At 42.3% G+C, this 101,853-nt stretch overlaps 1 protein-coding gene across 1 annotated transcript; it reads left to right on the top strand.

Annotated features, from left to right (window-relative positions):
- The first annotated feature begins 6,459 nt into the window (after positions 1-6,459).
- LOC135513044 (BMP/retinoic acid-inducible neural-specific protein 3-like) lies at positions 6,460-77,749 on the top strand. The gene is made up of 8 exons (XM_064935696.1): positions 6,460-7,061; positions 7,484-7,806; positions 45,281-45,471; positions 45,655-45,839; positions 50,648-50,753; positions 51,123-51,359; positions 54,872-55,094; positions 75,878-77,749. Exons 2-8 carry the CDS (start codon positions 7,538-7,540, stop codon positions 76,992-76,994), a joined length of 2,328 nt encoding a protein of 775 aa, XP_064791768.1. The 5' UTR covers positions 6,460-7,061; positions 7,484-7,537; the 3' UTR covers positions 76,995-77,749.
- Positions 77,750-101,853: the final 24,104 nt, after the last annotated feature.

The raw sequence follows: 101,853 nt of genomic DNA, 5'->3' as shown, positions 1-101,853 counted from the left end.
AACAAAAAAAAAACAATCGGTTGTGGGAACGTAAAACGTCTCACTTCTGCTCCGGTGCCATTTTAGGAAGATGACTCCCTATGATCGTTTAAGATGATCGTTTCAGGTCTATCTGAAGTCTTTACTCTCATTACAGAGGATTGGATAGAAGGCACAGCTTTAAGAGTTAGAATTATGTTTCCTTGAGCTCAACCTCCTGAGAGCTGATGACATGGTGAGGAATCGACTCAGTCTTTCGATTTCAACTCTTCTATGAACAGCCCAGCAAACATATCTCATCATGACTCAATAGTGTTGGTTTTCTAATGCAATCTTCTTTTGATCGTCTGCAGGAATGCATTATATACCTTTCCCTTCTGCTCTACCTCCGTGTGACATGCTCAGTTTCAAACGCATCAATTCAAAGGAATAGCAGAGGTAGATTACTGTCTGAGACCTGGATTATCTTTCAAATTAGGTGTGAATAGGCCTGTAGATATACCAAAGTGGTGTGATGATGTTATCAACCATGAAGAACTATCATCATCAATCTTCCTCTTCCTCTGCTCACCGTCCTCATCATCATAGGGCTAAGGGAGAGGCCAGACGAATCCATGGAGAACGGTCACAAAAATGAGAATGGATTGATTTTGGTCAATGGTCCGTGCACGTGTGGAGTTTGTAACGTATAAAATGCACTATTTTCAAATTGGTTAAACAGAGGGTAAAACAAATGTTTTGCCCATGCTACAGGTGGCTATATCAGTCCGCTAATACAGGACTAGTTCATTACTTTTGTAAAGAAAAAAATTATATGTATTTTGTTTTAATTCAGATTTTTCAGGATTAGCACCCCTACTTCCCACTGCTATGGCCAGGACAACAACCTCTCCCTCAATGTCAGCAAGACAAAGGAGCTGATCGTGGACTACAGGAAACTGAGTGCTGTAGTGGAGCGGGTCGAGAGCTTCAATTTCCTCGGTGTCCACATCACTAAGGATCTATCATGGTACAAACACACCAACACAGTTGTGAAGAGTGCACAACAATGTCTCTTTCCCCTCAGGAGGCTGAAAAGATTTGGCATGGGTCCTCAGATCCTGAAACAGTTCCACAGCTACACCATTGAGAGCATCTTGACTGGCTGCATCACCGCTTGGAATGGCAACTGCTTGGCATCTGACAGCAAGGCGCTACAGCGGGTAGTGCGTACGATCCAGAACATCACTGGGCCAAGCTCCCTGCCATCCAGGACCTCTATACCAGGCGGTGTCAAAGAAAGGCCCTAGAAATTGTCAAAGACTCCTCTCTCTGCTACTGCACGGTAAGCGGTAGCTATGTGTCTGACCATGTTTCAGGTACACTCCGATAGGTGTCTGCGTCACATTCAGTATCTTCTATTGTTTGTCTTCTTGTCTGGTTTTCAGCATAAAGTACTCTGTAGCCACTTAGTGTGGACACCGGGTAAGACCACACACACACAATAACAGTCTCTCTTCTTCACTTCATCCCTCTCCCCCTTCTGCCTAAATCCTCTAGGTTATACCAGCTGTTTTGGTGAACACCTCCTGCATCTGAACTGGCCGACACAGGGGACACAGCATGATCATAGGTGAGATGTCACTTGGTCGGGTCAACAGGAAGTATTATTAAAGAGATGCTTTATATTGAAATACAGACAGAGATGTAGTAGTCCCAGAGTGACTGACACATAACACGGCATGCTCTCTCTCTATCCATCTGTCACTCGTCTGCAGTTATGTTTTGATGTGAGAGAGGAAGCCAGTCCTGTCATCACCACCTCACCCACTCTTAATATACCCACTCTATACGAGAAAGCACTGCCTTCAGCTGTTTGCTTAGAAATTCTAGGGACAGTAAGGAGGCCTGCGTCTTGTGACCATAGCGTACGTGTAGGTATGTACGGCAGGACCACATCGGAAAGATAGGTAGCAGCAAGCCCATTTAATACTTTATTAGGTTAGCAGTAAAACCTTGAAATCAGCCCTTGACGTAACAGGAAGCCAGTGTTGAGAGGCTAGCACTGGAGTAATATGATCACATTTTTTGGGTTCTAGTCAAAATTCTAGCAACCGTGTTTAGCACTAACTGAAGTGTATTTAGTGCTTTATCCGGGCAGCCGGAAAGTAGAGCATTGCAGTAGTCTAACCTAGAAGTGGCAATAGCATGGATTCATTTTTCTGCATCATTTTTGGACAGAAAGTTTCTGATATTTGCAATGTTACGCAGATGGAAAAAAGCAGTCCTTGAGACAGTCTTGATATGTTCGTCAAAAGAGAGATAAGGATCCAGAGTAATGCTGAGGTCCTTCACAGTTTTATTTGAGACGACTGTACAACCATCAAGATTACTTGTCAGATTCAACAGAAGATCTCTGTTTTGTCCGAGTTTAAAAGTCGAACATTTGCCTCCATCCACTTTCTTATGTCTGAAACACAAGCTTCCAGGGAGGGCAATTTTGGGGTATCACCATGTTTCATCGAAAGGTACAGCTGTGTGTCATCCGCATAGCAGTAAAAGTTGACATTATTTTTCTGAATGACATCACCAAGAGGTAAAATATATAGTGAAAACAATATTGGTCCTAAAACGGAGCCTTGAGGAACACCGAAATGTACAGTTGATTTGTCAGAGGACAAACCATCTACAGAGACAAACTGATATCTTTCCGACAGATAAGATCTGAAACAGGCCAGAACTTGTTCATGTAGACTTGGATTTGGGCTTCCAATCTCTCCAAAAGAATGTGGTGATCGATGGTCTCAAAAGCAGCACTAAGGTCTAGAGCATGAGGACAGATGCAGATCCTCGGTCTGACGCCATTTAACAGGTAATTTACCACATTCACAAGTGCAGTCTCAGTGCTATGATGGGGTCTAAAACCAGACTGAAGCGTTTCGTATACATTGTTTGACTTCAGGAAGGCAGTGAGTTGCTGAGCAACAGCTTTTTCAAACATTTTTGAGAGGAATGGGAGATTCGATATAGGCTGATAGTTTTTTATATTTTCTGGGTCAAGGTTTTGGAGATTCTTTATTACTGCCACTTTTAGTAAGTTTGGTACACATCCGGTGGATAGAGAACCATTTATTATGTTCAAAATAGGAGGGCAGGAAGCAGCTCTTTCAGTAGTTTAGTTGGAATAGGGTCCAGTATGCAGCTTGAATGTTTGGAGGCTATGATTATTTTCATCAATATGTCAAGAGATACAGTATTAAAAAAACTTGAGTGTCTCCCTTGATCCTAGGTCCTGGCAGAGTTGTGCAGACTCAGGACAACTAAGTTTTGGAGGAATACGCAGATTTAAAGAGTCGTCCGTAATTTGCTTTCTAATGATCATGATCTTTTCGTCAAAGACATTCATGAATTTATCACTGCTGAAGTGAAAGCCATCCTCTCTAAGAATGATGCTTTTTTAGTTAGCTTTGCGACAGTATCAAAAATACATTTTGGATTGTTCTTATTTTCCTCAATTAAGTTGGAAAAATAGGATGATCAAGCAGCAGTGAAGGCTCTTCGATACTGCACGGTACTGTCGTTCCAAGCTCGTCGGAAGACCTCCAGTTTGGTGTAGCGCCGATCCAATTTTCTGGAAGCTTGCTTCAGAGCTCGGGTAGTTTCTGTATACCAGGGAGCTAGTTTCTTATGACAAATGTTGTTTGTTTTTAGGGGTGTGGCTGCATCTAGGGTATTACTCAAGGTTAAATGGAGTTCCTCAGTTAGGTGGCGAACTGACATCCTTGGGTAGGTGGAAGGAGTCTGGAAGGGCATCTGGGAATCTTTGGGTTGTCCGGGAATTTATAGCAGAGCTTTTGATGATCCTTAGTTGGGGTCTGAGCAGGTTATTTGTTGCGATTGCAAGCGTAATAAAATGGTGGTCCAGGATTATGAGGAAAAACATTAAGATCCACAACATTTATTCCACGGGCCAAAACTAGCTCCAGACTATGACTGTGGTAGTGAGTAGGTCCCAAGACATGTTGGACAAAGCCCACTGAGTCGATGATGGCTCTGAAAGCCTTTTAGAGTGGGTCTGTGGACTTTCCCATGTGAAAATTAAAGTCACCTAAAATTAGAATATTATCTGCCATGACTACAAGGTATGACAGGAATTCAGGGTACTCATTGAGGAACGCTGTATATGGCCCAGGAGGCCCGTAAACAGCAGCTATAAAAAGTGATTGAGTAGGCTGCATAGATTTCATGACTAGAAGCTCAAAAGACAAAAACGCAGTTTACAAACTGAAATTTGTTATCTTAAATGTTTGCAACACCTCCGCATTTGCGGGATGTGCATGGGATATGGTCACTAGTGTAACCAGGAGGTGAGGCCTCATTTAACATAGTAAAATCATCAGGCTTAAGCCACATTTCAGTCAGGCCAATCACATCAAGATTATGATCAGTGATTAGTTCATTGACTATACCTGCCTTGTAAGTGAGGGATCTAACATTAAGTAGCCCTATTTTGAGATGTGAGATATCTCTTTCAATAATGACAGGAATGGAAGAGGTCTTTGTTCCAGTGAGATTGCGAACACCGCCATGTTCATTTTTGCCTAACCTAGATCGAGGCACAGATACGGTCTCAATGGGATAGCTGGGCTGACTACACTGACTGTGCTAGTGGCAGACTCCACTAAGCTGGCAGGCTGGCTAACAGCCTGCTGCCTGGCCTGCACCCTATCTCATTGTGGAGCTAGGGGAGCTAGAGTCCTGTCTATGTTCGTAGATAAGATGAGAGCACCCCTCCAGCTAGGATGGAGTCCGTCACTCCTCAACATGCCAGGCTTGGTCCTGTTTGTGGATGAGTCCAAGAAAGAGGACCAATTATCTACAAATTCTATCTCTTGGGAGGGGCATAAAACAGTTTTCAACCAGTGATTGACTTATGAGACTCTGCTGTAGAGCTCATCACTCCTCCTAACTGGGAGGGGGCCAGAGACAATTACTCGATGCCGACACATCTTTCTAGCTGATTTACACGCTGAAGCTATGTTGCGCTTGTTGACCTCTGACTGTTTCATCCTAACATCGTTGGTGCTGACGTGGATAACAATATCCTTATACTCTCTACACTCGACAGTTTTAGCTTCAGCCAGCACCATCTTCAGATTAGCCTTAACGTCGGGCAGCCTTGCCCCCTGGTAAACAGTGTATGTTCGCTGGATGATTTGTTTTAAGTGTAATACTGCGGGTAATGGAGTCGCCAATGACCAGGGTTTTCAATTTGTCAGAGCTAATGTTGGGAGGCTTCGGTGTCTCAGGCCCCGTAATGGGAGGAGGAGAGACCAGAGAAGGCTCAGCCTCTGACTCCGACCCGTTGCTTAATGGGGAGAACCGGTTGAAAGTTTCTGTCGGCTGAATGAGCGACACTGGTTGAGCATTCCTACAGCATTTCTTTCCAGAAGCCATAATAAAATTGTCCTGCTGTGGTGACTGTGCGAGGCGATTTATACTACTATCTGTACTTATTTGTGGCACAGAGGCTGTTTCATCCTTTCCTACACTTAAATTACCCTTGCCTAACGATTGCGACTGAAACTGGGCTTGCAGCACAGCTATCCTCGCCATAAAGTGATCGTTCTCCTTTATATTATGAGTACAACGACTGCAATTAGAAGGCATCATGTTAATGTTACTACTTTGCATCGGCTGGTGGAGGTCCTGACGAACCACGTCCAGATAAAGTGTCTGGGGTGAAGAAGTGGAATGAAAAAAGTTGAGCGAGGGAAAAATATATATATAAAAAACGGTAATTAAAAAGTAAAACAATTGTAAAGTTGGCAGGTAGCAAAGTAAGGTTAGCAACAAACTTCACAGCAGCACATAAACAAGTCTACAAGTTGTGACCGGAAATGACGCCTGTCTCACAAGTCACCACAGATCACAAGACCATCTTGGAAGCCCTCACTACTGAATGCACTCACTACTGTAAACCGCTCTGTATAAGAACGTCTGTTAAATGAATACATTAAAAATATATATTTGTCAATTTTTGTCATGTAACTTTAATGGCCCGAGCCAAATTGGTGTTTTGTTATGTCATATTTTTGTCCTGCAAGGTATTTTCCTCCCTTCAACTTGGATCTGAAACTCCACATATTTTGTACAATTAACAAATGGTGTCTTTCAAGCTTTCAAGTGCTGAGACAACATTACAATCAGCACAGCCCAATAACCTACGAAAAACATTTAACCGATATAAGATGTGTAGTCTATAGTCAGATGTTGTGCCTCTCAAATATTTGTATTCGACAAATGGCCCCTGATTTATTCTGACAGAAGTGAAGAGCCTCAACTCTAGGTAATCTCTTGACCATCCGTTTCATTATACAGCCAGACCTAAACCCTGCCTCTCTTATCTCCATTCAGCCAATGGGGAGTGGGGTGGGCTCGGTTTGGGAATACATTTGGCATTTTAACCGTGCTCGAGAGCAAACCAGCGAATATCAGTTTGATACATGCCACCACACTGACTGGAGTACAAGAGAGCATCGCACTCGAGTGCGTAGTGCTCCAAGTGCGTCTCAGTTAGAAAAGAGGATAATTTGGCGTTTTTGGCGTTGAGGGGAAAGCAACCACCTATTTATGCATTGTGTTTTTTCTTCTGAGGAACATCATAAACAACTTATTTTCCCTCGGGAAAAAAACAACAGAAAATTCACCTGGAAGGTGGCAATTGATTTTCCTCCAGCTGAATGAGCAGCGCGCCCTTGTTCGTCTCTGTCCGGTGCGCTGTTGCCTTCTCCTTCCTTTGGATTTTACATAATCGAGTGTAGCCGACCCAATGGAGGTATGATGCGGTAAAAGGAAGCTCCAGCTATTCAGGTGGATGTCGCTCAGTTACTATTTTTTTTACTTCCCGTGGCCGTGTTTCATAGCGTATGATCGTCTGACCCGGTAAACTGAGGTTTATCCAGTTGGGTCTCGATCCCATGCGAGTTTTCTCATGCATTGGGCTGATCGCAACTTTGCGGTCCACTCAGAAGATTCGCTGGGGCGAAATTGTAACAATAACTTCACCGATAAGCTTTGTACCACACCGTTCGCAGAATCAGGTAAAATGATTTTCTACTATGTTCTACCACGAATGTGTAAAATAGCCTATTAATTGTAGACAATTTGACCCCTGTGTTTTAAAATACTATTAACATTATCATATTAATTTGGTTGTTTATTGATTGGAAAACGTATACATTATGTACAATCCACACTACATTATAGTATTTAAATCGCATAGTGTTAATTCAGGAGAATCTTTTTTTGAAAAAGATTTATTGAAAAATAGTCAGGTTGCCTAGCTAATGGAAGGTCAAGAAATGACAAGTATTTTACTGGGATGACACAAGCACAGTATCTCACACGCACACCCACTGTGGTGACATGTTAGCCTCTGGTTATTACTCTCATTACAAAACTCACACACTCATCCCCTTCTCTAACATATAACCATCCTGTCTTTCTCCCTCCTATCGTTCAGGACAAGGGGAGAGAAGTTTGGGGAGAATGAGGAGTCGTCGGGTGCGGGGGAAGCATGAGCGGCCGGTGTATCACTGTTAGACGGGTGGCTCTGATGGTTCTATGGGAGTGTACAGTTCTAAGCCTCCTACAGTGCTGGGTGGTAGGGGTGGCAGCCAGCAGGGCAGGTGCTGGGGCGTCTGCAAGGGCAGGGGGCTCCAGCGACGCCACGGGGCCCTTCGCCTGGCTCCTGTCTGACAAAGGGCCATTTCATCACTCCCAGGAGTTTTCTGACTTTACGGAGCGCTACCAGCAAGGATTCACCACCAAGTACAAGATATACAGGTGAGTCTGTCTGCATGACTTAAGTAAAGATGGCTGCAGGGTTTAGCGAGACTGTTGAGATCATCGAAGGTTTGTTGAGTAGCAAGGTTCAGAGTAAGATCAACTTTATGGTTTAGAGATACCTGTACAGGTGACATTGATACAGGTGAGATTGCCAGTGAGTGTGTGTTGCGAAGCAGAGTGGTATACCCTTACAGCTGGCATTTCTAGTTTCAAAAGGACAGGAAGGACGAGGCAGTTTACAAAGTCTGGCAGAGCGGCCGCATATATCGCAGCTCACAACCAGTTTTCTTCATCAATAGCATATACTGCACTGACTGCTGGCAAGGTCAGGTGGATGAATACTGGGGGTTGTTTGTTGTAGTGAGTGCTGTCTTTGTCACCTGTCCATACCTATTGTGTTTATTGTGATTTATTTTTTTTCTCCATTTTTGTGCACGGCGTGTGTGATTTTGCATGTGTGTCCCTGGTGTGTGTGTGTGTGATGTCGGCATGGGATTGCTGGAACAACATAGTGGATGATACCAGCTAAAGGCTCCTGACTGACACACAGTGGCGTTTGGCTGCCGGCTGAGGTGACACGGCCAGGCACAGATGGGGAATGTAACGCTGCTCTCGCTCGCTCTCTCAGTGCTCCAGTGACCTGTTCAGTCAGGATCAGGGAAAGGGAGTCGAGAGGACTGTGAAAGTGTTAGCTCTCTCTCTGTGCCTTACTCCCCCCTGCTGGTGACTCTCAGCACAGAGCTACACCTGCTGACTCTGGAAGAGAAAGGGCAATAGTATCTTAGAATTTCAACACCTCAGTCAATGTGATCCCTTATTAAGGACTGTGATATGTAAGATAAGCTCTCCCTTCTCCTGTGCAAGCGATAGTTATTTTGAGCTGTTATGTTGTGCCATAAAAATAAATGTTCGAATTTTCAAACTCGTTTTCATTGGCAACGCATGTAAAGCATTTTTATCAAAAGCATTCACTTTTCATGTGAAAACATAGAATCCTACTCATCATACATGCTTAATTACGTCACATTTGTTTTGAGCGGACTTTGCTGTCTGCCAGAGCAAGGCACCTGGCTCACACCCTGGAGGCAGCCCGGATCCAAAACGAGTGCAATCACTTTTCATCCGGTTTAAACTCCTCCCACCAGGGTAACGCTTGCCAGATAAACAAATCCCTCAATACCCTTGCCATTCAACTGCATTAGAGCAGAATTCTGGATTGACAGTGGAATCAACCAATCAAATTTTGGCTACCATAAATTGGGTGCGCAGTGTGGCTGTTGCATTATTCTGTGCTGGTACTGTTATGTCTCTGTGCAAATTGCAGCCCTGTTTGATTAATTCATGATGTCATCAAAAGCATTGCTTCATCTGCATTAGAGCTATATATAATGTTGGGTGCATATAGTGACGTTATGACTCTTTAATTTGTCTCGATTTTTGAGTTTGATACGATGTTTTGGAATAGGCCTAGGTCTAGGTCCAATAGGCCTAGGTTCAATAGCCACAGTTCGCCACCGACAAAAACATGTTTGTTCTGGAGAGGCATCTTGATCAACGCCTACAAGATTGAATCATACAATAGTGTCGTTCAATGGCTGGTAACTGTAACTCTGCATGCCGCTGGTTTATTTTCAGAGCCATCGTAAGGCAACAGACAGTTCTCATTGCCTATAGGGTAGTCCTCCAAAAGGGAAATCATTTCCCGTAGCCTCACAAATCCATTTTCCAGTTACATAGAACATAAACTGCTTCAAATGGTTAAGATATAGACTCAGCATAACCTCTTTTCTCCCCCAACCAAAGGTTGAGTGATGCCTCAGGACAGTTACAGTAGCGTGTCCCTGTAGCTCGGGGAGTCGTGACGAGGAGCTCGTAGAGCACAGGGCTTATGGTTCCTGACAAGTGTGTGTGATGGGGGAGTTGTATGGGGCAGAGGTCCGTGGTGTCACCTCTGCCATAGCGACTGTGTGTGTGTAGCAGAGGTCCATGGTAACGTCTGTTCCAGAGCCTATGCTGTGTGTCGGTGGTGACAGAACTCTCAGGGGCAGCCGAGTGAAGAGGTGAGGAGTGTTGATGGCTGTGTGCTTATGTGCACAGTCTTGCGTGTGTGTGAGTAAGCTATACAGATGTAGGATCTTCATTTGATCACTCTTTTGTTGCTGAGAAATGCAAACTTGGAGTGTATTCAAGGTTTAAAAAGGCTTCTAAAGTTTTTAATTTCCACTTTAAAATGTCAGACTTGATTTGCACTAACAAAACATTTATCAACCCTACAAAAAAAATCTATTAATTCGAATCCACATAATTTACGTTTCATGTTGCTTCTGGATTATTTTCCACCTGTAGCAAACTGGCTCATATTAAGTATTCAGACCCTTTGACTTTTTCCACTTTGTATTGCGTTACAGCCTTATTCTCAAATGGATGGAATCGTTTTTTGTTCCTCATCAATCTACACACAATAACCCACAATGACAAAGCAAAAACAGATTTTTCAAAATGTTTACACATTTAGAAAAAAAAGTAACATTTGTATTCAGACCCTTTTGAGCTCAGGTGACTCATTTTTCCATTGATCATCCTTGAGATATTTATACAGCTTGATTGGAGTCCACCTATGGTAAATTCAATTGATTGGACATGATTTGGAAAGGCACACTCCTGTCTATATAAGGTCCCAGAGTTGACAGTGCATGTCAGAGCAAAAACCAAGCCGAGGTCGAAATAATTGTCTGTAGCTCTCCAAGACAGGGATATGTCGAGGCACAGATCTGGGAAGGGTACCAAAACATTTCTGCAGCATTGAATATCCCCAAGGACACAGTGGTGTCCATTCTTCTTAAATGGAAGTTGAGCCACCAAGACTCTTCCTAGAGCTGGCCACCTGGCCAAAATGAGTAATCAGGGGAGAAGGGCCTTGGTCAGGGAGATGACTGAATGCCAGAGTTCCTCTGTGGAGATGGGAGAACCTTCTAGAAGGACAACCATCTCTGCAGCACTCCACCAAACAGCACTTTAAGGTAAAGTGGCCATACGGAAGCCAGTCCTCTGCAAAAGGCACATGACAGCCCACCTGGAGTTTGCCAAAAGGCACCTAAAGGACTCTCAGACCTGATGAAACCAATATTGAACTATTTGGCCTGAATGCCACGTCTGGAGGAAACCTGGCACCATCCCTACAGTGAAGCATGGTGTTGGCGGTATCATGCTGCGGGATGTTTTTCAGTGGCAGGAGACTAGTCAGGATAGGGAAAGATGAAGAGGTTCTTGATTAAAAACCTGCTCTAGAGTGCTCAGGACCTCAGACTGGGGTGAAGGTTCACCTTCCAATAGAATGATGCCTCTAAGCACACAGCCAAAACAACGCAGGAGTGGCTTGAACCTGATCAAACATCTCTGGAGATACGTGACAATAGCTGTGCAGCTCCGCTCCCCTCCCCATCCAACCTAACAGAGCTTGAGAGGTTCTGCAGAGAAAAATGGGAGAAACTCCCCAAATACAGGTGTGCCAATCTTGTAGCATCATACTCTTGGCCGAATCACTGCCTACGGTATTTCAACAATGTACTGAGTAAAGGGTATTTATACTTATGTAAATGTAATATTTCATGTAAATGTTGTAAAATTTCATTATGGTGTATTATGTAGCTTGAGGGATTTTCTTTTTTCAAATAAGGCTGTAACGTACCAAAATGTGAAAAAAGTCAAGGGGTCCGAATACTTTCCGAATGCACTATGTGAGATATTCCAGGCACTGCTACAGTAATGTGTCCTTGCGCAGCGTGTGAGATCCTGGCTCGTCTGTTTTGTTGTGACAATAGACACAATGAGTATTGACAGTGAACATGGTGTGTAGCTCCACCCCGCTCTGCCAAACACCATAGATTATAAACCAGGCCATATGATGGCTGTTTACAGTGAAGGTGATTACATTCACACCTGCCTCTGGTAAGGAGAGAGGCCAGGTACTAAATCCACATATGTTAGGCTCCCTCCATTATGTGACAGTAGCCTCATTTTGTGGCCCAGGCTAAAGACCTATAGCTGGGATCGGGACTAGGGTGAGGGTAATACCTTAATGAGCCTGTTGTGTGATGAAAATTTGCTCCTCATCCTGGAGATATAGCGATACGCTACAGTGACTATTACATGCAATTCTATCCTAAATCCATGATGCTGAATCCATATCACATTGTTTACGTGAACCATACCAAGTAAATCATTCTCTGGTGAGTTTGATCCTTTTTGGTGGTGTTGGTGGCATGTTCACTATTGGGATCATTATTCAGAGAGGATCATAGCTGTTCTCCATCTCACTTTTGTCTTTTCTCTTGCTTGCCGTCTCTTGCTCTCTGTCACACAAATTAAGCAGCTCAATTAGGAAAGTTGATCTGTGCTCCTTTGAATGTGAAGCTGGCTATTGACTTGAAGCTGGCATAAGGGCTGTTTACTTCAATGGCATGTATGGTGACTTTAAGGTCGTTGCAATCAAAATGATATTTCTTCCTGGTTCTAAAAATTCAAAACTATTCCTCTGTTGCTGATGGGGCGTGCACATTGAACATTCAGAGGGATCAATGTCACATTAGATTAATCCCTGAGAGAGAGAAACGCACAATGTAAGACTTCAACTTGTAAAAGAGCACCGCATGTACAGTAGAAGCTGTGCACTGTTATAAAAAAAAGTTAAGTCAACAGGGGTGCCAAACATTGTACAGCTAATGACAGAACATGTTTGTAGATTCAAATGACATTTGAAGATCTTAAAATTAGACATTTACATTTAAGTGACACTGATAATTAACATTCTCTGCTTTAGCAGGCAAAAATTACAGTAAAACATTTCATTTAAAGTGTGTTAAGATGACTGAAACCTATTGTAGAAATGTTCCAAATAAACAATTTTAGGGGTACATTAAATGTATGTTTACAGTAATTCCATAAAAACACTGTCATTACTTTTTTAGTTTTATAGATTTACTGTCAAACTGTAAATATACAGTAATGTACCCTTAATTGGCTATTTGGAACATTTCTAAAATATGTTTCAGTTAAGTCTTAAGCTGTAAATCAACTTGACAATTTTGTAAAAATAGTCACATTGAGGTAAATCTAAATATTTACAGTAGTCATTTCATAAGATTGAAATGTATATTTTGATAAAGCAATCAAATTAGGGGTTTCAGAAGTAAATTAAGTACATTTTATATACAGTGTCTAATCTTAAGATTTTCACATGGCTTTTCAATCACACTTTTCTGTAATTTTACGGTAAATGTTTGTTTAATGTATATTTACAATATTGCCCTGTAAATTTATGGGCCATATCTCTAAAATTACAGGACAATATTTTAACTGTCAAAAGCATGGCACCACAGCGTGCCAAACATTAACAGTAAAATTACAGAAAAATGTCATTCAATTGACGTGAGAATCTTAAAATTAGACATTTACATGAAGAGTAAGAATGACAGAAATGGTTAATTAAAAAGTCCTGCTTTGGCAGGCTAAAATTAGTTAAACAAGTAATTGTATTAAATTACCATATTTAAAATGTATTTTTATAATATTGGCTAGTTAATTTACATCTGAAACCCCCTACTTTAATTGAAAATATATGTACGTGTTAGGATTGAAGGTAATGTACGGTATCAGATCGTTCAAACATTTCCAGTTAGATTATGGGCCTCAAAAAGCAGATTATGTAAATATCTAGTTGAAATTGATTTAAAATATGAATTTAAAACACATTTCATAAACAAGTGCGTCTTTGTCAGATATAAAACGCATCATTAACAGTAGGCCAAGGGCATCTGATATTGGGAAAGCAACTTGCTGTGCATGATTCTTCAAATGTGTGTTAGTGATGGGCTGGAGAGGACCTGCACAGAAGCTCTCTAGGAATAGAATTGGCGAACCCTGTGGTAGGCTGTAACTTACAATAGTTTAATGCAGTGTACAAGTGGATAGGGAATAAAATGTATTGGAAGCAAATCCATAGACTCCTTTTATAGGAGCATAACATGTGGAGCATCAACTCATGCATGCTCCTTCCCTCCACTTCAAAGCCAGCAAAAGGATATCCCCTCATGATGAACATCTCTGGAGCACCTGATGAAAGCATATTTATAACACCATTAGAAATGTATGTAAAACAGATTATTTTTTTATTTTTTTTTTTGGGGGGGGGGCTTGAAAAAATACACATTACAAGTACATTTCAAAACTTACCCAACCACTGTTTTATTTGAAGATATTATCAGTTGTATAGCTTATCGATGTTAACCCCCCTAACATAATTGTTTAAGATGGCTTGATGGTTCATGTTTTTACTATTTGATTCTCCATTTAGAACATCTGGGGGTATCGGAAACAAATATGGATTTTTGTTGTTTATGAAACTTGAATTTGACCTTACTGCTATAATCTCAATAAACTTCCGCTTCACACAAAGTAGTCACGTTAGCAAGCTAGTTTAGATAACTACCAGGGATGAATAAACTGTTATTATTGAGTTCTGTGACATTCAGAACGCAAACGGCACTGCTCTATAAACAGAACCAAAACTTCCAGGGTAATTTTCTCTAAACAGCTGCTCAGGGATATCTCCGGTGTAATTAGATCAGCTCTGAAAAATATCTGTTGTGAATGAAGGTTGAAATAATAACGTTGTGTTGTAGTGTATTGTTATATACCTCACATCTTCAAGAAATGGATAGGGTCCTCTCTCATGAAGCAAGGCAGGCCTCGCAGCACAGCCTCCCTCTGAATGGAACTGACAAAAAGCACAATTTACACCATTGTTATTAAAGTGGTTGTAAATAACACAATGTTAAGGCGTCATCACCCATATTAAGACGTATTGAAAAAAAAGTTTCCATATTATCAATGTACACAAACGTACATACCGGACTGTACAGAATACTTTTGTTTCCATAAATATAATACAACTTCTTTGTCAAGACCGCCCATCAAGTGTTTTAGCAGTACCTCCACATTTCTTGGTCCTGTAGAATTTAAGGAGCTTGGGCAGATGACTGTCCAGGCCTTCATAGAACGACTTCTTGAGGTCCACAGACAGTGTTGAACTACGGAGCAACCTGTTAGAGCGAGCATAAAAACAGACAACTAACTTAATGAGTCCTTACACAATTCCGTGTCCTGTCTCCTCACATTCACAAAATGCAGTTAAGGTCTGAAGGAAGGCCTATTGAGGTATTCAAGAGTTATTTAATGGCAGAAAATATCAGGGTAGCCTAGTGGTTAGAGCATTGGACTAGAAACCGGAAGGTTGTGAGTTCAAACCCCCGAGCTGACAAGGTACAAATCTGTCGAATAAGGGGGATGACCGCAGCTGCTTTCCTATCTTTGGGAATCTCAGACGACACGAAAGACGTTGAACAGGCTAGTAATTGGGGTGGCAACAATTTCGGCAGATAATTTTAGAAAGAAAGGGTCCAGGTTGTCTAGCCCGGCTGATTTGTAGGGGTCCAGATTTTGCAGCTCTTTCAGAACGTCAGCTGACTGGAGTTGAGAGGAGAAATGGAAGGCTTGGGCGAGTTGCTGTGGGGGGTGCTGTGCTGTTGACCGGGGTAAGGGTATCCAGGTGAAAAGTAATGGCCAGCCGTAGAAAAATGCTTATTGAAAATCTCAATAATAGTGGATTTATCGGTGGTGACAGTGTTTCCTATCTTCAGTGCAGTTGGGCAGCAGGGAGGAGGGGTTCTTATTCTCCATGAACTTTAGTGTCACAGAATATTTGAGTTTGTTGCAGGAAGCAAGTTTCTGCTTGACAAAGCTAGCCTTGGCTTTTCTAACTGCCTGTGTATATTGGTTTCTAGCTTCCCTGAAAAGTTGCATATCACGGGGGCTGTTCGATGCTAATGCAGAACGCCATAGAACGTTTTTGCGTTGGTTAAGGGCAGTCAGGTCTGGAGAGAACCAAGGGCTATATCTGTTCCTGGTTCTAATTTTTTTTGAATGGGGCATGCTTATTTAAGATGGTGAGTAAGGCATTTAAAAGAAATAACCAGGCATCCACTACTGATGGAATGAGATCAATATCCTTCCAGGATACCCAGGCCAGGTCGATTAGAAAGACCTGCTCGCTGAAGTGTTTCAGGGAGTGTTTGACAGTGATGAGTGGAGGTCGTTTGACTGCTGACCCACTACGGATGCAGGCAATGAGGCAGTGATCGCTGAGATCTTGGTTAAAAACAGCAGAGGTGTATTTAGAGGGCAAGTTGGTTAGGATGATATCTATGAGGGTGCCCGTGTTTACGGCTTTGGGGTATTACCTGGTAGGTTCATTGATAATTTGTGTAAGATTGAGGGCATCAAGCTTAGATTGTAGGATGGCTGGGGTGTTAAGCATCTTCCAGTTTAGGTCGCCTAGCAGCACGAGCTCTGAAGATAGATGGGGGGGCAATCAGTTCACATATGGTGTCCAGAGCCCAGCTGGGGAAGAGGGTGGTCTATAGCAGGCGGCAATGGAGAGACTTGTTTTTAGAGGTGGATTTTTAAAAGTATAAGTTCAAATTGTTTGGGTACAGACCTGGATAGTAAGCCTGCAGAATTCTGTCCATCTTTGCAGTAGATTGCAACACTGCCCCCTTTGGCAGTTCTATCTTGTCTGAAAATGTTGTAGTTAGGGATGACGATTTTAGAGTGTTTTTTTAGAGTTTTCTTCCTAAGCCAGGATTCAGACACTGCTAGAACATCCGGGTTGGCATTCTTAATGAGACTGTACTCCCAAAGCTGCATTGACAGTTCCACAGCCTTGCAGTTGCATAGGTGTAATGTGTGTGTGATTACAAATGAGACACATAGCAAAGATCTACGTGCTGATTTTCAAATTTGACACGTGCTATAAAACCTAGCCTAACGGGCATGCTAACCCTAACTAGAAAGACACTGCATGGCCAAAAGTATATGTGGATACCTCTTCAAATGAGTGGTTCAGCTATTTCAGCCACACCTGTTGCAGACAGGTGTATAACATTGAGCACGAAACCATGCAATCTCCATAGACAAACATTTGCAGTAGAATGGCCCATACTGAAGAGTTCAGTGACTTTCAACGTGGCACCGTCATAGGATGCCACCATTCCAACAAGTCAGGTTGTCAAATTTCTGCTCTGCTAGAGCTGTCCCGGACAACAAAAGTTATATTATTGAAGTGGAAATGTCTAGGCGCAGCAACTGCTTAGCCGTGAAGTGGTAAGCCACACAACCTCACAGAATGAGATGCCTGAGTTCTGGAGTGTGTAGCGCATACAAGTTGTCTGTCCTCGATAACACTCGCTACTGAGTTCCAAACTGCCTCTGGAACCAACGTCAGCACAAGAACTGTTCGTGAGAAGCTTCATGAAATGGGTTTCCATGGCCGAGCAGCCACACACAAGCCTAAGATCACCATGCGCAATGCCAAACATCGGCTGGAATTGCTTAAAGTTTGCAGCCATTGGACTCTGGAGCAGTGGAAACGCAGTCTATGGAGTGATTAATCATGCTTCACTATATGGCAGTCCAATGGATGAATCTGGGTTTGGCGGATGACAGGAAAAGCTACCTGCCCAATGCATAGTGCCAACTGTAAAGTTTGGTGGAGGAGGAATAATGGTCTGGGGCTGTTTTTCATGGTCCGTTCCAGGCCCTTTCCTGTTTCATGAAAATGTTCTCTTGCACAAAGCGAGGTCCATACAGAAATGGTTTGTCAATCGGTGTGGAAGAACTTGACTGGCCTGCACAGAGCCCTAACCTCAACCCCATCGAACACCTTAATTGGAACGCAGACTGTGAGCCAGGCATAATTGCCCAACACCAGTGCCCGACCTCCCTACTAGTCATGTGCTTGTGGCTGAATGGAATCACGTCCCCGCAGCAATTTTCCAACATCTAGTGGAAAGACTTCCCAGAAGAGTGGAGGCTGTTATAGTAGCAAAGGGGAACCAACTCCATATTAATTGGCCATGATTTTGGAATGAGATATTTTACATTCATACTTTGATGTCAAATGTTGGCCATGTAATGTACATGGTAGCCTCAACATTTTTCTGACTTATTCTTTTTAACCTCTTTGGGATAGGCGGGATGCTTGCGTCCCACTTGGCCAATAGCCAGGGAAAATGCAGAGCCCCAAAATAAATTAAAATACTATAAATCAAACATGTAAGATACCAAATTAAAGCGACACCAGCCAACATGTCAGATTTCAAAAAGGCTTTTCGGCTAAAGCATAAGGTGCTATCAGATAATAGCATAACAGTAAACAAAGAGTAGCATATTTCAACCCTGCAGGCGCAACACAAAACGCAGAAATAAAATATAAGTCATGCTTCTTTTGTTGGCACTCATATGTCCCATAAACATCACAAGTGGTCCTTTTTGTTTGATTAATTCCGTCATATCTATATATCTCCAAAATATCCATTTAATTGGCGCGTTTGATCCAGAAAAACACAGCATCCAATTTGTGCAACGTCACTACAAAATATCTCAAGTTACATGTAAACATTTGAAACTACTTTTGTATTTTTAAACGTTAATAATCAATCAAATTGAAGAAGGAACTATCTGTGTTCCATACAGGAAGACAACAAACTGACGCTACTTTGAGTCATGCGCCTCTCTCAAAGTACACTTCAACTGACACTCATTCAAGATGGCCGTTCTTCTTCATTACACAAAGGAATTACCTCAATCAATTTCTAAAGACTGGTGACATCCAGTGGAAGCGGTAGGAACTGAAAACAAGTCCCTTAAATCTGGTTTCCCAATGAAATCATTGAATGGATGGTGACCTAAAAAAATAAAAATAAAAAAAATAAAAAATCTGAATGATTTGTCCTCTGGGTTTTGCCTGCTACATAAATTCTGTTTATACTCAGACGTAATTCAAACAGTTTTAGAAACTTCAGTGTTTTCTATCCAAATCTACTAATAATATGCATATCTTATTCTGGGGATGAGTAGCAGAAAGTTGAATTTGGGCACGCTATTTATCCAAAAGTGAAAATGCTGCTCCCTATCTCAACGACTTTTTAAACGATGAGAAAAATAATCCCATTTATATAAACCAATTTTTAGCTTACTTTCTTAACCCAATGTAAAACTAGCCAAAGTTAGTTCAATCTAACTAACTAGCTAGTTATCAGACGTAGGTAGCTAGCCATGGAGGTACATATTAGATATAATCTATTACATATTAGATTAGTAGAACACCAACTTGCTTCCCAACCCCCCCCCCCCCCCACATATAGCAAGATGGCGCTGACAGATGTTCGCTTCAGGTCCTCAGAAAGCTATGCAGTTATGTTTATTTTTTTTTATCATTTCTTACACTGTTACCCCAAAATCCCAAGTGTTACTGCATACAGCCGTGAAGAACTATTGAATATACAGTGGGAAAAAAAGTACGATACACTAACGATTTTGCAGGTTTTCCTACTTACAAAGCATGTAGAGGTCTAATTTTTATCATAGTAACACTTCAACTGTTAGACGGTGTAACGGTTTTCTTGGTGTGAAGGAGAGTCGGACCAAAATGCAGCGTGTAGATTGCGATCCATGTTTAATGAAAAAACGTAACGCGAATTAATACAAATACTACAAAACAAAAAGAACGTAACGAAAACCGAAACAGCCTATACTAGTGTAAACTAACAGAGACAGGAACAAGGACACTAAGGACAATCACCCACGAAACACACAAAGAATATGGCTGCCTAAATATGGTTCCCAATCAGAGACAACGATAATCACCTGACTCTGAGAACCGCCTCAGGCAGCCATAGACTAACGCTAGACATCCCACAAAACCCCAAGACAAAACACACCACAATAACCCGTGTCACACCCTGGCCTGACAAAATAAACATAATATATTTCGACCAGGGCGTGACAGAACCCCTCCCCCTAAGGTGCGGACTCCCGGACGCACATCAAAACAATAGGGAGGGTCCGGGTGGGCGTCTGTCCATGGTGGCGGCTCCGGCGCGGGACGTGGAACCCACTCTATAAATGTCTTAGTCCCCCCTCCTCGCGTCCTAGGATAGTCCACCGTCACCGCCGACCATGGCCTAGTAGTCCTCACCCAGAACCTCACTGGACTGAGGGTCAGCTCGGGACTGAGGGTCAGCTCGGGACTGAGGGTCAGCTCGGGACTGAGGGTCAGCTCGGGACTGAGGGTCAGCTCGGGCAGAGTCTGGCTGGCTGGTGGGTCTGGAAGAGTCTGGCTGGCTGGTGGGTCTGGAAGAGTCTGGCTGGCTGGCGGGTCTGGAAGAGTCTGGCTGGCTGGCGGGTCTGGAAGAGTCTGGCGGGTCTGGAAGAGTCTGGCGGGTCTGGAAGAGTCTGGCGGGTCTGGAAGAGTCTGGCTGGCTGGCGGATCTGGAAGAGTCTGGCGGATCTGGAAGAGTCTGGAAGAGTCTGGCTGACTGACACTTCCGGCTGCTCCATGCAGACTGACAGCTCGGGCTGCGCTAAACAGGCGGGAGACTCCAGCAGCGCAGGAGAGGAGAAACACACAAAGAATATGGCTGCCTAAATATGGTTCCCAATCAGAGACAACGATAATCACCTGACTCTGATTGAGAACCGCCTGAGGCAGCCATAGACTAACGCTAGACACCCCACAAAACCCCAAGATAAAAACACACCACAATAACCCATGTCACACCCTGGCCTGACCGAATAAATGAAGAATAAACATAATATATTTCGACCAGGGCGTGACAGACGGAATCTAAAACAAAAATCCAGTAGAAAGTTGACTTGTCATCTAAAACACTCACAACCTTTTAGAGATGCGCAATCGAGAGCACCCTGTCAGGCTGTATCACCGCCTGGTACGGCAATTGCACCGCCCTCAACCGTAAGGCTCTCCAGAGGGTAGTGTGGTCTGCAGAACGCATCACCGGGGGGCAAACTACCTGCTCTACAGGTAACCTACAGAACCCAATGTCACAGGAAGGCCAGAAAGATCATCAAGGACAACAACCAACCGAGCCACTGCCTTTTCACACTGCTATTATCCAGAAGGTGAGGTCAGTACAGGTGCATCAAAGCTGGGACTGAGACAAACTATTTTTCAATCAAGTCCATCAGACTGTTAAACAGCCATCACTAACATAGAGAGGCTGCTGCCAACATACAGACTCAAATCTCTGACCACTTAAATAAATGAACTTAATAAAGGTATCACTAGTCACTTTAAATATCATCCCTTTAATAATGTTTACATATCCTACATTACTCATCTCACTCTACCACCAAAGCATTCTCCTGGGCTACAATATCGGCCTGCTAGCTACCTAGAGCTACTTGGAACCCAACTAATTTCATGACTGGTCTATCAACGTCACCGCACGAAGAGGCAAAAACAGACTTACACCAGGTCATGCAGTGCCTAGCTCCACTCCCACCCCCCAGGTGCTCTCATTTGACTTCTGTAAGCGTAAAAGCCTTGGTTTCATGCATGTTAACATTAGAAGCCTACTCCCTAAGTTTGTTTTACTAACTGCTTTAGCACACTCTGCCAACCCAGATGTCTTAGCCGTGTCTGAATCCTGGTTTAGGAAGACCACCAAAAACCCTGAAATCTCCATTGCTAACTATAACGTTTTCCACCAAGATAGAACTGCCAAAGGGGGCGGTGTTGCAATCTAACCTGCAGAGTTCTGTATTACTTTCTAAGTCTGTACCCAAACAATTTGAGCTTCTACTTCAAAAAAATTCACCTTTCCAGAAACGAGTCTCTCACTGTTGCCGCTTGCTATAGACCTCCCTCTGCCCCCAGCTGTGCCCTCGATACTATATGTGAACTGATTGCCCCCCATCTATCTTCTGAGCTCGTGCTATTAGGTGACCTGAACTGGGACATGCTTTACACCCCAGCCATCCTACAATCTAAGCTTGATGCCCTCAATCTTACAAATTATCAATGAACCTACCAGGTACAACCCCAAATCAGTAAACACGGGCTCCCTCATAGATGTCATCCTAACTAATTCACCCTCCAAATACACCTCTGCTGTTTTCAATCAAGATCTCAGCAATCCCTGCCTCATTGCCTGCATCCGTAATGGGTCTGCGACCAAACGACCACCCCTCATCACTGTCAAACGCTCCCTGAAACACTTCTGCGAGCAGGCCTTTCTAATCGACCTGGCCAGGGTACTATATTCAATCAATCCCTATACCAGTCTGCTGTTCCCACATGCTTCAAGAGGGCCACCATTGTTCCTGTTCCCAAGAAAGCTAAGGTAACTGAGCTAAATGACTACCGCCCCGTAGCACTCACTTCCGTCATCATGAAGTGCTTTGAGAGACTAGTCAAGGACCATATCACCTCCACCCTACCTGACACCCTAGACCCACTCCAATTTGCTTACCGCCCAAATAGGTCCACAGACAACGCAATCTCAACCACACTGCACACTGCCCTAACCCATCTGGACAAGAGGAATACCTATGTGAGAATGCTGTTCATCGACTACAGCTCGGCATTCAACACCATAGTACCCTCCAAGCTCGTCATCAAGCTCGAGACCCTGGGTCTCGACCCCGCCTTGTGCAACTGGGTACTGGACTTCCTGACGGGCCGCCCCCAGGTGGTGAGGGTAGGCAACATCTCCACCCCGCTGATCCTCAACACTGGGGCCCCACAAGGGTGCGTTCTGAGCCCTCTCCTGTACTCCCTGTTCACCCACGACTGCGCGGCAACGCACGCCTCCAACTCAATCCTCAAGTCATCCTTTTTGGGAAAGGATGTAAAATATCACTAGCCACTTTAAACAATGCTACCTAATATAATGTTTACATACCCTACATTATTCATCTCATATGTATACGTATATACTGTACTCTATCATCTAATGCATCCTTATGTAATACATGTACCACTAGCCACTAACTATGCCACTTTGTTTACATACTCATCTCATATGTATATACTGTACTCGATACCATCTACTGTATCTTGCCTATGCTGCTCTGCACCATCACTCATTCATATCTTTATGTACATATTATTTATCCCCTTACACTGTGTATGAGAAATTAGTTTTGGAATTGTTAGTTAGATTACTTGTTGGTTATTACTGCATTGTCGGAATTGGAAGCACAAGCATTTCGCTACACTCGCATTAACATCTGCTAACCATGTGTATGTGACAAATAAAATTTGATTTGATTTATAATTGAGAAGTTCAGTAAGCATCTCTCTACGGCTGGCCATGCTTTCCACATGGCTACCCCTACCCCGGTCAACTGCCCGGCACCCTCCACAGCAACCCGCCAAAGCCCCCACCATTTCTCCTTTACCCAAATCCAGATTGCCAATGTTCTGAAAGAAATCTGGACCCCTACAAATCAGCCGGGCTAGACAATCTGGACCCTTGGGTGCACCTCAGCCACGCTCAAGGTTCTAAACGACATCATAACCGCCATCAACAAGAAACAATACTGTGCAGCCGTATTCATCGATCTGGCCAAGGCTTTCGACTCTGTCAATCACAACATTCTTATTGGCAGACTCGACAGCCTTGGTTTCTCAAATGATTGCCTCGCCTGGTTTACCAACTACTTCTCTGATAGAGTTCAGTGTGTCAAATCGGAGGGCCTGTTGTCTGGACCTCTGACAGTCTATGGGTGTGCCACAGGGTTCAATTCTCGGGCCGACTCTCTTTTCTGTATACATCAAGGATGTTGCTCTTGCTGCTGGTGATTCTCTGATCCACCTCTATGCAGACGACACCATTCTGTATACTTCTGGCCCCTCCTTGGACACTGTGTTAATTAACCTCCAGACGAGCTTCAATGCAATACTCTCCTTCTATGGCCTCCAACTGCTCTTAAACGCAAATAAAACTAAATGCATGCTTTTCAATCGATCGCTGCCCGCACCTGCTCGCCTGTCCAGCATCACTACTCTGGACGGCTCTGACTTAGAATATGTGGACAACTACAAATACCTGGGTGTCTGGTTAGACTGTAAACTCTCCTTCCAGACTCACATTAAGCATCTCCAATCCAAAATTAAATCTAGAATCAGCTTCCTATATCGCAACAAAGCATCCTTCACTCATGCTGCCAAACATACCCTCGTAAAACTGACCACCCTACTGATCCTCGACTTCGGTGATGTCATCTCTAAAATAGCCTCCAACACTTTACTTAACAAACTGGATGCAGTCTATCACAGTGCCATTGCAGTGCCATTTTGTCACCAAAGCCCCATACACTACCCACCATTGCGACCTGTACGCTCTCGTTGGTTGGCACTCGCTTCATACTTGTCGCCAATTCCACTGGCTACAGGTTATCTACAAGTCTCTGCTAGGTACATCCCCGCCTTATCTCAGCTCACTGGTCACCATAGCAGCACCCACTTGTAGCACGCGCTCCAGCAGGTATATCTCTCTGGTCACCCCCAAAGCCAATTCCTCCTTTGGTCGTCTTTCCTTCCAGTTCTCTGCTGCCCATGACTGGAAAGAATTGCAAAAATCTCTGAAGCTGGAGACTCACATCTCTCACTAGCTTTAAGCACCAGCTGTCAGGCTAAGTACAGGTGCAATGATCTGTAAACTGCTCTCTGTAAACAGCCCATCTATCCATCTACCTCATCCCCATACTGGTATTTATTTATTTTTGCTCCTTTGCACCCCAATATCTCTACCTGTACATTCATCTTCTGCCAATCTACCATTCCAGTGTTTTAATTGCTATATTGTAATTACTTCGCCACCATGGCCTATTTATATCCTTAACTTACCTCATTTGCACTCACTCTATATAGACTTTTTGTCTTTTGTTCTGCTGTTTTGACTGTATGTTTTGTTTATTCCATGTGTAACTCTGTATGTGTCGAATTTCTACATTCTCTTGGCCAGGTCGCAGCTGCAAATGAGAACTTGTTCTCGACTAGCCTACCTGGTTAAATAAAGGTGAAATAACAAAAAAATGCATACACTGTATTCTACTGCATCTTGCCTATGCCGCATGCCATCGCTCATCCATATATTTATATGTACATATTCATCCCTTTACATTTGTGTGTATAAGGTAGTTGTTGTGAACTTGTTAGCTTTTACTGCATAGTCGGAACTAGAAGCACAAGCATTTCGCTACACTCACATTACCAAGTCATTACCAAGTCTGTGACCAAATAAATTTGATTTGAAATTAAAACTAGTCAACATCAAGTCAGCTAGCTAAGTAGCATTAATGTTGTTTAAGAATAAGATGCTCACTTTTTGCCAAGTTGATTCACTCCGGTTTCAAAATTCTCTTGTGAAGTGCAGGTGCAGCCAAAGCGCGCTGTGGATCCATCTTCTTCCTGTTAGAGAAATACACAAATCAGAGATTTTAGTGTGTTAAGGTGGTACCATGCGAAGAACATCAATAGGAGTGATTGCTAACAGTTGTTCTGTTTCTCTGATAGAGTTCAAAGGCAAACTCCTGTGCTCTCTTAAGTGTACACACACTTATCACAGAAGGGAATGAATGGTCAAAAACGTACATCTGACTACACACACCCAGTGCTCCAGGCAAATTATATATCTTTTACCCACTTTGATCATATCATTTTTTGTTGTAGGCCCTGCCCCACCCTACAAAGGTAAAAGGTGGGATCTACGTAATTTTCTTTACTACAAAACCGGACATCAAGTATTTATTTTTTGTAAGACAGACAGCAATTTCTGATACTCCATTATATATTCTGAACAACTTGCTTGTTCTAGTGTCAGGAACTGATTACAAATTTATCAAAGCTGTTTGATCAAATTCGTAGTTAATGCGTTTTGCCTGTAGGGATACTTTCACATATTATTCTCTGATCAATAGGCTGTAGATTTAACACCACCAAAGAGGAAGGTGTGCTTTTATTACTAACACCTGCTCCTTCCATGACAGACTGACCCAGGTGAAAGCTATGATCCCTTATTGATGTCACCTGTTAGATCCACTTCAATCAGTGTAGATGAAGTGGGGGAGACGGTTAAACAAGGATTTAAGCCTTGAGACAATTGAGACATGGATTGTGTATGTGTGCCAGTCAGAGGGTGAATGGTGTGGGTATGGTAGTAGGTACCAGACGCAGCTGTTTGCGTGTGTCAAGAACTTCAACGCTGCTGGGTTTTTCACACTCAACAGTTTCCTGTGTGCAACAAGGTCTACTATCCAAAGGACATCCAGCCGACACCAGGCCAGTGGTCAAAAACGGGTCATTGATGAGAGGAGAGGCTGACAAGAATTATTCAGAGAAACTGACTGGCTACAGTTAGTCAACTGACAGTCCAGTACAACATTGGTGCCCAAAGACCCGTAAATAATGCACAACTCGCTGTACCTTGACACATGGGGTATGGCAGCCGACGACCTTAGAGTTACACTCCTTTCAGCAAGAAAGTGTGGTTGCAGTGGGCTAAGGAATGAAAACAGTGGAGAATTGGAAAAACGTTCCCTGGTCTGATGAATCCTGGTTTGTGCTTATTTTAGGCTGGTGGTGGTTTGGGGTGTTTTTTCATGGCACACATTGGTCCCCTTTATAAAAGTGGACCAACATTTTAATGACACATAATATCTGAACATCAGTTGCATCCCTTCATGGAAGCAGTGTATACATCTGCAAATCGATAATAGGATAATGCCCTATGCCACAAGGTTAGAATTGTCCAGGAATGGTTCCACAAACATGACAGTGAATTCAGCTTACTGCAGTGGCCTGCCCAGTCACCAGATATCAATCCAATTGAGCAGCTGTGGGATGAGATGGGACGAGCTACTACCAGCCAACTTTACACAACTGTGAAGTATTGGAGTCAACATGGGCCAGCATCCCTGTGGACCACTTTTGACACCTTGTAGAGTCCATGCACCAACAAATTGACGCTGTTCTGAGGGCAAAAGGGGGTGCCAATCAATTTTAGGAAGGCGTTCCTAATGTTTTGTACACTGTGAATAGTAATTCAGTTTATGCAGACCATGATGCATGCATGCCCAGAGTATAAAAAAATATATATTTATTTTACCCCCTTGTTCATTGGTTAACTGTGTAAAATGGCTGGAAATATGTTCTTTGTTCTATCACCTTGCTTTATCTAATGTTGAAAATCACAATTGAGTATTTTATCTGAAATCCACAACACCCTACACATGGTGCAAATAGGGTAACCCCACTTGGGAATGGCAACGTGGCTTTCACTGCATCAGCCTCCTCAAACATCCAGCCGTGCTTTCCAATTGCCTCACTGCTGCCCTCCCAATTCTGACACCAATGTAGCAAACTGCAATGCAGAGAAGGGAACCTGGGTCACTGCCATGAAAAGCATACACCATACGCAATGCGCCAATAGGGTAAACCCACTTGAGAATGGTAACGAGGCTCATATTATCGAGGACCACTATATTGCTCCCTCGAAATGGGAAGGCCTGATTCTGTGCTTCAACCACATCGGCCTCTTTTTATTTTATTTTTTATTTTTTTATTTAACTAGGCATATAATTCTTATTTTCAATGACGGCCTAGGAACAGTGGGTTAACTGCCTGTTAAATGTCTGGCAGTGCATTCCAATGGCCTCACGGCCACCATCCCAATTCTGGCACCAGAGTAGCAAACTGCTGGGCAGGGAAGAGAACCTGGGTCACTGGCATGAAAGAAAAACTTCCTATTAACAGGGTTAACCCACTTGGTGGGAATTGTACCGTCACTATAATACACTTGCAAATAGCCTACTTAAAGGGATAGTTCACTCAAATTACAAAATTACATTTAGGCTTTAATTACCCTGTAAAGTATGACCTCAATCCATGCTTTGGTTTAGCTTCCCTGGCACTGTTTCCAAATGCTAATATTTTTTGCATTTGTATCACAAATCTCATTCATGTTTCGGACCGAAATGAGTATTTCATATATCATGTCCAAATCCTCTGAAAGTATCTACAATTGAGTGTAAAGGTCAACAAAGTAACTTAGATGATTTGAACAAAATGCACAGAAATGCTATTATCGGTGCCATAACTTGAATGGGATTTGTGCCACCAATGCTAAAACGTTAACATTTTGGAAACCGTTCTAGGGAAACTCAACCAAAGAATGGATTGCTGTCACCCCTTTTCCATGTACTGCTAACAGGGCAAGAAAACCAATATGCAATTTTGGAATTTGGGTGAACAAGAAATGCTTACCTTATATTAGAATGTGTGGCACAAATCCAATGCAAGTCAATGGTACATACAGTACCAGCCAAAAGTTTGGACACCTGCTCATTCCAGGGTTTTTATTTTATACTATTATCTACATTGTAGAATAATAGTGAAAACATCACAACTTTGATATAACACACATGGAATCATGTAGTAACCAAAAAGTGTTAAACAAGTCAAAACATATTTGAGATTGTTCAATGTAGCCACCCTTTGCCTTGATAGCTTCATGTGGTAGTCACCTGGAATGCATTTCAATTAACAGGTGTGCCTTCTTATAAGTTAATTAATGGAATAGCTTTCCTTCTTCTTAACTTCTTAATTAAGGTAGAGGGGGCAGCATTTTCACTTTTGGATAAATAGCGTGCCCAATTTCAACTTCCTGCTACTCATGCCAAGAATATAAGATATGCATATTATTAGTAGATTTGGATAGAAAACACTGAAGTTTCTAAAACTGTGTGAGTCATGTCTGTGAGTATAACAAAACTTATGTAGCAGGCAAAACACCGAGGACTAACCATTCAGAATTATTTTTTTAGGTCTCTGTCTGTTCAGTAGTTCTCATTGGGAAACGATATTTCTTAGGCTCTTGTTTTCAGTTCCTACCGCTTCCACTGGATGTCACCAGTCCTTGGAATTTGGTTGAGGTTATTCCTTTGTGCAATGAAGAAGTACGGCCATCTAGGAAATGGGTAACACTATTGAGTTGCGCAAGACTTGAAAAGTAGCGTTGGTTTGTTGTCTTCCTGTATTGAACACAGATAGACCCGTCTTCAAATCGATCAATTTATTAACGTTTAAAAATACGTAAAGTTGTATTACAAAAGTAGTTTGAAATGTTTTGGCAAAGTTTACAGGCAACTTTTGAGATATTTTGTAGTGACGTTGCATATTTGGAAGATGTTTTTTTTCTGGATCAAACACGCCAAATAAATTAACATTTTGTATATATATGAACGGAATTAATCGAACAAAATGACCAATTGTGATGTTTATGGGACATATTGGAGTGCCAACAAAAGAAGCTCGTCAAAGATAAGGCATATTTTATATTTTATTTCTGCGTTTTGTGTAACGCCTGCAGGGTTGGAATATGCTCCTCTCTTTTGTTTACTGTTGTGCTATCATCAGATAATAGCTTCTCATGCTTCTCATGCTTTCGCCGAAAAGCCTTTTTTAAAATCTGACATGTTGGCTGGATTCATAACGAGTGTAGCTTTAATTAGTATCTTACAAGTGTGATTTAATGAAAGTTAGATTTTTATATTTTATTTGAATTTGCCCCGCTGCATTTTCCCTGGCCTTTGGCCAAGTGGGACGCAAGCGTCCCCTATACCATAAGAAGTTAATGCATTTGAGCCAATCAGTTGTGTTGTGACAAGGTAGAGGTGGTATACAGAAGATAGCCCTATTTGGTAAAAGACCAAGTCCCTATTATGGCAAGAACAGCTCAAATAAGCAAAGAGAAACGACAGTCCATTACTTTAAGACATGAAGGTCCGTCAATACGGACATTTTCAAGAACTTTGAATATTTTTCTTTTCATGTGCAGTCACAAAAACCCATCAAGAGCTATGAGGAAACTGGCTCTCATGAGGACCACCACAGGAATGGAAGACACAGTTACCTCTGCTGCAGAGGATAAGTTCATTAGTTAACTGCACCTCAGATTGTAGCACAAATAAATGCTTCACAGAGTTCAAGTAATAGACACATCTCAACATCAACTATTCAGAGGAGACTGCGTGAATCAGGCCTTCATGGTCGAATTGCTGCAAAGAAACCACTACTAAAAGACACCAATAAGAAGGACAGACTTGCTTGTGCCAAGAAACACAAGCTATGGATATTAGACCGGTGGAAATGTGTCCTTTGGTCTGAGGAGTCCAAATTTGAGATTTTTGGTTCCAACCTCCGTGTCTTTGTGAGATGCAGAGTAGGTGAATGGATGGTATTCACATGTGTGGTTCCCACCATGAAGTATGGAGGAGGAGGTGTGGGGGTGCTTTGCTGGTGACACTGTCAGTGATTGATTTAGAATTCAAGGCACACTTAACCAGCATGGCTCCCACATCATTCTGCATCGATATGCCACCCCATCTGGTTATCGCTTAGTCCCACTATCATTTGATTTTCAGCAGGACAATGACCCACATCACACTTGCAGGCTATGTAAGAAGAAAAGTGATGGAGTGCTGCATCCGACGACCTGGCCTCCACAACTAACTCTAACTTTCCAATTAACTTTAATTCGCTGGTCGGACTGTTTGTCAACATGTTACAGAAATATTGCCCATGTTCCTTTAGTTAAGACTTCTTGGTTCTGATTTGATATTTTCAAAAACAACTAGATTTCATTTTTTGCCATTTCATTTAACTTGACTAGATAAAATGACAGAGAAATTCTATCTATTTTTACAGTGTTGGTAGGCCAATCCTTTTCAAATTCAGAGCTCTAGTTGCAAGGTCAACCATCTGTGTCGCGAAGAGAAATATTTGGCCAAACAGATTAATATCTTGACTTGGAGTTAATATTGGGATGAGACCCCCTTCAGCCCCCATCTGTGCCCTGGACACCATATGTGAATTGATCACCCCTCATCTAATCTTCAGAGTTCGTACTGTTGGGTGACCTAAACTGGGACATGCTTAACACCCCGGCCGTCCTACAATCTAAACTAGATTCCCTCAATTTCACACAAATTACGAAGGAACCTACCAGGTACAACGCTAATTTCGTAACTATGGGCACCCTCTTAGATATCACCCTGACCAACTTGCCCTCTAAATACACCTCTGCTGTCTACAACCAGGATCTCAGCAATCACTGCCTGAGGATAGGAAACTCTGTCACCAACGATAAATCTACAATAACTTAAATAAGGGTTTTTCCACGGCTAGCTATGCTTTCCACCTGGCTACTCCTACACCGGCCAATATCTCAGCACCCCCTGCAGCAACTTGCCCAAACCCCCACCACTTCCTTCCCTACAAATCAGCTGGGCTAAACAATTGGGACCCTCACTTTCTAAAATGATCTGCCGAAATTGTTGCAACCCTATTACTAGCCTATTCAACCTTTCTTTCGTATCGTCTAAGATCCCCAGAGATTGGAAAGCTGCCGCAGTCATCCACCTCTTCAAAAGGGGAGACACTATAGACCCAAACTGTTATAGATCTATATATATCCATCCTGCCCTTGGTCTTGTCTTTCGGTATGCCGGATTAAGTGATATGACATGCAATTCTATAAAATAACTTCTCTGTAATTAATATCACCTGATTAAGCTAATCAGGTAAATGTAATTAACTAGAAAGTCGGGGCACCACGAAATAATGTTTATAGAGCTGTTATCTTCCGAATACTCTTAAAGACCTAGTAATCTTTTACATCAGTAGCAGTCAATTATTAATCCTCACCTTATTCAGTCTCCAAGAATTGACAACTTTCAGATATCTTCACGAACCCTGGCTAAAAAGTTGAATCAGCAATACAACATGTGGTTTAATTATTTATTTACTAAATACCTAAATAATCTGTCACTATCGTCATAATGATTGGACCAAGGTGCAGCGTACTTCAGGTTCCAAATTCAGGTTCTATTTATTAGTGGCATGTGTGTTAACCATTGGAAGAGTGCAATGGAGATTCCCTTTCCCTTGTTCCACTCTGACTCCTATGTTGCTATTATCAATTGCAATTTAACTTGTGAGGTTACTAATCCTCTTACTGAGTGTTGCTGGATTGTCTGTGGTACTGGTACTGGTACTCAAGGGGACCAGTTGTCCTCACTGCTCTCATAGGGGAGTTTACAACTAGATTTGATTTATGCTCTGGCAGTCTCGTACGGTATTGTCTGTAGTCTCGACCCACCCAACGTCTCAATGAGGCTCATGGGTCTGGGCTACTATTCTCCCCCTTTGAGTCTCTGGTCGATCACCGATCACCGACCATTTCGAATCCCACAGTACCTTCTCCACTATGCAATCTCGTTTCTGAGATGGTCATGGGTGCTACGCTCAAGGTCATTCTTCATCGACCTGGCCAAGGCTTTCGACTCTGTCAATCAATGCATTCTTATCGGCAGAATCAATAGCCTTGGCTTCTCAAATGACTGCATCGCCTGTTTCACCAACTACTTCTCAGATAGAGTTCAGTGTGCCAAACCGGAGGGCTTGTTGTCCGGGGACAGTATTGAGTAGCTTGGATGATAAAGGTGCCCAGAGTAAGCTTCTGGGACCGAGTAGCAGGCAGTTAAGATATGCATAGTATTAGTATATTGGGATAGAAAACACTCTGACGTTTCTAAAACTGTTTGAATGATATCTGTGAGTATAACAGAACTCATATGGCAGGCATAAACCTGAGAAAACATCCAACCAGGAAGTGGGAAATCTGAGGCTTGTAGGTTTTCAACTCATTGCCTATCGACGATACAGTGCACTTCATAAGGCTTCCATGAGATGTCAACAGTCTTTAGAGCCTTGTTTAAGGCTTCTACTGTGAATTGGGAGTGAATGTTCAATGTTGGGAGTGAATGATCAATGTTCCGGCGCCGACAGAGATGGCCGCCTCGCTTCGCGTTCCTAGGAAACTATGCAGTTTTTTGTTTTTTTACGTGTTATTTCTTACATTAGTACCCCAGGTCATCTTAGGTTTCATTACATACAGTCGAGAAGAACTACTGTATATAAGATCAGCGTCAACTCACCATCAGTACGACCAAGAATATGTTTTTCGCGACGCGGATCCTGTGTTCTGCCTTACAAACAGGACAACGGAATGGATCGCATGCAGCGACCCAAAAAACAACTCCGAAAAAAGAGGGAAACGAGGCGGTCTTCTGGTCAGACTACGGAGACGGGCACATCGTGCCCCACTTCCTAGCATTCTACTTGCCAATGTCCAGTCTCTTGACAACAAGGTTGATGAAATCCGAGCAAGGGTAGCACTCTGTGCTTCACAGAAACATGGCTCACTGGAGAGACGCTATCCGAAGCGGTGCAGCCAACGGGTTTCTCCACGCATCGCGCCGACAGAAACGAAACACCTTTCTGGTAAAAAGAGGGGTGGGGGTGGGGGTGTATGCCTTATGGCTAACGAGGCATGGTGCGATGAAAGAAACATACAGGAACTCAAATCCTTCTGTTCACCTGATTTAGAATTCCTCACAATCAAATGTAGACCGCATTATCTACCAAGACAATTCTCTTCGATTATAATCACAGCCGTATATATCCCCCCCCAAGCAGACACATCGATGGCCCTGAACGAACTTTATTTAACTCTTTGCAAACTGGAAACCATTTATCCGGAGGCTGCATTCATTGTTGCTGGGGATTTTAACAAGGCTAATCTGAAAACAAGACTCCCTAAATTTTATCAGCATATCGATTGCGCAACCAGGGGTGGAAAAACCCTGGATCACTGTTACTCTAACTTCCGCGACGCATATAAGGCCCTGCCCCGCCCCCCTTTCGGAAAAGCTGACCACGACTCCATTTTGCTGATACCTGCCTACAGACAAAAACTAAAAAAAGAAGCTCCCACGCTGAGGTCTGTCCAACGCTGGTCCGACCAAGCTGACTCCACACTCCAAGACTGCTTCCATCACGTGGACTGGGACATGTTTCGTATTGCGTCAGATAACAACATTGACGAATACGCTGATTCGGTGTGCGAGTTCATTAGAACGTGCGTTGAAGATGTCGTTCCATAGCAACGATTAAAACATTCCCTAACCAGAAACCGTGGATTGATGGCAGCATTCGCGTGAAACTGAAAGCGCGAACCACTGCTTTCAATCAGGGCAAGGTGTCTGGTAACATGACTGAATACAAACAGTGCAGCTATTCCCTGCGTAAGGCTATCAAACAAGCTAAGCGTCAGTACAGAGACAAAGTAGAATCTCAATTCAACGGCTCAGACACAAGAGGCATGTGGCAGGGTCTACAGTCAATCACGGACTACAGGAAGAAATCCAGCCCAGTCACGGACCAGGATGTCTTGCTCCCAGGCAGACTAAATAACTTTTTTGCCCTCTTTGAGGACAATACAGTGCCACTGACACGGCCTGCAACGGAAACATGCGGTCTCTCCTTCACTGCAGCCGAGGTGAGTAAAACATTTAAACGTGTTAACCCTCGCAAGGCTGCAGGCCCAGACGGCATCCCCAGCCGCGCCCTCAGAGCATGCGCAGACCAGCTGGCTGGTGTGTTTATGGACATATTCAATCAATCCCTATACCAGTCTGCTGTTCCCACATGCTTCAAGAGGGCCACCATTGTTCCTGTTCCCAAGAAAGCTAAGGTAACTGAGCTAAACGACTTCCGTCATCATGAAGTGCTTTGAGAGACTAGTCAAGGACCATATCACCTCCACCCTACCTGACACCCTAGACCCACTCCAATTGGCTAACCGCCCAAATAGGTCCATAGACGATGCAATCTCAACCACACTGCACACTGCCCTAACCCATCTGGACAAGAGGAATACCTATGTGAGAATGCTGTTCATCGACTACAGCTCGGCATTCAACACCATAGTACCCTCCAAGCTCGTCATCAAGCTCGAGACCCTGGGTCTCGACCCCGCCCTGTGCAACTGGGTACTGGACTTCCTGACGGGACGCCCCCAGGTGGTGAGGGTAGGTAACAACATCTCCTCCCCGCTGATCCTCAACACTGGGGCCCCACAAGGGTGCGTTCTGAGCCCTCTCCTGTACTCCCTGTTCACCCACAACTGCGTGGCCACGCACGCCTCCAACTCAATCATCAAGTTTGCGGACGACACAACAGTGGTAGGCTTGATTACCAACAACGACGAGACGGCCTACAGGGAGGAGGTGAGGGCCCTCGGAGTGTGGTGTCAGGAAAATAACCTCACACTCAACGTCAACAAAACTAATGAGATGATTGTGGACTTCAGGAAACAGCAGAGGGAACACCCCCCCTATCCACATCGATGGAACAGTAGTGGAGAGAGTAGCAAGTTTTAAGTTCCTCGGCATACACATCAAAGACAAACTGAATTGGTCCACTCACACAGACAGCATCGTGAAGAAGGCGAAGCAGCGCCTCTTCAACCTCAGGAGGCTGAAGAAATTCGGCTTGTCACCAAAAGCACTCACAAACTTCTACAGATGCACAATCGAGAGCATCCTGGCGGGCTGTATCACCGCCTCGTACGGCAACTGCTCCGCCCTCAACCGTAAGGCTCTCCAGAGTGTAGTGAGGTCTGCACAACGCATCACCGGGGGCAAACTACCTGCCCTCCAGGACACCTACACCACCCGATGTTACAGGAAGGCCATAAAGATCATCAAGGACATCAACCACCCGAGCCACTGCCTGTTCACCCCGCTATCATCCAGAAGGCGTGGTCAGTACAGGTGCATCAAAGCTGGGACCGAGAGACTGAAAAACAGCTTCTATCTCAAGGCCATCAGACTGTTAAACAGCCACCACTAACATTGAGTGGCTGCTGCCAACACACTGACACTGACTCAACTCCAGCCACTTTAATAATGGGAATTGATGGGAAATGATGTAAATATATCACTAGCCACTTTAAACAATGCTACCTTATATAATGTTACTTACCCTACATTATTCATCTCATATGCATACGTATATACTGTACTCTATATCATCGACTGCATCCTTATGTAATACATGTATCACTAGCCACTTTAACGATGCCACTTTGTTTACTTTGTGTACTCGATACCATCTACTGTATCTTGCCTATGCTGCTCTGTACCATCACTCATTCATATATCCTTATGTACATATTCTTTATCCCCTTACACTGTGTATAAGACAGTAGTTTAGGAATTGTTAGAATTGTTAGATTACTTGTTGGTTATTACTGCATTGTCGGAACTAGAAGCACAAGCATTTCGCTACACTTGCATTAACATCTGCTAACCATGTGTATGTGACAAATAAAATTTGATTTGATTTGAATGAGAGGGGAATGAGTCAGAGGTTTGCCAGAGAGCCACGAGCTGGCCACGCTCATTCACGTGAGAGTTAGCTTGAGTTCCATTGCAATTCTAGAGACAATTCCGGAATTCTCTGTTTGGAACATTATTGAAGATTTATGTTAAAAACATCCTAAAGATTGATTCTATACATCGTTTGACATGTTTCTACGAACTGTAACATAACTTTTTTACTTTTCGTCTGCTCCTAGTGATCGTGCATCATGAATTTGGAATACTGGACTGAACGCGCTAACAAAAAGAAGGTATTTGGAAATAAATGATGGTAATTATCAAACAAAACAAACATTTATTGTGGAACTGGGATCCCTGGGAATGCATTCGGATGAAGATCATCAAAGGTAAGTTAATATTTATAATGCTATTTCTGACTTCTGTTGACTCCACAACATGGCAGATATCTGTTTGGGTTGTTTTGGTCTCTGAGCGCCGTACTCAGATTATAGAACGGTGTGCTCTTTCCGTTAAGTTTTTTTGAAAACTGACACAGCGGTTGCATAAAGGAGAAGTGTTGCATAAAGGAGAAGTGTATCTATAATTCCGTGCATAATCATTGTATCTTTTATCAATGCTTATTATGAGTATTTCTGTAAATTGATGTGGCTCTGCAAAATCACCGGATGTTTTGGAACTTCTGAACGTAACGTGCAAATGTAAACTGAGAACTTTATCGAAATAATCATACATGTATTGTGTAACATGAAGTCCTATGAGTGTCATCTGATGATCATCAAAGGTTAGTGATACTTTTATCTCGATTTCTGCTTTTTGTGACTCCTTTCTTTGGCTGGAAACAGCTGTTTTTCTGTGACTTGGCTCTGACCTAACATAATGGTTTGGTTTGTTTTCGCTGTAAAGCCTTTTTGAAATCGGACACCGTGGTGGGATTAACATGAAGTGTGTCTTTTAAAATAGTGTCAAATACTTGTATGTTTGAGGAATTTTAATTATGGGATTTCTGTTTTGAATTTGGAGCCTTGCACTGGCTGTTGTCTTATCTCAACATTCTGTTAAAAATTGCGCAACATTTCAACATCCTGCTACTCATGCCAGGAATAAAGTATATGCATATGATTAGTATGTGTGCATAGAAAACACTCTGAAGTTTCTAGAACTGGTTCAATGGTGTCTGTGACTATAACAGAACGGGTTCCGTGGTCAAAATCGCCAGAAAACCTGGTCACTAAATCGACGGAGAAAAAATCAATCCGCCAGTCTATGTATTGTCTATTGGAAGGAAAAATACTTAAGGCTGAGAATACAATTCCTATAGCTTCCACACGATATCGCCAGTGTTGTGATTTCGATTCAACTAAATCCTTGATCATCTGAGTAATAGCCACATCCGGTTGTCAGGTCCACAGCTGTGAACAATGGAACCGGAAAAGTTGGCTACGTTTCCCAAACTTGTACCTATTGAATACAGATCGCTCCGTGATCAATTTGATCGTTTATTAACGTTTACTAATACCTAAAGTTGGATTACAGAAGTAGTTTTGTCAAAGTTTATAGGCAACTTTTTTAATTTAAAAAAATAACGTTGCGTTTAAAAACTGTGTTTTTCCTGGATCTGACAGTCTTCATAAATGGACATTTTGGGTATACAAGGACCAATTTAATCGAAAAAAAAGACCCAATTGTGATGTTTATGGGATATATAGGAGTGCCAAGAAAGAATCTCGTCAAAGGTAATGAATGTTTTATATTTTATTTCTGCGTTTTGTGTAGCGCCGGCTATGCTAATTCCTTTGTTTACATCCCCTTCTGGTATTTCGGGGTGTTGCCTGCTATCAGTTAATAGCTTCTCATGCTTTCGCCGAAAAGCATTTTACAAATCTGACTCGTTGGCTAGATTCACAATGAGTGTAGCTTGAATTGAGTACCCTGCATGTGAGTTTTAATGAACGTTTGAGTTTTAACGAGTGCTATTAGCATTTGGCGTAGCGCATATTCATTTATTGTTGGCAGGGGTGCGGTTGCGTCCCGGGTGGGCCAGAGAGGTTAAGCATCTCTCATCCAAAATTAAATCTGGAATCATCTTACTTTTTTGCAACAAAGCCTACTTCACTCATGCCGCCAAACATACCCTTCTAAAACGGACTATCCTACCGATCCTTGACATCGGTGATGTCATTTACAAAATAGCCTCCAACACTCTACTCAGAAAATTGGATGCAGTCTATCACAGTGCCATCTGTTTTGTCACCAAAGCCCCATATACTACCCACCACTGTGACCTGTATGCTGTCGTTGGCTGGCCCTCACTACATATCCATCGCCAAACCCATTGGCTTCAGGTAATCTATAAGTCTTTGCTATGTAAAGCCCTGCCTTATCTCAGCTCAATGGTCACCATAACAACACCCACCTGTAGCACGTGCTCCAGCAGGTATATTGCACTGGTCATCCCCAAAGCCAACACTTCCTTTGGCTGCCTTTCCTTCCAGTTCTCTGCTGCCAATGACTGGAACGAATTGCAAAAAGCTCTGAAGCTGGAGTCTTAGATCTCCCTCTCTAACTTTAAGTATCAGCTGTCAGAGCAGCTTACCCCCACTGTACCTGTACACAGCCAATCTGTAAATGGCACACGCAACTACATCATCCCCATATTATTTACACACACTGTACATGCATAGAAAAATCTTTATTTTATTTTGTGTTATTGACTGTATGTTTGCTTATGTTTAATTGTTTTTGGCGCACTGCTTTGCTTTATCTTGGCCAGGTTGCAGTTGTAAATGAGAACTTGTTCTCAACTGGCCTACCTGGTTAAAATAAAAATGTTTTAAAAATGAGCATGCACACAAGGTAGACATATAAGAATTGTGGCTTTGCAAGAGAAAATAAAAATGTTGAAGAGAAACTTCCAGTGAGCAGTCAACATGACACGAATATTTCATTTCTAAATTGTTAAATAGATTTTTATTTACACCAATGTCAAAGAAAAAAGTGGATCTTTCTAATGTATTTTTAAGCTTGCATGCATTATTTCAAATATGTTACTTATCTTCGCTGCTGTCAGATGCCACTCCAAATTTGGAGGGTGAGGGAGAGCTTTGTACGCATCTCTGTGTGGAGTAAATGTGGTCTAGAATTGTTTTCTTCTGGTGGCACATTTAACATGCTGTTAGAAATTAGGTGAAACAGATTTCCTGCATGAAGGCCACTAGGAGCACCGCCTATGGATGAGCGTTTTCCGCTTTACTCATGACTGTATACAGCCACTACTGTTGATTGTTTTTTATACTATTTACTCCTTGAAAGTGGCAGCTTTTAGCCTTTAGCTCGATGTGTATGTTGCCTGTAATCCATGGATTCTGGTTGGGATATGTGTGTATAGTCACTGTGGCGACAATGTTGTCGATGCACTTATTGATGACGTTGGTAAACTCCTCAATGCCATTGGATGAAAACCCAGAACATATTCCAGTCTGTGCTAGCAAAAGTCCTGTTGCTTAGCATCCGCGTCATCTGACCCTTCCATATTGAGCGAGTCACTGGTACTACCTGCTTTAGTTTTTGCTTGTAAGCAGGATTTCGGAGGATAGAATTATTGTAAGATTTGCCAAATGGAGGGTGAGGGAGAGCTTTGCATGTGTATCTGTGTGTGGAGTAAAGGTGGTCTAGAGATTTTTTTAAATGTATTTTTTATTTTAAAAAATTATTCTGGTTGCATGTGACATGCTGGTAGAATTTAGGTAAAACAGATTTAAGTTTGCCTGCATGAATGTCCCCGGCCACTAGGCATGCCGCTTCTTGATGAGCATTTTCTTGTTAGCTTGGGGCCTTATATTGCTCGTTGAGTGCGGTCTTAGTGCCCGTATCGGTTTTTGGTGGTAAATAGATGGCTATGAATAATATAGATGAGAACTATCTTGGTAGATGGTGTGCTCTACAGCTTATCATAAGGTACTACCTCAGGCGAGCAATACCTTGAGACTTATTTAATATTAGACATTGCGCACCAGCTGTTATTGACAAACCGATACACACGCACACAATGTATGTCTACAATATGTTTGAGTTAATTTAGGTCTTAAAACCGCTACTTTAATCAGAAGTTACTGTATTTTAGTTGTGTATTTCCCTAACTGTTAAATTGTTATTTTATTCACAGTGAACTAAATGTCTTGACTTTGATTTCCACGTAAAAGTACATTTACATACAGTATGTTAAAATAGAATGATTTCCCCCCCCCAAAAAAACATTTGTTATAATTGACATAAACAATTATTTTACAGGAAACATTTTAAAATAGAGCTGATTACTGTAATTTTAAAAAAAGTGTTCATTATCCAGAAAAAAAGGAAATTGTCAATTTCTAGGCAGCGCAACTGAAATATTCAATGGCTAGGACAAACATCCATGCTTCCCACAGTTGTGCCAAGTTGGTGTCCTGTCTTGACACTTAAACTGGTGTGCATGTCACCTACTACCATATCCTGCTCAGAGGCACTTAAATATTTTTTCTTTCTTCATTTTCTCTCTGAATTGCACAGATACACAATCCATGTCTCAAGGCTTAAAAGTCCTTCTTTAACCTTTTTTAATCTTTTTATTGATTACACATTTAATCCCTTATTGTCAAAACTACCTCCGTACTTCCATTCATTTGTATGGGTTACCTTTAGATAGTCGTAGAGCGGAGAGGCCTATTCAAACGGAGAATACCATTGTATTTGTGAGAGTCAACCCCTTTCTACTGTGGGGTCATATTAGTTTGTAGGCCAAACCGTTCAGATGGTTTAGTGAGAAGACTCTGCCACTTTCTACCACAGATGTGGAAGGGCGACATACTTTAGGAGGATACAGTGAATTGAGACGCAGCCCATGCAAAGAACCTATATTTTTAGGTTAAACTAACAGATTTTGATGGGGATATTTTTATTATGTTACTTATATTGATGCACTGGTCATCAACAGACTCTGGGGTTGTATTGAATCTATGTCCAGCTCCTGTGAAAAGTTTGGATGTTTGTAAAACCCTCCAGACTAAGTTGCCTTGATTAATATTACAGTATATGCCCACGTGGAGCAATTACAGTATGGTGCCTGTAACTGTATTCGGACATGGCCTATTTAAAACAAGTTGTTGTAATTAAATTCCATAAAAAAATTCAATCAATTATTCACTTTTTTGTTGGTCTTATCAATAGTGAATTTCTTGCTTATTGAACATGTTTGGCATGTCCATGGCTGAGACATAATGTAATTTACAGTAGGCCTAGCCCCTATATTAGCGGAATGCTATGTTAAACAATATATTTTCATAGGCCTATTGAAGCCATGCAATTACTTAGAACAATATAGACTTCAAACATGTTCAACATAGTATGGCATCCCAGGAGGTCTACCCAGGGGGATGGTAATAGAGGGGAGGTACGTGAGGCGATGTTGGCTCCCTCTGCTGGGAATACAGGAGCTGGGCACCCCGATATGGACAGCTAAGTGGAGGTAATTAGAGGAAAGTGCCAACCAGCTGTGGAGGCTAAATAAAAAGAGCACGATGGCACACCGCGGGAGAGAAGGGAGAGAGACTGACACCGGTTTAGAGAGAGAAGGAAGACCGAGCAAAACCGTAGTCATTTCTTTGATATATTTATTTTCTATCCTCTTAATATACTCCGCAATTAAGCATAATTTATTGTATCAGGTAGTAAAGGTATCCAAAGGTATCACACGGGAGCTCTTCCATTTATTCAGCCAGGTGGGGATTCTGCAGGAAATCCTGACAGATAGGGCACCGTGTTCATGTCTTGTGTGATGAAGGATGTCTGCAATCTGTTACAAATCAAACAAGTGAGGACCAGTGTGTACCATCCACAAACCGATGGGCTGGTGGAACGCTTCAATAAGACCCTGAAACATGCTGAAGAAGGTAATCGAGAGACTGGAGGAACTGGGACCAGCTGCTGCCCCACCTGATGTTTTTAGTGCGTGAGGTACCCAAAGCATCCACGGGGTTCTCCCCCTTTGAGCTCCTGTATGGCCGTCGGCCCCGCGGGCTGCTGGACCTAGCCAAGGAGGTCTGGGAAGAGCAGCCGACCCCCACGGACCTCGTGGAACATCAGATCCACGCTGTTCCGGGAGAAAAAGTGCGTAAACGGCCATACCAAATACCAGAAGCCCGGAGGGTGGTGGTCCAGCAGGAAGTGACAACAATGTTAGAAATGGGGGTACTGGAGGAGTCTCAGTGAGTGGTCTAGTCCCATAGTGCTGGTTCCAAAACTGGACGGAAGCATCCGCTTCTGTAATGACTTCCGGGGCCTGAACGAAATCAGTAAGTTTGATGCCTACCACATGCCCTGGGTGGACGAACTGATCGACCACTTGGGGACAGCGAGATACGTCAGCACCTTGGTCCTAACAAAGGGGTACTGGCAGGTGCCACTGGTAGCGGCCTTCCGGGAGAAGACTGCCTTCTCCAACCCGGGGGGGCTATACCACAACCGGGTTCTGCCTTTCGGGCTCCACGGGGCACCAGCAACATTTCAGCGGCTCATGGACCGAGTTTGTGGCCGAACAGTGAGTACGCAGCGGCTTATCTAGATTACATAATTGTGACTCCCAATTGTCACTGCACATCTGCAAGTTACAGGCTGTGGTTGATGCGCTAAGGGATGCAGGTCTGATCGCGAACCCCCACAAGTGCAAGCTGGGCTACACCGAAGTGGAGTCCCTGGGATATCAGATCGGGAGGGGAAATGTGAAACCCCAATATTTTTTTTGTTGCTGCCATTAAGGATGGCCGGTCCCCTGAACGAAGAGGCAGGTAAAGTAATTCAGGCAGGCTACTACAGTAGATTTGTACCTAACTTTGACGCAATAGCTTCTCCCCTGACAGATTTAACAAACGCACGACTACTCCAGACGGTGCGATGGATGGAGGACACAGAGGCGGCTTTCTAAGCCCTGAAGTATGCGCTATGTTCGCACCTGGTACTCGTCACCCCGGACTTCTCAAACTCTCCTGATCCAGACAGACGCGTCTGACACCGGGGTAGGGGCCGTTTTGTCCCAAGAGCAGGAAGGCGAGAAGCACCCCATCATGTATGTCAGCAGGAAGCTCCTCCCGATGGAGAAGAAGTACTCAATTGTCAAGGAGTGCCTCGCCGTGAAGTGGGCCCTCGACACCCTCAAGTATTACCTTCTCGGGAGGAAGTTCACCTTGATTACTGACCATGCCCCGCTCGTGTGGATAGCACAAGGTAAGGACACGAATGACCGTGTCACCCGCTGGTTCCTCTCCTTACAGCGATTCTCTCTGTCATGCACAGGTTGGGGGCCCAGCACGGCAATGCGGACGCCCTATCCAGGAGGGATGCAAACCTAGCCCTGAGCATGCCTCCCTCCCAGTCAGGGCTAAGGGGGGAGGTGTGTGGTTTCCAGGGTGTCTACCCCGGGGGATGGTCATAGAGGTGACGTACGTGAGGCGATGTTGGCTCCCTCTGCTGGGATTCCGGGAGCTGGGCACCCCGACATGGACAGCTAAGTGGAGTTAATTAGAGGAAAGTGCCAACCAGCTGTGGAGGCTAAATAAAAGGAGCACGATGGCACACCGCGGGAGAGAAGGGAGAGAGACGGATACCGGTATAAAGAGAGATGGAAGACCGAGCAAAACCGAAGTTATTTCTTTGATATATTTATTTTCTGTCTTAAGTAAAGTTGTTTTTCTGATTAACGCCTCCCTGTCTGTGTCAATTTCTGAACATTCAACCCAACACCCCACGGTTTACCACAATAGGCTATTTAGCAAATATGGGATTGGCTTACATTTTTGTTATTTTGTTTCTGTAGGGTATTTTATAAACTAGACTACAGAATACTAATGTTTGAATTGGAGTTGAAAACAATGGAATACATAAGACTGTTAATACACAACTTAAAGCAACCACATACTGTATTTAGACATGGAGCACGTTCTGATTGGGCAGTGAGGGGTCAAGCCCTTATGTGCCACCGCCAGCTACTGCACCCATAATTTCCACTGTGAAAATATTTCTGACACACCGCCTGACCTATGGCACTACTGCCAGTGCTAAGATTTACCATTGCATTCTTTAAAATTGTATTTTTTTAAATAAATAAAACTGTGAGTGTCCTAGCATCCCTACAGGGGGCCAGTGGTGGAATTGCCCAGTGCTAATGCTAGCTAACTCGCTAGGGTGTTTGTGTGTGCCCTTGCTAACCAGCATCCTTAACTGTACATCAACAAGCCTGGCGAGGCTTTGTGTCGATCACGGTTAAGCTCTGCTCTACTCGCTCCCTCCTTCTCTCCCCCACGGCTCAGTGGCAGGAATACCAGTAATTGACCCCCGTTATGGAAAAACGGCATCGTGAAACAGGCCCTAATTAGCTGATTCCTGTTGGCTACTTTTTTATGTGTTTTTTCTTCTCTGGGGGGACTTTTTCCCCAGAAAAGTGAGTTATTGACAGCTACTGTGGACTCTCGAGCGTGTGTGCGGGTGCGTGCCCGTGTGTTTTCCCTGATTGTTCCACGACAGACCTGATAAACTATTCCGACCCACAGTAGATCACCTCCATTGTTATTCCATTAAAATCCGTAGCACTAATTTCTGACAGTTTTACATTGATCCTTTCTCTCCATAATAGGCTTGACCACTGAAGCCTGCTTATTATGGGCTGTTTGAGCTGCATGGTAATCTGTAAGGACCGACGCTGGAGTAGAGAAGCAGGTACGGGGAGTCAAACATTTAATCGGAACAGACATCGAACAAGACAGGAACAGCGTCAGGACAAGGACATATGACAATCAATGCTGAAGCATGAAACAGTGCGGGGGAGCAGACAGACATGGGTAATGACAGAGGTGATTGAGTCCAATAATCGCTGATTTGTGTAATGGGAGGGGGGGGGGGGGCAGGTGTGCGTAATGATGGGGAGCCTTGTGCCCTCGGAGAGAAAGAGAGCGAGAGAGACCTTCTCAGAACAGTGTAAACAGCATGGCACCGTTCATATTTTAAGAAATGGCACCGGAGCTGCCATGGCGTGCAGACACATTTCCCACCCAGCATTGCCTAAAAATTAGTCTCCTCACACAGGGCAAGGCTGTTGGCTGGCTGTAACATCCTCTTGAGACCTTTTTCCTCTGTCTTCACTATGCCTATGAAAGAGGGTGTTTGCAAATGAAGCCTGCCGTGTGTGGGTGGGGGGCGCATGTGCATCGCTGCCTGTGTTTGTGTGTGTGTGTGTGTGTGTGTGTGTGTGCGCTAATGTGTGTCTGTGACATTGCAGGGAGTTTGGCCGCTGGAAAGTGAACAGCCTGGCTCTAGAGAGACAGGACAACAATGGTCTGGCCCTGCCCCTGGACCCAGAGTTCCTCCAGACCATCAGGCACCTGGGCAGACGGCCCAGCCTCAGCTCCATTACAGACAGCATCATCAGGAAGTACGGAACACACTTCCTGCTCTCAGCCACCCTGGGGGGTAAGAATAATATGTATTTATTGATGTTCTTTTAACCCAATCCTCTGTATGCTGCTGATGCTCAGCTTCAGAAACACAAACAGTAAATTCTCTCTTTGCTGTAAAGGTGTCATATTGAATGTGTTGTTCTATTCCCCAGCCCAGTTCTCAGTACATATTCTGCTCCACTCTGTGTTTGTTTAGGGGAGGAGTCATTAATGATCTTTGTGGACAAACGGAGATTGAGTAGAACGGTGGAGACGAGAGAGGCCAACGGTACAGCCGTGACTCTAGAGGCCCTGCACCAACTGGCTGCCTCTTACTTCATCGATAGAGAGAGCACCCTGCGCAAACTGCACCACATCCAGATAGCATCCACAGCCATTAAGGTAAACCTACAAGCTGCACCACATCCAGATTGCATCCACCCCCCCCCCCCCCCCCCACACACACACACACATTCATTCCCAGAGCCCTCTAGCTGGGTCCATTAATCACTGTGTCAGTCATTATTACTGAGTAATGAGTGTGATCGGCTGAGTTTGCCCTTTGCACAGCAGGACATGTTTGTCAGACTCCGTATTCGGGGTGATTCGTTTCCATGTGAGCCTGTGATTCGTTTCCATGTGAGCCTGTGATTTGTTTACATGTACCTGTGGCAATGAGAGGATTATCATTGAGGAATTTCCCATGTATAGACACCTTGTATGAGAGCAATGTTTCACCAGCAGGTGAGCCACTGGTGTCGAATTTACATTTATTTAGAAGTGATTGTTTAAAACTGGACTGCTAGACTGTTTTATACATCTTGAGGTTTGGGGACCAACTTCTAAAGAATGTGGGGGAGGGGAATAGGTGTGTGCTAAAATACATGTGACAGTCATACCTGACACAATTGTACAGTTCAACATTGATTTTGAACATTATCTAAGATGATGTAGAGTTATAAACTCACTTGTAGTTTGAAACCATCCATCTGTTTATCGTTGACCTTTCCCAGTGCTGTCCCATCTTTGGCCACCACAGACAGATAAGGCCATATATTCCTTAAAGTGAATTGGCAACGGGACACATCATGGCTTTGTTGGCAGCATTCTCGTGGACAAAGTGCTGCTAAAATCGTCTGATTGAGATGAATGGAGCAGAAGTCCTCTGAGGTGCATTTGTTTAGGAGGCAGTTTCAGGTGACTGATGTGAAATATTCACAGCATCAGCTGCCTTTAATTCAGGCCATGGATTTTTACCTCGTCAAGATGAAGACGGATGACAAAACAAAAGCCTCTCTTAGAAAGAGGGCACCGGACAACGGTTTAAGAGAACAGATTTCTCGAGGAGAAAAGCCTGTTGTCCTGGTATAATGTAGGAGCTATAGCTATAACACTTCCGGTGAAAAATAAAGGGAAAGGAAAAATTAAATAGATAAAGAGGGGAGGCGAAGGGAAGTGGTGCCTCTACAATTACGCATCAGAGTGATGAATTCTCGGTTCTATTTCAACAATTTCTTAGAGATCTTGCCCCATTTGTCAGCCATTTTGGGTATGAGTTAAGGTGTCACGCTAATGAATAGAAGACGTATGAAGAATACTGGGGTTCCGGAATCTGTAATAATCGGTGCTTTAACCTACTAGCGAGCAAGAAACACTGGCAGGAGATACTAACAGTGCTGGGTGGACATAAATCAAGTGGTTAAAGTTTGATTTACAACCCAGGTCCATTTCTACTAAGGTTTATTACAATTCGCCTGAAAAACAACAAGCCATCGATGGGGAGAGGACAGTGTTTTTGACCCAATTTGCTGCCTTGCTACTGCGGTGTTTAGTGATTCATGTCCTCTTATGGTTCATTTGTAGGGGAATAAAGATAATTTGTGAGGCTGAGCTTTGAAAGTCTAGTGAGAAAATATGGTTGCAGTTGTTCACGATGTAGAACAGATTTGATGTGGATAAATAAAATTAACTGTCTTGTTTTATCCCTTGTGTATCAATTAATTATTCATTTCATACAGATGTTGTCATCTTCGTTATTATATTGTTGTGTCCTCTTTAACATTTTGCCATGTCCTCCCCCTCAAGAAAAAGACACCCTCAGATGTAAAAACAAGAGGAAGTTTGTTATTTTCTATCAAGGTCTTATATACTCTGGGAGAACTTTACAAATTAGATAAAGGTATGAGCTGCAGTTGGCTTCACTTACCCTTTAACCTTTGTCTGGGTCATCGTCAGTCAAGCTACTAATATGCAAGTTGTGAGTAATCTTAACCTTTAGCCAGCTCCGTTTCCTTTCTATGCAACATTGTCTGCCAAGAGCACCAGAATTATTAAGCTCTGAGAGAAGGGAAAAGGGAGGATAATTTGTTCCAAATCAAAAGGAGTCTCTCTCTCAGCCCCATCCAAGTTGGGAAACAGACTCCCATCTAACAAAAAACAGCATATCATAGTTTGCCTTGCCACAGTATTAACTCCTAATTTCTTCTCTTAAAGGTCCTCTGCTGCTCCCCTGCGGATTTCAATGAGCCTCCATTTATTTAGGGGGCACAAATATAATCTCATGCTAGTTTTATTTTTTCTCTCTTCAAGTCGATAAGCTGATCCCCAGCTCTGGTTGACATCGTAGTGTAAGCCAGTGCAACAAAGTGGTTTTAAAACATCTTGCCGGAATCCTCAAAGAATGTCTAAACACGCGTAAACACATCTAGGATGCAAATGGGGATATGCTGCATCTACTAAGGCTATGCCTTGTGATTAAAAACAGGACGATTCTCTGTGGCCGTGAAAAAAGCAATTTCCGAAGAAGCGCCGGTCCCAAACATTAATGCCATTCCATACTTTTTTAACAGGTTGGTGTATAGGCCTCTTAATACCCATTATTATTTAAATATCTGACATCTGGGGCTCACTTACTGGCATTTTATGTATTATATTCTGCTTTTGTGGAATTACTCATAGGTGGAATTAACAGAAGGCATGATCTTCATCAGTTTCCATGCCTCTGCCTTAGTGGTATAATAATAATATTAATAATGCTCGCATTTAGAAAATAATTGAGCTTCCTTGTCATTTGAGGCATTGCACCATGCATATAAAAGTATACAAGGGTTGTTACTGCATTGCGTTGGAGCACTTGGGATATGCTTATATTTTCATTCTCGCTTTAAATCATTAGCTATTCCCAAACACTAAACACTCGCAAGACCTTTAAACAATTCCCCAGGGGCAGATTCTTTGGCTGAGGCAGGACAGGGGACTCTGGTCTCTGCCTTAATCAGAAGAAGCATCCATACTGTGAGTGAGTGCTGTTCCCGTATATCAAGTCTCATGTGGCTCAGTTTGGTAGATCATTGCGCTCGCAACGCCAGGGTTGTGGGTTTGAGTCCCACTAGGGACCAGTATGAAGTAAAGAAAATTATGCATTCACTACTGTTACTCGGTTTGGATAGGAGTGTCTGCTGAATTACTTAAATGTAGAATATGATGATGCATACCAGACATGTCTCCATCACATAACCAAACAGCACATTCCTATCCCAGGAAAGCCTTTAAGAGCAATCGCCAGTCCCATTAAATGCAGCTGTTAGAATTTCTGATAGTCAGCACTCGATTATGGCATATTAATACAACCCCCGCTCGCTCTCTCTCCATCTCCTCATTTACATTTTTTATATCCACCAAAGTCCCAATAAGTTACTGAACATACTTTTATACAAACAACTTAAGACTTTTTTTTTGTCCTTTCTATAAGAAATGGATTTAAGTGTGCGTATGCTCGGCTTCACTTGGTCCTTGTTGCAGATGGTCTCATTGCTATGCATAGAAAATCCAGATTTAAATTAAAACATTTCCCTTTAAGTTGGACATCTGTCTGTGTTAGAAATTTATCTGCCCATCCCTCTAGACATTTCACGGATTTTAATTATTTTCGTCGAAGCATCAATAAAAAAAATAATGGAAATGCCGTCGATAGGCCTGCTGAAGTTGAGGTTTTTATTCTCTCTTTCTCAACCCTCTTCCCCCTCTCCATTTCAAAGTAACTCAAACCTCAATGTTGAATGAAAAATAATATTTTGTGATTATCATATAATGAATCACTGCTGCTTATGTATGAAGGTTGGTCATGGTTCTGGCGTATTAATGTTTTGAATGCATACCTTTTTGATACAGTTAAGTTTATGTTCTTCATTTTCTTTCCTGTGTCTCATCCTTCCCTCTGTTTTCACATAGACCTTAAAGTCGGTGTCAAAGAAAGACAACTTTTCTGCCCACAGAGGGAAAGGAAAGTGTCCCCTTTCTTCTGAATGTAGAACCATAGTTCCTCATTGATCTACACTGGTGATGTGGTTACTTTTATTGGCCCTTTGGGAAAATATTAAAAGAAGGAGCCACTGTGGCATTAGGGGAGAATAAGTTGCAAGTGACGAGGAGGGAGATGGATAGGCCCACAGGCTGCCAGACTTGGCATGGTGGCAGAGAAACATTGATATATGGGAGCTTTAAATCATCCTTTTGTCAAGGAGGATTGAGCTGTGATTGTGAACGATCTAACCGCTCACCCAGAGGAGACGAGATCCAGTGTCTTTCTCATTTGTCAGCGTGAATCTAGAGATATGTCTGCCAGGCTTGCATGTAACTGCATCTTTCAAGACTTAAAGCATAATTGGAAGCTGCCACTGAAAATAATTCTTCATACGTAGTTCTTTCTTTTACTTTTTTGCAGACTCTACATTCTTCTCTCCCTTGTGTCAGATGACAGTGTTTTTTGGTTGCATTGCTACTGTATGTCATCATCGCTTTCTCTGAGTAGACAAGAAACCACCTCTCAACCTTACGCTTATTCATGTACTATACTTTTTGGATATAACATAATGTGGCCTCTGAACAGAGAATTATCATCTAACAGACTATACTGAATAGTGGATATGTCTAAATGCACAACCTTGGTGTTGCATCATATACCAAACAACTGAACTACTGTACTACTACTTGTAATGTTTGTTGATGTGAACATTTAAACGTGTCTCAATAAGGTATAAAATATTTAGTCCTGTGGAAGTACAGATGGTAGGATCTGAGTGAGCATACTCTTGTTGTTGATCTCATTCCACATGACACTCAGCTCTGCATCCCTACATTTTTTATGACTTTAGTGGCTCTCTTTTACAGTGTAGTGGAGTATTGCCATGTGCCTCTGTCTTTCCCGTTAGGTGACCGAAACCAGGACGGGCCCTCTTGGATGCAGTAACTATGACAACCTGGACTCAGTCAGCTCTGTTCTGGTTCAGAGCCCTGAAAACAAGATTAATCTGCAAGGTCGGCCATCCATAATTGAACCCACCCAGACATTCTGATGGAATTGTCACAGTTTATATTCTCTGACAAACGTTAGACAAGAGGCACCAGAGTGTCAGAAGGATTTTAGCTTCAATTCGTCTTTGTCTGGCATTGGAAACCGAACCTCTGCATTCCTAAGTGGATCACAGGGATTTGTAGACATGTATGAACAAGCCAGTGGAAATGTATCTATAAAGTGACCAGAAAATACCTCTTCTGTCCTATAGTAACTTACAGTAGAAAGTCTATAGTTAACAGTATTTGAGTCTCGTTTACATTATTACACTAATTTGTCTTGAAGTTTAGCCAGTGTTGTCATATATAAACTGTACCATGTCCTCTCCTCAGGTCTCCAGGCCATCCTACCAGAGTACCTGAGGGTCAGGTTCGTCCAGGCTGCTCTGAGCTACATCGGCTGTAACGTGGAGGGTCAGTTTGTGTGCCGAGACAATGACTGTTGGTGCCGCTGCAGCCCAGGCTTCCCCCAGTGTAATTGCCCCGACGTGGACCTGAGGGCCATGGAGGCCAGCCTACTGCACATCAGAGACACCTGGAACATGGCCAACCAGGACTTTGAAGAGTCGGGTATGGGAGTATGACATTGATGATACACTCACAGAGGCGTATATAGAGCATTTGTAACATTCAATATACTTGCCCAAATGTACTGCAACTGTATGTCAAATCAAATGAAATTGTATTTATCATGCGCCGAATAAAAACGTACCGTAAAATGCTTATTACAAGCCCTTAACCAACAATGCAGGTCAAGAAAAAGAGTTCATTTTCTTTTTTCACTTAATATTATTTATTTTTAATATTTTCCTAAGTAAAAAAATAAAAAGTTACAAAATTACAATAACAAGGACATATAGAGGGAGTTCCGATACTGAGTCAATGTGCGGGGTACAGGTTAGTTGATGTAATTTTTACATATAAAGTGACTATGCCTAGATAATGAACAATGAGTAGCAGCAGTGTAAAAAGGGGGGGGTGGATTGGGGGTTAGAAGCTGTTAAGTCTTATGGATTTGGGGTAGAAGCTGTTAGGGAACCTTTTAGAATTGGCGCTATGGTACTGCTAGTCATGCAGTAGCAGAGAACAGTCTATGACTTGGGTGACTGGAGTCTTTGATCATTTTTTGGGACTTCATCTGACTCCGCCTAGTGTATATATAGGTCCTGGATGGCAAGAAGCTTGGCCCCAATGACGTACACGGCAGGAGGCACTAGCCTCTGTAGCACCTTACGGTCAGATACAGAGCAGTTTCCATACCAGGTGGTGATGCAACCGTTCAGGATGCTCTTGATGGTGCAGCTGTAGAATGTTTTGAGGATCTGGGGACCAATGCCAAATCTTTTCAGTCTCCTGATATATGCCACAGAACCTTACACAACACGGAAATCAGTGTGACGTCTGCTGTCTATGGGTTCACATGTATATTTAAAGGCTGAATTATTCATATTAAATGTCCGGGTCACACTTGAGAAGTCTGTAAACGCATACAGCAACTCCAGAAAGTATTTACGCCCCTTGACTTTTTCCACATGTTGTTGTGTTACAGCCTGAATCTAAAATTGATTAAATAGAAATTTGCTGACACTGGCCTAAACACAATCCCTCATAATGTCAAAGTACAAATTAATAAAAACGAGTGAATAAGTATTCAACCAATTTGTTATGGCAAGCCTAAATATGTTCAGGAGTAAACATTTGTTTAACAAGTCAAAAATAAGTTCAATGAACTCTGTGTGGAGTAGTGTTTAACATGATTTTTGAAAACCTCAACTCTGTACCACACACATACATGTAAGGTCCCTCAGTTGAGCAGTGAATTTCAAACACAGATTTAACCACAAAAACTAGGGAGGTTTTTCAAAGCCTCGCCAAGAAGGGCAGACATTGAATATGCCTTTGAGCATGGTGAAGTTGCTTTTCTACACCCAATCACTACAAAGATACAGGCGTCTTTCCTAACTCAGTAGCCAGAGAGGAAGGAAACTGCTCTTGGATTTCACCGTGAGGCCAATGGTGACTTTAAAACAGTTAGAGGGTGTTTATTGGCTGTGATAGGTGAAAACTGAGGATGGATCAACAACATTGTCGTTACTACACAATACTAACCTAATTGACAGAGTGAAAAGGAAGCCTCTACAGAATAAAAATATTCCAAAACATGCATCCTGTTTGCAATAAGGCAGTAAAGTAAAACGGCCAAAAATATATATATATATATATATATATATATTAACTTTATGTCCTGAATGCCAAGTGTTTTGTTTGGGGCAAATCCAACACATCACCGAGTACCACTCTTCATATTTTAAAACGTGGTGGCGGCATCATGTTATGGATATGATTGTCATCGGCAAGGACTAGGGAGTTTATTTAGGATAAAAATAAACAGAATAGCTAAGCACAATCCTAGAGGAAATCCTGGTTGTCTATTTTCTAACAAACACTTGGAGACAAATTCACCTTTCAGCATGACATTATCCTTAACACAAGGCCAAATATACACTGGAGTTGCTTCCCAAGACAACATTGAATGTTCCTGAGTGGCCTGGTTACATGTTTTACTTTAATTTGCTTGAAAATATATGGCAAGACTTAAATGGATGTCTAGCAATGACAAACAACCAACTTGACAGAGCTTGAAGAATTATATTAAAGAATAATGTGCAAATATTGTACAATCCAGGTGTGAGTCTTTACCCAGAAAGAATCATAGCCGTAACCGCTGGCGATTTTAACATGTACTGTATTGACTCAGGGTTGTGAATACTTATGTACATGAAATATTTGTGTATTTCATTAAAAAAACATGTTTTCACTTTGTCATTATAGGGTATTGTGTGTCGATGGGTGAGGAAAAAGTTATATTTAATCCATTTTGAATTTAGGCTGTAATAAAACAATGTGGATTAAGTCAAGGGGTATGAATACTTTCTGAAGGCACTGTATGTTTAATTCACATGGCCCATGCGAGGGACTAAACCCACAACCTTGATGTTGGCAGCATTATAGTGTAACTGTCTGAGCCAGTTGGACCAATTATACCCTCCACACCATCTGTCCTACTGCATTGTTGATGTGAGCTGTTTAATTTGCCCAGGTTCAGTACCTGTAGTTCTGCAGTGGTTTGCCTCAGAGCAGAGCTGTGGGAAGGCATTAAGAGAGAAGCATTGTTACCTAGCTGTTTTCATCGTCTGACAAGATAATAATGGTGGGAAGAGGCCTGGGCTTTCAGGGATGAGGTGTCATTGTCGTGGCAGTGAAACGGCGCTCTAGTCTTGGCATGAACAGACTTTTTTTTTTGTGTCCCGGGAATGGTGCCAGCCTAAGCAGGTTTACTCAGGGTGCAATGGAGCACACTAATTCATTTGAATGCAGCAGCTGGAGGCTGATTTAAAACATGTAAACATCCTTTACCGAGCACATCATGGAATCTAATGGCCGTAAAGTCACTACTACGTTTACTTCTAATTGCAGTCTGAGATCTCTTTCCTAATATAGCGATGGGTTATCAAAAATTCACAGCAGTACATATTACACCATGGCTAATCACTTTGAGAGCGAATGACGATTGTAATCAGAGATAATCAACATCACTGTTAATTGTAAATATCACTGTCACTTTCTCATTACAGATGAATTAGAATTGAATTCTGAAAAATCTATTCAATCATGAAAGCATATATCGATTGCTCTGAAAATCGGTTTTTGCCCCCTTTGACTCGTTAAACCTAACACTTACCATAAAGCAAAGTAATATTTTTGCTGCTTTTCAATCTGTTTGGCTGTTGTGCCTCTGCACACAGAGCCATGAGCTTGCTTTGCCAGGAGCTGGCTGGGTTCTTGGTGTTTCAAACAGAGACACAGACCTACATTTATTTCTGCCTCTTTCTATTAGCATATGCATCACTTCCATTTTCCCTCACCGCGGCCCGGCAAATCAAGTCCCATGTGCTCTCTCTAAAGTGATCCCTTAATGCCGTCTGACTTTATCAGACAAAATGAACAGAATCATATAAATAAATAAGCGGACCAGAACGACAAGGGGGCATTAAACCTCTCCACACCTGTCTGCCTTTCAGAGGAGTTCCAGAACTTTTTGCGGAGACTCCCGATGTTCTACGCCCTCAACACATCTGCCATCCAGTACTTCTGGAAGATGGAGCCGGCAATCCACCAACGCTACAGACAGCTGGAGCTCAGCAGCAGACAGCTCATTGCCAAATCCCGACGAATCGTCAACAAACTCTTCACCCTCAGCAAGCGGTGTCGGACACAGCCGAAAGTCATTGTGCTGAGAGAGAGGTGAGACTGTATTATGATAAACGTTGCCTGTGAAGTTTAGCTGGCAAGTAAAATACCAGTCAAAAGTTTGGACACCTACAGTACTTGTTCCAGGGTTTTTCTTTATTTTTACTATTTTCTACATTGTAGAATAATATTGAATCAAATCAACTTTATTTGTCACATGCGCAGAATACAACAAGTGCAGACCTTACCGTCAAATGCTTTCTTTTAAGCCCTTAACCAACAGTGCAGTTCAAAAAGAGTTAAGACAATATTTACCAAATAAATTTAACTTAAAAATATAATAGTCTGGTGGTCATTTGATTAATTGTTCAGCAGTCTTATGGCTTGGGGGTAGAAGCAGTCGAGGAGCCTTTTTGTCATAGACTTGGCAGTCCGGTACCACTTGCCGTGCGGTAGCAGAGAAAACAGTTTATGATTTGGGTGACTGGAATCTGACAATTTTATGGGCTTTCCTCTGACACGGCCTATTATATAGGTCCTGGATTGCAGGAAGCTTGGCCCAAGTGATGTACTGGGCCGTACGCACTACCCTCTGTAGCGCTTTAGTCAGATGCCGAGCAGTTGCCATACCAGGCGGTGATGCAACCGATGGTGTAGCTTTGGAGGATTCTGGGGACCCATGCCAAGTCTTTTCAGTCTCCTGAGGGGGAAAAGGTTTTGTCGTGCCCTCTTCATGAGTGTTTTGGTGTGTTTGGACCATGATAGTTCGTTGGTGTTGTGGTCATCAAGGAACTTGAAGCTCTCGACCTTCTCCACTACAGCCCCATTGATGTTAATGGGGGCTGGTCCGGCCCGCCTTTTCCTGTAGTCCACGACCAGCTCCTTAGTCTTGCTCACATTGAGGGAGAGGTTGTTGTCCTGCACCACACTGCCAGTTCTCTGACCTCCTCCCTATAGGCTGTCTCATCATTGTCGGTGTCAGCAAACTTCATAACGGTGTTGGAGTCGTGTTTGTTTGGTCGTGGGTGAACAGGGAGTACAGGAGGGGACTGAGTACACACCCATGAGGGGCTCCAGTGTTGATGATCAGCATGGCAGACGTGTTGATGATCAGCATGGCAGACGTGTTGTTGCCTCCCCTTACCACCTGGGGGAAGCTCATCGGGAAGTCCAGGATCCAGTGACTGCACTTGAATACATCTGGTATCATATAAAACATATTTTATATTTTCTTCAAAATAGCCACCCTTTGCCTTGATTATAGCTTTGCACACTCACTTGACATTCTCTCAACCAGCTTCATGAGGTAGTCACCTGGAATGCATTTAAATTAACAGATGTGCCTTGTTAAAAGTTACTTTGTGGAATTTCTTTCCTTCTTAATGCATTTAAGCCAATCAGTTGTGTTGTGACAAGGTAGAGGTGGTATACAGAAGATAGCCCTAGTTGGTAAAAGACCAAGTCCCTATTATGGCAAGAACAGCTCAAATAAGCAAAGAGAAACGACAGTCCATTACTTGAAGTTCTTATGGTATAGGGGACGCTTGCGTCCCACTTGGCCAAAAGCCAGGGAAAATGCAGCGCGACAAATTCAAATAAAATGTGTGAATCCAGCCAACATGTCAGATTTTAAAAAGGCTTTTCGGCGAAAGCATAAGAAGCTATTATCTGATGATAGCACAACAGTAAACAAAGAGTAACATATTTCAACCCTGCAGGCGCTACACGGAAATAAAATATAAAACATGCCTTACCTTTGACGAGCTTCTTTTGTTGGCACTCCAATATGTCCCATAAACATGACAATTGGTTATTTTGTTTGATTAATTCCATCCATAGATATCCAAAGTGTTAATTTATTTGGTGCGTTTGATCCAGAAAAAAAACAGCTTCCAAATTGCGCAACGTCACTACAACATATCTCAAAAGTTGCCTGTAAACTTTGCCAAAACATTTCAAACTACTTTTGTAATACAACTTTAATTATTTTTAAACGTTAACAATCGATCAAATCAAATTGATCTTCATCAGATGACACTCATAGGACTTTATGTTACACAATACATGTATGTCTTGTTCGATAAAGTGCATATTTATATCCAAAAATCTCAGTTTACATTGGCGCGTTACGTTCAGTAATGTTTTGCTTCCAAAACATCCGGTGATTTTTGCGGAAAGCCACATCAATTTACAGAAATAGTCATCATAAACTTTAGATACAAGTGTTATGCACAGAATTAGAGATGTACTTCTCCTTAATGCAACCGCTGTGTCAGATTTCATAACTTTATGGAAAAAGCAAACCATGCAATAATCTGAGTACGGCGCTCAGACAACAAATCAAGCCATACAGATATCTGCCATGTTGGAGTCAACAGAAGTCAGAAATAGCGTTATAAATATTCCCTTTGATCATCTTCATCAGAATGCACTCCCAGGAATACCAGTTACACAATAAATGTTTGATTTGTTCGATAAAGTCCATAATTTATGTCCAAATACCTCCTTTTGTTTGTGCGTTCAGTTCACAAATCCAAACTCGCGACGCGATGGCAGGTCCAGGCGAAAGTTCAGAAGAAAAGTCATATTACAGTTCGTAGAAACATGTCAAACGATGTATAGAATCAATCTTTATGATGTTTTTATCATAAATCTTCAATAATGTTCCAATCGGAGAATTCCTTTGTCTTCAAAAATGCAATGGAACGCAAGCATGAGTGCGTGACCAGCTTATGCCACTCTGGCAGACCTCTGACTCATTCAACTCCCATTCCCCCCTCCTTCACAGTGGAAGCATCAAACAAGGTTCTAAAGACTGTTGACATCTAGTGGAAGTCTTAGGAAGCGCAATATGACCCCATAGACACTGTATATTCGATAGGCAATGAGTTGAAAAACTACAAACCTCAGATTTCCCACTTCCTGGTTGGATTGTTCTCAGGTTTTCGACTGCCATATGAGTTCTGTTATACACAGACATAATTCAAACAGTTTTTTAGAAACTTCAGTGTTTTCTATCCAAATTTACTAATAATATGCATATATTAGCAACTGGGCCTGAGTAGCAGGCAGTTTACTCTGGGAACGCTTTTCATCCAAACGTGAAAATGCTGCCCCCTATCCCAAACAGGATTTATCTTTATTTAACAAGGCAAGTCAGTTAATAACAAATTCTTATTTTCAATGATGACCTAGGAACAGTGGGTTAACTGCCTTGTTCAGGGGCAGAACGACAGATTTTTACCTTGTCAGCTTGGGGATTCGATCTTGCAACCTTTCCATTACTAGTCTAACGCTCTGACCACTAGGCTGCCTGCCGCCCCAAAGTGTTGTGTTTATAACATGGTAATGTTATAACATGGTAATAAACACAACACTTTGTTTTCAGCAGAGACCTGAGAAGGGTTTTTGTAGAAAGAATTGTTTCGATGCTGATGACTTGGTCCCGGTCTAGTCTCCCTGCAAAATTTCCAGGCCATGTAAGAAATCTGCCTGAGAATTCCTTTTGTGCCTGAATAGACTCGGGGATGTTGTGAATGTCCCAGTCAAAAATGGCTGCTGTTCAGACATACACATTGTTGATAGGCGAAGGGAGATGAATTCTGTACTCTGCATATTGCTTTGACATTTCTGCACTGATTTATTTTGTTTCTTATGTTCAAAAGAGTTCACAGGCAATCAATCAGAACATGTGATAGCATCTCCAATTTCACCAACCCTCTTGTCGGGTGAAACTCTGCTGTGCTTGTGTTTTTTTTTCATTTTCTTCTAAATGTGTTTTAGAAAAGATTTCACTTGGCAAAACTAGCCCATATTTCTTCGTCAGGGCAAAATTGACTTTAACAAGCATAGAGGACTGATTAATAAAACTGAAACTCTATTTCATACATTAGATATACTGAGAGCTTTGATTTTAATAGACTACATACAGAGAATACAGTAGTTACCTAGATCTGACTAATACCGTCAGCCATAATTTATTTAATTCATTCATGTTTATTATTTAGATAGAAAATCCCATTGAGAGAACATCCATTTCATTATTCTTTCCTTTTACTGTTATTTTTCACCGTCAAGGTCTATATTTTGCTCAGTGAATGACTGTATTCTGTGGTGTTGAGTGTCTTTTTGTATGACTTTCCCTCTTTTTTTGACAACTACCAGTAATGGATACAAATAAAAGGTCTGTGGCCATGAGATTCTCATAAACTGTTAATTTTTACTAGTCTCCTAGTACTACTGCTATTGTGGCTCTAACACAGAAGTGATCGTGTACATGAAGAGTCTGACTGACATATTTCTCTTAATGGGTTTTAGTAAAGCAATACAAACTACTCTCTGCCCCTCCAATGTCCATTATAGGTTTCTTTGCCCCTTCCGTTTCTCAACCTTATGGTGTTTCGACAAATTGTTTCATGGATGCAATTCAAAAAGTAAATCCAGTTATCCACAGAGAATTGGGTGCCAGCACAGAGATGCAGATACACAGGGCTGTATTTTCGGCTGGTGCTAAGGAGGTGCACATTAGTTTGCAATTTCGTCATGTAAAAACTGGTGCACTGGCATATTCCAAACCTAACGCCAGGTTCGGCTATTTACCTCTCTAACATTAGCTTGCTCTTGCGCTGAGGTTGAAGGGGTGGCAATATTTGAGGTGTGTTCTTAACAAGTGCAAAAGTCACAATTTCATGCAGTGCTAATGGGAAGTTTTAAGACTCACAAAAAGCAGGTCTTAACTGTAATGCAGTAGATAATGGCATGGATTTTGAGAGCGAAAGCACACCCTATCCAGCCATGATGCACAGTGCCCATAGAAGGAGAGATGTGCCTTTTGTGCAGGTGAATCTCATATTTAGAAACAAATGATTTTTTTCCACCTCCATTTTAATTTGATTTAAAAAATAACAAGCATAGCCTGCCCTCCCCTTAACCTCTAGTGACTACGCTCCCTCACGCGGGATGGGGAATCATCGACTGACAATAATTAGCATAACGCAACGGACATAAATATTCCTATAAAATATTCCTATTCATGAAAATCACAAGTGAAATATATTGAGACAGAGTTTAGCCTTTTGTTAATCACCCTGTTGTCTCAGATTTTCAAAATATGCTTTACAGCCAAAGCTAGACAAGCATTTGTGTAAATTTATCGATAGCCTAGCATAACATTTTGTCCAGCTAGCAGCAGGTAACTTGGTCACGGAAATCAGAAAAGCAATCAAATTAAATCGTTTACCTTTGAGCTTCGGATGTTTTCACCCACGAGACTCCCAGTTAGATAGCCAATGTTCCTTTTTCCAAAAATATTATTTTTGTAGGCGAAATAGCTCTGTTTGTTCTTCACGTTTGGCTGAGAAATCGCCCGGAAATTGCAGTCTCGAAACGGCGAAAAATATTCAAAATTAGCTCCATAATATCGAGAGAAACATGGCAAATGTTGATTATAATCAATCCTCAAGGTGTTTTTCAAATATCTATTCGATAATATGTCCACTGGGACAATTGGTTTTTCAGTAGGATTTGGAATAATGGCTACCTCTGTATTTTACGCTAGAATCACTCTGGGAGCCATCAGGTGACCAGTTGCGCAATGTAGCCGCTTATGGGTATTCTTCAATATAAATGCGTGAAACAACGTCACAATGCTGTAGACACCTTGGTGAATACGGAGAAAAAGTAATCTGGTTGATAGCCCATTCACTGCTCAATAGGGACGCATTGGAACGCAGAGCTTTCAAAAGATGAGTCACTTCTGGATTGGATTTTTCTCAGGCTTTCGCCTGCAATATCAGTTCTGTTATACTCACAGACAATATTTTTACAGTTTTCTATCCTAAGCTGTCAATTATATACATATTCCAGCATCTTGCCCTGACAAAATATTTATTTTCCAAAAATGAAAATACTGCTCCCTAGTCATATATTAATTTAGGCTGGTTTAGCAGCAACACATAGTGCATCTTTTTATCGTGGCGTTTAGCCAAGTAGACTATGAATAAGGAGGTTTAAATTGTCTACTGAGAGTGATTGAAAATGTTTTTGATGCAACTGGTCAGGATGTTCTCGATGGTGCATGCCAAAGTTCTTCAGCCGCCTTAGGAAATAGAGACGCTGTTGTGCACTCTTGACATGAGTGGTGGTTTTATTGGTCCATGACAAGTCCTCGGTGATGTGGACTCCAAGGAACTTCAAACTCGTGACTCTCTCTACTACTGCAGTCCCATTGATGTGGATCAATGGTAGAGTATTCATCCCCTCGTCCAATTACCAGACACACTCCTCCAAACTATTCAGTCTTCCTATAATGCCATATCAATCAGGTAAAAAAATATATATTTGCCTTGCACATACTGTAGGTAACAATAGAATTGAGAGGAGCCTAGTATTTTGTATAGAAGTATGAATATTATGCGTAAAGACATTTAGGCCTACATGTGCACACAGTTCCATGAAATGAGAGAAGTGATTTATGGTATATTTCTGACTCAATCCTATTTAGACATATTGTTGTTGGTTTAAAAAACTGTTTTTTTGTTTAATTTGATTTAAAAACCAAACTTATTAGAAATATTTATCGTTAATTGGTTTATGGTGAGAACATGCATGGCTCGAAAGCAATGTAATTTCAGCTGCTAATTCTGGATAAGCGCTAATATGATCTGTAAAATGGTTCCATGATGTTTATAAAACATTACATTTGCGAGCAGTATCATAGTGAGTGGACATTTCCTCATTCTCTTTATTTTGGATCTTTATCCAGCTCCTGTGAAAAGTTTGGATGTGCATAAAACCCTCCATAGTTTAAGTTGTCTGTATTATATGCCCACAAGGAGCAATTATGGTGCCTGTAACTGTATTTAGACATATCAAATTTTACAACTTGTTTTAAATAGGCTAACAATTATACCGTTTTTTTAGGCATTATCAATAGCCTAGGGAATTTAATATTGCTTATTGACTACATTTGGCATGTCCAGACTGCAATTTTAGCCAGCATCATACCACCCTGCGTTCCACTGCTAGCTTGCCACTGAAGCTAAGCAGGGTTGGTCCTGGTCGGTCCCTGGATGGGAGACTCTTTCATATTGTCAAAAAAATATCATAATCCCCCAGGGCAGTGATTGGGGACATTTGCCCTGTGTAGTGTACCATCTTTCTGATGGGACGTTAAATGGGTCCCCTGACTCTCTGTGGCCATTAAAGAGCACACGGCACGTATCATTTTAACCCTGGTGTCCTGGCTAAATTCCCAATCTGGCCACCTTCCAATTGACTCATTCCTCTCCCCTGTAACTGTTCCCCAGGTTTTTGCTGTAAATGAGAATTTGCTCTCTGTCAACTTACCTGGTAAAAAAAGGGTTAAATTCAAATTAAATTAATTAAAATGTACAGTAGGCCTAGCCCCTATCATTGTGAATGCTATAGCCTATGTTTAACAATGTATTTCCATATTGATGCAATTACAACACTGTGGACTGCAGATATGTTAACATATTTTGCAAATATGGGGCAGGTTATTTAACAAACTAGGCTATAACGAACTAATATTCAAATTGCGGTTGAGGACAATTCAATAGATAACACCATAAATACACAACTTGAAGCAACCACAAATTTAGCCATTGAGCACGTTCTGTTTCCCCAGTGAGGGGCCAAACCTCGACAATCCCACAACTTTATTCATCAAAACCCAGCTTTTTCACACTACCGCCAGCTACTGCGGCCATCATTCTGGTTGTAAAAATATAAAAAATATTTCTGACACATCCCCGAATCTATAACGCTACCGCCAGCGCTAAGATTAACCATTGCATTAGGTTTGTTAAAATAGAGCACACAGAGGTATCCACTGTCTCTGGTGTTGGGTGTCTGTGAAAAGCTCTGACAAATTACAAATTAGATCTCATCCCGTGAGGTCAAAATGGTCACAAGAACGGTGAGCAAAAATCCTAGAACCATACGGGGGGACCTAGTCAATGACCTGCAGAGAGCTGGGACAAAGGTAACAAAGCCTACCATCAGTAACACACTACGCCGCCAGGGACTCAAATCCTGCAGTGCCAGACGTGTCCCCCTGCTTAAGCCAGTACATGTTCAGGCCCGTCTGAAGTTTGCTAGAGAGCATTTGGATGATCCAGAAGAAGATTGGGAGAATGTCATATGGTCAGATGAAACAAAAATATAACTTTTTGGTAAAAACTCAACTCGTCGTGTTTGGAGGACAAAGAATGCTGAGTTGCATCCAAAGAACAGCATACCTACTGTGAAGCATGGGGGTGGAAACGTCATGCTTTGGGGCTGTTTTTCTGCAAAGGGACCAGGACAACTGATCCGTGTAAAGGAAAGAATGAATGGGGCTTCCTTCCATCAGCAAGGGCATTGAAGATGAAAAGTGGCTAGGTCTTTCAGCATGACAATGATCCCAAACACACCGCCCGGGCAACGGAGTGGCTTCATAAGTAGCATTTCAAGGTCTTGGAGTGGCCTAGCCAGTCTCCAGATCTCAACCCCATAGAAAATCTTTGGAGGGAGTTGAAAGTCCGTGTTGCCCAGCAACAGCCCCAAAACATCACTGCTCTAGAGGAGATCTGCATGGAGGAATGGGCCAAAATACCAGCAACAGTGTGTGACAACTTTGAAGACTTACAGAAAACGTTTGACCTCTGTCATTGCCAACAAAGGGTATATAACAAAGTATTGAGAAACTTTTGTTATTGACCAAATGCTTACTTTCCACCATAATTTGCAAATAAATTCATAAAAAATCCTGCAATGTGATTTTCTGGAAAAAAATTATAATTCTGTCCGTCATAGTTGAAGTGTACCTATGATGAAAATTACAGGCCTCTCATCTTTTTAAGTGGGAGAACTTGCACAATTGGTGGCTGACTAAATACTTTTTTGCCCCACTGTAGTTCCTTCAGAAAGTATTCACACCCCTTGGATTTTTCCCCAAAACATTATTTTTTTGGTAGATAATGGCGCCGGAGGAGATGTCTTCCGTTTTACAGTCTCCTAACCAATTGTGTTATTGTGGGTTTTTTTCCGTTATTTGTAAATTATTTTGTACATCATGTTTCTACCACTGTCTCTTATGACCAATTTTTATTTATTTATTAACGAGTCAGATGCAAAGGATTTACTAAAGACACCTGACAATGCCCAAATCCCCGTGATTTGCATGAGACAGAGACTGAGATATCGGGGAGGTAGGGGGCGCCTTGTACGGATCTGACGGCAAGTGGGTCATCTGCCTCTGCCATCAGTACTATTAGCCAACATACTATCATTGGATAACAAAATAGATTAACTATGATCACAACTATCCTTCCAACTGGACATTAAAACTGTACTATCTTATATTTCACCGAGCCGTGGCTGAACGAGGACATGAATAACATTCAGCTGGCCGGTTTTATGCTGCATCGGCAAGCTAGAACAGCCGTCTCCAGTAAGACAAGGCGTGGCGGTCTGTGTATATTTTTAACAGCAGCTGATGTACAGAATCTAATGGTAAGGAATTCTCTAGGTTTTGCTTGCCTGAGGTAGAATATATGTAGACCACACTATTTACTAAGAGTTTTTTTATCTATATTCTTTGTAGCTGTCTATTTACCACCACAAACCGATGCTGGGACTGACTTCACTCAATGAGCTGAATACAGCCATAGGAAAACGCTCATCCTCTGGCTAAGCTCATAGTGGCCGGTTGATTTTAATGCAGGGAAACTTAAATCTGTTCTACCTAATTTCTACTGGCACGTTAAATGTGCAACCAGAGGGGGAAAAAAACTCTGGACCACCTTTACTCCACACACAGAGACACGTGTACAAAGCTCAGAGACATTGGCCATGTGGTGCCAGGATAACAACCTCTCCCTCAATGTGATCAAGACAAAGGAGATGATTGTGGAATACAGGAGGAGGACCGAGCACACCCCCATTCTCATCGACGGGGCTGTAGTGGAGCAGGTTGAGAGCTTCAAGTTCCTTGGTGTCCACATCACCAACAGACTTTCATGGCCCAAAAACACCAAGACAGTTGAGAAGAGGGCAAGACAAAACCATTTTCCCCTCAGGAGACTGAAAAGATTTGCCAAGGGTCCTCAGATTCTCAAAAGGTTCTACAGCTGCACCATCGAGAGCATCCTGACTGGTTGCATCACTGTCTGGTATAGCAACTGCTCAGGATCCGACCACAAGGCACTACAGAGGGTAATGCGTACGGCCCAGTACATCACTGTGGCCAACTTCCTGCCATCCAGGTCTTCTATGCCAGGCGGTGTCGGAGGAAGGCCCTAAAAATTGTCAGACTCAGGCCACCCTAGTCATAGACTGTTTTCTCTGGTACCGCATGGCAAGTGGTACCATAGCCCCAAGTCTTGGTCCAACAGGCTTAACAGCTTCTACCCCCAAGCCATAAGACTCCTGAACATCTAATCAAAGGGCTACCCAGACCCCTCTTTTATGCTGCTGCTACTCTCTGTTTTAAATCTATGCATAGTCACTAACTCTACACACATGTACATTTTACCTCAATGACCTCGACTAACCTGTGACCCCGCACATTGACTCTGTACCGGTACCCCCTGTATATAGCTTTGCTACTGTTATTTTACTGCTGCTCTTTAATGATTTTTTTTTCCCATATCTATTTTTTACTAAACACATGTTCTTACAAGCCCTTAACCAACAATGCAGTTAAGTAAGCATTTCACTGTAAGGTCTACACCTGTTGTATTCGGTGCATGTGACGAATAAAATGTGATTTGAACATTTTGTATTTACTTTTATCTACACAAAATACTCTGCCAGTGGAAGAACACTTCCAACATTTGAAAAATAAAACACTAATAAATGTATATCTTCATTAGTTAAGTCAATACATGTTAGAATCACCTTTGGCAGCGATTACAGTTGCTATTATCTCTGGGTAAATCTCGAAGTGATTTCTAAACCTGGATTGTGCAAAATTCTTCAAGCCTTATAAAATTGGTTGTTAATTGCTAAACAACCATTTGCTGGTCTTGCCATATATTTTCAAGCAGATTTAAGTTGAAATTGTAACTCGGCCACTCAGGAACATTCACTGTCTTCATGTTAAGCAACTCCAGTGTAGTTTTGGCCTTGTGTTTTAGGTTACTGACCTGCTGGAATGTGAATTAATCTCCCAGTGTCTGGTGGAAAGCAGACTGCACCAGGTTTTCCTCTAGGATATTGCCTGTGCTTGGCTCCGTTTCATTTTATCATGAAAAACTCCCCAGTCATTAACGATTACAAGCATACCCATAACATGATTCAGCTACCACTATTCTTGAAAATATGGAGAGTGGTACTCACTAATGTGTTATGGATTTGCCCCAAACACAACATTTTGTATTTAGGACAAAAAGTGAATTGCTTTGCCACATTTCTTTTCAGTATTACATTTGTTCCTTGTTGCAAACAGGATGCATGTTTATGAATATTTGAATTCTGTACAGGCATCCTTTTCACTCTGTCAATTAGGTTAATATTGTAGAGTAACTACAATGTTGTTGATCCATCCTATCAGTCATTAAACTCTGTAACTGATTTAATGTCACCATTTGGCCTCATGGTGAAATCCCTGAGTGGTTTCCTTCCTCTACGGCAACAGATTTAGGATAGACGCCTATATCTTTGTAGTGACTGGGAGTATTGATACAAGATCCCAAGTGTAATTACTAACTAATAAATATCATGCTTAAATGGGTTTTTAATGTCTTTTTTTACCATCCTACCAATAGGTGCCTTTCTTAGCGAGGCATTGGAAAACCTTCCTGGACTTTGTGGTTGAATCTGTGTTTGAAATTCACTGCTCGACTAAAGGATACAGAGAGGAGGTAGTCATTCAAAAATCATGTTCAAATCAAATCACATTTTATTTGTCACATACACATGGTTAGCAGATGTTAATGTGAGTGTAGCGAAATGCTTGTGCTTCCAGTTCCGACAATGCAGTAATAACCAACAAGTAATCTAACTAACAATTCCAAAACTAATTTCTTATACACAGTGTAAGGGGATAAAGAATATGTACATCAGATATGAATGAGTGATGGTGCAGAGCAGCATAGGCAAGATACAGTAGATGGTATCGAGTACAGTATATACATATGAGATGAGTATGTAAACAAAGTGGCATAGTTAAAGTGGCTAGTGATACATGTATTACATAAGGATGCAGTAGATGATAGAGTACAGTATATACATATACATATGAGATGAATAATGTAGGGTTTAAAGTGGCTAATGATACATGTATTACATAAAGATGGCAAGATGCAGTGGATGGTATAGAGTACAGTATATACATATGAGATGAGTAATGTAGGGTATGTAAACATTATATTAAGTGGCATTGTTTAAAGTGGCTAGTGATACATTTTTTACGTCCATTTTTCCATCATTAAAGTGGCTGGAGTTGAGTCAGTATGTTGGCAGCAGCAACTCAATGTTAGTGGTGGCTGTTTAACAGTGATGGCCTTGAGATAGAAGCTGTTTTTCAGTCTCTCGGTCCCTGTTTCGATGCACCTGTACTGACCTTGCCTTCTGGATGATAGCGGGGTGAACAGGCAGTGGCTCGGGTGGGTGTTGTCCTTGATGATCTTTGTGGCCTTCCTGTAACATCGGGTGGTGTAGGTGTCCTGGAGGGCAGGTAGTTTGCCCCCGGTGATACGTTGTGCAGACCTCACTACCCTCTGGAGAGCCTTACGGTTGTGGGAGGAGCAGTTGCCGTACCAGGCGGTGCTACAGCCCGCCAGGATGCTCTCGATTGTGCATCTGTAGAAGTTTGTGAGTGCTTTTGGTGACAAGCCGAATTTCTTCAGCCTCCTGAGGTTGAAGAGGCGCTGCTGCGCCTTCTTCACGATGCTGTCTGTGTGAGTGGACCAATTCAGTTTGTCTGTGATGTGTATGCCGAGGAACTTAAAACTTACTACCCTCTCCACTACTGTTCCATCGATGTGGATAGGGGTGTGTTCCCTCTGCTGTTTCCTGAAGTCCACAATCATCTCCTTAGTTTTGTTGACGTTGTGTGTGAGGCTATTATCCTGACACCACACTCCGAGGGCCCTCACCTCCTCCCTGTAGGCCGTCTCGTCGTTGTTGGTAATCAAGCCTACCACTGTTGTGTCGTCCGCAAACTTGATGATTGAGTTGGAGGCGTGCGTTGCCGTGCAGTCGTTGGTGAACAGGGAGTACAGGAGAGGGCTCAGAACGCACCCTTGTGGGGCCCCAGTGTTGAGGATCAGCGGGGTGGAGATGTTGTTGCCTCCCCTCACCACCTGGGGGCGGCCCGTCAGGAAGTCCAGTACCCAGTTGCACAGGGCGGGGTCAAGACCCAGGGTCTCGAGCTTGATGACGAGCTTGGAGGGTACTATGGTGTTAAATGCCGAGCTGTAGTCGATGAACAGCATTCTCACATAGGTATTCCTCTTGTCCAGATGGGTTAGGGCAGTGTGCAGTGTGGTTGAGATTGCGTCGTCTGTGGACCTATTTGGGCGGTAAGCAAATTGGAGTGGGTTTAGGGTGTCAGTTAGGGTGGAGGTGATATGGTCCTTGACTAGTGTCTCAAAGCACTTCATGATGACGGAAGTGAGTGCTACGGGGCGGTAGTCGTTTAGCTCAGTTACCTTAGCTTTCTTGGGAACAGGAACAATGGTGGCCCTCTTGAAGCATGTGGGAACAGCAGACTGGTATAGGGATTGATTGAATATGTCCTTAAACACACCGGCCAGCTGGTCAGCGCATGCTCTGAGGGCGTGGCTGGGGATGCCGTCTGGGCCTGTAGCCTTGCAAGGGTTAACACGTTTAAATGTTTTTCTCACCTCGGCTGCAGTGAAGGAGAGACCGCATGTTTCCATTGCAGGCCGTGTCAGTGGCACTGTATTGTCCTCAAAGCGGGCAAAAAAGTTATTGAGTCTGCCTGGGAGCAAGACATCCTGGTCCGTGACTGAGCTGGATTTATTCTTATAGTCCGTGATTGACTGTAGACCCTGCCACATACCTCTTGTGTCTGAGCCGTTGAATTGAGATTCCACTTTGTCTCTATACTGACGCTTAGCTTTTTTGATTGCCTTGCGGAGGGAATAGCTGCACTGTTTGTATTCAGTCATATTACCAGACACCTTGCCCTGATTAAAAGCAGTGGTTCGCGCTTTCAGTTTCACGCGAATGCTGCCATCAATCCACGGTTTCTGGTTAGGGAATGTTTTAATCGTTGCTATGGGAACGACATCTTCAACGCACATTCTAATGAACTCGCACGCACGTTCTAATGAACTCCCGAGTGGTGCAGCGGCCTAAGGCACTGCATCGCAGTGCTTGAGGCGTCACTACATTCCCGGGTTCGATCCCAGGCTTTGTCACAGCTGGCTGTGATTGGGAGACCCAGTGCGGCTTGGCAGGGTTGTTTCGTAGAACGCATGCCTCTCAACCTCCGCCTCTCCCGAGTCCGTAGTGGAGTTACAGCGATGGGACAAGACTGTAACTACCTCTTAGATATCATGAAAAAGGGGTAAAAAGCACCCAAAATATTAACTATTATTGGACAAGCAACTTATTATGTGACTTGTTAAGTACATTTTTACTCCTGAATTTATTTAAGGTTTGCCATAACAAAGGAGTTGAATACTTATTGATCCAAGATATTTCAGCTTTTGATTTCTTATTAATTTGTAAACATTTAGAAAAAAATAATTCCATTTCGACATTGTGGGCTATTGTGTGTAGGTCAGTAACAAAACATTCTCAGTTGAATCCATTTTATATTCCGGCTGTAACACAAAATGTGCAAAGGGTCAAGGGGTGTGAATACTTTCTGGTGTATTATAAGCAATTATTTGTACTATTATATTTTTTATGTATTTTCCATTCACTATAATGGGGTCCTGTTTTCTGCTAACAATGCCTGCAGTACTATAGTCGGCCTTCAACTTCCGTGGCTTCAATGAGAGGGAGCATTGCTACATGTAACACCTCTTAAGTTACCACCCACCTTCTCGCTCACCTCACCCCGTCTCTCATGGCAACACGACTCCAGTAGTATTTACATATCCCCCGCCATGAAGTATTCTGGGTCAGCGTGGTGGGAGAAAAACATTCCTGGCTGAGCAGAAGTTCCAGTGAGAAGGAGAGATATTCACAATACCCATGTGGGCGACAAAACCAGGCCCAGTAGATATAAATGTTTCTGCAGCTACAAAGAGATTTGATTAACAAACATGGATAAAATGTTTTATAGATAAATAACCCATTATAGATACCTTGAGGCTGGCTTTTAAGGGAGAGCATTTTATTTTCAGTTTTTCCACTTTCATATATTTTCATAAACTGTTGCTGTGTGCACATATACCCACAAATTCAGTATCTATCATTGTTTACAGTATGTTTCTGGGGTGCTGAAAATACCATGACACTCTGCCTGCATATATTTATGAATTAAACACTGCGACAACCTACTGATATGACCAGACATAAAATACTACAGGGTAATACCTAATATATTGTTATTTTGTTAGGAAAAACAGCTGTATCATGACATGAACCCAAGGAAGATGGAATTTTGTATTGGGGAATGTGAATATCTAGTTATTCTAGTGAACTTGAGATCCCCAAAGTGACTATGTACACTACCGTTTAAAGGTTTGGGGTCACTTAGAAATGTCCTTGATTTTGAAAGAAAAGCTCATTTTTTTGTCAATTTAAAATGAGATCAAATTGATCAGAAATACAGTGTAGACTTTGTTAATGTTGTAAATGACTATTGTATCTGGAAACAGCTGATTTGTAATGGAATATCTACGTAGGCGTATAGAGGCCCATTATCAGCAACCATCACTCCTGTGTTCCAATGGCATGTTGTGTTAGCTAATCCAAGTTTATCATTTTAAAAGGCTAATTGAGCATTAGAAAACCCTTTTGCAGTTCTTAGCACGGCTGAAACCTGTTGTTCTGATTAAAGAAGCAATAAAACTGGCCTTCTTTAGACTACTTGAGTATTTGGAGCATCAGCATTTGCGGGTTCGATTACAGGCTCAAATGGCCAGAAACAAAGGACTTTCTTCTGAAACTCATCAGTCTATTATTGTTCTGAGAAATGACTATTCCATGTGAGAAATTGCCAATAAACTGAGGATCTCGTGCAACGCTGTGTACTACTCCCTTCACAGAACTAAGCAAAATTGCTCTAACCAGAATAGAACGAGGAGTGGGAGGCCCTGGTGCACAACTGAGCAAGAGGACAAGTATATTAGAGTGTCTAGTTTGAGAAACCAATGCCTCACAAGTCTTCAACTGGCAGCTTCATTAAATAGTACCCACAAAACACCAGTCTCAACATCAACAGTGAAGAGGCTAGGCAGAGTTGCAAAGAAAAGGCCATATCTCACTGGCAATAACAAAATAATTAAGATGGGCAAAAGAACACAGACACTGGACAGAGGAACTCTGAAGAAGGCCAGCATCCGGGAGTCGCCTCTTCTCTGTTGACGTTGAAACTGGTGTTTTGCGGTTACAATTTAATGAAGCTACAGTAGTCATTTCCAACACTTAACAATGTCTGCACTGTATTTGTGATCAATTTGATGTTATTTTAATGGACAAAAAAGTAGTTTTTCTTTCAAAAACAAGGACATTTCTAAGTGACCCTAAATTTTTGAACGGTAGTGTACGTACAGCCATGGATGCTTATAAGAAATCCCGCTTCGACCTCCAACAAGTCATCAAACAGGCAAAGTGTCAATACAGGACTAAGATCAAATCCTACTACGTCGGCTCTGATCAACGGATATGGCAGGGCTTGAAAACTTTTATGGATTGCAAAGGGAAACCCAGCCACGAGCTGGCCAGTGTCGTGAGCATACCAGATGAGCTAAATACCTTCTATGCTCGTTTTTGAGGTAAGCAACACTGAACCATGCATGAAAGCACCAGCTGTTCCAGACAACTGTGTGATCTCTCTCTCTCCATAGTCGATGTCAGTAAGACCTTAAACAGGTTAACATTCACAAGGCCGCAGGGCCAGACGGAATATCAGGATGTGTACTAAGAGCATGCACTGACCAGCTGACAAGTGTATTCACTGACATTTTCAACCTATCTCTGACCTGGTCTTTAACTTCTTGCGTCGAGCAATCCCAGATCCGGGATCCTATTTATAGCCTCAAGCTCATGAGCATAACGCAACGTTAACTATTCATGAAAATCGCAAATGAAATGAAATAAATATATTTGCTCTCAAGCTTAGACTTTTGTTAACAACACTGTCATCTCAGATTTTCAAAATATGCTTTTCAACCATAGCTAAACAAGCATTTGTGTAAGAGTATTGATAGCTAGCATAGCTATAAGCCTAGAATTCAGCCAGCAACATTTTCACAAAAACAAGAAAATCTTTCAAATAAAATAATTTACCTTTGAAGAACTTCAGATGTTTTCAATGAGGAGACTCTCAGTTAGATAGCAAATGTTCAGTTTTTCCTGAAAGATTCTTTGTGTAGGACAAATCGCTCTGTTTTGTTCACGTTTGGCTATGAAAAAAACCTGTATCCAGTTATAGCCTCAAGCTCATTAGCATAACGTACCGTTAACTATTTATGAAAATCGCAAATGAAATGAAATGAATGTGCTAGCTCTCAAGCTTAGCCTTTTCTTAACAACACTGTCATCTCAGATTTTCAAAATATGCTTTTGAACCATAGCAAAACAAGCATTTGTGTAAGAGTATTGATAGCTAGCGTAGCATTTAGCGTAGCATTTAGCGGGCAACATTTGCACAAAACCCAGAAAAAGGATTCAAATAAAATCATTTACCTTTGAAGAACTTCGGATGTTTTCAATGAGGAGACTCTCAGTTACATAGCAAATGTTCAGTTTTTCCTGAAAGATTCTTTGTGTAGGAGAAATCGCTCCGTTTTGTACATCACGTTTGGGTACCAAAAAAAAAACAAATTAAGTCATCAAAACGGCAAACTGTTTTCCAAATTAACTCCATAATATCGACTGAAACACGGCAAACGCTGTTTAGAATCAATCCTCAAGGTGTTCTTCACATATCTCTTCATTGATATATCGTTCGTGGATGTCTACTTTCTCCTCTGAATCTATTGGAAAAAGTAGTGCAGCTGAAGATGACGCACCAATTTCGACGGAGGACACCGGGCGGACACCTGGCAAATGTAGTCTCTTATGGTCAATTTTCCAATGATATGCCTACAAATACGTCACAATGCTGCAGACACCTTGGGGAAACGATAGATCGGGCAGGCTCATTCCTTGTGCATTCACAGCCATATAAGGAGACAATGAAAAACAGAGCCTCAAAAATCCTGCTCATTTCCTGTTTGAAGTTTCATCTTGGTTTCGCCTGTAGCTGTCAATTATATGCATAGTCGAGCATCTTATTGTGACAAAATATTGCGCTTAAAACGGGCACGTTATTTTATCCAATAATGAAATAGCGCCCCCATAGATGTAAGAGGTTAATATCAACTTGTTTCAAGCAGGCCACCACAGTCCCCATGCTCAAGAATGCCAAGGTAACCTGTCTAAATTACTGTCGCACCGTAGCACTCGCATCTATAACCATGAAATTCTCAAAGGCCTGGAACCTACAGGACCCTGAACAGCTTCTACTCCCAAGCCATGAAACTGCTTATTAAGACTGCTAAATAGCCAATCAAATGGCTACCAGGACTACCTGCATTGACCCTTTTTTGCACTAACTCTCTTGCGCTAACTCTGCATACACACTGGACTCTACCCACACACTGACACATACAATTGAAGTCGTAATTTTACATACACTTAGGTTGGAGTCATTAAAACTCATTTTTCAACCACTGCACTAATTCCTTTTTAACAAACTATAGTTTTGGCAAGTCGGTTAGGACACCTGCTTTGTGCATGACACAAGTCATTTTTCCAACAATTGTTTACATACAGATTATTTTACTTATAATACGCTGTATCACAATTCCAGTGGGTCAGATGTTTACATACACTAAGTTGACTGTGCCTTATAACAGCTTGGAAAATTCCAGAAAATTATGTCATGGCTTTAGAAGCTTCTGATAGGATAATTGACATCATTTGAGTAAATTGGAGTTGTACCTGTGGATATATTTCAAGGCCTACCTTCAAACTCAGTGCCTCTTTGCTTGACATCATGGGAAAATCAAAAGAAATCAGCCAAGACCTCAGAAAAAAATTGTAGACCTTCATCCTTGGGAGCAATTTCCAAACGCCTGAAGGTACCACGTTAATCTGTATAAACAATAAGGAAGGAGACGCGTTCTGTCTCCTAGAGATGAACATACTTTTTCTCCCCTTTCCTCCCCAATCTTCGTGGTATCTAATTGTTAGTAGTTACTATCTTGTCTCATCGCTACAATTCCCGAACGGGCTCAGGAGAGACGAAGGTCGAAAGCCACGTGTCCTCTGAAACACAACCCAACCAAGCTGCGCTGCTTCTTAACACAGCGAGCATCCAACCCGGAAGCCAGCCGCACCAATGTGTTGGAGGAAACACCGTGCACCTGGCGACCTGGTTAGCGTGCACTGCTTCCACAGGAGTCGCTAGTGCGCGATGAGACAAGGATATCGCTACCGGCCTAACCTGGATGAAGCTAGGCCAATTGTGCATCGCCCCATGGACCTCCCGGTCGCGGCCGGCTGCAACAAAGCCTGGGTTCGAACCCAGAGTCTCTGGTGCCCTAGACCACTGCGCAACCCAGGAGGCCGTGATGAACGTACATTGGTGCGAAAAGTGCAAATCAATCCCAGAACAGCAGCAAAGGACCATGTGAAGATACTGGACGAAACAGGTACAAAAGTATCTATATCCACAGTAAAACGAGTCCTATATCAACATAACTTGAAAGGCTGCTCAGCAAGGAAGAAGCCACTGCTCCAAAACTGGCATAAAAAAGCCAGACTGTGGTTTGCAATTTCACATGGGGACAGAGATCGTATTTCTTGGAGATATTTCCTGTGGACTGATGAAACAAAAATATAACTGTTTGGAAGAACAGCATCCCAACCGTGAAGAACGGGGGTGGCAGCGTCCTGTTGTGAGGGTGCTTTGCTGCAGGAGGGACTGGTGCACTTCACAAAATAGATGGCATCATGAGTATAGAAAAGTATGTGGATATGTTACCCGAAACGTTTGACCCAATTCAAACAGTTTAAAGGCAATGCTACCAAATACTAATTGAGTGGATGTAAACTTCTGACCCACAGGGAATGTGATGAAACAAATAAAAGCTGAATTAAATCATTCTCTCTCCTATTATTCTGACATTTCACATTCTTAAAATAAAGTGGAGATCCTAACTGACCCAAGACAGGGAATTTTACTAGGATTAAATGTCAGGAATTGTGAAAAACTGAGTTTAAATGTGTTTGGCTAAGGTGTATGTAGATTTCCGACTTCAACAGTACTTACACTCACACACCAAACACAGATATACTACATAAGACCACACATCGCATGAGCACACATGCATATTGACGCCACACTCACACACACATTTAAAAAGGACAAAGCAAGCATTTCACTGTTAGTCTACACCTGTTATTTACGAAGCATGTAATAAATTGAATTTGATTTGATCCTTGTGCAGATAGTGTTCAAAAGGGGTTGTGTTAAATGCGGAAGACACATTTCAGTTGAATGCATTCAGTTGTACAACTGACTAGGTATCCCTCTTTCCCTTTTCCCAGAACTGCAAAGTGTTTGGCCACACAAAGTGCATTTCCTGTAGAAAACAGTCTGGAAGTTTATCTTCATTGTGTTTATCTGTGTTCTGCAGGTCCTTCACCTACTGGCTGAACTTTATCTTGTCCATCATGTACTGCAGTGAGAACAACCACATAGGTTCATACCTGGAGGAGACAAGGAGCTGCTCTTGCCCCTATGAACACCCGTCCTGCCAGGGTGTCATACCCTGCACCATGGGCGAGGGCTCCTTCTGCGCCTCCTGCTCCTACGACAACCGCTCCCGCTGTGCCACATGCAATCCTGGGTACATGCTTAGCCAGGGGGTCTGCCGCAATGAGGTGCCGGACTCCACAGACCACTACATCGGCTTTGAGATGGACCTGCAGGACCTGGAGCTGAGATACCTGCTACAGAAGAAAGACAGCCGTATTGGCATCCATGGGCTCTTCGTCAGCAACGATGTCCGGCTCAACAACTGGTTTGACCCATCGTGGAGAAAGAGGATGCTGCTGACACTGAAGAGCAACAAGTACAAGTCCAACCACGTCCACATGCTCCTCGGGATGACCCTGCAGATCTGCCTTACTAAGAACAGCACCCTGGAGCCAGTGCTGTCTGTCTATATCAACCCCTTCGGGGGCAGTCACTCTGAGAGCTGGATCATGCCTATACACCAGAACAGCTACCCCGACTGGGAAAGGACTAAACTAGACATTCCCCTGGACTGTTACAACTGGACGTTGACTTTGGGCAACAAGTGGAAAACATTTTTTGAGACTGTCCACTTCTACTTGCGGAGCCGGATCAGTGCTCCGTTGCCCCAAGGGAACGGCTCAGTCTACTACGAACCTTTAGAGTTCCTGGAGCCTGGTAAGAACCTAGGCTACATGAAAATAAACAGCATCCAGGTGTTTGGCTACAGTATGCACTTTGACCCGGAAGCGATCCAGGACCTGATTCTGCAGCTGGACTACCCGTACACTCAGGGATCGCAGGACTCAGCCCTGCTGCAGTTGCTAGAGATCAGGGACCGGGTCAACAGACTGTCCCCTCCTGGACCTCAGCTCCTGGACCTCTTTTCCTGCCTGCTGCGCCACCGCCTGAAATTATCCACCACAGATGTTGTCCGAATACAGGCAGCGTTGCAGATTTTTTCTGCCAAACAGCCAAACTCAATGGAATACGAAACAACCAAATTATGTAGCTAATAAGGGGCCGGAGTCCAACTACACAGATGCTTGTGCTGCTATTACACTGACTTGATTACAGTTAAGAGCAATTTTGTAAGGCACTGAGGGACATTTTCTTTGTTTTTATGATGTTGAGCGCTGTTTATTGGGATTCGTGTAAAATTCTATATTTCTGGAAAGTGTGTGTCATACAAACACAAGGGGGCTTCACCATGCCCACTTTGCCTTTTTAAATGATAAGAATAAGAAACAGAGTTGATTTCTGACCGTGATGGATATAAAAGATGTATCATCACTGATATGTTTCCCATAATTTGCACAGATCTCACTAATCCGTTAAAATGTGAAGCTTTTGCTGATAATTAAGTGTTATCTCAACAGTGTGTTTGGTTTGACACCAGCATGGCTTTACTTAGGTCTTTCACTTTGTTATTGAACACACCATTTTTTATTATCATACTCTTCTGTTTAATCCCACTACACCCCATGTGTCCAGAGCTAAATGAGATGCTAAGGAAATCAAATGTTCCTTGTTTTTCATAGGTTTAAATTCCCACACAGGCTTTTCTATTTCACATATTTGTAAAATTAGAATTATACAATACTTCAGACATGCAGAAATAAAACACCATACACACTATGGCTAGTATGTTTATGTTACCTTTATTTTTTATAATGCAGTCGTTTGTGAACAGTTATGAAACAATGTCTATATCATATATGAAAACATTCTGAATTTGCTAATTCACTAAATAAAAGTCATTTTTATGTGCCATCTGTAAATAGTTTAGATGTTTTATCTAGTGGATATTTTTATCAGAGATAATCTATGTATGATGTATCAATTTCATATTTGATCTTGGGTTAATTAATCTAGATTATATCATATCTGATGCATATCTTTGTCAATTAAGATTATATTTCAAAATCAATCTCTTCTCTGAAAAGGAAATGCTTCATGCAAACCACAGAATATAAAATGTTCCATTCAGTCCTTCGGTGTTTTGAGAGGATTTCTGATCCTGTAATTTGAGAGAAATGTTGCCTTGAATGAACCTTTGCAATTTATCTGTGTAAAGGACTTTGACAAGGCAACATTGCCCGACAACAAAATAATATATTGAAGTCACAACAAACCCTAGAGCACAACTCGCTCCAGTGTTTGGCATAAAACGCCAGGTGACTTATTCTTCGACTAATGACTTTTCCCCTTGGATATCCTTGAAAGCAATCCAGCCAAATCACTGCAGGAAAAAAGTGTAAAATACTAAAATAGTGGTACCCTGGAAAGTTTCCCTATAACTTCAGATGACCCTCAATCAAAGTGGAGGCATTCCTTATTTATTGATTCACTCTCTCTTCGTTCTGTCTGTCATTATTTAGTACTTTTTCAGAATTTCTGAAAATATGAGGTATGAATCTTTTTCATGTGCCAATATGAAATCTGGCTTTAAGAAAAGTAAAAAAAGAATGCTCAGGTTAATTGGACGTCTGATGACATAACAGTGAAACAAAAGTGTCCATCGATACACTTGAAATGTGAGTTTCAAGGACTTTCAATTGTCTTTGTTTTAATTACATCCCACTGGGCACTAACTGGTTGAATTAACATTGTTTCAACGCAATTTGTCAACCTATTGTGATGTGGAATCTACGTGGAAAATACATTGGATTCGAAAAAGTCATCAATGTAAACTTGTTTTTGACGGTGAAATTTCAACCACAGGTTTATGTCATCATGCTAACTACATTTAAACATAGAAAGGTAGTCTATAAATTATTTTGAATTTGTTTATTTAAAACATCAGATCTTCAAAGTAAAATCCACTATCATAAAAAACAATATGCTGGGCAGAACCTCCTACTGGAGAATGAATCTATCTACAGCAACCTTTTGGTCTCCCATTCAGGATTTTAACCAAGCCTTGCTTAGCTATGATATGTCACTGACTATTACCAATATGTTATCAAGAGAATGATGTTGAGTGATTTCCACTTAAAATCTAAATAGATTCACTGCTGCTATCGAAGTCATTCCAAAGGGTAGATTTAACAGAGCAAATTAATGTGACTCATATAACATCAATGATGCTATTTAGGCCTATATTTTTTTTTAGTTAACCGTTATTTTAAGTTGAAATGACAGCATTTAAAAAATATATATTTTTAAAATCTGTTCAAATACACCCCTAGGAAGAATGTAATTTTTTTGGTACATTTTCTGACAAGCGAGCACTTTTTTTCACGTTTCCAGAAATTCTTAGAATGTTTGGGAATTACGTATGTTAAGGCATTTGAGAAAATGTCATAGTAATATAGAGTGGGAAAGCGGCCGTGTGTTTGGACAATTAATAGACACTACAGTAAATTAAACCTAATTTAAAAAAAGTATCATCCAGGACTGGAGTCTACACAGGCCGTTGCACCATAGCCAATCAGAGCTACAGTAGGCCTTTACGCAAACATCCATTTGCCACAAGGACCTGCCATCATTCACTTTTAACTGACCTGTGTGTTTTTAGAAAATTAGAACGCATTTGGTGCAAGCCACAAATTACACCTGAATGGATTTCTGCAAATATATAAATAACACGGGAGTCCTCTTACATTTTGGAACTTTACAGTCCTATTGATCAAACCACAAAAAGGTAGGCTATCTTTCCTCATATGCCAATCATCAACAACAAGATCAACAACTAATGCTAGCCAGAGCAAGAGGAGGTAAAGTCGAACGAAGGAACATTAGATAAACCCTCTCAAACCTTTTGAGCTAGTTGGCCGTCAAAATTGCACCAATAAATGATGGGGAATAGTAAGCTGCCTACTCTTCTTTCTGCAGCATGTCTGCCATATGCATGCTTCTCACAACCAAGCATCCAACCTAAATGGCTAAAGTTGGCTAGCTTACTAGCTAGCTACTTCCAGACACAAAATGAGAGAACACCTCACTTTGACTATTTTACTTGCCGTAACTTAACTGGTTAGGGTGTTTACATGTTATCTAGAGCATTCGTGACTAACAATTACTTTTTTGCCTATGTTTACTGACACGGGTCGTATTCAGCATGTTGCACATTCTTATTCATCACTTATGTACTTTGGCACACTCAGACGAGAGTGCTTTGAAATCGGAGTAGATAGTCAGAGTAAATTTGCAAACACGAGATATGCTAACTGGGTAACAGTCGTTCAAGTTCAGCATAGCTAGCTAGCTAGCTGGCAAAACAATTCACATTTCTTGCTAGTTAAGCAAAAGACACCTGACTCTTTACCTATGTAGCCACCGAAAAACAACTTGAGGGAAGAAGTCAGTCATTCACCCACTCCTGCAATGACATAACATTCTACTAGCAGCTAGCTAGCTAACGTTAGGTTCTGTGTTTTTAGATTTCTATATAAATAGATACGCTAGCCTATTAGCCATTAGACTTGTGATCATTGCCATTGCTAGTTTGATTGTATTGACATTCCCAGCCTTAGTTACATTCGCCCGTTTTTGTCCAAAATATTGAGTCATTGAAACTAAAACAGTGCATCCCGAATGGAGGCAGCAAACAATATTCCATGCCAGCTGTGATTTACAACATGATAGCAATATTTTTGGGACTGCCAAGAAAAGTATTGGTGAATTATATTAATCATGCATTGATCTGCATCCACCTATTCTGCCAACAATGCTTTACTTGTCAGGCATAGGTGTATAGGTGGCAGGGAAGTCAGGCGCAGGAGAGTCAAACGGAGTGTAAAATGGAGTCTTTTAATAAAGTCCACGTAACATGCTCCATAACACTAAAAGGTGCATACATAAACAAACATGGGTACGAGGACCCGACGTGCACCTATACAACATAAAACTACACTGACAATAAAACAATCTCTGACAAAGACATGAGGGGGAACAGAGGGTTACAAACACAACAGGTAATGAATGGGATTGAAAACAGGTGTGTGGGAAGACAAGACAAAATCAATGGAAAATGAAAAATGGATCAATGATGGCTAGAAGACCGGTGATGTCGAACGCTGAGCACCGCCCAAACAAGGAGAGGCAACGACTTCGGCAGAAGTTGTGACATTACTGTACGTCATGGAATGTTGATAAAAATATAACCTATTTTTAAAACCTCATAAAAAGTTGGTTTTGTAGCACAAACTTGGAATCTGATATTTTTGACTGATATTATGATTTTCTGTTTGTTTCATATCTCCAAAGTAGTTCAAATGCTGTCAGTTACACTTTAACCAGGCAAGTCAATTAAGAATAAATTATTATTTACATTAACAGCAGGTAAAAGGCAGGAGATATGCTTATTCAAAGTTTTGAATTTCAGTTATTATAGCGCCCCCCTTGAGCCTATCGGTGTAATTTTGAAAATGCCGGATCTCTATGGCAAGATGCATAATTGACTCAATTTTTGTCAAAATTGGGCCACTGGTGTCTGAGACATTGCATGTGACTAACATACCAACGGATGAAGACAGATCAATTGGGGGGGAATATAACAGTGTTTTAGCCCAATATCTTGAAAATAGAAATAAGAAAGAAATAAGCTAAATAAAATGGATAGAGCCCTCTACACAACCTCTCCAATGAGTCTTGCGAGAGAACTTGGTGACAGCTTGGTAAGTGAGTTTTGTCTCGTATGACTACTGGGTGTATCACTGATCATGATCAAAAAAGGCAACAGTAAACCTGTAGTCCCTCACGAATGATGCAGCTGCCCCTTGAGCCAATAAGTGGAATTTTGTAAAATATGGATCGCTACGACAAGACACATTTTACCCAAAAAATACATCTAATTGGGCCAGTGGTGTCTGAGATATTGTGTGGGTTAGCTAGACACCTGTCCCTGACCATGTGCCAAATGTCAGCACTCTGAGTCAAACAGATAAAGAGATATAAACATGTTCCCGTTATAGCGCCACAATGAGGTTGATATGTAAACATATTATTTGGAGCCTAGCATTGGGCCAGTTATCCGAAAGGTTGCTGGATTGAATCCCCAAGCTGACAAGGTAAAAATCTGTCGTTCTGCCACCATTGTAAATAAGAATTTCTTCTTAAATGACATGCCATTTTAAATAAAGGTTAAATAAAATTTAAAAAAATATGAATGTTCTTGCATGTTTTGAGTGTTTGCAACATATGTACCAAATTGTGTTACAATGCTAATAACCTTGACGTTTTTATAGGCATTTATGTACCAGGCCACGTCCACGAAAATGTTTTTTGGCAGTGTTGTTTTGGGTAATAACTGGAAAAAATTGTCCATAGATGCCACATATCAAGTTCCATGCATAACAGTAATTCGGTGCCAGAAGTGTTTTCACAAAATTAAAAATGGCGGAAATTCCGTCATGGGACCCATCACCTTATGGGTCCCTGAAGCAAATGTGTTCCTTGTGAGGAGAGGGACCTTTGTACCTAATTTTATGACTTCAGATCAAACGAGGTGAGGCTCGTGACCTTTCAAAGTTTGCATTTTCAATCTCTTATTATAGTACCACCATCTGGCCAATCAGTGTAATTTTGTATATGCTGGATCTTTATGGCAAGACACATCATACACCAAAGTTTAGTTAAAACTGGGCCAGTGCTGTTTGCGATTTTGTGTGTGCCTAATGTATGAACAAACAAATCTACGAATGAATAAACGAATGAAAGTACAGACGGACGGAGAAAGATCCACATTCCCCTCCGGATTTCATCATTGGGGATAACAATGTGAGGCAAAATGGAAAACACAGACAGAAGACACTGGCTACAGCACAAATACAACATTGACAAACAGTGGATGTGTGTGACATCGAGTGAGAACTAGAAACAACTACATGTCTCAAAACCTTGTTTATCTATTTGTCTTTTGAACTCCTTCAGGGACACCAGGTCCTGGAGATTTAGGTTGGCTTGGAGGGAATTCCAAGACCAGGGGGCTGAGTAATGAAAGGAACTTTTTCCATGCTTGGTTCTAATTTGCTGTACGATTAGCACAAGACAAGATTGATATCTGAGCTTGTTTGTGTTTCCATTTCAAGCTAGAAGAGCGGATAGATAAACTTTACCTAAAATGACCTCAAGAATGTACCAGTGTTTGAGCCTGCGTGTTGCTAGTACACTGTAAAGACCACCATGATGAGTTAGATGTCTCTGATTGGTAACAAAATGAAGGCTTCATGATACAGATTCAAGAGCCTTCCGTGTAGAGTTTTAGGCTTACACATAATAGTATCACCATAGACCAACACAGAGAGAAAGGTACAACAAATCAGCCATTTTCTGGCGGCAAAGGAAAAACAAGATTTGTGCAGGTAATAAAACCCAATTCCCAGCATGTGTTTATGGACAAGGTTCTCAACATGGGTGTTGAAACTCAACTTCTCATCCTCCCTGTTGTAACAAGAGCCCACGAGTGAGGGTTACACACCCTCCAGGCAAAGATTTTAAGTTTTGTTGTAGTGACCCTCAGTTATGAATGGTGGAGAACATATATTCCCTATGTACTACATTCCAGGCCAGAGTGTTCTGTTATTGACAGCACCTTCCTCAAGCTATCAATGATGGAGCAAATTTCCCCTCTGCACACATCAATGTGCAAAGGGGGGTCAGACCTTCCAGTCACTGAGTACCTTACAAGACGCCCCTATCACAAGAACAATAAACTCCTCTCCGTTTCCCCTTTTTATGACTCTGTCTCCTGAAGGAGGTCTAAGAGACAAAGAACAGGTGATTTCTGCAGATCAGCAGAACATCTTTACAATGTACATGTGTTACTGGGGATTACCAAATAGACTTTTGGGTATCCTATATGTGGATTCCAAGGAGGGGCAGGCTATGATATTCCTTGTAACAAGAAGGAAAAGTAGCAGCAATTGTGGAAGTGACATTTAAACTAATTTCTGAACAATGTACCAAACAGAAGGACTCATGACATTGGTTGGCATAACTTGATATTTTTCTGCTGATTTTTCTGTCTCTAAAAGGGTTATAATGTGTATTTGCTGAGACATGGAATGAATGCATTTTACTTAAGACATGTTTAGAATCTATAGGATATGTATTTCATCCTAGGGACTGTTGACCTGTTTTCTCTACAGTAGGAACATACTGTCGATACTTATGAGGAAATCTTAGATTTATCTCACTTGTCAAAAATTGGATTCTTGGGATCAACTGGGTGGTCCCGTGGTACCTTGTCTGGCCTATCAGCCCGCCCTCTGTGAGTATCCCTATAATTACAGGACTTGCTAACAGACTGGTATATCAAGTTTCTTCGCGGTGCAGCCACACCAGTTGAACAAATTATCCACATTACCTTGGAACCAAACACCTATTGACGAGACCTATCCCACTCAGACAGAAGCAATCATCCTAGAGGTGATCCTGCGGAATGCACTGTTTGCTCATTCAAGACTAACTGACTGAGTTCACAATCCACCCCGGCTGGGATCAGAGGAAGAATTCACTGCACAGGAAAAAGCTGTAATCAACTTTACTCTCCTTGACTGAGGACTGATAGAGAGAGAAGTGGGTATAGCTCTTTCTGCTATGAGATACTTCGGCCTGCTGACCTCAGCACTACTGTCGAAAGAGAATTGGACAACAAACTCTTTACCCCAGCTCCATCTCATCAACGGAATCCAACTGGGCAGGCAACACCGACATGCAAGTCGGTGTTGCATTCTTACTTTCCTCTGAAAGTGGCGCTGTTTGTTTTAAGTGGTGGAAGTCATTGAGCATTGTAAGAGGGTAGATATAATTTACAAACCAATGATCAATACTGTCCTGGCACTGTCAACATCGGATGTTAACTGGTAGCCTAGTCCATGTATATTCCTGGAAGGTGAGCTCTATAGTTTCACGGTTGTGAAACCCTATGTTTATGTAGCCCTCTCACATATTCTCTTTCAATGAATAAGATCATATCATCCTCAAAAGTCCTGTGAATGTGTTGTTGAGTACATACGCCTATTCTGATCTGTGGAGCTTCTCTCCTCAATAACTGTGTTGTATCCCATTGTACCCTGTCTTAATTTTTGAAGCTAGGTGGTACTGTTTTTATGTTTGTAAAAATAACGTTCCCAAAGTAAACGGCCTATTTCTCAGGACCAGATGCTAGAATATGCGTATAATTGACAGATTAGGATGGAAAACACTCTAAAGTTTCCAAAACTGACAGAATTTTGTCTGTGAGTTAAACAGAACTGATATTGCAGGCTAAAACCTGAGGAAAATCCAATCAGGAAGTGCCCCTGTTTTTTAAATCTCTCTGTTCTTATGCATCCCTATTGCCCATTTAAAGGGATATCAACCAGATTCCCTTTTCTGTGGCTTCCCTAAGGTGTCAACAGTCTTTAGACATAGTTTCAGGCTTGTATTTTGAAAAATGAGCGTGAAGGATCACATTGCGTAAGTGGATAGGTGGGGGCTCTCAGAGTGAGTTGGTGCGCAATTGAGTAAAATGGCCATTGTTCCTCCCGCTGTTATGGAAAAAGCTACACACTCGGTTGATATATTATCGAATATATATTTTAAAAACTACCTGAGGAATGATTATAAAAAACATTTGACATGTTTCTGTGAACATTATGAAGACTATTTTGAATTTCCGTCTGTGTTATCGTGACTGCTCTTTCCTGTGGATTTCTGAACATAACGCGACAAACAAACGTCGGTATTTTGGCTATAAAATAATCTTTATGGATCAAAAGGAAAATTTGCTGTGTAACTGGGAGTCTCGTGAGTGAAAACATTCGAAGATCATCAAAGGTAAACGGTTAATTTGATTGCTTTTCTGATTTTCGTGACCAAGCTTCCTGATGCTAAGTGTACATGATGCTATGCTAGGCTATTGATAAACTTACACAAATGCTTGGATTGCTTTCGCTGTAAAGCATAATTTCAAAATCTGAGATGACAGGGTGATTAACAAAAGGCTAAGCTGTGTTTTCCTATATTGCACTTGTGATTCCATGAATATGGTTCAAAGAGGTTAACTACCTAATGATATAGCTATTTAGTCTAGTAAGTAAAACCGTGAATGTGATTATTTGTGGCATTGAAGTCATTTGCCAGTGACTGGGTTTTTGCAGTTCCAGAACTAACGACTATTAAAACTTCTTCGGGATCAGTGTCCTTTCCACGGGACGGTTTTGCTAACGTAGGCTAATGCAATTAGCACGAGGTTGTAAGTAATAAAAAATAAATCCCAGGACATAGACATATCGGATATTGGCAGAAAGCTGACATTCTTGTTAATCTAAATGCACTGTCCAATTTACAGTAGCAATTACAGTGAAATAATATCATGCTATTGTTTGAGGAGTGTGTACAATTTTGAACATGAAAAGTTATTAATAAACAAATTAGGCACATTTGGGCTGTCTTGATACAACATTTTAAACAGAAATGCAATGGTTAATTGGATCAGTCTAAAACTTTGCACATACACTGATGCCATCTAGTGGCCAAAATTGCACCTGGGCTGGAATAATATATCTTGGCCTTTCACTTGCATTTCAAAGATGATGGTACAAAAAATACAAAAGAACAGTTGTTTTTTTCTTTGTATTATATTTAACCAGATCTATTGTGTTATATTCCTTTTGCATTTCCATGAACTTCAAAGTGTTTCCTTTCAAATGTTACTAAGAATATGCATATCCTTGCTTCAGGACCTGAGCTACAGGCAGTTAGATTTGGGTATGTTATTTTAGGTGAAAATTGGGAAATAAAGGGGCTAATCCTTAATTAAGAATGATAATTTTATTAGACAGAGTATTCCTTGAGGTACCAGCCTGCCACCAGGACCACTATATCAGCTGGTGTGAAAGGAAGGCTGGAAAATCGTCAAAGACCCCAACCACCCAAGTCATAGACTATTTTCTCTGCTGCTGCATGGCAAGAGGTACCGGTGCATCAAGTCTGCCACCAATAGGCTCATGGATAGCTTCTATCCCCCAAGCAATATGACTGATAAATAGCCACATGGACCGAATTTACCTTGTATCTTTATTGACCTTTTATTTCAGTATTTGCCCTGCACACTCACACACTGTCACTCCAACACACACAAACACTTACTCCATCATTTGCTCACTCACACATAATATGCACATACATTTATACTGACTCTACACACCCGCACACCCACTCACATGCAAGCTGCTGCTACTCTGTTTATATTATATCCTGTTGCCTAGTCACCTTAGCGCTATACATATCTGCATCCATCACTCCAGTATCCCTGCACATGTGAATATTGTATTGGAACTGACTTTTAAAATATTTACTCTATATAGTATACTTACTTTATTGTGTATTTCATATTTCTTATTCTTATTTCTTGTTTTTTTTTTGGTTTTTGATACATTGTTATTGATTATTGCGTTGTTGGGTTTTGAGTTTGCAGGAAAGTAATTTCACTGCATGTGCCATTAAAACTTTAAACTTTAAATTATTGACGTGTTGATATAGTCATTAATGGTATAACGGTTAATGATAACTACTGGGAGCATTAAGTCAAGGGTTTTTCTGTATCCAAACCTTAATGGTGTCCTCATAGATTATTTTGAATAGGATAACCAAATCAATCAAACAAATCAGATAATTTAATTATTCCAGTAATTAATCAGTAAATTATCTTAAATATGAATTAGCCAAAGTCACAACTACCCAAACTCCCAGATATTTGTATGTTTTGATTTGCTCTGTAGAATATCCTTCCAAGGTAGTACTTACATGGTTTTCAGAATGTTTAGTATTGAAAAATACCATGCATATTGTTTTAGAGAAATTCAGAACAAGCTTCAAATTGTACAGATTTTGTTGAATGACATTAAAAGCTGTTTGAGCATTTTTCAAAAGCCAAAGTAACACTGTGGCCACTTGAATGGAGAACAGTGTCATCTGCATGAAAAATATACATCAGCGTCTCAATATGTCTCCCAAGTTTGTTGATATAGATAATAAACCACAGGGAACCTAAAATGGATCCTTGAGGCACACCCGAGCACAACTCTATGGTGTCCGATTTACAACCAGCTACCTTAACACACTGGTGTCGCGTCTTTGGCTATGCCGGATTAAGTGATATGACATGCTATTCTATAATATAATTTCTCCGTAATTAACATCACCTGATTGAGCTAATCATGTAAATGTAATAAACTAGAGAGTCAGGCACCACAAAATAATATTTATAGAGCTGTTATCTTCCGAATAAACTCTTAAAGACCTAGTAATATTTTACATCAATAGCAGTCAACATTAATCTTCATCGTACTTCAGTCTCATAATCTGAAAGTTGTAAATTCTTGGTTATCTGCAAGAACCCTGGCTAACAATTTGAATCAGCAATACAACATTGGGTTAAATTATTTATTTACTAAATACCTAACTAATCACACATAATTCACATACACATAATTAAATCATAACTTGATTACAAATTACGTCATAGGAAAACATCCCTAGCGGGCGGAACAGATATGACGGCTTGTTACACAAAGGAAAAGGGGCTGGGTTGAGAGAAAGAGCGGGAAGACAGGAACAAAGGCGAAACTGTCCTATCGTAAATACAGTATCTTATGCATTCTAAATTACCGCCCTTTGGAAAAGGAAAATGCAATAAATATTTACTCTGTGCGCCGCTTCATTAGGTTGGTGGTAGATGGAAGGCCGTATTGCGACACCGAGTCCTCTGTCCTTTGAAGAATGTCTCTGGTTGTCAATTGGATACATTGTAGTAACGTCATTGTGTGATAGACGGGATACTCTGTCTGTTCCTTCCTAACCTGCGTTTGCAGCTGCGGTCGCTAACTCAACAGCTAGGAGGTATCACTTTTGTAGTGAATAAGAGTTCAAAGTTCATACCATTCACAGCCAAAGCTCCTGCTGATGTTCGCCCCGTCCTGTAGTTATTTTCTGAACCATTCTGACATAGGATTGTGATCCTACCTCATCGGAACAGTTATTTTCTGAACCATTCTGACATAGGATCGTCATCCCACCTCATCTGAACAGGAAGTTATGTTGTCGTCAAGTGCTTATGTAGGAAGGGAGAGGAGGGTGTGTTAGAAAAGTTTTATAGCCCATGTCCCTCCACAGAGGCGGGCCACTGAGTGAGCAGCCATAATTTATGAAAACTCACATCTCACATTTTAGAAGCTAAAATCACATTTCATCCCATCACAAATAATTTCATATTCAAACATTTAAATTGAAAAACAATTCCATGTGAATCCGATAACTCTGATGTGTAGATTCTCACTGTAGAGTTTATGTCATCTTATCATTGATGAGAATTTCTCAGATGACAACCGAACTGACATCATATTCATTAAGTACCACTGCATATGCTCAATTGTTTGGATTACCAGAATATAGTTCATTTCCCAAAAGAAAAGAGGTATTTATGACTGTCATAAACCAACCCCCCAGGCCAAGGTCATGAAAACAGGTAGTTCACAAACCACTCCATAGTATGACCAGTAATCCCAATACACTTTAATCTCTGCACCAAGAGAATGGTCTACAATGTTAAAAACCTTTGACAAGTCTATGATAACAGATACAGATGCAGCTTCTTATCCAGGGCACAGTGAATATCACACCCTCAAACTTGCTGTGGCAGTACTATGGCTTGACCTGAAACCTGATTGCATACCATTCAAAATGTTTTTGTTTTTTTCCTGGAGGTTAACCTTAAGCTGCCTATTAACTAGGGACTCAAATACCTTTGCCAGAACAGATGATTTAGAAATTGGCCGATAATTATTAAGTAGAGTGGGATCACCTCCTTTCAAAAGAGGAAGGACAAATGCTGATTTCCACAACCTGGGGATTTCATTACATTCTAGGGTGAGGTTAAAGATGTATGTTAAAGGGGGAGCAATGATGCAGTTAATTGTAGTCTGTGGGGTTTTCAGATCATCAGGGGCAGGGGATTTTTTTAACATAAATTTAACTCATCAAATAATGTGTCTGCATCGTGAAAATGTTCATTGAAATCGTTCAGAATAGAGGTTCTCAGTTACCACCTGTGAGTCAGATTTATATTCAAAGACAGATATTGAAATTGCTTGGGTTTGGTAACATAAGACAGAATGGTTTCCAAAAATGTGTATTTTATGTATATAGCAACACCACCACCCTTAGATCTGCAATCGGAACAAAAAAACATTGTATCCATCAATATCAATGTTATTATATATTAAAAACCTCAGACACAGATGTATTTATGCTTTCTTATATATTTATGCTTTTATTTATTTATATATAAATATATACATACAGTGGGGCAAAAAATATTTAGTCAGTCACCAATTGTGCAAGTTCTCCCACTTAAAAAGATGAGAGAGGCCTGTAATTTTCATCATAGGTACACTTCAACTATGACAGACAAAATGAAAAAAAAATCCAGAAAATCACATTGTAGGATTTTTAATTAATTAATTTGCAAATGATGGTGGAAAATAAGTATTTGTTCAATAACAAAAGTTTATCTCAATACTTTTTTATATACCCTTTGTTGGCAATGACAGAGGTCAAACGTTTTCTGTAAGTCTTCACCAGGTTTTCACACACTGTTGCTGGTATTTTGAATGGTACCATGTAAAGTTTATCTCAATACTTTGTTATATACCCTTTGTTGGCAATGACAGAGGTCAAACGTTTTCTGTAAGTCTTCACCAGGTTTTCACACACTGTTGCTGGTATTTTGGCCCATTCCTCCATGCAGATCTTCTCTAGAGCAATGATTTTTTGGGGTTGTTGCTGGGCAACACGGTATTTCAACTCCCTCCAATTCGGGAAAGAGCTATTTGCAAGTTTAAAGCTTTAAACCAGCAAATCCAATTGTTTGGGGACAGACTTGATGGAGATAACCAAGCACTGAAGGTGATCCTTGGTAAAGATTGCCACTCCCCCACCTTTGAAGGATCTGTCACCAGAAGGGTTAACATCAGTATTCAAAAATCTCATCCTTAATCCGGGCAGCAGGGTAGCCTAGTGGTTAGAGCGTTGGACTAGTAACCGGAAGGTTGTGAGTTCAAACCCCCGAGCTGACAAGGTACAAATCTGTCGTTCTGCCTGAACAGGCAGTTAACCCACTGTTCCCAGGCCATCATTGAAAATAAGAATTTGTTCTTAACTGACTTGCCTGGTTAAATAAAGGTAAAAACAAAAAAAAGAAATCACGTCTCAGTAATGACCAACACATCTGAATTGGAGCTGTGAACCCACACTTTCAAATGATACAATTTAGGTAATAAGCTTCTAGTGTTAACGTGCAGAAGACCCAGGATTTTAGGAGAGCAGAAATCAGTGAAGCAGATATCAGAGCACAAAGAGAATTGGGGCTAACAACAGTAGGTAGGTAGGCAGGCAAGGATGTTCATGCACATTTCCAGACATGATCAACAGTAATACAATCAAGGCACGGCATACTACAGGGAGAGATCTGCAGTGCTGATTTATGACATCTGAATGTGCATCAGACAGCAATTTCATCAGGTAACATGAATACAAAGCCGGCAACAGGTGGTTGGAATAGGATGGGAGGCCAAAAGTCTGTGTAACCAATAGAGTGCCAAAGACCCAAGTGTGGGATCAAACATAGTCTGTCCAACGGTTGGGTAAAGAAACTTTGCAGTCAACAAAGTATGCAGTAGTCATGAGGCAAATAGCAAAATTACCAAGAAAAAAAATAATATATATAACGACTTGGGGCTAGCCATTGTTCAGAGTCACTCGCCCCATCAGTGTCTGAGTGCTGGAGGCGAGCAAAAGCTCGGGAGAGAGGGGTGAGTGTGGTGGAGGTACCTCTACCAGACATTGGGAGACAGGCCAGGGCGGACGGTGAACAGATTGCCAGGTGGAATCCAAGCAGCAGTGCAGCAGGCAATGGGACTATGTGTCACACCCACTTGGGAGAAGCTTTTTTTGTTTGAATATAGGTTGGAATCTCATTGTACAATATCGCAACTAAATATTACCTAATTACCCATGTTGAAATGACATGGTGTTCCCAGTGGGATGTAGGTGGGTGCAGGTATAAGTTATGTTTGGTCAGTAACAAGACGTTGCCATCCCTAATAAAATCCCATCGCTCATCCCAGCAGCTGGCGTAGTCGGCAGGACACCAGCAGTAGGCTATACTACATGGGCAGAAAATTGCTTCACCAAAGGTCAGGCAGGTGTGTGGAATCTAGTTTCCAGTGACAGGAGGAGAATAACCCAGCTTTGGCCCTCTCTGTCTCTAACATTTCCATTGATGGATGGCTGCTGGAGGAAGAGAGACAGGCAGCGTATCAAAGCTCATTATCTCAGGTGTTTCTCTCACTAGCTGCCAGTCTCTTGTAATCTATAGAGTTTTATGTCTTACTCTGGGTCCTGGAATAAAGGAATTTCACCTGAGAGGCCTCGGAGTGAAAAAGCTTAGGGTTGTCTCGACAGCAGGCCTGATGGGAGACAAATGTTTACATTCTGGTTTAAATCTCCCAACCCTAGCTCAGCTTTAGCTTCATCACCCAGAATGACAACTGGAGGCAATGAGACTCAAACATTCCACAGCATCCTCTGAACAGCTCAGACACAAGGAGTGAAACAGGAGGAAAATAGTAAATAGAAAACAACAGGGGTGGTCAACCCTCCTGCCGGAGAGCTACTGTGCTCTCCTGCTTTAACAAATCTGCCTTACAAATCAGCTGCTCATCAGGACCTTGATTAGCCAAATAAGGTGTGTTAGATCAGGGCTGGAGTAAAAGCCTTAATACCCAGTATCCACCAAAACATCTTAGGTTCTTTAGTGCATCCTTGTGTAGAACTATCTCATGCTGATATTACTTTATTTGCTGTAATATCTCTCCCTCTGAAGCAGTACAAAAAAAATCTATTGAGTGTAGTCCACATATTTATATTTATGGTCCAACTAATGTCATTCAGTCGACAAGGCAAGACTCAACCTTGAGTCTTTAGAAACATAGATTTTCATAAAGACCTCATTATTCCTGAAATGTTTCATAATTGTTGTTTTATTGTTTAGTGGATGTTTATTCCTCAGCTAGGTACTGTAGAGCTCCCCATGGTGTAATCTCTGCATCCTTCTCCAAATGATCTTCATAGTTCACCACACAACTGCAATCAAGTGCAATTCCCAATGTGACACCTAGTTTCCCCCGCCCACCGCTAAAACAGTAATATCTGAACTCATATAGCCTTAATAGTAGCACTAAAACATAATGTTCATGCATGAAAGTGAAATAGCACAGACTTCCGAATTTGGTGGGCTGAAGGTGACATTATTACAACGAGGCACAATTCTCTGAGAAAATGTTCCCTTAGAAACTTTATCTATGAGGTGAGAGACAAGGTATTCCTGTGGTGAATGACTTTACCAGAATAACTCCATAAGTCTATTCATTTCCTACACAGTCAGAACAGAGTGGAAGTCAAAGAGTTGGGAAGGGAATTGACATTCCCACGGCCTACCTACAGTGTACTTGAGCTGAATATTTTGAGTACAAATGTTTAGGTGCATAAATTATATTTATGCGCATTAGGTTTCTCTGCCAGAGGGGCTGAGTGAAACTAATTTAGTGGCAATAAAACAAAATTAATGGAGTACAAGCATCAGAGCACATAAAGAGGTAATTCTGTCTGAAAGTAACATTAACATCCTGAGAGTGTAATTGTGAAAAGGGGGCCTATAAAAATAGTGATTTGGTCGGCCAAATGCAAATGAATGCGCCTCTCACTTGACTCGACTCTGCAACTCCTCCAAGTTTCAATCAAGCATGACATTTCTGCTGGATTAGAAAAGGCAAGGCTTTTCTCTAAATCATCAGATTTTTGCATAGCTCTGAAATAGGCTGCATGAGATGCATTTGATAAGGAAGTAGAGATGAGGGGGATTCTGAATATATGTCCCTTACCTCATTTGACACGGGACCATTTAGGAGTGGCATTTCAAAGGAATGTCCTTTCCATTCGCTCTCCAATTACTAACAATGATTGGTGCCTTTTATTGAAAGAGAACAGGATGGAAAAATCATATCCACAATAAGGGTGTTAAGTTGTAAGAACTTCCAGGTCCAGGCACGACTTATTTTGGTGCCATTTGGATTTACTGTTATAATTCATATTTATTTCTATATTTCAATATTCATATATAATTCAGATTTATATTTTCAAATGGGGTAACTGCTTTTGTGTTATTTCCTTGTGGAAATCTCTACAGTGTTTGTCTGTTACAGTAAGGACCCCATACAATCTCTTAAAAGCACCATGCTGTTGTAAATACTGTGTTGTTGCATTGCCATCTTCTATACCACATTCAAAGTGGTGTCAGAGCATATGGAGAGTAATTGCATGGCGGTTGCAGTATTGAATGGGTCAGTAAGCCCATTCCTCTCAGATCTCTCCTCATTCTTCTATCAGTGAAAACAGGAAGGAGAAATACAGTGCTCCAGGAAAAACATCACAGTGAGCCCTCTTTCTCAACCTACTGAAGAAGTATATTAGTGCCTGTATCTATTCCAATTGCTTATGATAGGGGAAAACCACTTCTTCCTTCTGGGACAAGAAATGCACATTTGAAAAATGGCCCAGACGTGCTCCTAGGTTCCCAACCTCAATCTATGATGCAGTGGCACATTCTGAGCGTCTTCTTCAGAGTCGCAGCACACAACCACCAGGGCTTGGCCATGTTGCCCAGGCAATTATTAAAGCACTCTCGCCCAACCGTACCTGCCCACTCTGCACTGCCCCACACCATGCCGCTCCATGCCCCTCCATACCACGTGTCTCCAATGTCACTCCAGGGCAAGATGCAGTTAAGGTGGACACCCCCCGTTGAATTTAACATTTAAACTAATGCAGGGCAACATGTAGAGAATGAGGTACCATAGCGTGTTATGGCTTGTATGTGCATCTATTCGTGAAAGCATTTCCGCAAATCGGGCTCTCAGGCATCCCTTGCTATGAAGTGTACCAAGTGCTCAGATCCATGAGGAGCTAGGATGAGATTGTCTTAATTGTGACAAAGTCAGGAAGGCAAGGCGTTCTGTTACAGTGCTGTAATATTAACCAAGGACATACTCTAATCCAAGACATTGAACATCAGTGGAAAAAAATAGTTTGACAGTAGAGCCTCACTTTCCCCCACTGAGGGACTGGCAAGGAAGTTCAACGTGCAGGATACATAATTATTTGTTTTTTATAACAATGCTTCTCTGTGAGGTAAACATTGGATAGGGGGGTATAGGCGACTCACAGAGACTCTGAGGGTTATTGGAATCCACAAACACCTTGTTTGTCCCCCCCCTCCACATTTTCATATATATTTTTAGGGACTTTTTATTGGCACAGTGCGCTGAAAGGGGTTGACACGGTTTGACAAACAGAATGACAGCTTGATGTTTGCCTCTTGCACCCCTGTAGTAATCTGAGCCCTAGTCATCTTTCTCCAGGGTGTTTCGTCATTTCCTCATGGCTCTCTCTCCCTCTTTCTTTCTCCTTCTCTAGTAAATACAACTGCCTGACATGGGGCACCTCCCAATTATGTGCATCCTGATACCTGCCAAGGCTAATGAGGAGAGGTACTGGAGCAGCAAAGTCAGAGCATTTGGATTAATGGGAGTTGTTCAGCAGGGAAGTTTGGGAATAGCATGTACTCTACTCTATTCTCTCTAGCAGTTCATTACTGTGGATATATGACATTTGGAGCGGAGAGCTGAGTGGCTGGCTAATGATACAGTGGGACAAACACTGGGGACAGGTTGGCTCAGTCAGGACTAGAGACACCTGGGGAGGTTTCTGCCAGAGGGAACGTCAAACAGAAACAGCTCTATTCTTCCTGTCTGTAGCAATATGTAGCATGGACCCTGTCCATGGACCCTGTGATACGTCTGTATGCAGGTATGCAGCACCTTAAATGAAGAGTTACTGAAGAACAAAAGATTAAAGATTTGGTACCACAAACCACGTTTCCATCCATAGTTTTTATGCAAGTAATGTCCTACTGTATTAAAATGAAATCACGACAGCTGTGATGGAAACAGGAAGTTTCGGTACAGTTTCATAAATGGCGATAGATAATTTGTTCGTTCGACATGGTGGGATGTTTTTGTGTCTGTAAAATTAATTATGCAAAAAATGGTGGCAGAAACGCAATGATATGGTGTGTGGTCTTCCCACTATAACTCTGGAAACCATGCCGTATATAAGGCTACAGATTAAATCAATTACAGGGTGGTGAAAGCAGTGGCGTCAGTGCCGTTTAAGATGAGGGAGGACAACATTTTTTCCCATGAGAATGGCCTTATTTCTATTACAGCATATTGGATGAATCTCATTCATATTCCATTCACCCAGTTCAATATAACAGCGATAGGTTTAGGCTACTTGATACTCAAACTTTCCCTATTCCCATCATGAGGTTGCTCCAACCTAGCCTATGAATGAAAGTTTACAATGTAGGTGAACACAGGTCGAGAGAAAACATTTGAGGTGACAGACAGTGACAAATGGACAGACAATGACATTCATTACAGACTTGCACACTCTTGCCTGCATCGAGCTGATATAGGGTGTAATCATTAGTCCAACAGTTGCAAACGAGAGTTTCTATTGGACAAATTCAGATATGTTCATCCCTGTTTTGTTACGTTTGCTTCTGTTTAAGAAACGTTTTTCAACAGAATTGTCTGGAATGAATACACCCCTGTTCACACTTAAACGCAATTCATTTTCATAGCAGCCACATTGTATTCCTTCTCGCATATATGCACTCTTCTCCTCTCACCTCTTCCCTTTGCTTGTGGACTTCAATGCACAACACATCAGCTGTATGTGACCAGGCAAAAAAAACTTTCCAAACCAAACTGCTGCACCTAGCCTACATCATTCTCACAATATTAGCTAAAGTAACGCCATAGTCAGTGTCACGTAGAGTAGGCCAGAAGGCTAAACTGGATAACCTAACCTCTATCAAAATAAAAAGATGGCGGAACCGCAAAAGTTCTTCTGTGCAAAGGTGTTTATTTACAAGTGAATTCCGGAACAAAAAAAACAACAGTACTGCCATCAACGTCTACCTTATGGGACAGCTTAAAAACAATGCTGCCCCATCCACAGCTCAATCCAAACTGCCTCTTTAGAGACTGGAGGAGAGGCTCCTTTTGTAGGGCTAGCCCCTCCCCTCAGAACAATTAACCCTAATTAATTAATCAATTAACAATAGAAACCTACATTTTCCATGAACTAAACATACTAAAGGATATACATTGCAAAACGGTTTTAAACAATATCACAACATAACATTTACAACATTACATCACTACTGACAATATCTTTCAATATGCCCATATGCATTAATGAGCCATTTGGGTCAGGCACTATAAAGCCAACCCAATTCCCTTAGCTCGGGTCCTTTTCCAACATACCCGGAAGCTACAGAGATGGAGAGAGAGGAACAGAACAAACAAACAATGCGCTCATCCACAACATTGATAAGTATAATAATTATTGTATCTCTCAAATATGAACTTTGACAAGTGTGAAATGCATGCACCAAGACAGAAGTTAATTTGTGTGTCGACCCACATTGTTAACTTATCTTATAATGGCGCAGGGAGGAGTGATGAATATGTGTGTGCGTTAAAGAACCAAATGCTGCCCGCGGCCAGTGACGGACTTCTACGTCACATTACCTTCCTCCTCTCCTGAAGCGACCATGTTCGGGAGCCTTGATAGGTAGTCCGCAGTAACGTTCTCTTTTCCTGCCTTGTGACGGACACAGAACCTGAAGGGCTGGAGCTCCAGATACCACCTGGTCACACGAGAATTCCGGTCCTTCATGGTCTGGATCCAGGTCAGTGCTCTGTGGTCCGTGTGCAGGTCAAATTCCCTCCCAAGAAGGTAGTAACGGAGGCTATCTAGGGCCCACTTTATAGCCAGGCACTCCTTTTCGATTGTAGAATACCTGGTTTCCCTGGGCAACAGCTTCCGACTCAGGTACAGCACAGGAAGCTCTTCTCCTGGCTCCCCTTGGGCCAGAACAGCTCCAATTCCTACAGCCGAAGCGTCCACCTGCACGAGAAATCTCTTCTGAAAATCAGGGGTCTGGAGAACAGGGAATGAGCACAGTCGTTTTTTCAGTGTCATGAAGGCTTCCTCACACTCCTCAGTCCACTTCACAGGGTTGCTGGCCCCCTTCGAAGTGAGGTTGGTCAGAGGGACAGCGATGGTCGAAAACTGTGGAATGAATCTCCGGTACCACCCTGCCAGACCTAGGAAGGACTTCACCTGTGTCTTGGTTCTGGGTCGAGGGCTATTCCTGATGGACTCCACTTTCTCCACCTGAGGCCGAACTTCACCCTTACCCAGCTGGTAACCCAGGTACTTTGTCTCCTGTTTCGCCCACTCACACTTCAGGAGGTTAAGCATGAGGCCTGCTTCATGGATTTTCCCCAGGACTCTGCTAAGATGCTGTATGTGCTCCTCCCAGGAGTGGCTGTAGATCACCACGTCGTCCAAGTAAGCAGCACAGTAATCGTCACAGTCCTGGAGGACCTTGTCCATCAGCCTCTGGAAAGTCGCAGGGCCCCATGAAGGCCAAACGGCATGACCTTGAACTGGAACAGGCCCATTGGCGTCCGGAATGCCGTGTAGGCCTTGGATTGTTCATCCAGGGGCACCTGCCAGTACCCTTTGCAGAGATCCAATGTGGTGATGTAATGAGCTCTACCTATTCTCTCCAGTAAGTCGTCAATGCGGGGCATGGGATAGGCATCAAACTGGGAGATGGCATTCACCTTACGGAAGTCCATGCAGACGCGCAAAGAGCCATCCTTCTTTGGGACAATGACAATAGGGCTGCTCCATTCACTTGAAGATGGCTCGACAACATCCATCTCCATCATGGTGTGGACCTCTTCCTTGAGGGCTACCACCAGCCTCTCAGGCACACGGTAAGGATGCTGGCGGACAGGGTTCTGGCCAGGTTTCAAACGAATGACGTGTTCTAGGACTTTGGTTCTTCCTGGTGTCTGACTGAAGAGGGCCGGATACTTGCCAAACAGCTGCTTCAGCTCATCTTGCTTGTCTTCTTCCAGGTGAGCCAGTATGACTTCTGCTCGTTCTTTCCATGCCTCTGTGACCCCATCCGACTCATCCTCTTCTACTCTGCGGACCAGAAAGGACTTTCCTTTGGAGAGTTCCTCTTTCTCCTCCCAGGCCTTGAGAAGGTTCACATGGTAGGTTTGCTTCTTCTTACCCTTGTCCGGGTGCAGCACCTCGTAGGTCACTGGGCCCATCTTCCTCCCGATTAGGTACGGTCCTTGCCATTGCGCAAGGAGCTTGCTGGTAGACGAGGGAAGGAGGAGCAGGACTTTCTGTCCTGGCTCAAACTCTCTGTGGCGAGCGTGCTGGTCATAGCCTCTCTTCTGGGCCTTCTGGGCTTGCTGAAGGTTTGCTCTAGCTTCCTCTCGGTACCGTTCCAACCTGTCTCGCATCTGGAGGACATACTGGACAATCCCCTGTCCTGAGGTAGCTACTGGGGAACCTTCCCAGCACTTCTTCAGCAGGTCCAGTGGTCCTTGCACTGGCCATCCATAGAGGAGTTCGAATGGCGAGAAACTTGTCGATGCCTGAGGCACCTCCCTGTAAGCAAAAAGCAGAAAGGGTAACCACTTATCCCAGTCTTTACCAGTGTCAGCCACAAACTTCCTCAGCATGTTCTTGAGCGTTTGATTGAATCTCTCTACGAGCCCATCCGTTTGGGGATGGTAGGGAGTAGTCCTCAAGCCTTTAATGCCCAGCTGTCGGTGGAGTTGAACCATCAGTCGCGAGGTGAAGTTTGTCCCTTGGTCCGTCAGGATTTCATCTGGGATTCCTACACGAGAGAAGAGCTGAACAAGAGCACTGATTATTTTTGGAGTGGTTATGGAACGGAGTGGGAAGGCTTCTGGGAACCGGGTGGCATAGTCACAGATCACCAATATATACTTGTAACCTGCACTACTCTTCTCCAAGGGTCCAACAATGTCCATTGCAATTCTCTTGAATGGGGTAGAGATAACTGGCAGTGAACATAGAGGAGCCCGTTCAGACCTACGGACAGCACTGGTTTTCTGGCACGTGGGGCATGATTTGCAGTATTTTTGTACATCAGTATACATGGAGGGCCAAAAGAAACGGGAGCCTAGCCTAAGATATGTCTTATGTTGCCCTAGGTGACCTGCCCATGGAACTGTATGTGCAAGGTTGAGAACAAGTGGTCTACAGGTAGATGGCACCACCAACTTCCTGCTATCTGCCTCTGACCCAAGGTAGAGTATGTGGTTGTCTACTGTGTAAATCCCCCACATGAAGATTGACTGTCCCCAGCTAAGGCCTTGTCAAACAAACATTTCAAGGTTGCGTCAGACTTCTGCAGTGTAGCAAAATTTTGTGGAACATCCCATTGCACCTCTAACCCAGACACATCAGCAACAGGTACAGGGGTTCCCACATACTTCTCAAGACGCCGCTGGCGGCGTGACTTTCTGGGCCCTTTGGTTCCCCCTCGCACAGACTATCACACAAGTCAGGCAGAGGTTGTAAACCAGCTTTGGCCTGGGCACGAGTGACAACTGAACATGCCATCTGAACATCAGACTGGCAAACTGACTGCCCATATAGCTGACCCCCCACACTTCCCAACAGATCAGAGAGTACAGGCACATCCCTCCCCAAAATCATCTCAAAAGGTAGCTTCTCCATTACCCCAACTTTGAGGAGGTATTTCTGACCCTTAATCTCAACTGTGAGCTCAGCTGTGGGCTGCTGTGACTGGTCACCATGGACACATTGGATCAGTGTCTGATGACCATAATCAATGTCATTAACAGGTACATTACCTTTTCTGATCAATGACAGGGAACTGCCGGTGTCAATCATTGCAGTAAGACTTTTACCATTCACTTTTACAGGTACCAAGCATGACCCTTCCCGAGTCTGTCTATTCTGAACACCATCCCCCTCTCTGGGTACATAACAGTAACCTGAGAGCTTGGATTTACGTAGCGGACACATTGAAGCTTTGTGCCCTGCTTCCGGCAGTAAAAACAGGTCAGACCCCTCCCATCAGAGCAAACTGCATGATCCCTTACCTCCCTCCCAGACACATAACCCCCAGAGTTACCTCCACCATCTCTGGCGTTTCTGATGTCCCTTGTGTCTCTGAGACTCCTTGGAGCGGGTGCTGCAGGTTGTGGTGGGCCCCCTTTACGTGCATTAAGATACTGCAGTGCAAGCTTGGCCGCCATAAGCCCGTCCTTGGGCTCGTGCTCTCGGACCCAGGTTCGAATGTCGTGTGGTAGAACCTGTAGAAGTTGCTCGAGGATGATGACCTCCCCGATTTCGTCCTGTGTCTTCTCCCCGGTCGAACCCATCGTCGGTAGAGACCCTTGAGGCGGTGGTACGTCTCTGTCGGCGACTCACCCGATGGCGTTGATGCAGCTCTGAAGCGTTGACGGTAGGTTTCCGGTGAGATGTCAAACTTCACCAGCAGCGCTTCCTTCAAGCCCTTGTAGACATTGGACAGCCCCTCATCCATTGCTGTGTAAGCCTCTAAGGCCTTGCCCGTGAGCAATGGGACAAGCCTGCAGGCCCACTCTACCTCAGGCCACTGCCACATCTTAGCCATGCGCTCAAACCTCAGCAGGTAGTTTTCAATGTCCTCCCCCCTGCTGGTATGAGGGCATCTTTGGCTCCTTCCTCAGGAATGCTGGAAGATGGACGTTAACACTGCTGGACTGGTCTCCTGGTGCTGGCCTCATTACTGCTTGGGGTGCCTGCTGTGGAGTTGAAGTCCCTGCTGCATCGAGCCTTTGTCGT

This window comes from Oncorhynchus masou, chromosome 24, assembly GCF_036934945.1.
Source record: "Oncorhynchus masou masou isolate Uvic2021 chromosome 24, UVic_Omas_1.1, whole genome shotgun sequence".
In the NCBI taxonomy this organism is placed as follows: Eukaryota; Metazoa; Chordata; class Actinopteri; order Salmoniformes; family Salmonidae; genus Oncorhynchus; species Oncorhynchus masou.
Note: the sequence above shows the minus strand (reverse complement) of the source record. Positions and strands in the feature narration are given on the sequence as shown.

What these genes read in the sequence shown, in the direction of transcription:
- LOC135513044 (XM_064935696.1), top strand. Translation starts at nt 7,538, where the DNA reads ATGAGCGGCCGGTGTATCACTGTTAGACGGGTGGCTCTGATGGTTCTA. An exon ending in ACCAAGTACAAGATATACAG is followed by an intron (nt 7,807 to 45,280) that starts GTGAGTCTGTCT and finishes GTGACATTGCAG; the next exon opens with GGAGTTTGGCCGCTGGAAAG. An exon ending in TAGCATCCACAGCCATTAAG is followed by an intron (nt 45,840 to 50,647) that starts GTAAACCTACAA and finishes CTTTCCCGTTAG; the next exon opens with GTGACCGAAACCAGGACGGG.